The 144,179-nt window shown below is 40.0% G+C and overlaps 3 protein-coding genes and 1 non-coding gene across 6 annotated transcripts in view; 3 read left to right on the top strand and 1 right to left on the bottom strand.

The window, feature by feature from the left end:
* The window catches only part of nrcama (neuronal cell adhesion molecule a), a 17,601-nt gene extending 16,940 nt beyond the window's left edge, over positions 1-661 (top strand). For all 3 annotated transcript variants that reach the window (XM_085376741.1, XM_085376740.1, XM_085376739.1), the window contains one exon: positions 427-661. In XM_085376741.1, the coding sequence (XP_085232867.1) occupies positions 427-661 (235 nt within the window). The remainder of the gene's footprint in view (positions 1-426) is intronic.
* A 12,388-nt stretch (positions 662-13,049) lies between these two features.
* On the top strand, positions 13,050-21,222 carry cntn1b (contactin 1b). The gene is made up of 23 exons (XM_085375594.1): positions 13,050-13,104; positions 13,216-13,251; positions 13,350-13,476; positions 13,561-13,742; positions 14,835-14,930; positions 15,051-15,263; positions 15,347-15,446; positions 16,999-17,183; positions 17,265-17,389; positions 17,510-17,627; positions 17,734-17,884; positions 17,970-18,097; positions 18,190-18,362; positions 18,517-18,640; positions 19,056-19,223; positions 19,418-19,567; positions 19,654-19,724; positions 19,813-20,065; positions 20,163-20,284; positions 20,374-20,563; positions 20,646-20,767; positions 20,877-21,033; positions 21,140-21,222. Exons 1-23 carry the CDS (start codon positions 13,050-13,052, stop codon positions 21,220-21,222), a joined length of 3,129 nt encoding a protein of 1,042 aa, XP_085231720.1.
* Positions 21,223-75,339: 54,117 nt separating this feature from the next.
* Positions 75,340-123,249, top strand: pdzrn4 (PDZ domain containing ring finger 4). The gene is made up of 9 exons (XM_085375909.1): positions 75,340-75,408; positions 101,630-101,895; positions 102,679-102,781; positions 113,383-113,481; positions 115,010-115,072; positions 119,617-119,718; positions 119,906-120,013; positions 121,527-122,585; positions 122,677-123,249. The coding sequence occupies exons 1-9, from the start codon at positions 75,340-75,342 to the stop codon at positions 123,247-123,249; spliced, it is 2,442 nt and encodes an 813-aa protein (XP_085232035.1).
* Positions 93,349-93,421, bottom strand: trnak-cuu (transfer RNA lysine (anticodon CUU)). The gene has a single exon. It is a non-coding gene; the product is annotated as a tRNA-Lys (tRNA).
* Positions 123,250-144,179: the final 20,930 nt, after the last annotated feature.

Genomic DNA, 144,179 nt, shown 5'->3' with positions numbered 1-144,179 from the left:
TGCAAAGGACTGAACGGCACGTATTTGCAAACTCCTCTTGCAGCGCTGCACCCGGACTTGAACCACCACAGCACTAACACCCTAAATGATATTTAACTGAGCTGCTCCACTGTACAATAACAGTACCACAACGTGTAATGTATCACTTACCCCATGATTTTGCTCATTTTAAGTTTTTAGTTTAAAAAAGTAATCACTTGTGGATGTATTTGCACACTTGAAGTGAGCTTCATCAAAATGTGTACCAAAGATGGCATAAAGTTGCAGTGATATTGTCACTGTGGTAAGCTATGCTTGTGCAGTGGAAAAGCCAGACTGCTTATGTGCTTGAAGAGCCTGTTTTCTTTCTAAAAGGTTATGAGAAGTGCAGAAGACGTTCTGCAAGCTGCACGAGTTCTTTCTCAGCCATCTTCCTACTCCTTACAGTGACACTGAGGACCACAAGCCGCTGAAGGGTAGCCGGACGCCGTCCAATGGGACGGTGCGGCGTGACGAGAGCGACGACAGTCTGGTGGATTACGGTGAAGGTGGGGACGGGCAGTTCAACGAGGACGGCTCCTTCATCGGCCAGTACAGCGGCAAGAAAGAAAAAGACACGCATGAAGGCAACGAGAGCTCGGAGGCCCCGTCGCCTGTCAACGCCATGAATTCATTTGTCTAACAAAGGGCCACAGCCTGGCTGCAACGCTTGCTTCAGCCACTCCCTTGTCACCCTGGCAAATGTGACCATCTCTGTGGTGACAGCTGCTAAGGTGACAGTTGTTGTGGACACCTACCTTAACCCCTTGGTGGTTCTCACTCCGGTGGCCATGGCTAACTGTCACCAAGACTGCTGACACGACCTCATCCCCACACCTGCCAGCCCCGGTCACACTGTGACCTCCACTCATCAAGACGCACTCAACATGGCAAAGACCGGCTCCACATCACCCATAACCATTGAAAGAAGGTGTGAAATGAGGGAAGGAGAGAGCAAACAATACAGAAAAGCAAAAGGAATGTACCCGAAGGGGTTTTTACCACTCAGACTGAGCACGAATCTTTTAAGTGTGTTAGTGCCATTTGATATCCTTTGCAAAATATACAAGATATGAAATATCAAAAAAGATATATTTTATCAAGCTACAGTACATAACCAGAAGGCAGGCAAAAAAAAATGCATCCAATCCCATTCATAAACATGTGCATGGAGTAAATTGTGATCCTAATAAGCGTTTTACCACACTCGTGTCAGTTGTTGCAGAGGTAAGCTGCGTGTTGAAACTGTATACCATGCACGCCTACAAGCAGCTGGGTATGTCTTTTATTGTTTCCTTTTTTTTTATCAGTCAGAAAGTGTCAAATCACGTATGATATATAGAGGGGGAAAAAGACAGCAGTGTCTTTGCAGAGACTGCTGTGAAATGTGTGACTCCAAGTAGAAGCTAGCATAGGTTTTTGACCTTTTTTGTACATATGTGGTAGAAGAAGAAGAAAGCTATATTTTAAGGACAGGTATGTCTATTTGCGGTCATTAAAAACCTGGCTAGACATTAGATAAGCTCAGCTTTCAGCCACTTATCACACCAGCCAGCTAGCCAGACCTCCCACACTTAACTGCAGTCGGCCTCCCATTCTTTTCTTTTTTGCAGTCTTTTGTGTTTTTCCCAAGCCTGCGCTTCTTCTCACTGATCTCTTAAGTGGTGATTGATCCAGTGTCATTGCCAGGTGCTTCCACCTCGAGTTGTGGCCCCTGCGCAGGCCTCTGTTTTACGTGGACAGAGCTAACCGCTACCCCAGCACTGCTTCCAATAGCATTCCTTCTTGCATATGTGCTGTGCGTACTGTGCTGCAAATATGTCGCATTTAGAGAAAGGTTCACTGAGAGATGGTGCAGCGGTGTCTGGATGTTTGGATGTTAATGATTGAGAAGCTCTCAGCACGGTTTCTAGTGCCTTTGTAGTGAACGGCAACCTGATTCATAGTTACATACATGAGACAGACCAGAGCTCAGAGCAGTTCAAGAAGTCTACAGCTGCGATGCATTCAGAATACCACCCGACCTTACCTTAATAACAGCTTTAAAAGCTACGCGAGTGTTCAACACCGCAAAAAAATGCGCTTCAGGATTTCGCTGATAATAAAGTTGTTCATAGGGGAACATTAAAACTAAGACCATTTTATCAGCTGTAATGCCACTAAATATTGTATGTGGGCTAGTTATTTAAAAAAATAGCCTCTTTCATTTTGGAGTCCAGGGTTCCTACACAGTGCTATAAACGTGACTTGATTTGAACAATTTTGATGTTACACAGTGGCGTTTGTTGTGAGGGATCGCTTCCACCTATAGATTGCTATGCCCTTGTTGACAATCATATTATCCAGCTACCATCAGCTCACAGTGTATACGCATGATATAATCATACCATCCAGCTATGAACACTCGATAATAAAATGGGAAAAATGTGTCATGTGTACATTTCAAACTTCTCCCAACCTGTTGGGAGCACTAAACAACTGCCAACCTTCTCACCAGGTAACCGCCAGTGGGAACCAGACTCAACATCTGGAATAGACTTACATTTGCTGGTAGCGCTTAGAAACGACGCGGTCATAAAAATGATACTGAATGTGAAAACAGGTGTATCTGTTCATGTGAAAATATTGCTTGTTTCACTCCAAATGGTAAAACACACTGGTGACTTCGGTTTATGCATTCAACCCTTATGCTGTATGTCGTCTCAGTCTGAGCGCAGTGAGTTTTATATTACTGTAAAATGAATGAAGCTTAAGTGTGAATGTCCGGGTGCACGAGAGTGAGCGTGTGCACCACATGCATGCTACCGCGTTGCAGCGTGCCCAATGTATGCCGTTGCTTTCTGTTTCCATTGGTACCAGTCTATAATTCCAATGTGCGTCAAGCAGTCTGCTCCCACTCTCAACAGGACATGCAAAACTTTCTTTCCTTTCCTTTTCTTTTTCAGAGAACATTTCCATGTGTTGGGTTTATCATAACTTGCATCAAGTTTTTAGGTTGCAACGTGTCAGCTTTCCACGTGTAGATATTTCTGTTGCATTTTTGTAAATAATACTTTGAATTGAGCACGTTGAGGTCGAAGGTGAGAGCTAGACCTCAGTCAGTTCAGTGTGAGATGGGACTATTTACAGTTATCATTCTTTTTCATTTGGTGTGAAGTTATTTTATATTTTAACCCGTCAGGTGACTTTGCAAATGTTTAGCCGATCAGGTATCAAAGGAGATTATTTAACTTGTGACTGAGCTCTTGTGACACCTGTATTGTTTCTGTTTTAGACAGTTCATGCACATTTTCTGTATTTTTTACAAATAAATTAAAAAAAAAAAAGGCACACAGTTAAATAGGCTATATCATTTAAAATAAACACATGCATCTATTTTGGGACAACACCGTGTGGGTGGATGTAGCTTGCACAAGAACTATTGTCCTAAACTAGACATCAGTTAAAAATGATATCCTTTTAAAGCGTGTGCATCCAAAAAGAAGACAAAAAACCCCACAATTAATATTAATTGGGAGCATATGGAAATATGGTCAGCATGGATTTATAACCGAACTGGCAAATTGGAGTGTGAATACACCAGAAATGATGTTCTAGTTACTGGTTAACATACAGTAGGCTACACAGTATATGATATGACATTCTGGTTAATGTTAACGCTACACGGGAAGCATGAAAGGCTGTCAAAATGGTTTACTCTACGATATAATATTGCAAAATATTTTGTATTTTAAATGAAGTTTAAAAAAATGAAATAAATGTTGGTTTCAGGATTCCACAACTCGTATGTTTTTCTTTGACTTTGTACAAGGGGTAAAACATAAAGTGTGTATGTGCGTGTGTGTGGCGCCACCTAGTGCATGATTTGTCTTTTCTCCAGCTAATGACCAGCAGAGATTAACAACTGAAAGTTAATCCTCACAAGATTAACATACATCTGGGGCACCGCATGTGTGGTGTGTGTGTGCTTTATTCAAATTCCTCTGTAACACTGGTTTCCATTGAAAAGGAAATCCGTGTAAATATGACAGCTATCAGAGAAGATGACTACAAAATTCAAAACCCAGCATATAGGCATACATAGTATTAAGGCAAAAAAGACTGGAAATCCAAATTTGAAAAAATGTATACAAATGATGACAACACACATTAACAATTTTATTAGACCTTCATCCAGTGTAAGGTTTATCCCACAGCCTAAATTGACAGTATTATTAATCACCAGAATAATTTTTGATTCACCAGTATGTGCAAGCGCTTTAATCTGAATTATATTTTTAATGCTAAAATATAATTATTGTCATCACCCATGGCTTTTCAAATGTGCTCTTTTATTTATTTAAAAAAAAAAATGTAAAACACTATATTATTGTTTGATTATGATGCCAAACTACAGTTATTCACTTGTACTTGTAATCAAAAATATTTGTGTTTTCTTGCTTTTAAGACAGGTGGTCTGATAAATTTGTTAAACACTGTAAGTGCATGCAGTGGACTAGACAACATATTTATTTTTAGGCTAATGTGTTAGCTATTCTTTAATCACACTGTGGATCAACACTTAGAGTCCCCCGAGAGCAGCCATTTGGCTTTTCTACCTTTAAAACTCGCCTTCCAGCCAAATGGCTGGTAGGTGTTTAGCTAGGCTTTAGCTTCAGCCAAGTGGAAGCTAAATTGGCTAGTCATTCATATGTAAATTAGGTTGTTACCTGAGAATTCTGGAGGGGAGTGGGGGGTGTGAATGAGGGGGTGGGGGAGCTGCTAAAAGCTGTGAACTTCCTTTTGTGTTCGTCTTAATGCATTCTCAATCATCCAGGGAAATAAATCTCCAAAAGTCACCAACTTGGAGTGGTTAGTTTCCTGAGCCACAAGGAAACTTGGAGTGTTTCAGTTTGCCATCTTAGGGAGAAATCAACACACATTGGGAGAGCAGCACAGCAAAGAAGGACTCATCCAGGCTGGAGAAACTGATCAGGAGGGCTAGCTCTGTGGTCGGCATGAAGCTGGACACTCTGGTGACAGTGGCAGAGAAAAGGACATTAAAGAAACTGATGGACATTATGGACAATGCCAGACATCCTCTGCACACGGCCATTAACAACCAGAAGAGTCTGTTCAGTGACAGGTTGCTTCTCCCAAAGACAAGAACTAACAGACTTAAAAACTCCTTTGTCCCACACGCCATCAGACTGTTTAACTCCTCCCTGGAGGGGAGAGGGAGGGGAAACAGGAGGACAAAGGAGGGGGGAACAACTAAGCTGTAGTGCCTCTTCACCTCACTGTGCAATACCTTTTGTGCAATACTTTTGTAAATAGTCAACGGTGCAATAGACTCAATACTTGAAATGTGCAATTCACTTGTATTTTTATTTTTATTCCTATTTATTCTATTTATCCCCTTCGTATATTTTATTTATATTGTCTCTGTATTTATATATATATGTGTGTGTGTGTGTGTGTGTGTGTGTGTGTATTATATATATATATATATATATATATATATATATATATATATATATATATATATATATATATATATATATATATATATCTCATCAAAATGGGAGATGCCCCCAAGGGTGGTGGAGAATGACCGAGCTAAGATCCTGTGGGACTTCCAGATACAGACGGACAAAATGGTGGTGGCTAACCAACCGGACATAGTGGTGGTAGACAAACAGAAGAAGACGGCCGTAGTGATCGATGTAGCGGTTCCGAATGACAGCAATATCAGGAAGAAGGAACACGAGAAGCTGGAGAAATACCAAGGGCTCAGAGAAGAGCTCGAGAGGATGTGGAGGGTGAAGGTAACGGTGGTCCCCGTGGTAATCGGAGCACTAGGTGCGGTGACTCCCAAGCTAGGCGAGTGGCTCCAGCAGATCCCGGGAACAACATCGGAGATCTCTGTCCAGAAGAGCGCAGTCCTGGGAACAGCTAAGATACTGCGCAGGACCCTCAAGCTCCCAGGCCTCTGGTAGAGGACCCGAGCTTGAAGGATAAACCGCCCGCAGGGGCGTGCTGGGTGTTGTTTATATATATATATATATATATATATATATAAAATATTCTGTAACTCTGTAACTTCTGTCGGTGCTGTGCTTTTTTGGAAATCGAATTTCCCAGAGGAACCCACCCGAGGGATTAATAAAGTTCTATCTAATCTAATCTAATCTAACATGGGTGTATGTCCTTTGTTGCTGAGATTTATTGATAAAAACAGTACAAAAAACCAACCATTTGTACACATATTTACAAATAATAATAAAAAGTGAGTGAGTACATTTCAACATTTTCAGCAATCACTCACAATCCTGGCACTGCCATGGTATCTGTAGTCTGCATTTACCACATGTGTATCTGTAGCAGTCAATCATGTTGTAAAACACGGCAACTGGCCAGCGCCGTGTTCCTCTGCAGACAGTGTACTCCCGAACCATCTGGTCCATCACATCCACGCCACACTTTGTTTTGTTGTAAAGGGTGACAGTGTTTGGCTTCCTTTTGGTAGTGTTGGGAAGCTGGGAAGAAGGCAAGAAGGCAAGAAAAGAACAGTTGCTTTGGACACAACCCTCCACACCTAGCCCTGGAAAAAGAGCCATGTGTCAGGTCAAACACAAATGCAAGAACAATCATGCCACTGTGCGATGTGTTCACTGCTACAGATACACATGTGGTAAATGCAGACTACAGATACCATGGCAGTGCCAGGATTGTGAGTGATTGCTGAAAATGTTGAAATGTACTCACTCACTTTTTATTATTATTTGTAAATATGTGTACAAATGGTTGGGTTTTTGTACTGTTTTTATCAATAAATCTCAGCAACAAAGGACATACACCCATGTGTGTTGATTTCTCCCTAAGATGGCAAACTGAAACACTCCAAGTTTCCTTGTGGCTCAGGAAACTAACCACTCCAAGTTGGTGACTTTTGGAGATTTATTTCCCTGGATGATTGAGAATGCATTAAGACGAACACAAAAGGAAGTTCACAGCTTTTAGCAGCTCCCCCACCCCCTCATTCACACACCCCCACTCCCCTCCAGAATTCTCAGGTAACAACCTAATTTACATATGAATGACTAGCCAATTTAGCTTCCACTTGGCTGAAGCTAAAGCCTAGCTAAAAGCCTACCAGCCATTTGGCTGGAAGGCGGGTTTTAAAGGTAGAAAGGTAGAAGGCTGGGCACTGCTGCTCTCGGGGGACTCTAAGTGTCAAATCATTTTCTCCCATAAGTCTCATCCTGTAAATCCTGTGAGGAGGACTGTCTGGAGGACCCTCAGTGTGTAAAAGTGCAGTAACTGCAGTACTGATACAAACATCTGATATACTTCAGTTTTTCTGTTGTGCTCCTTTCTACTTCTACATTTGTATTAAAGACAGATTATCAACAAAAATGTGTAACTAAATCACTTCTTTTCATTGTAAAATTAGCTAGTCATAGAGTAAGAACTTACTTGAGATACTTTAAGTAGTTTACTTTAATAGTTTTGCACTTTTACTTAAAAAAAGTACAAAACTTGTAGGATAGGTAAAAAAAACAAAACCTAAAACTGTAGGATTAATTATGTTTACTAAGTTTAGGATGACCCCCCCGCAAAAAAATAAAATAAAATAAAATCTTGCCCCCACCCTGGAACCACAACTTATTTTATTGTATTGTAAGGAATCCTTGTACCTCGCCTGGTCTGCAATCCACCATTAATAATTAATCTGCAGGTCATTTAAGATGCACAGCACATGGCCGCATCAGCTATAGGAAGCTTTCCTTTATGTCTTTTTTCAAATTTCCCAAATCCCTTTGTATTATAATAAATTTCCAAATTCCTGCGAAATCTTTAGTGCGTTGGAGTGCCAAGTTATAGCCTGCCCTTGTACTTGTACTTTATTTTCAATCAGATGACAGCAATTCAATAACTCGCCTTAATATATTTCCTCCTTTAATTTTATTGATTTATTTTTAATACTTATTATGACTTAACCAATTATCTTTTTTCCCCACTGTGACTTTATTTCCCTCGTCTGGGATGCGCACAAGCATGATGCTCGCATCCCTCCCATCCTCATCCTCCCTCTCTCGAAAGCCAATCGCAGCCGCCTCCTCCCCGCTAACCATGACCTGCCACTCAGCCTCTCTCATCCAATAGAAAAGTTTATCTGAACGGGCAGCTCCGGCGGGGTGGGCTCTGTGGCACGTTGCGGTTCGGGTCCAGGTGTGCCATGAAGACAGTGCGCTGAAATTTCTCATTCCGCCTCAAAAGGTAAGAACGACACCGCAGACGAGCGCGTGCATGACACAATTGTCTCTTCGTGTCCGGAGATGTGAGAATAAACCGGGGGTGCTTTGAGAGCTGGAGTGTGGAAATGGACCGGCTCTGGAGTACCGCAATGCAGAGCAGTGAATTACCGGTGCCTCTCAATCGTCATAGGGGTGAAGTGATGAAAGGAACTGCGCAGTTACTTTAAAAGACTGAAGACTGCGACAAAGTCAGCGCTGTCTGGCTTTGCATTTCACTCTGCAGGTTTAGTTCAGAGTGAATCGACTGCAGCACATGCTTTTTAAAAAAGTGCATCAGTGGATGCAGGGAGGAGACTCAAGGTGAAAGTGTCTTATACTGGATGCGTCAAGGGCGCAGAGTGCAGTGGATCCATTATGGCATCTGCTTGGGAAAGTATTAGACAGGGCTACTCCCTTATTGGCCCAAACTGCTGTATATATGCGCTGGAACATCTATCCTCTTAAAACATTAATTCTGAATTATTGTTAAATTAAATGTGTATTGCTATAGAGCCACATCCTGCATACCCTTTGAATATGAACTTAACAGTCAGCCAGATTAGTGCCGCAAACGGCCTGCACTGTAGTGTTCAGTGTATTTGTTGCATAGTGTGAAAGAAATGGAAGTAGCTGTAGGAGTCAGTATAACCAAGGTAACTTCAAATGTGTTTGCTCACATCGCAGGATTGTGTCCCTCCCCTACACTTTCTCTCTTTTCCCCTTGTCTGCTGGGATTTAACAGATTGTAAAAGATGTGACGAGTGTAACGCCTCCTTTCAGATGCTGAAAAGTCCTTCACCAAATGGATTTGGCTGCAAGATTCAGATTATTCCTTATTCAGCCTCGTGTGTCTTTATTCTGTCATTTACATCACTTGTGATCCAAATGCCCGTGCATGAGTAACCCAGCAAACTCAAGATTAAAGCAGCATTACTCGAGTGCCCTGTTGCTGAATTCTAACATTACTATGAATGTGATTTCTGGCAGCCACAAAAGCCACATGCAAACATGGTTATCCAGTCAGCCCCCGAGAGAGACTTGAAGCTTAATACGTGTGCTGACCTAAATTTTTTTCTGGTCTGTCCAAAGAGGATGGTGGTGGGATTATTGCCAGCTGGGAATAGCATGAAAACAAACTCAGATGAATTGATCAGAATTTCCATTATGACAGATTGCAACTTTAATCTGCAAAGCTGTATGAAAGTACTATATATAAAAGTGATTTCTGAATGTGTTTGCACACTTTCAATGTAGCCTGTGTACAGATCTGTGTACCCATATCTAGATGCAAGAGGTGTACTTTCATCTTAGGACAAGATGCACAGACACATAGCTGTGCAGCTATGGTGACATTAGTGCTGAGTCATCATGAGGGCCTTTGAGAAGTCACTGCTGCAGTCTCTGCATGTGGATAAGCTACTGGGTGTATGCCTCTGCTCTCTCACTCCCTCTTTCTGCTTGTTTGAGACAGATGCTGCTAACTGAGAATGATGGCTGTTTGGCCCTTTCTAGGTCTATTTTTTGCCACATTTTTTTTTACCATTCAGCTTCAATTTGCCTTTTAAAGTTTGCATTACTAAAGTGAAGTGCATGTTAATTTTAGTTTTCGTGCATACAGTATATGCCTTTAACTATATAAATGTAATGTTTAATATGTTCAGTTTAATACGGCCTCATTCCATGTGACAGTGTATGAAGATTATCCATTGTAAGCCTGAGTTGATGATGGTTTAGAGCAAATTGAAAGATTTCCGATGCATTTTGAACCAGCAGCAGACACAAAAGAGAAATCTGCAGCTCTTGTATCCTCAACAAGTCAGCAGAGACTTCAAGGAAATTTATAAATAGTATTTGGCTATGTAAAGTGAAGTAACTTGCATACATAGCTGTAGTAGTTGTCTATTCTGTGCCGAACCAGTGCACTTTGCAACACTAATACAAAAATGAGAAGCTGCCAAAATGTAGCATTTACACCCACTAATCCCACAAGATTCGTCACAATTACAGAGTCAGGCTTTTCCTTCATTCCTTTTTTAACCTCCTGAGACCCGAACTCTTCCACAGCATGCATTTTCAATTTCTCTTTCATATTTGGGCATATTGGGACCTGATGAATGTAAAAACAAAGATCGGGGGGCGATCGTGGCTCAAGAGTTGGGCGTTCGCCTTGTAATCGGAAGGTTGCCGGTTCGAGCCCCGGCTTGGACAGTCTCGGTCGTTGTGTCCTTGGGCAAGACACTTCACCCGTTGCCTACTGGTGGTGGTCAGAGGGCCCGGTGGCGCCAGTGTCCGGCAGCCTCGCCTCTGTCAGTGTGCCCCAGGGTGGCTGTGGCTACAATGTAGCTTGCCATCACCAGTGTGTGAATGGGTGGATGACTGGATATGTAAAGTGCTTTAGGGTCCTTAGGGACTAGTAAAAGCGCTATATAAATACAGGCCAATTAGCAGATTTTTTTTTTAATCTCATTTTGGTTTTTAAGAAAAATGAGAGCCACATATGAGTATATTCATTTAAAATTTCGATAGAACAGTAGCAGTATAATGTCCTTGTAAGTGGATATCAGGCCCTTGTAGAGCAAAATTGAGTATTTTGGTCTAAATAACCCAAAATGTGATGTCCACATATGTGGACGAAAGGTCCTAGGAGGTTAAATATTGAAACCTGAAATGTAAATGTCATATAAGCAACAACAAGGTCAGCTTACAGTTTATAACAGAGTTGCTTAAAATACAACTAAAGATTTTAGTTGTCATTCTTATGCAAATTTTTTTCCATATTTCCATCTATATTTACAGTAAACTGAAATCACAAAGGGGAAGAAGCCTTTAGTTAGCTATCAGTGGGCTTACACAAAGGGTGCTAACTAAAGCAGCCTTCCATAAAACAGTATAACTAAAATGACCTCTGAGATGGCTTGTTTGCTTATTAAAACCAAATTCTATCTATATACTAGGTTGTAGATGTGGCTTTGCTGATTTAAAACCTTAACTTTAACTTACTGTTGTTGCCATCTTGCTTTTTTGGAGCATGAATTGATCGTAGTTAAAGGTAACAATTGAGGGCGAGTAAGCTTATTTAGCTAGGAGCATCCATAGACTGAATGGGTGCTACAATAATGCTAAATAACACACAAATAAAATGGTAAAGTTGATGACAAAAAATAGACTTATTGGAAGAACAAAACAGAATATATTATCTTTTAGATAACTGATAGAAATTCAGTGACCCTAATTAGCGATGGTGAGATCAAATAGATAGCTAGCATGTGCAAAGCTGTAAACCTTAAATGGGTTATATTAATCTCTACCCCTACAGTTGTTATGAAGAGATAAATTACCCATTAATACTAAAAAAGAACCTATCTGCACAGGGCTGTAAACCTGTGTATTTCTGTTGTAAATAACAGTATTTTAAAATGGGAGTTATGGTCAGGAGTGCACATAAGTGGTCCGCAGGTGCACATTCGCTGTCAAAATAAAAGACGCGCACCAGATAAGAAGCTGCAACGCACATTTGCGTACATAAGATTTTCTGGAAGAGGACAGACATTTGTTTAGAACTCTTAAAGATGTCGAAGAAATAAGCTACTTTAAGCAATTACTCTGGTGTTCCTCCACTTCCAAAGAAATGTCCGAAGGAGTCCGAACCGCAAAAGAAGCGCGTATTCTCGGAAAAGTGGTTGCAGGAGGTGAGCTGGCTTCAAACAAATGATGAATGCACAGAGATGTGGTGCAGAATATGCCGTGAAAATCCCACTCTAGCGGACAAAAACAGTGCCTTTTATATGTACGCAAACGTGCGTTGCAACTTCTTATCTGGTGCGAATGTGCACCTGCGGACCACTTATGTGCACCCCTGGTTATGGTAACTAATTGGCTCTTGGAGTCAGCCTCAAGTGGCCAGTCCTGGAACTGCATTTACTGGTTGCCACTTGGTCCCCAGCACAGCTGCAAAGTAGCAAACACTGCCAAGACAGGGGAAAAACAGACAATCATAAAGGGATTCCTCAATTTCTTTATGAGATAATGATATAAAATGTGTTCTCCACAAGAGATTTTAAAACTTTACACAGAGATATCCAATTTCCAGCTTAACCCATCCTGTTAACCAATCCAAGGTCATACTTAACATATCCATGCCTCTGTGAGTCATTCCTTCTGTTTTTCACACTGTCATGTTTGACATAGTTTTCTGCTGTTGCAAACACACACACCAACACACAGCAGCAGTACTGTCATTTCATCCTGTAGGAGTGATGCGTAAGCATGTTTCATGGCACTGCGGGAGCCCTTAAGTAATGCTGAGCTACAATGTGTTTTGTTCATATGCAGGCAGTTGTGGGGTTTCAGTGTTTGAGCATGCACTCAGACAGTGCAGGTATGTGTGTTTGTGCAGGTGCACTTTCTTGTGGTTGTGCACCCACCCAGCTCACACTGCATTGTACTGCTGAGTCACTGACATCCTGAATCATTTATATTCACAGGGAGGATTCCAGCTTGCTCTGCACTGACTGCTTCTGGTCTGCAAAGTCCAGTAAATAGCATGTAGTGTCATTAGCCTGTTTTGAGTGACATAAGTGTTTTGAAGAAATAAAATAAATTGCACTGAATAATGAAACAAATGATGACATAGATCCTGAAGGAAAAGCTCTCCTTCCTCTCTGTCTCTTTCAGCCCTCCCCGGTTCATGTCCTGTCCATCGACTTTTCTCTCCATCCACCTCCATCCCTCTGAGTCAGTCTGCTGACTGCCATGGCTTCCACTGCTTTATTGCTGCTGGCTCTCTCCTCCTTCCCCTCGCTCACAGGTAAGAAAACTAATGATGCCTAAAAATAACACATGCTCTCTCAAAATGATGTTGAGGGGAAAAAAGATATTATTGTGCAGCCTTTAATGTTTAATGTTTCTACTCTTCTAGTGGCAGTTTTGTTTGGTGAGCCCAGAATATATGGTGGTGAGTTGGTTTTGTCATAATAAAAGGACTCTAAAAGAGCTAATTCAGGATTATTTTTGATCTAATATGTATGAACTAACTAATTTGTTCTGTATCAGAGGATGCTACTGGTTACGGCCCCATATTTGAAGAGGAGCCTGTGGATGTGGTTTACATCGAAGACTCACCTGATGGGAGAATCTCCATGAACTGCAGAGCACGTGCTAACCCCCCAGCTACATACAGGTTACAAGCCGGTGCATGATAGTTTTCCTAAATAAGAAATACATTAAATTACATTACAGGATGTCACATTTGAATTGCTGCTAGGTGGCGTCGGGATAACTGGGAAATCAAGCTCAAGGAGCAGCCGGATGAACACTACAGCCTGGTGGGGGGGAATTTGGTAATCACCAATCCAATCCAGAAGAAACATGCTGGGACGTACGTCTGTGTGGCCAGGAATATTTACGGCACCGTTATCAGCAAAGAGGCCAGAGTCAAGTTTGGATGTGAGTATAATGTTAATATAGTTAAAACTGAACTAAAAACTAAAATTATATGTAAAAAAAACCAAAACATTTTAGGTCACTCAAATAAAACTTTAAACTAGACATTTGAAAAAGCGAAATAAAACTAACTCAAAAAATATACAGGAAAGATTCTTAGTTTTTGTGTTTGTTAATTTAGTAAAGAGTTGTTATTAAAACTTGTCTTTTAAGGCTTTGATGGTCATATTTATTGACATTTTGGATGCCTACAAGAATGTGAGTCAAGTTGTGTGTTTTTATTCTATTAACTGTATTGACTTTCCTAAGTCTTGCCTCTGACGTATGCCTTCCATACAATAAAAACTAATAAAGACCAAAGTTGCTTTTTAAACTAAACTGAAACTGAACTAAATTAAAAGCAAAAAGTCAAAGAAATAAAGTTAAAAATGTATTTGAAAGTGAATACCACCAAGCACGGCATTCCTGCTTAAGTTCAGTGTTGACATCTTGAGCTGAATATGTTCTTGGCTTTAGCTTCAGGTTCGACAGCGTGTCTGCTCACATTATCTCCAACTCATTAAGGTTGTGACGATTGAGTTCCTTGACTGGTCCAGATTATTTTAGTGTTGATATTTATGTATTAATTTCAACTGTAACGTCCTCAGACTGGCATACAGATAAAGACTAAGTGGAGATCAAATGGAAAAAACCTAAGCCAGGTATGGCAGTTCCAAATCACTAAGGCTGAGGCTCAGGTGGTAGAACGGGTCTTCTACCAATCGAACAAATAAAAGCTACCAGTAAATCTACCAGTACAAGAGCGGTACAAATGTGTGTGTGATTGCGTGATAGAGTCTTGTAGGAAAAGCAAATTGAACGTTTAACTACGTAGAAAGGCACTATGTAAGTACCATTTACAGAAGAGAGGACAACACAGACTAAAATCTAGAAAGCAACACAGCAAGTTTTCATCTTTGAGGGAATGCTCTTTGAATCATAATACTTATCAAACACTGTGTTGACTCATTGAGCTCCTTAATGACTAAAGCTTATTCACACCTTTGAGCAGTTTTGCAGTGGCTGAACTTTGACCCCCGTGTACTTTCTGTGTAGTTCTGGGTGAGTTTCCTGATGAAGAGAGAGAGCCAGTTTATGTCAAAGAAGGACAGGGAGCAGTTCTGTTGTGTGTACCTCCAAAAGCCTGGCCACGTATGTACATGTCTTCAAGAATTACACCTAAAATTCATCATTCAAACAGTGTGTAGATTTCAGAGGTGCAAACAAGAAAACGTGGCCTATGCATCTCTCCCTCTTTCTGTTCCCTTTCAGAGGAGGTTACCTACCGCTGGATCTACAATGAGTTCCCAGTGTTCCTGAACACAGACCGTCGTAGGTTTGTCTCCCAGAAGACTGGGAACCTCTACATTGCCAAGGTGGAAGCTCAGGATGCGGGAAACTACTCTTGCTTTGTTTCTAGTCCCGTCTTAGGAAAGAGTGTTTTCTCCAAATTCATCCCTCTCATCCCCTTACCCCCTGACGATGGTTAGTCACCGTGCTGCAACGATACCGGAAAAGGATTTTTGCATGCTTTATTATTGTATATATAATGAAGCCTTTTCTCTTAGGTGAGGAGAGAAAATACCCAGCAGACATCAGGGTGAAGTTCCCAGATACGACTGCCATGCTGGCCTCTAATATTACATTAGAATGCTTTGCTCTTGGAAAGTAAGTTTTTCTTAGTATAATTCATGTACACATGCAAGCATTGCATAACACTGATGCATTCAAATACCATAGGAAAGAGTTTATGTGGAAACAATAATGGAAATAGTTGACTTTTTTTTTAAAAACTAGGCAAGGTAACAAGAGCACACATTTGATTCCCTTTTACTGATAATTAATTGGTATAAATGCGAGCAGATGCCACGTAAAAACAACTTTTTGCAGTCATTTGTAAGTCATTTACAGAAACTGGACTTTCAATAGAAATACAATCACATGCAGAAAAATGCAAAGAAGAATGGCTCAAAAAGAAAAAAATGTTTGGATTGTTAAATGACTGAGTCAAAATCCATATTTAAAAACCACTGAAATATTATAGTCCTGTTTCAAACTCAAGAAAACCTGGAAACAGTCTGTAACTAAAGGGGTTGTATACTTACGTGTTCCAAATAGGAACGTTATATCTTTTGAATATCTTGTGTTATATCGTTTAAATTATTCTTAAGTTTGCATTCATGTACAGTGCCTAACCAATTTATTCGACTAACTGTCATAAAAACAAGAAAATAAAACTATTCGAGTGATCTGTCAAAAACCTGTGTAAAACTAAAAACTGTATTGGCAAATTACAAACTCAATTCACATTCTTATGTTCAAATTCAGCCTGTTCTCACTCCCGAGGTGTAATACAGTGATGATTTTGTCAAGTCCTGAGGTGTTCCTTCTGCGTTCTTATGCTACGCCTGGGTTATGGATAAAATCCAGTAGAATGACTCTCCCAGGGTAATACACGTCCCAGCCATGTATTCCAGCCCTAACCCTAACTTTATTCCTAAACTAGTGCTGTCAGCACGGCGTCGATGCATCAGCGCGGTTAGCTCATTAATGCGTTAGCGCAGTCCAGCTCCACACGCGGGGAGATCCGCGTTAACTCACTAAAGGAGATTTGTCGCATTAATGCGGTTATGGTGTTAACGTCATTTTAACAAGATTAATGCTGACAGCACTACCTTAAACCTAACCATAACCTTATCCCTAACCATAACCAGGACTTTAGACATTAGATAGTGTTTTCCAAAGCGATTTAAGTAAAACGAATGCAGATTAATTCCAAACGGTTCCCATGTTTCCTCATTTCCTCATCTCGTAAAATAGGGAGATCTCATTAAAACAAATTTTTCTGTTCAAGTATGCAAGTAAAAAACTGTAATTTTGCTTCTTAATCCAAAAATAATAATGAGTCTTTTCTTTTTTTGCTTTTTTACAACAGTAAAATTGAAAATTTATAGAGAACAATTATATTTTACATTAAGATTACTTTGTACAAAGAGTTTGTGAATATTCTTGGATTGCCTATTACAGAAATAGAAAAATGATTTGGGTAATGAACAGTTCTGTTAATTTAAACTGGCTGGTGGTCTAAGACATTTTTTTATACTTTTTAAAATACTTTTATTTTTTGTATACCTTTATCTGTAGGGACTGCATCAAAGAAGAGCCTCTGGTTAGTTTGCTTTACTATCACATCAACAAACTAACTGTATTTTCTGCACAGTCCCATCCCACATATTGTATGGAGGAAGGTTGATGCTACAGACCTCCCGGCTAATCATGAAATCAGTGAATCGGGGGCCGTGCTTCATCTGTTTAATGTACAGTATGAAGATGTGGGATTTTATGACTGTGAAGCCATCAACACTAAAGGAAAGGACTGGCACAAGGCCTGGCTCTATGTGGAGTGTAAGTCATTTGTCAGAGCTCAGTGACTTGCCTGTCTGTGTTATCCAGTAATGTATAGTGATTCCCATTATATTTTTCCAGCTGCTCCGGAGTGGGCAGAGACCATCAATAACACGATGAAAGACATTGGCTCAGAGCACACCATGCGCTGTGTGGCATCAGGGAAACCCTTCCCTTTCATCCGCTGGTATAAAGATGGATATATGGTAAAAACTCTTTGACATGTTGTGTGAAACTGGGCAATATGATATCTCAGCTTGGCTTTACAGTTGCTTTGTGTAAGTCTTCTTTGGCTCAAGTACACGTTTGGGTTGTGTTTTTACTAGTATGGTAAAGGTGAGCTGAAGTTTTCCAGCCTGACTTTTGCTGACTCCGGGATGTATCAGTGCATCGCTGAGAACTACTGGGGCATCAAATACGCCAACGCTGAGCTGCGAGTCATCGGTACTCTGATTTAGTGAATTTTGACATTTAAAAGCACAACTGAACTGCTATATTATGGTTTAAGACAGGTATTAAACACAAAATGACACTTCTAACCTCCCTCCAGCCTGTGCGCCAACATTCGAGTTCAACCCTGTGAAGAAGCAGCTTCTCGGAGCTAAAGACGGACGTGTGGTGATTGAGTGTAAACCCAGAGCGGCTCCTAGACCTCGATTCACCTGGACAAAGGGCAAAGAGCTCCTCTACAACAGCTCACGGTCAGCCTAATACCTCAGCTTTACTCTTTTGCTTGTTGAAAAAAGGCACATCAGGAAGCTTAACTGCTTATGTCCATATTCACAGCATTTCAATCATGTTTGACGGGAGTCTGGAGATCTTGAATGCCACCAAAAACGATGAAGGGGTTTACACCTGCTTTGCGGAGAATGACAGAGGAAAGGCCAACAGCTCTGGCTATCTCACCATCACAGGTCAGCGCATGTATATGTGTGCATCTAAACAGAGTAAAGATCCCACAATCTAGAATGATTTTTAAGTGTATCTATAATATTCTTTTGCTTAGAGGCTACCAGCATCACAGTAGCACCTGAGGACACTGAGGTTAGAGTTGGTGACGAGGTGATTCTGAAGTGTCAAGCTTCATACGACCCCATGCTGGACATCACATTTATCTGGGCTATAGACTTCAGAGTCATCGACTTTAATGCAGAGTGGCAACAATATGAACGTGTCATGGTAGGGTTGGTGATTTATTACAGCCATATTTATGTTAAACCTTCTTCGAAGATGCAGACTAAAGATCCTCTGTATACTTCACCCACTTTTCTCATTATCCTTTTCTCCTTTGGGTTTCCTTCCTTCTATTATGCTGTTGTTTCCTGTCATTTAGAACGAAGATGGTGTTGGCGACCTGAGAATATTGAACGCTCAAATTTGGCACGAAGGTCGCTACACCTGCACGGCTCAGACTGTTGTGGACAGTGACACTGCCTACTGTGATCTCAAGATTGTAGGTCAGTCTGAGCATGAGGTGAACACAGATGTAAAGAGTCAAGTATAGTCTTAGAAAGCTATGAAGGAAAGTTCTCAGTGCCAGCCCACATCAGCAAGTGATGGCAAAGCTGTAACATTTTCATGGATCCAATGAGGAAATCTCATATAAAAGTATGCTATGTAAGCTGCTGTAGCCTGCCTAGTGTTGCTGCAGATCTGCAAGCTACTTGGGAACCCACCCCCAGCTCAATATTTTTCCATGCTAGCAAATAGGCATGACATCTTTTGCCATTAAAGTCTGTTCTGAGGTGCTAGAACAAAGCAACACTGCTGAATATAAGTGACTACAGAAAAACTGGAATTATTTTTATCCCCCTTATACTCATTTTTCCATGTGTTTTCATTCTCCTCCCTCATCTGATCCCCAAACCCCAGGTGTTCCTGGTCCTCCTGGTGTGATTCGGGTGGAAGAGATTGGGGACACGTGGGTGAAGCTGTGGTGGACTAAAGGAGCTGAGCATAATAGCCCTATTCTCTACTATACCATTCAGACCAGACACTACTGGGCTCTATATGAAGATGACTGGAGGAATGCCAGCACTTGTGAGTACTGCTCGCTGCCAGCAGGGGGCCAACTCACGCCACAGATATGATAAACTAAAGCATCCTTTACTATTTTTAGGCTCTGAAACAAATGAGTATGATCTGTGATTCTTTTGGATATAAATTACTTAAAAAATAATAGATATATTTATTATTATTATTTTCATCATTTAAATGTTCCTTGTGTCCTTCAGCTCCAACTGTTCTTGATGGCAGTATGGAGAAAGCAGAGGTGACAGACTTGTATCCTTGGATGGAATATCAGTTTAGGATCATTGCTACTAATGAGCATGGCTCTGGAGAGGCCAGTATCCCCTCCCTCAAGATCAAAACCTGGGACGCTCGTAAGGATAAAAAAGAAATTGAAGTTGTGATATGTTAGATATGCTATTTTAAAAATACTAATGATAAACTATTTTCTTGCCCTCAGCACCAGTTGTGTCTCCCACCAATCTGGCCGGTTATGGAGGTCGAAATGGTGAGATAATCATCACGTGGACAGTAGGTGTCTCTGCTTGACTTCCTCATTCGCAAGTTCCATTTTAACAGTTGAATTTTACTGGAAACTGTTTCAACTTGTGACCTTTAGCCCGTGGAGCCTTGGTACTTCTATGGTAAGAAGTTTGGCTACATCGTCGCGTTTAAGCCTCACGATGCTTACGACTGGTGGTACGAGACCATCTCGGACCCTGAGACAAGACGACACGTTCACAGAGACACCTATTTCATCCCCACTGAGGAAGACTTCCAGGTGCGAGAGTTTCAGGTGAAGATCAAGTCATTTAATGTGAAAGGAGACGGACCCTACACCCTCACAAAGGTCATCTACTATCCACGAGATGGTAAGACCTTTGCTTTGGGCTTGATCACATTCCTGTTTTTATTACCGTGGAAACTATGAGCACCTTTTTCAATTTCATTTTTCTCCATCTTCTTCAGTACCTACAGAATCTCCAACAGATATCTACGCTAGGCCTGTGTCCTCCACTGAAGCTCTGGTTTGGTGGTTGCCAGTGGTTGACACTGGAACAGGCCTACAACAGTATATTGAGGGATACCAGGTACAGAACCGCAGAGAGATTAGATAGTTGCATTAACAATCAGTTGAACAGGGGTCCATTCCATAACAATCCCATATCCTGTCATCTAGGTCAGATACTGGAGAAAATATGATGATCCGGAACCAGGTGCCAATCGTATTTTTGTCTCAGCCTCAGTCAATCAGACAAGGCTGGAAAATATGCTGCCAGATTCACACTACCTCATCGAGGTCCGTGCCTACAATGGAGCAGGCCTCGGACCCCCTGGAGAAATGTGTGAGATGTTCACCAAGAGGCCACGTAAGACAGAGCATAACTATAATAAGATTTATAATAAGGAGCAAATCTGCATTTGGAGACTCAATAAATGATCTCTTTACAGCACCACCAGATCCTCCCAGGATGTGGCGATACATCAGTTGGACAGGGAAATGGCTGTATGTGTGGTGGGATCATATCCAGTACGACTGGTTCGGTAATATTTCCTTCCCGCTGTACTACAAGGTTTGTAAAGTGTTTCTCTTTTAATTAGAGTTAAAACAAGTTTCTCACGTCTGTCGTATAGCGATAACAGGATTGCTGAAGACCTTCCATGTTTCTCATCATCTGCCAGGTCATGTTCAGAAAGTCAGGCTACATCTATGGGAAGGTCTACATCACTGGCTGGCACTTCATGGACTTCCCCATGCCTCAGGTTGGAGATTATGAACTGATGGTGCGTGGCCGTTATGAAGGAGGAGATGGCCCAATCAGGAGGATTAAGATTCTGGGTAAAGCTCAGAAAAATCATTAAATAAAAATGAAAGTCTTCACCCATTTTACCTACTTTTCAATCACTTTTTTGTGTGTTTGATGTTGTTTCTTCTTCTTCCTCAGGTCATGCATCCACAATCACGCCCACCTTAAGCCTGGTGTCTTTGGTGCTGCTGGCACTGTGCGTTGTGGGACTGGAAATTTAAGCCTGCCTCAAGCAACATGTATATAACAGACTCTGGGAAGCAAATACACGGACCATATTGAGGATCTAGTCTTTATTATCAAACAGTCTTCACATTGATGCTCACTAAGATGCCACATCCTGCATCCTTCTAGCTTTTGTTCAGGTGTAACACAATACTGGAAAAAGAAAATTGTTTCTCAAAAATAAGATTTGTTGTTAATCCAAATGCTTTTCTAGACCAATTACCAACCATATTTGTATACCATCATATGACAAGATCTAAAATGTCTTGAATGGATTATATGACAAGGCACATGATTCTCCAAACACTGTGTAGATAGAAATAAATGCACAAGGAAAAGAAAGTTTAAGTTGTTTGTCAAGCGAAAAGTGCGATTTTCCAGTCTCTTAAGTTATTTTCTATTAATTCTTTTTGTTGGAAAAATTATGATTTCTTTTTACACAGACAGTCTCCATCTCTCTGTTAAATCAGTCATTAGTATGTACACAAAAATATAATAAGAAATGCTTTTGGTTATTTTTAAAAAGTGTTTATGAAAACTATGTAAGTTATTTGTGAATAGCGTTTTTTCTTCTTCTTTTTTAAATTTATTTATTGAAACAGGAGTAATGCTACCAACGATGGGGACAGAATGTTGGTGGGGGAACTGTGGGTTTCGCAATGACTCTAAATTGTTATTCGGAGTTATTAACAATGAAAGACATATCGCTTTGACATCTACTACTGTATATCACCTGGATCTGTACGCTAACTTCTTTTGTGTCAAGCTGCAAAACCATTAAACCGAATGCAACAAACAAATGACAACTGTGTACTTGTGAAATTTTCTCAATGCGTCCCAACTGAGTCCCAACAAATGACACAACTTAATTATTTTTGGAGGATTTGTGGAAATGTGATGTGTGTTTTCAGTCAACAGATGGCAGTACAGCCACATGTTGTTAGCCACTGTTTTAGTTACCCATCACTGTACTTGCTAAGTGTTTTGTTCTTAACCTGAGTAAAACTTAATAACAGTCACTGCTTGTAGAGAAAACAGGGAGAGAGCTTGGCGGGTATGTAGGCACACATACTGCTTATGCTGCTTTGCTTATACTGGGTTAAGACCTTTGTTGCTTTAATTCTTCATGCCATAGATTCAACAAGGTGCTGGACACATTCCTCTGTGATTTAGTTCCATATTAACATGACATCATTATACAGTCACTGCAGTTTGCCTAAAATCTCCTTTCCACCACATCCCAAAAGTGCTCTACTGAATGAAGATCTGGTGACTGTGGAGGCCAGTGAGCTCATTATTATATTTATAAAAACACAGTTTGAGATGACTTTAGCGACATGGCGCGTTATCCTGTGGTCATAAAGGAATGGGCATGGTCAGCAGAAATACTCAGGTTTGTTGTGACGTTTAAAGGATGCTTATTTGGTATGCCATGCAATCATACAACCACTGTGGCCTAAACCACTGATAATGGGCAGCAGAAGTAAACAGTTATCACACTAGGCAATGTTTTTGGGATCTGTGGTCTTCCACAATCTTCTGGTGAACCTTTGTGAGTTGTAGCTTCATTTTTCTATTCTTAGCTGATAGGAGCGGGACCCAGTGTGGTCGTCTGCTGCAGCAGAATCTCTGCTGGCTATGTTGTGCACTTAGAAATGCTCTTCTGAATACTTTATTTGAGCAGCTATTTGAGCTATATTAGTTACTTTTGCCTTCCTATCCACTAAAAGGAGTCTGGGCATGCTGCTCTAAATTTTGTCACCAACAAGTCATTTCTCTCATCTTCAGACCATTCTCTCCAAAGCCTCTACGGATGGATGTGTAGAAAATCCCAGTGGGTCAGGATTTTCTGGAATAATGATACCACCCTGAGAACCACGCTAGATTCAGAGTCACTTTTCTTAAATCAACATTTTGATGCTCAGTTTGAACCACAGCAGATTGTCTTTCCATGTCTAAATCCCTAAATGCACTGAGTTGCTGCTATGTGATTGGCTCATGAGATATTTGCAGGTGAACAGGTGTACCTAAAAACAACTGGCTAATGGCACTGGAAACATATAGGTCAACCAGGTGAGTAGAAATTGTTGTTATGTGGTTAAAAATGTTGATTGTCTCTGTTTTAAGTACTATGGAGGGATTTTTTGCTGTTGTTGTTGTGACTGATGTTGTGCAGTTTTGAGTTCTCCCCTCCCCAAAGCCTGTCAGCAGACAGCTGACCCACTGCATGACCCTTTCCAAAACAGCCCCCACACCTAAAGTAGGGAGTCTGTTTATTAGGGTGTTGGTCTAGTGATGTAGTGACTTTGATGTGTGTAGTCAAGAAAATGGAAACAGTGACCTGTTGACCCGTGCTGCCCACCCCTGTGCATCCACCAGAACATTCTGTATCCGTAAATCCTAGACAGCAAGACAAGGGTGGAAATAAATGAAGAACTTAAATAAAATCCATAGTTTTCTATATTTATGTTATTTATAGTATAGATTTTATGGTATTTCCAAGCTAATAGAGAGACGAAGAAGGAGGGATTCACTGCATCCCAGAGGGACTTTTGTCATACAGCATATTGCTTTGCTTAGTCCAAAGCAGTGGCTACAGCATGACCATAATATCTGTGATGCTGTTGGAGAGCAAAAGGAGGCTTTTGTAAGTCCATGCTTTTTACTTGTGCTCTTGCTTGTATATAGTACAGTAGTCTCTGTGGGTGGCTTTTATCTCTCCTGCAGCCACCTTCATTACCACCAGTTTTTCTCCCATTTTACCTCCTTCCATTCAAACAAATTACACAAACACTGAAAATCCCATGCGAGGCTGAAATCAGTGCTGCAGTCATTTACAAACAATCACAGCAGATGTGCAAAGGTGAGTCTTCCATGGCAGGGGAACGAGTCGTCCTCCAGAGAAGGATATTGAAAAGCCTGTTGTGATTCATGGTTCCTTCAGCTTTTATTAGCATTCTTGGTATAGATCTCCTCTGGACAATGAACACAAATATATTGTTTGTGGCAGGGACAGCAGTAGCTCTGCAAAATGGTATTTTTGTTGGAGTTTGTTGCAGTGAAATTGTGTTTAGTTTGTCAGCAGAACTTGAAGTTGTGTTTATAAATGAGACTGATTTCCAACATATATATTCAGAAAATTACATATAGCAGCTGAACACTGTCACTTTGAGGATGTGTTATACTGAACATCGATATGTGCAGGAAGCACAAAAATCCTCTGGATCATTACTGTAAATGAGAAAGGCGATTGGGTTACATCACCTGATGAATAATACATATGCAGACTGAAGTCCAGCTCTGATATCTGTGAATATGCTTTCAATGAATTCATTTGAGCAATTGATTCCATTTATTTTACTTGAACAATTATTTAAAGCAGTCTATGACAAACATTGGACTTCGGAGTTTATTTTTTTTTTTTTTATGATAGGAAACCTGCCACACACACACACACACACACACACACACACACACACACACACACACACACACACACACACACACACACACACACACAACCCCGTTCAGCTATCTTAGTGAGGACCATAATTGACATAATGCTTTCCCTAGCCCAGGGGTCAGCAACCTTTAACACCCAAAGAGCCATTTGGACCTGGTTTCCACACAAAAGAAAACACTGGGAGCCGCAAATACTTTTTGACATCTAAAATGAAGATAACACTGTATATATTGTTTTTTTTTTACCTTCATGCTTTGTGTAAACAACTAAAGTGTGTTGCTTATAAAATCCATGAAGTGCTACAGAGAAAATTACATTTTATTTATGTAATTAACACATTTTGAACTCTTGAAGAAATATAACAAAAGGAAAGACACCCAGCTGAACTAAAATGATCCATGTAGCAAACAAAAACTGTTATATCGCCTTTGGGCTTTTGGAGCCTTGACCTGTCTTTTAAAAATATTTGGAAAACAAAGCACCATGCTGCTAAAAAATGAAAACTAGATATTTGCAAAATTCTGCCTAAATATATATTTTACCTGGTTAATGTGTGGCGGGGTCTGCAGTGCCGCTGCATGGGAGTCAGATGCACCGGAGCGGCACCCGCAATCACTCCTCGCCGCCTTAAAGTCTGTACTCTCTTTGCTGTTGTGTTGTCAGGCTGAGAGCTGAAAAGCTACAGCCGACTGTGTGCGTACAGCAACCGTGTGTGAAAAGTGGTCAATAAAGACATGCTGAAAAACATGGTCATGGAAACATCGTCGGCTCTGCCGTGGTATGTTTACGATGGGACTTCTGCTCCTCAACCTCTGCGCACAGATTCTGCAAATCGGGGCTGTAAGAAGTCACTTTCATCTTTACGCAGGACTGTAAGCTGTCATCTGTGAGGCGTGAGCGGTGTTTGTTTTTAACATAGTTCACGGTGGACAATAGCTGCTGCCATAATATGGATCCGAAGATCCATAACTGGCCTACCTGGGGTTAAAAGTCTCGATAAATAAACGGTGTTTCGGCGGGTACACCGGCTTCCGCGAGTGTGACGCTTATTTTGAGCGATGAAAAATAATAAAATATAATTTTATTTTTATATTTCAATATCACAATAATCTTCCAATTTAGAACTACAAGTTAAAATAGAACTAAACACAAATAAAATACACTTCAGCTAAATACTTCTAATTTATTTTCCCAAACCACCCGCGGAGCGCAGTATAAGGACAAAAGAGCTGCATGCGGCTCCGGAGCCGCAGGTTGCCGACCCCTGCCCTAGCCCCTTACCCTAACCATTAAAAATGAATGCCTAACCCTAACTAAATACAACTTTTTCTTATACCTAACCATAACCTAATTGTAACCCTGACACTAAAACCACATTTTGAGCCTCAAAAATGCCTTTAAATGCCTTCAAACTTGTGAGGACCGGGTTGTGTGTCCTCACAAGTGACTGCTGGTTCTCACAAGTATAGTAGAATGCAGATTTCGGTCCTCACAAAGATAGCTAGACAGGAACACACACACACACACAAAGTAGACAATTTAGGAGTCAAGCCAGGAAATTACATTTCTTCCTTTTGAAAGGAAATTAATAAATGAATTATTGTTATAACCGGTGAGGGGAACTAAATTTACTTACTGAAGCACTGCAGAAACGTTTTGATGTATGTCTATTTCAAAAACAACAGCAAAAAATTATTGTAGAAGAAATCGTCCAGAAAATAAAATGAGTTTAATCTTAATGAGCCAATTTTAAAGTTCTGTATAATATATTAGGGATATTAATGATCCATTGATGAAGCACTACTGTGGACAATCAACATAACAGTTTAATATTTCTTTCATTTTGTAGCCAATGCATTGCTTAAAGCAACATCCCACCTCCATGAGATAATTTTAAGAATGGGATGAAGTGATGATGAACAGGTGGAGGACCAGACACGGGTGAAACTGATTAACATCAGCACAACAGAGACAATGAGGGTGGGAAGTATAACTAATAGAGGACACCACTGAAGATTAACCTACAAAGTACAATGGAAATAACCTGAGAGAAACTGTTGTAGTCTGAATACTAACACTTAACAAGATGAACAGAGAATGGAAACACAAAGGGAAATTAATACAGACTGAGATGGAGGAAGGATGATAAAAGCAAGACTCCAAAAATCACAACAACAAAGCTCAAACATGAATGAAAACCAAGAGCAAAAGGAACGATGAAAACCAACAAACAATAAGAATCCAGAAAAACTACAAGAAAATCAAAAGCCCTTTATCCAAGACCCAGGACTATGACAACAATTAATAATTTAACATAGCAGGTTAGGAACCACCAACCTAAGGTGTCCACAGATCACTGCAAACTTACAGATCACTGAAAGAAAGGAAAACTAACTGCATATGATAGATACAGTAAATAAACTCGCACTGAATTCTTTGGGATGCTGCTGATTATTTATATATTAGATATTCCCTTTGCTGCTTTCCATTTGATCCGTTTGCTGTCAGATTGAACCTGTGATGGTGTGAGGTACATAAATAGACTAAGTAATAGAGCTGGAGCCCTCAGTGCTCAAAGCAGGTTCAGCATGTGTGACTTCCTGCCTCCAGCATGTGATTGTTGCATTTTTATTGACTTTTCTCAACCCTTTTAGTCCTATTTCCCTTCTCTAAGCTATCCCTATCCTTATCCATAAACCAGAGACTGTACTTTGTGCAGCAGCAATCTATAAATGTAAGCAGGGTTTTTCTCAACTAGTAGTTTGATTGCACACAAGGTAATACTATGAAAGCTATGAACACTAGGTAAGGCTTAAAATAAAGAGCCAAACCAGGACATATGCAAAGTAGCCTGCACTGGCCCATAAATCACATGCGTTTGGCAGGACTCCCTGGCTTTTTAGCTAGCTATCCCTGACTAGAGAAGTCCCTACTACTGGTCCCACAGAGCAGAGAGGACTACTGAGCAACATCAGATGGCTTCCCAGGATTGGAAGGAGCCACACTAAATCTCCCCATCCAATTTAGTGTGACAGATTTAGCCTGAGTTAGCAGCACAGCTAACCTGGTTAGCAGCCTGTAACACCATGGATGCTGGTCCCTACCGCTGTTTGATTGGCTGAAATGGGTTGTTGTGTCAGGTCAAGAAGTAATTGCCTCATCTATGGATAGTTTATGACCCTGTTTAGTCTGTGAGGAATAGCTACTTCACATATGGCTCTTTTTGATGGTGGTACTTTATCAGGCTAATGGTTTATGTTGGTGCTGTCTCACTATTAGTGAACAAAGAATGTGCACCTTGAGGCTGAGGGGAACCATTTTAGCTGTACTGTGTGGCATTGAAGGGGAACTGATTGCTTACTGCGCTTCGTATTCCCTCACAGAAAGCACATTGCCTAAATTGTGAAACTTACACATCTAACACCCAACAGTGCAGTCTGTATTCTGAAATAACAACCCACAGGTTTTACTACTGTGTGACTTGGTTTTGTGTAGCTCATCAGTTCCTTGCCAGATTTGTGCTCACTCTGCACCAGGACCCCCTAGTCTGCTTTGGCAGACGCACAAAATCCTCTCTGTTTTCGTCTCTGTCTTGTGCTGGCAGACCTGATGCTTGCCGATGCTGATGCCAGAAAAACTGCTTCCAATCCTTTTTTAGTCCAATTAAAGATTAACACAGAGCCAGGAACCTTTCTCGGTATAAATACCTTTTCAGGTTTGTTTTGAAAATGTTCATTCGGCGTGATTGCTGAAATGGCAAAACAGGCAGTACGTACATAATAAACAATTAAATGGGTCATAGTTTGACATCTGTAGCAGCACTTTTAAACAGAAAGTATATGTTGAGCTCCTGGGTGATATTTAATCTAAGGTATATAGCATATAAGCCTCCACCTCACCCAGTCATGTTAAAGGAAAGTATTCAGGTACACAGTAGCTACAATAGGTTGTAGAACCAATGTCAGAAGCAAAAACATGAAGTAATCATTTTCCATAGGACTGTATCAGTCTCTCGCATCACTGGCGAGGAATTTTTTCCTCATTCATTTAGATTGTTTCTTCAGTTCCTTGAGGTTTGTGGGAATTTTTTATGCGCAGTCTCTTAACGTTCTGCCACAGCATTTCATGTACGTTGCTTCTTTTGTTTTACAGCTGTTCTGTTTTGTATTTCCTATTTTAGTGTTTAGCTCAAAGCTGTCCCCACGAAGCACAACCTTACAAAGCTTCAAGTCTAATTCATTTATTATTTAGCACAAACTAAGGCGCTTATATAGGATATGAACTGTCTGCTATTAACATAATGATTACAAGGGAGGAGGAGAGCAAAGTGTTGAAATTACTCACCACTTAATGTTTTTTTATTACTTCTAACAATGCATTTATTAAATTATTTCCTTATCTGCTGGTAACTAAACTAAGTAAATTTTTTATTTCTTTTTGTGGTTGAAAGGGAAGTGGAACACTTTGATATCTAACATGTAAAACAGCTATTTAAATTACTTGATATCAACTTGAGGGAAATGACACAAACAAGATTTAATCATTTGATAGAGCTTGTTATCAAACCTCTTTGAGGTTGTACAATATCTGGATTTCCAAATGAATATAAGTAGAAACTCACCTATTAAATGTCTGATATTTATTTTATCTTTGTTATATATCAGTGCAATCTTGTCTTGTTTGTGCTGTGGACAGGGGAGACAGGCTCTCAGCTGCCGCACAGGAATAAAGGATGAATGAGCGGTTGATAAAGGAGGAATGTGATACCTGTGTTGTTTGGAAGGACAAGCTGGAGGGATGCAAGCAGGGAGGGGCAGAAAAAAAGAGAGAAATAGAAGGAGGGAAGGAAAGTCAAAATGACGTTGGGCTCTATCAGTCCCCGTGAGGCAGGATGATCACCTCCATCCTCCCCTTTACACACCCACTGTATAATGGCAGGATTTATCACACAGTCCCTGTTCACCGGGTAGCTTTCTCCAGCAGTGAGGAGATGATATGAAAGTGCAAATGTAGTTATAGTTTAAAAGCAGTGCCTAGGTACAACCTCCAAAAATATCCTGCCCGTGTGCTCCAAGATGTCTGTCTGTCTGGAAGCTGTGATGAAAATGTCGTCTTGAAAAGTCTAAAATGACTTCATCCAAATCTGAAGTGGGAACAGATGCACAGCAAGATGGGACCTGTGCGGTGTCTTTTAGTGTCTGCATATTTTGTTTGTGCATGTAAATTTCCTTTGTCTCTGTTTTAAAAGCAGCTCTTTGGGGGATTTTGCCTTTTTTTCCTCCCTGACAGGAAGCCAAATGAAATCCTTTTTCCTCGCATACACACTCACTTCATCTTAGACTCGTGTTTGCAAGGCAAGCAGATTGCACCAGGTGTTATGGGCACAAACAAGCTCAGGTTCAGCCCCCGTGACAAGCTCTATTGTCAAAAGAGTTGTTACGTAAAGAGTGATTAGTGATATTGCATTAAATGGAAGATGCAGCCTGTCACCTGTACACAGTGGAGGCTGTCCACCTCAGTGAGAAGTGTTCTCTGCCCTCAGCCATAAAATTTTTATCTCTACAGAAAAAAAACAACAACACAACAGTAAATATGTCACTTCCTATGAATGATGACTTCCCTTTCTGGGCCAAACAGTAGCAAACATGTTTCATTGTCAGGTTTAACAATGGTACCCCGTTCTTTATCTGAGTATGTGACACTGATCTCAAACAGCTGTAATGGTAATGTCCTGCTTGGGTAGATAAGTAGAACACGGCTACAGATATGACAATCGTGTCCTAAAGCCAAGCTCTTTGCCTTTCGAAAGGGACGCTTTCACTCTCACTTTGACACTAGAATCAGGGATTTCTGTGACAGACATGCAAATGGATAGATGCATACATTTATTTCCAAATTACTATGTAGTTTTTGTTAAACCTGCAGTTATTTCCTGTAGAAAGCAATGGCAACATCAAGTGTCTGCTGAGTCTTTCAGAGCTGGCAGCATGCATGTTGAGTTCTGGTTCTTGTGAGTGGTTTTTGGTCTTCAGATTACAGATTTAAAGTACTCTAATTACTTTTTTTTATTACGATGGAGTCCAGGGAATTAGTTATTTAGTTACTGCTAAGGAGGTTGTTAAGGTTCAAAATTGAGGAGGGAGAGTACAAACCACCCATGGTCCAGAAGGTCTTGGTCAAACAATGATTTTAATGAACACACACGTGTGGGAAGACAACTCTGTATGCCGACAGCAAGTAGTCTTCAACTTAATCAAAGCATGAACAGATATTTTATAGCATCAGGGTTTGATTTACTGACGCCCCTTCATGCGTCACAGATACATTTTATACATAGATCAGATCAACACCACAATGACTTTTAACCCAGAAGATCATCTTCTATTTTCATGGCTGGTACTTTCCGTTCTTGTCTTAAAGTGAATTGTTCCTCTTTCTTGCCGAGACATGACTAATCTCTCCTCTAAATAAATCTAACTCATGTGTGTGTGTGTGTTGACCTCACATGCTCTTTGTGTCACCTCTTCACCTACTAACTGTCTGTGTCTCGTCCTCAAATGCTCTTTCTCAATTCACCTGTTGCACTTCTGACCTTTCACCAGACCAGAGGCTCACTGAGACTATATGTATGTCTTCTACTAAATAAATGTTTTAACCAAGAACTTCTACTAAAACCTTAATATGAAATGACCTGATATATAAGTGTTTTGTAAGCATGTACTGCAATTCCTTCTATGGCTCCAAGTCACTTGCACAATAGATTGTCCGGACATCGCGCCGAACAAAGCTTCCAACCCCCAATTAATTGACCGAGCTCCAACTCTTTAATAAGCACAGATATGCATTGTGTATAAAATAGTTATAACTGCATCTGAAATACAAAATTAATATCATCATAAACATCTTAAGGCCATCTTAAAGCTATCTGTTACATTGTTAAAGCCTCGTCTTAGCCTGCTGCTCAAAATAACTTTCACTTCTGCAAAACTCTCCAAGCCTGTTTCCTGTCCTGTTACTTTTAGCCTTTCTGAAAGACACACTGTTTAAACCTCTGAATGCAATATAAACTCCAGATTATATTATTAATGCAATGGTAATAATGATGATTATTTAACAATAGCAGTAAAATAATTTCCCTGCTCCACAAGGTCCACGTTTATAATTTGAAAAGCACCTTCAAGCTAAGCAGCGCTTCACAGCGAGGGTAGTGAGAACTGCTGAGGGGGAAAATTATGCTGATGTTATGGCTACAAAACAGCAAGCTTTAATTTGGTTGAAGCTGCTGCTCTGAAGGGAAATGAACAAACTTGTTGTTCCTAATGCGATGGAGGAAGTGCTACCAATATCAGCCTTCCATGCAGAGAAGTATTTACTGGTTGGAGACCAACACTGAAAATGTGATATCGCAAATTATCTGATCGGTCAAATACAAATGCAACTCAGGCCTGTAGACATGGTGAAGATGACCTGCTGAAGTTCAAACCAAGCATCAGAATGAGGAGGACAGGAGGGGATTTGTGTGATTTTCAATGTGTCATTGTTGTTGGCTGGTGTGAGAATTTCAGAAACTCCTGATCTACTGTTATTTCTTCCCACACAATCATCTCTAGGGCTCATATAGAAAATGGTCTGAAAAAGAGAAAATATCCAGTGAGAACCAGTCTCTTTCAGAAAATGCTTTGTCAGAGATCAGAGAAAAGATCCAGAATGCTTTGAGCTGATAGGCAACAGAAACTCAAATAACCACCGAGGTGAGCAGAAGAGCATCTCAGAATGTTGAACTTTCAATCCCTTTAACTCTAAAGAAGACAACACCAAGGTGCCACTTCTATCAGCTAAAAACAGGAAACTAAAGCTACATTTCAAGCAGGCTCACCAAAAGCGGACAACGCATCTCAAGCTAGTTTCTTGAAAATGACAGTGAGTTCACACACACTGTCAACACATGTCATGAGAGCACTTTTGGGATGTGATGAAGCAGGTGATTTGCCTCATGGGTGTGGATTCGACAAATTTGCAGCAACTGTGTGATGCTGTCATGTCAATATGAACCAAAATCTCTTCTATCTGCTTCTAGCACCTTTGCTGAATGTATTAAGGTAGTTCTGAAGGCACAAAGGAGTTTCAAATCAGCAACTAATAAACTTTTAAGTGTCTTTTGAGTGTATAAAAGTTTTTTATATCCTAACAAATTGCTTGTCACAGGAGGTAGTTCTTTAATATAGCAGTTTACTTGTTAATGGCAGAAAATTAACAGTTGCTAAAAAATTAGGATTCTTTTTTAAAAATAATTATTAATCCACAGAAGGGAGTCTGGATATAAACCACTGAGTGTTGTGCCAAATATTAAAAAAAACAATATATGCTTGTATATTAGAGAGAGAGAATTTCCAAAGCAGGTCTGTGGTAAATAGCAATCACATATGGTTTCTGACAGATACAGAAATGTGTCTATAGCTTTATCAAACATTTGTTAATTAGAGGAAACATCTGGACCTGCCACGCAGTTTTGCCAAAACTCATTAGAATGCCATGCAGATATTTGTTCATACATGCCACAAAACAAACTACTGGACAACCACAAAAGTCTGCACCAAATATTATGATTCTTCAATAAATAGCAGACACCAGCACCCAAAAGTCAACAGCAAATCAGAAAGAGTCAACCTCTGGGAACCCTGTTTGTTTAGTTTGGGCCAAAAGGTCGACCAACCAAACAACAGAGAAACTCCCCTTCCCTTCTGATTGCACTCCACCACCCCAACCCTCCAGAAAAAAGCTAAAATTCAGACAGACAGACTGTGACCATTAGTTTGTAAGTGAAAATCTCCAAAACCTATATGCATTCTCATAACAACCCGGAGATACTCCTAGGCTGTTGCCAAATCTCCACATGAGCAACAGAAGATAAGGTACATTTACAGACTTTGTAAATGTACCTGTGCTTAGTAAATACAAAAAACAAAAGGTGAAAGTGTGCCTTGTGAGCGAATGAGTTCATGCGGTACTGCCTTAATTGAGACAGATGCATTTTTAATGACCAGTCCTAGCTCAAAGCAAGAGAGGCATCAAATTATGCTAAGTTAGTAAAAAATGCTAATAGCTCAGCCATGATTCTGGCTTACTGCTGAAAGATGAAACTTACTCGTAGCAGTCCTTTCCCCCAGGTGAAATCTTTTAACTTGCATTTGGTGTATTCCTGAAAAGCTGAAAGGGTTGGTATGCAATTTAGAGGCTCCTTGTGCAGACTAGAATTACTCCCAAGACATAATTGTTTAATTCACATTCAAACATAAACATTTGTATGACATGCACAGACGTCAGCTCATGGTTATACAAATACATTTAATGTTCACTGCTTTTCTGTCCAGACACATTTTCAGTTTCCCTCCCTAGTTCAGTGGGATTCATCTCCAAGTTCTGGCGACACTCAAGATGTGGCATTTTAACTCAGTTGTGACACCTGGAGAGAATCGTGCAATATCAAAGAGAAGGCGTTGCTATGTCGCAGGGACCACTTGTCAGATACAGACAGACACAAACTGATGTTAAGATGAGTGCACATTTCTTTTTTTCCCCCCTTTGGATATGTGATGCAGAGAAATCTGCACATACGCATACATGCATAGACAGGTACATAGACACGCATGCATCCACAGCCTGATTTCCCTTTGCTGCCATCTGTCAGTTGTTGAAACCTCAAGGGAGGTACGGTTGGCTGCAGCCTGTGCCACAGTTGGGTGCTAAAATGAACAGCACAGCAGATGTTTGAGTTGCTTTTTTGAAAGTTCCTAAACCCATCTTTCCAAGAAGACTGCCAGTTTCATTCCACATGAGGCTGCTTAACGTTCTCTTGTCATGAAATAATGTCATTTATTTAATGATGCCCCAGCAAAATGGTTGGAGAAGCATCTGTGTTCTGTTTATGATTGTCTTTGTGAAGGATGACCCGTGTAAGCTGAAAAAAGTTAACTCAAGACCTTTGGAAGACAGCCCAGCAGGACTGTCTGCTCAATTCATTTCAGGATTATTTATATTACACCCAATCACAACACTCGCCTCAAGGTGCTTAATACTGCACGATAAAGATCCTACAGTATTTCAGTGAAAAACCCCAATAATAAGAAGTTGTCCATCAGATGGATAGGCGACAGTGGGAAGGAAAAACTGCCTTTTAAGAGGAAGAAATGCCCAGCAGTACCAGGCTCAGTTAGGTAGATGTCTGCCCCTTGGTATGGGATTGAGGTAAAAGAGAAAAGAAAAAGTAGATCTGTAACATCTGCAAATAAACAAATAAACAAAAAAAGGAGCTGAAAACACTAAAATGCACTGTAGGCCTGGAAAGCAAGATGTCTGTGATGTCACTGTAACATCACGCTTCCTGCAATGGTATCATTTCCCCCTATGAAGGACTGCACAAATAACCCACAAGAGCCTTTTCTATACCAGCAGCCCATCAGGGTGGTGAAGACTGATGAGAAGAGGAAAAGGTTTCACTCGTTTCACATTCACACGCCCGGTATGACATCACTACCTCATTGTAAAGAACCCCTCAAACAATAAGAGGCATGTCCCGTTAATTCCCAGCTGAGGTGATTCTACAGCCTTGCATTAGTCATTGATGGATGACACAGTGAATCCTCTCTTTCCATTGTTCCTGAACATTAAACAAATTAGCTGTGTCTATAAGCCTTAGCCCTGCTGATGTCACAAGAGCTCTTCTGTGGAAGTAGATTAGTTGCTTATATGATCTGGTGGAAGGAGCAAGCCTTCATAAGCCGTTTCTTTGAAAAGAGATATCGAATTCTTCTTTTGGATTGTTCTATTTGGATAAAAGATTGCATGAAGCTCAAAGTCAAACAGCAGGGGTCTCTTTCTCTTTAGATATAAAAGAAATGTGAGCAAGTAGGGATTTAACGCCTTAACAAGAGTATTTTATTATTTTGCATGTCTTCCACATGTGCCCTGGAAAAGGACTAAAAGTCATACTGGCTGCTTGCTGAGTAAAAACTGAGTTATAACGCCCTCCACCACCGTCTGCTACAAGAAAGTGGACTGCCTGTTTTGTCTCGGAAACAGAGTAAATCTACATATAAATGTGTGTTCCATGGAGTTCACTGACTAATAAACATCATCCAGCATTGACTGCCTGTGTACTGTCACTTTAACTACTAAATATGCCATGTGTGAGGGTGGCAGGGTGAAAATGGGAAAGTGCCATAATGAAAGCATGCTAACATACCTGCATGTTTACTGTAGAAATGTTTACTGTACAGTGATCATCAACCTACTTTTTATGTAAACACTCACAGAAGGTACATCAGCAAACTGCTGGTGATCGCGACAAGTATCACCCATCTTTGGGATTGATTTTGCTCTGCTGCTTCCAGCAACCTTTAGCAACCACTTGCCAACTAGTTGGGGAATACACATTTTTCCATAGCACCCAGAGGTTATCAGGGGGTCCCCAAACGATTACTAAGCATGTGTGACTTTGGCCTACATTAAATTGAAAAATAACATTTATTTATTTATGCTCTCAGCAGTGAAACGAAAATGGCTTCAATAAAATAGCTAATGTTTAATTTTCATCTAAAGTTATCCAGCAAAGCCAGGTCATTCATAGATCAGCTCACAGAGAGACAGCATATTTCACTTCAGACTTAAGTCTGGTCTATGATTGTGTTCACATGCAAATCCTAAAAAGCAGACCTTTCTCAACAAGCCATTAACCATCTGCACAGTAAGCCCTCATCTATTGATTTCAGGCTACCTTTTGTCAGATGTGATTTCTAAACCAATTTCTTACATTACTTAAATGTAGAGAGGATAGCTTGCTGATCACTACACGTGAGCCTATTCAATTTAAAGACAAAGAAACCCCACATATCAACAAATGGGGTAAAACAAAAGCTTACGTGAGGATGAACAAGTAAACTTTCTGGCCTTAATTCTGTGTAATGGTTAAGGTTTTGTACTTATTCTCCCACTAGGTTTAAAACTGGGACTCCCCACCATTTGACCTTAGAACTGAAGAAGCTTCTCGGATGAAAGGTGAAACATCTTCAAGCAACTTAAAGAAGTCCAGACGCTTTTCTTTGCAAGCTCCTTTGACTACGATGACCTGGATGACTGAGAACCTTCACAGACAATGGTTGAAGTAGTGAGAATAGTGAACAAGGGGTATGATCCTAGAGTGTACGGAAATGTCAGGATGGGGTTAAAGGTCAGAGGGCAGGGTCTTTGGGGTAATGAGGTCAGGCAGTGATACATCACTGTACTCTTAATGCAAACAACTTTCAATGAGCTGAAAAAACAAAAAAGCATGCTTATTATGTGCATGTTCATTTGCTTACATCAACTTTTGGTTTGGGATCAGTTCTGCAGCATCTAACTTAAAAAATATTAAAAGAATAAATATAGCGTCACTATGTCGATACCATTTGTTGAATTATCTTTCTTAATATTTAACACTATTGCTCATCTGAACTCAATCAAGCATCTTGCAGTCTTACACAGCTGCTTTATGCTTTCATGCAAGCATGCAATCACGTTCCAATCAGTTCTTCCATGCATTTTAACACAGTGTGGCTTGAAAGATGCTCTTATGGTATGAAAAAAAAAATGATTAAGATTATTTCTTGACCTTTCAACTTTCAGAATGAACCCAATGACAGCTGAGTTGAAGATGCAGCTACCAATGATGAGTAATTATAGTTATTAACTGTTGTTAGGAAAGACAGGGGAAAGAGGGGAGAGGGACGTGCTGCTGTGAATCCATTCTTCATCAATACGTTTGACAGGTAAAAGCAGGCTGCACAAAGTCATTATTTTGCTGCAAATTCTAGCCTAGCAAAATCAGTCTGACACCTTCAATGACTGCTTTATTTTACTGCGTTTTCTCAGCACATTGTCACACATACTTTGGAAACATTTGCTTTCATATAACAAAACAATCTGCCAAATTCAGGAGCAAGAGCTTGTCACTGAAAATCTGACATGGCACGTAGCTGATGAATCGCATTTGTCTGTTGAGAGGTACAAAGCTGTTGTGGTGCGTCTGGAGCTTTTTGAAACGGTTCCTAATTACAGGTAGCATCTGGACAAACCGGCCCAGAAAGACATTAAACGTCAGGAGACTGTGACACGTTTTAAAAAGGCTTCTTGTTCAACAGAGAGTTTGGATAGATCAGAGTTTCGGGTGCTGAGAAGTGCACTGATGATGTTGAACAGTTTCAAATGATTTTTTTTTTGTGAGCAGCACAGTCCAACCTTTTATTCTATAATGAGTGATATCTAAAACCTCTGCGAGAACTAAAGATAGAAACCATTGTTCTGAGGAGCATATTTGCATGTGCAGTGCAGAACGAAACTGTGACCTGAAGACCCCGAGACTGATGAAAGAGGCTCTGTATGAGAACCTGTTCTTGAGACAACAAGACTTGCAATTATCTCCACCGCGGGCCAATCAGACATGCTGCACTGAGGTAAGAAAACCACAATCAATCTCCAATGCTTGTAATGAGAAACATATTTTTGTCTGCCAGTGAAAAGATAATCAGCAGCTGAACAAAGGGGTCAACGGGTTCCTGCTACAAGGATGTAGCGAAACAAATAACACAAATCTCTATCAGCCTCTGTGGCTTCAGTTCTGAATCCTCAAACAAGGTTACCTTAAGACCAGCAAAACCTTAACACAGCTACTTGCTGTGGTATTGATCAGTGAGTATGTGTGTGCGAGCTATCTGTACTTCCAGCAGTTTTCCTGTGTATGCTATGTGAAGCATCCATTGATTTAAACACGTGATATACAGTAAGACTGTGTGATAATTGCTTACTCCAGTACTTTTTAACAGTACAAGAAACATCTAACTGCAACTGGGAGAAGAGTTAACATTACTAAAAAAAAAAAAGTGTAAGATGTTCTCATTTAATTAGTAATTTAATTAATTCTCCAAATTTCCTGTATCTGCACATTATGCTGCAAAAACGCATTTCAAGATTAACCAGAGGAAAAATCTTTCTTGAAAATCAGTGTTTTGTTTCACTCATTATTCATTTGAGTACCTTTTGAAGTTACATGTTGGCACTGTACTTGCCTACATTAATTTTTGCTTTAGGCTATGAAACAAAGGGAATGTGCAGTACAGTGATCTTAAATCTCTCAATAAGGCCTATTTCCTTTTAAAATAGGCTTTTCAATCTTACAAACAATACAAAGACCATTCTGGTTAAAGCAACTTTTTTAAAACATTTTTTTTTTGGTAATAGAACTACTCGCTCATAGTTTTTAAGAATATGAAGCTAGCATTAGCTTGCTAGCTTAAGGTTAGCAAATACCCCCCTCTGCTTTTCTTTGTGCTAAACTAAATAAGCTATCCCACTCACAAGCTAATCTGTGAAACAGAAAAGTATCGTGCTATTTCGTTAACACACACAAGAAGCTGACTCATCTGCTTCTTCTATTACAACAACAGTGAAGGAAAAGAAAGGGTTGAGCTGGTTTCGTTCTCTGTGCTAATCTAATCACAGGAAAGGGGCGGTTTCATCTGCAGAATTGAAAGTGCTAACAGTCGATTTGTTCAACTCTTAACAAGAACACATACATATTTCTAGAAATGTTGAATTATTTCTATACCACACTTTGACATGATCTTGTCTATTATACTGTAATTACTGCATATACGCAGCCATACACTCAACAGGCATTTTTAGTAGGTACAACTTTCTAGTACCAGGTTGGACCATCTGTTCCTTTGAAAACCATCTATAGATTCAACAAGGTGCTGGCGAAACTTTGATCCACATTGACGCTGTTTCTTGATTTGTTGGCTGTGCATCCATGAGATGGAACTGTCCCACCACATCCCAAAGGTCTTCTGTTGGATTGGGATCTAGTGGCTGTGGAGGCATTTGAGTACAGGGAACTCATTGTCTTGTTCAATAAACATGTTTGGGATTATATGAGTTGTATGGCATAAGATGTTATCCTGTTGAAAACAGCTATCAGAAGATAAGTTAGCAAGCACCAGGTAGACTCTGACATTTAAACATAGCTCACTTGGCATTAAGAGGCCCAAAAAGTGCCAAGAAAATATCAACCACACCATTACACCACATTATGCAATCACCATCCTGACACATTCATACAAGCAGGTTACTGTAGATTCATCTGTTCCATATTGTTTATGCCAAATTGCGACCTTACCATCTGAATGTTGGAGCAGAAATCAAAGCTTATCAGACCAGGCAATTTTTTTCCAGTCTTCTCATTGACAACATTTGTGAAGCCTAAATAGCGATTTTTTGTTCTCAGCCAACATGAATGGCACCTTAGTGTGGTCTTGTGCTGCTTTAGCCCATTTGCGTCAAGGTTTGCCCTGTTTTGTGTTTAGTGGTGTCTTTCTGCTAGCACGGAATGATTATTTGAGTCATTGTTGCATTCCTATCAACTCAAAGCAGTTTGCACAGCCTCCTCCGACCTTTGTAATCAACAAGACATTTTCACCAAGAGAGTTGCAGCTTACTGAATATTTTCTCTTTTTCATACCATTCTCTGTAAACCATAGAGATGCCCCAGTGAGAAAATCCCAGTAGATCAACAGCTTTTTTTTCAGACCAGCCCATCTAACACCAACAACCATGTTATGTTCACCCGAGTCACCTCTCTGCCTCATTCTGATGCTTAGTTTGAACTTAAGCAGGTCTCAAACATGTCTACATGCCTAAAAGCATTTGCCATGCTGCCATGTGCCATTGGCTGATTAGATAATTGCATTAATGAGTAGCTGAACTAGTAATCTTTATAAAGTGCCATTTGAATGTATGTATAATTTGTCATCTTCAAAGATGATGAAAAATATATGCAACATTTAATTACCCCGTGTTTAACTGATATAAGCATCTCACGATTGTGCCAAAAATTGAACTCCATCAGTTGATCTGTATTAATTATTTTCATTTGTGAGGCTCTCTCTTTGTAATCTTTCTCACCATGCGCGTGGACTGTGTATGCCTGTGTCTGTCTTTGTGGGTGTGTGCCAATTTGTGGCAGTTAATGGATCTTGTTTTAGTTTGTCACTGTTTGTGAGTTCAATTTCATATAATTTGAATCAGCTCTTGAAATCGATGTTGCCACTTAAATTTCTTTCTGTGGGTTTTATTTGGGTAATTAGAGGAATAAATCGGTTTGAAAGTTAAAAAAAAAAAGAAATCCTTCATTCCTGAAAAGTAGAGAAGAAAAACACACTAAATAATACATTCACCATGCTCTTCTCTTTTATATCGGGTTAAAATTCAATATCTCATTTTTCATTCCCTGCTACAAAGCCTTTGAAGCTTATATAGGTTTTTGTAATTTGAAAGCAGCCTAATTATTTCACAGTTTTCTACAAAGCTGCAGAATATACTGTTAAAGATTTTCCTTATGAGCTGCAATCATTTTTTATTGATTCACTTAACTCATAAACACAAATAACAAAGAAAATGTTGATATTAATACTATAGTAATACTATTACTGTAAGAATCTCACAGAATTTCTCAATATTTTCAATCACTTTATGTGGGCTTGATGCATGCTGATGATGATAAATACAAAAGGATGTGCTCTGATGTGACCTCTGTCCCCATCTGACCTTATGTGACTCATGAAGTATATGACCTGTGACACTGCTAAAAGGACACAAAGGCTTCTGACATAAAGAGACATAAATCCATATTACAGAGTGTTGTGGGGGATAATTGGACATCGTGTTTTGAGTTACATTTGACACTTGCTACATGCACATGATTGGTATCTTTTGCATGAAAATGCAAACTGATGGGGATTAAATACCTGAAACCCTAAACTGCATTGGTTATATTTAAGTTTTTACTTTTCATTATCTTAGTGGTTTGCATCGTGTTTTTTCTTTTTTCTTTTTTTTCTTCGTGTTTTCAGACACAAATATCCAAATTTTATTTTTGTGTCCCTGAACATGACTTTTTTTCTGACTGGCTTCTCCTGGTGTTTATGAACACAAAATTAATCTTTACTCTTTTTAAAGAGCTTTAAATCTGGAGGTTGGAGGTGTAGGCAGTGGGGTGCTTTATTCACTTGTTTACACTGGAGACCATATTTTGAATCCCACATATTACAGAATTTTACACTGTATTTACTTTGTATTTTTTTTTAAATGGATTATTAACACAACCCTATTTGAATTCTCATCCACTGTCAGCACTCACTTCCTCACACACAGACTTCTTTCACACTGATAAAATAGCACATACAGCAACAGACAGCCTCTCATACAATTTTACTCAAGTGTGTAACAGCTTTTATAAAGTTTTGATAGCCCAGTCTCACTCCCAACTTGTTACATTTAGACAGGATCCCTAGTGTCATGTTACATGCTATTTAAACATATTTTTCAGTATGCAGGGTCAGTATTGCAGACAAGTGTTTTGCACCTAAATCATAATTTTGTCCCCCTAAAGCTTAAGTGGTTTTGATGGTTTCCATACATTACAGCCACACTATTACAAGACGTTTTCCAGCCACAGTGTACTTGTCCAAAGCTGAAGTTTTTTGCTGGCAGGTTGTCATTTCGTGGAGCTGTGTGTTTTATTGTTTTCACAGTCTGGAGCAGGATAATTGCCATGCATTGGAAGCAGCGTAGCATGACAGGCACCGATAGATGGGGAGACAAACTACATATATATACAATGTACTATATACTGACTCAACACTGCCATTTGTCTTATATAGGGCAGGGCGAGAACAAAGCTGTACTTTTTGGGTTTTTTGTCATTCTGTCCCTCACCCTTTACCCCTTTGCTTCTAGTCTATAAATTTCCCGTTCCACCACATCCCAAAGGTGCTCTGTTGGATTAATATCTGGTGACTGTTGTTAAGGTTCAAAATTGAGGAGGGAGAGTACAAACCACCCTTGGTCCAGAAGGTCTTGGTCAAACAATGATTTTAATGAACACACACGTGTGGGAAGACAACTCTGTATGCCGACAGCAAGTAGTCTTCAACTTAATCAAAGCATGAACAGATATTTTATAGCATCAGGGTTTGATTTACTGACGCCCCTTCATGCGTCACAGATACATTTTATACATAGATCAGATCAACACCACAATGACTTTTAACCCAGAAGATCATCTTCTATTTTCATGGCTGGTACTTTCCGTTCTTGTCTTAAAGTGAATTGTTCCTCTTTCTTGCCGAGACATGACTAATCTCTCCTCTAAATAAATCTAACTCATGTGTGTGTGTATGTTGACCTCACATGCTCTTTGTGTCACCTCTTCACCTACTAACTGTCTGTGTCTCGTCCTCAAATGCTCTTTCTCAATTCACCTGTTGCACTTCTGACCTTTCACCAGACCAGAGGCTCACTGAGACTATATGTATGTCTTCTACTAAATAAATGTTTTAACCAAGAACCTCTACTTAAACCTTAATATGAAATGACCTGATATATAAGTGTTTTGTAAGCATGTACTGCAATTCCTTCTATGGCTCCAAGTCACTTGCACAATAGATTGTCCGGACATCGCGCCGAACAAAGCTTCCAACCCCCAATTAATTGACCGAGCTCCAACTCTTTAATAAGCACAGATATGCATTGTGTATAAAATAGTCATAACTGCACCTGAAATACAAGGTCAACATAATAACTGTATGCATAACATCTTAAGGCCTTCTTAAAGCTATCTGTTACATTGTTAAAGCCTCGTCTTAGCCTGCTGCTCAAAATAACTTTCACTTCTGCAAAACTCTCCAAGCCTGTTTCCTGTCCTGTTACTTTTAGCCTTTCTGAAAGACACACTGTTTAAACCTCTAAACGCAATATAAACTCCAGATTATATTATTAATGCAATGGTAATGATGACAATTATTTAACAATAGCAGTAAAATAATTTCCCTGCTCCACACTCCCTCTCTCGACCTCTGGAACACCAGAGGTCGCAATACATTGTGTCCTCGCTCAGACCCTCTCTAGCCGTCCTCTGGCTCAACCAGCTCCCATTCGAGAACACTCCATGTGTAAGCTTAGGTTTTCTCGGTCCCTCTCTGGTGGTTCAGCAGGCCTCGAGATCTCCAGGATCCTCGCCCCTCCTGTGGTCGCCGAGATCGATCTTCTGCAAAGGAAACAAAACACCTTTTCCTGGACCTCCCTAACTTATCCTATCTGGGACTCTGTAATCAAAAGCATGATCCTAATTATGTTCTTAACTTATTGACTTATATTTATATATATTCTTCAACGTTACTCATCCCTTTAAAACTCTTTAAGCCCTGCTTTCACGTCCGGTTGCTCGCTCTATTTTTCCCTATCTGATCATCAACATCCTGTACACAAACTGTCCACCTTTTTAACAAAAAAATCATTAGAACCAGCCTATTCTACTAAAAGCTCCAAAAGAAAAACAACCACTTTAATCAATTAAGTTTAAGCATATAAGCAATTACTCCTGTATACATTTCATCATAGCTAAATGCTGCCTTGAAACAACTCCTATGTGTTAACACTAACTTCATTTTAAAACCTCACATTTCTTATGTTATCACCTGTTTTTGGTATAGCCTTTTTATTTCATTTGCTCCCTTTAATGTAACAATACCTTCTAATTCTAATTTATCAGACTTAACCAAAATATATGCTTTCCTTCCTCTTTGGTCCTTCTTTAAGTTCAGTCAAAAGCTAAATGAATTTTAGGCCTTATGCCTGGAATCAATACTGTCATGTGTGTTTCTGTGTAATATCTGTCTGTGTAAGCCTACATTATAACCACTACTTCTAGAAATCAAAAGAAATCAAACCTGTTCTCCTCCTTCAACCCTCACTAATTTTCCCCTAAGGATATCTTTTTGTCAACGTGTCCCACAATTTCCCTCTAAGATTTGTGCACAGCTTTGAAAAACCGGCATTGTATCTTCTAAACAGGATTCAGTTCTTTAATCCTTTAACCTTAACATAAAAATAACAGTTTCAGTTTTACCATATCCAAATGATCAAAAACCCCAAAAGTCCTAAAATGATCCTAAATTATTAAACAATTAAATTAATACACCCTAAACCCCCCTTTATTTTGATACATGAAATGTGTCAAAATACTATACAAAACTAAAAATGCTCAGTTTTCCCCACTCATGTTCCAATCTGTGTCTTACAAATAAACTTAAAACAGAACAATTATCAGTCATGTGTTTCTACAATTAATGGTAACTGAGTTATATCAAAAAATATTTCCCCTTTAGCATTTGGCATTCTCCCAACAATATACTATAATCCCATAATCTAACCCCAGTCAACAAAACAGAAATTTTCTCTGGTAAAAGCAAATTGTTTGTCCACATGTATTCATCCACACCTTCATCCAGTCACACATTCACATGCAGTCACATCATATATTTGCTAATAGTGGAGCGTCCCGCGCCAGATTCTCCACCCTCAGCAAAATGAGCTCAGTCATTTTTTATTTTCCATAGGAAAATATTTCTTTATGCTTCTGGACTGGATTGACTCGCATAAAATCCTTTTTACAGGGACTTACGACCTGAATAGTCCCCAGGTAGCTTTCTCCTCAGCCAATTGTAATCTGGAAAGCCCCCTTATATTTGCTCCTCCCGAGAATTTTCAGCGCCGTTATTCACTGTTGCAGGCCTGCTTAAAACAGAAATGAAAAAATAGAGCTGATTGTTAGCTCACAAAACACAAAACAAAATCACCTGACAGGTTTTCTTTAAGTGCACTGTTACAAAATAATGGGCCCAATTTTAGACATGTCGATGTTTCCTAAAACTCCCTCTATTAAAAACAAAAACAACAACAACCCGAACCTAACTGACAGAATCAACCCATCACCACAACAACCTCAACAACCTTAAACACACAAAAGTTTTGCCACCACATAATTTCACCTCCTCAATACACCGAAAGTCTCATTAAAACCACACAATTTGCACACAAAAATCACCCCCTTTAACATACTTAAATTCAGCATAAAACCCCCTTATGACAACATATAATCACTAAACTATAAATTTCCTACCCAACTCTGTACTTCTCTTGTCTGCCATGCTTCCTCTTCTGAAAGTCACTTCCTCAGTCACACACACACACACACAGGAAGTTCCTTCGTCACCACTCACTCCAACTAATTTGCATACTGAGTCATCTCTCAAGAAGTTGCCGTAACAACAGAAACATATGTTTAAACATTATCTCCTTATTAAATTATTTTATTTCTTTCTACAGTGATCACTACTTGATCACTCAGTACGAGAGAGCACTCCTAAGTCACTCTTTTAAAACTACTTTAATCACTTTTATTTTCATAACTCCCTTTGTCATATAGCTTCTTTGAGTTATTCCTCAGCTTCAAACTCAAGTGTATTTCATTAACCATTCACACCATTGTACCACTCATACAAGTAGCGAGCTGATCTTCATTGCGTATCTTTGTGTTCTAAGCCAGGTTTAATCAGTATCTATACAAATAATCATCATGAGCTTGTCTTGTCTTTATAAGGTTAATGCATTTTCTGTTTGTGTGTGTGAATTTGCATATGTTGCTTTTGCAGTGTGTCAGACTCCTTCATAATTTTGCCTTTAAACAGTCAATTTTCTCCTTCCCAAATTTGCTAATCCAAATTTTGATTTCCTACCTTAAATAGCAGCATTCCTTGTCCTCAGCCAGAAGGTAGGGCTCCACTTGCCACTCTCCCCCTCTGCCTCAGCCCAGCGGCTTTACCCTTGAGGTCCCGTCTTCTTCACGTCATCTTACCAGTGAGTCTGAGCTCACAGGGACTGAGTGAGGCCGAGTAATCGTGACTGTGCCTGCCTTAGGTTGTCCCAGGGTTTCGAGGTGGGATCTTACCCGTCATGGGCTATCCAGCCTTCCATACTCGCCTGATACGGGGCCCAAGTGGGCAGGGGAGGGAACACACTGGCTCTGGAAATTAAAGAAGTGTAAGCTGCTTCCTTCATTGCATCTTATATTAAACTATCTCACTTCTGATTCCTTCCTAGAATAATTTCACATATGGCACTTTGTGTATGTGTGTTTTCTATTCATTAATGTAATTGTCAGTTATTTTCTCTCTTCATTTTACTTTTTTATCTGTTGGTTTGTAACGTTCTACTTTAGTTCTACTAAACCTTGATGTAAAAACAATACTCCCTTCTTTCACGCACACACTCTGCATTTTGCCTACGCACACACTTCTCTCTCAGACTTCCTCTGTTCACACACCACCTTGCACTCACTCTACTATCAACTTTCATAGTGTTATTATTATTTAGTATTTTGTACACCTCACACAGAATCATTCAAATCGAGTACTCACAGCATTCACATCACAACCTTCAACTTTCACTTTCAATCCTGCAAGACGCAGAGATGGACATCTCCTTCACCTAACATAAAACTAAATTACCATATCAACATACAATTACTGAAATTCAAACTCAAATACACCGTCTGTTTTAATAAAGTCAAAGAGTAAACAGGTGTACCAAGTGTATGTACTTATGTGTTTTTAAACTGAAAGAAAAAGAAACTCAAACTCTTATAACATCACTCATGCCTCTCTCAAATTAAAAACACTTTCAAACTTTAAAACATCCTACTTTACATCACCAAAGAAATACCTCTCACACCTTTATTCATCATTCAAAACCTTCTAGTCACCGCATTCACACACTTAAACTGTGACCAGAGTTGAGGAATATAACTCAAAACACACTTTCCTAAGAGTATTTTAGACATGCTTGTCATAATCAAAAAGAGCAAGTCAAAAACAAACAAACGAAAAATTGAAACCTCCATTAATTCTCACCGCACACACAAGAAATTGAAAAAATAAACCACACCAGCAACTACTGCTGGAGAGAAGTAGTATATTAGTTTTAAGTATATACAGTGCACGCAATATATTCATATATCTACATCCAAACTCAGTCACTTACTATACATCCCCTACGGCAACTCAAAACTTTATTTATAGTCCTCTAATAAACAAAAATGGCATCTTAAACACACACTCTACAATGTTTGCAGCAGTATTTGTAAAACCAACTGTGGTGTAAACAGTTCACTGCTTACTCATTTGCATTTTCACTCACACACACACCTAAAAATAGCAGCAGGCAGTCAGTGCATTACTGACTCGACACACAGGGATCTCTCACACCAAATTTTCTTATTCTATATTACAACGACGTCTTATATTTACAACCACTGTCAGATCTGTCAGCTTTAGCGCCTACACAATTTCGACAAATTTAAAATAACCGCCCAGCGGATAAACTCCCTGAGTTTTTTGCGACCAATTAACCAGTATCAGACTCTACAGTTTCTGGCCTCATCTCTAAAATCCCTAACTCAATTTAAAAGCGTCAACCAACCCAAACTTTGCCTGAAGCTCTATTTTTGGCGTTTCACAGCCAAGGCTTACCCCGAAGTTTTAAGTTAAAGTTACACGCCCGAAGTCCAACTTCTCCTGTCCAAAAAAGCGCAGACTACCGTTCCAAACGGTAAGGAGACTCTAACTCCTAGTTATTCTGGAGTGCCCCAAGCTCCACAGTGACCAACTGACTATCCCTCTTCGAGGACAATGCCTAAGCGTCCTTGGCATTGGCAAGCGTTACCTCTGAGCACTGCGCTTCCTAGCAGACTCGAACTGCCGTTCTAGAATAATTTATAATACTTTGAAACAACAATCAACACCCAACAAAGTGTATGACTGAGGCAGATCGACCCTGATGGACAATGGGGACTCTAACCCACAAAATGACCAACCAAGGTCTGACCTAATGACCAACCGGGACTTTAACCCACAAAATGACCAAATTTCCTACCAAACTACTTGAGACTCTAACTCAATTTCTTTGGGACTTCAACCCAGTATTTAAACTTTTCCTGGCAGACTCTAACTGCTTCAACTCATGAGATTTTTCATCAAAATCAAAACAGACATCCACCAGTAACTTCAGTGAGTAGACTTAAATTTTATCATATCCAATTTGGCACACTTTGGAAATAATTCAACAGGTAGTGCCTTACCTTTTGGATAAGCCGGCTTATGCCCACTCACTTCGACCACTGGAATTCATGTCTGCCCGTTCAAGGTTCAAAATTGAGGAGGGAGAGTACAAACCACCCTTGGTCCAGAAGGTCTTGGTCAAACAATGATTTTAATGAACACACACGTGTGGGAAGACAACTCTGTATGCCGACAGCAAGTAGTCTTCAACTTAATCAAAGCATGAACAGATATTTTATAGCATCAGGGTTTGATTTACTGACGCCCCTTCATGCGTCACAGATACATTTTATACATAGATCAGATCAACACCACAATGACTTTTAACCCAGAAGATCATCTTCTATTTTCATGGCTGGTACTTTCCGTTCTTGTCTTAAAGTGAATTGTTCCTCTTTCTTGCCGAGACATGACTAATCTCTCCTCTAAATAAATCTAACTCATGTGTGTGTGTATGTTGACCTCACATGCTCTTTGTGTCACCTCTTCACCTACTAACTGTCTGTGTCTCGTCCTCAAATGCTCTTTCTCAATTCACCTGTTGCACTTCTGACCTTTCACCAGACCAGAGGCTCACTGAGACTATATGTATGTCTTCTACTAAATAAATGTTTTAACCAAGAACCTCTACTTAAACCTTAATATGAAATGACCTGATATATAAGTGTTTTGTAAGCATGTACTGCAATTCCTTCTATGGCTCCAAGTCACTTGCACAATAGATTGTCCGGACATCGCGCCGAACAAAGCTTCCAACCCCCAATTAATTGACCGAGCTCCAACTCTTTAATAAGCACAGATATGCATTGTGTATAAAATAGTCATAACTGCACCTGAAATACAAGGTCAACATAATAACTGTATGCATAACATCTTAAGGCCTTCTTAGAGCTATCTGTTACATTGTTAAAGCCTCGTCTTAGCCTGCTGCTCAAAATAACTTTCACTTCTGCAAAACTCTCCAAGCCTGTTTCCTGTCCTGTTACTTTTAGCCTTTCTGAAAGACACACTGTTTAAACCTCTAAACGCAATATAAACTCCAGATTATATTATTAATGCAATGGTAATGATGACAATTATTTAACAATAGCAGTAAAATAATTTCCCTGCTCCACACTGTGTAGACTATTTATTCAAGAAACCAGTTTGAATACTGTGTCTATACTAAAGGGACCAAAAGTCTGCCAAGAAAATACCCCCACACCATTACACCACCAACTGACCCAATGACACAAGGTAGGATGTTTTCATAAATAATCCAAATTCTGACCCTCCCATGTCCACACCAAACCAGACAATATTTTTACATCTTCTACTGACCAGTTTTGGTAAGTTCACGAAGGTTTTGCTTTAGTTTTGTGTTATTAGCTGCCAGGAGTGACATCAGGTGTGGTCGTCTGCTGCTTTAGCCCATGTGATTCAAGATCAGATGTGTTTTGCATTCAGAGATAATCTGCTGCATACCTTGGTGTACCAAGTTGTTAATGTTTTGGTTATTCCTGTTTTCCTAAATTGGAACCTAGAGGCCTAAAGTGTGCCAAAAAATATCCACCACAGCAATACACCACTAGGTTTTTATGTAAGAAGTGATTGTTTTTACTGATACCCTACCTACTGTAGCTTTTCTGTTAACTTAAAGCAGTCTGACATAAAGCATTTTCACCCAAAGAACTCCTGCACAATCTATGTTTTCTCTTTTTAAAAACATTCACTGTGAACCCTAGAGATGGCAAAGTGGGAAATTCCCAGTAGAACAGTTTCTGAAACACTCAGGCCAGCCCATCTAGCACCAAATTGACTGATCAGATATTTGCTTTAATGAGCAGTTGAACAGGTGCATACAAATTCTGTCTCTGTAGTTTTCTAGAAATGCTGGGAGCAAAATACATGGATGACTGGTTTGAATGGTGTATTCAAAAATAGCCAGTGTAGGAAAAGAAATAGTGATGAAATGTTAAGAGCTGGCGAAGCATGTGAGCTGACATAGAAATGGCCTAATAAATGGACCTAATGCTCTGCCATTAAGACCTATTACATTGAGCTGTGACTATGTTTGGTATGATTAGATGCTGGGACCTCTAATAGACCTCTTTGTATTTTTATCCCTCAATGCTCTAAAAGCTTTGAGTGGTCTTGCTCGCCATGGTAGCACTTGAAGATACTTATGGGCGCTGCAAGCCCAGACCAAGTTGAAATTATCATAAAACAAAAATGTTGCCTCTGAGGTCAAGCAACCTCACAGATAACCCAGATACTTAGCAGTGAGGTAGGAGCAAGCTTCTCACTTTTAATCTTGGAGCGTTTTATTTTTTTTATTGGTTACATCATATTTTCACACACTTAATTTTTTTCTCATGTAAAAAGCTTAAGAATCAGGCAAAAAAGCAATTTCATCATGCACTGTATAGTGGCAATATCTGGTGTGAAAAGGGTGAGATTCCTATACACAGACATATTTTGCACAGCTGCCTGCATGTTTTAGCACCACACTTGTAGTTCCTGTACCCTGTATAGAAAACATAGCAGAAAAATTACTGCATTGCACCACTGCTCCAACGCAGTAGAGTTTTTAAAAAAAAGAAAAACAGCAATAAATCCATGAAGTGAGATGTTTCTGCCTTGAGAATGCTGAAGAATCAGACCAGGAGGAATGCAGCATGTTGATGGTTTTACCCTCATACTGTGTATGTGACAACCTCAGTTCTAACCTTCAAGTATTTTGTCTCTCTGACTGTAACAAAAGTCCTTCTCTACATCATCTCACCTGGTGAGTTTGTTTTGATAGAACTTACCACCAGAAGATGAAAGCTAGAAAGGAAGCAAGAAGGTTGAGTGGTGCTTTCTGATCTCTGACACTTCACCGGACCTGTCTTGGAGGAGCTTCACCCTCATGAGATTAAACCTCTTGAACATTTTGATCTTTGTGACCAAAGAAGACACCTCCCCACTGGGACACAGGGTGACCCCAACACGCCCTAATGATCTGTTCAAACACACTGACCACTAAAGGTCAAACAATGAAAGTGCTTCCATCAAGACTTAAGTGACAAATCTCAAAACACTCATTAAACACACAGTTCTGTTCACATGTTCCAACAGTGTGTTTTTGAGGTGGACAGCCAGAGGGGATACAGTCCTAAAGTATTTTAGAAAGTGCTATAAATAAGACAAATATCTGGCAATATTTTAATTTGTGAACTTTTTGTGAAACTTTAATTGGTGAAACAGTTCCACAATGTCCACTCAGCTCCACACTACTGTGCAAAACTCTTGAGTCAGGGAACTAGGTGCAGCAGTTTATCGAACGTGCAAACATAACGATAAATTGAATTACAGCATGTCAGGCAAAATTAGAGCCTGTACAAATCTAACAAACTTGAAAATCAATACTTAGTATGACCACATTTATTCTTCTTTCTATATTTTCTTCAGGAATAGTTCTCCAGGTTTCTTGGAGGACATTCCTCACTCTTTTATAATCGTAATGTTGAGGACTAATAATGTTCCATTCCATGTTTTTATACCCAGGTATGCTTTTACTGCATAGACAGTATGTTTGGAATCACTGTCATCAGGTGGCTTCCAGATGATATTGCATGGTGAATTAAAATCTGATGGTACTCCTCCACTTATATAATTCCATCAATTTTCTTTTTTTGTGACTGCAAAGATACAGTTCGAAACAGGTTCTTTGTTGAACTGTTATCCTTTGAGTTAGGCACCTTTTTGTGCTTAAGTGATTAATAGGTCAGTGTTTAACTGGCTTAACAAACAAACAACAACAACAACAACAAATGAGTGGACTGAAAATGGGTATAAAGCTGCAAACGTCCAAAGAGAAATTTTGAAAGACCTTCAGAAAACCCTGGAAAATGACTGTTCAAGACCAAAAAATAAAATAAAATAAAACATTTATGCCACTTGTAAAAATCCTGCCTCGTTCTATATTATAGGGTGGGTTATTTGTAGTAGCCTGTAATTGTGCTCTTTTAATATAAGCAGCTACACAATATTATTTTGTGGCTTGTTAACAAAGATGACTTTGCCACCAATTGCTGAATTTTTTTGGATTTGTTTGGTTATTGAAAAAAAAAACCCATTTGAAAGTACCAGAAGCAAAATTTTGCTATGTTCATAAAGGATATCATTGGCACTACTTTAACTTTTGCATTGCTTTTTTGAATGGATGTTTGAGAATCTTTTAATCAAGACAAGGTCCCATCATGTATTTAATTGTGAATGTGAAAAGCCAAAAATTGAAAAGATGTAATTTTAATTTCCTTATTGTTGAAAGTAGTTTAACTTCAAGTAAAATGTGACAGCCATAAACTAGAGGGACTGTCAGTTCCAGTACTTGAACACCACACGCAGGCCTTACAGCACAAAAAGGGGACTCAGTCAACACATCACAACTGAAATGTTCATCCCCGGTGTAAATGCGTCACCTTATACCGCCTCCACCTGAAACACCTAAGACCTGAAAAATAAAACGTACTCTGCTTTTTGTAAAGACTGTTTGCCAGACAGGTTTTATTGTAGCACGAGGTCTTTCTGCAGGTTGCTCATAACCTTGACTTTCAGTGAAGTGAAGAAACAGAAAAGCCTTATTAGTTTTTGTCTGCTATCAGTAGATGACACACCAGCAAAGCACACTTGACACCGCTCCTTTGTCATCTTTCTGGTGACAGGAGAACTCTCAGGTCAAATCAAAGGAAAAATGCTCAGGCTTTTTCTGTGGACACAGCAGAACAAGAAACAAGAAATAATGACACGTGCGCGCACATACGCAGGCTGACAGGTATACACATCATTATAGCATGGCTCCCCCATATGAGGCTATTTCAGTGACAGATCTCCGCTTAGCTCTCCTCTGTCATCAGCTCTGTCATATTGCATGGTTGCTATGACAACCACAGCATGATGTCAAGAAAGGGAGGGGGGGGAGAAAAAGGTGTTGGTCCCCGGCACCCTGTTAGTTTTAAACAAGACTGATTTGATAAACATATGGCGCATATTGCACATGCAGGTGATCTGCATTAAGCCGTGAATATATGACAAATCCAATCATATCTGACTGAGAATTGTCTTTAACAAGCAGTCAAAGTGCTGTAAAATGCTTCTGACAGCACCATGACTTACACCATTGGTATGTGCCAATAAAAACCTACACACTGACTGTCTGTGCTTTTTTTCTCCCTCTGTCCACGTTGCTAGTAAAAACAAAAATGCTCGATATTGGACCATAAACAACTGACAAGGCTGCTGTCGGATTAGAAAAACAAGTGATTTTTATAAGGTAAAAGGGAGCTGTAAACATCCAGTGGGCGGATATTTTTTTTATTGCTTACCTTGTGAGAAGCGGTGTTAAATCCAGGTCACGCTAGTATCAAAACATATTCACATTCAGAATATTTGACTTTTGTTTTCATTTAAATGCAATTCCTGCACTTTGCAAATTCAGTAAAGGCCACCCAAAGCAGTTTTATGTGTTTATTTAAACTTTGAACTTTAATCAACTTTATTTTTATTTTTTGTCAATGACTAATTAACAAGGGCAGATGCTAGATTGGATCACCTGGAGGGATGCGACAGAGAGGAGCTGTGATGATTAACTGGGTCAGGGTAGATTAGGTCAGACATCAGAGCTGAGAGGATCTAGCACCAATTATTAGCAGGCCATGGCAATTAATACTGAGAGAACTAGAATTTAAAAAAAAAAGAAAGTCAATGCTCTTGTGAAATAAAATAGTGTAGATGTAACAGCGTTACAGAGAAATTAATAGTGTATCTTTTTATGTGATGGTCACACTAGGAAACCAGTAGTTGACCAACTTTCCTAAAGATTATTATGAATTTGAAATGACTGCTCCAAAGTTGGGTCCGGATCTGTGACCACTCGCAAATCAAGTGTGTTGGGTCAAGATGGAGATAAGAGTGCAATTAGTCTGCTATTAATTAACGACTGAATGGAGGTCAGGTTTGCAATTTGCAATAATATGGCAATTGACTTTAAGGTCTTCACCTTATTGTATAAAGCTCCTTGAGATCTGACTTTTTTTGTTTTGGTGATAAATAAACCTGAGCTCAATAGAATAAATGGACTAAAAATTACAAATTGTTACCAACCTCAGATATGACAGAGAGATTCCTCCACAAAAAAGTGATGTTGATAATGCTGGATGCATGCAAAATAACAGGTATTCAGTAACCTTACTTTTATATATGAATATAACCAAAACATAACGAGTTGGCAACTAGCTGAGTCAAGTCTCCTTTTGTGAAAAGACGCACTGGAGACTAATCATGGTCATCATCAACAGACCCATACTGATTACAACATGTTGGCAGCCTTTCTGTGTTCATAATTTACAGCGCACTTATTTGCAATCCTTTGCCAGTTAGCCTGAGAGTGATTTCAGTCAGATGGTGATTGTCTAGAGAAAAGTTGCTACTCTCACCAGGTGACCTATTGCTTGCTGTATCTACTTATAATCGATCAACAATAGCAACAAAATTTTAATCCAATTACAGGGTGCTTTTTTCTAATTGTAAAGAGGTTGCAGTGTATTTTATTAAATAAAATAGTGTGACTGAGCCATAAAAAACCAAACAAGCTAAAGAGTTTGCTAGCTATACATTTATAAGTACAAACATAAATTTATTTCCTTAGTTTTCATTAAATATATTGTCTTACACAAGTGAAAAAATTCTCTGTGGAGTATAAAAAAACACAAGTGCCAGCTCATGCTCTCGATACTTCCAGACTAGCTGGCTAGCAAAGCCAGCTGTCTTCTAGCTAGCTAACCTTTCATTTATTGCCACCAAGCTTCAAAACCAAATATTACACAAACACCAGCTGTGTCACACTCCGGTGTGTTATGACTTTAGTGGTGAATAAAATAATATTAGCTTAAAAGTAAAATTTTTGAGATATAATTTAGGTTAAAGGTCAGTAATATATAGTCAATGTAAAATCCTCTTTTAGCTAGGCTACTTTAAAAATAGATGCATCCTTGTGTATAGCGGGTCTTTAGACACAATCCTCATTAGCATTCTAAAGACGGAGGCCATCTGATCCTTCCATCTCTTTGACCTCTGGGGTCATAACAGAGCTGGTGACAAAGCTTTGTTCATATACCAAACCATCTGTGTTCAAGCTGCTTTTTACTGTCTGTAATACACAGAATGACCCACAGTAGCTCTATACATCAGTGCTAAATAAATCTGGCGCACAATGTTATTTTAGAAACATTCTTCCTGAAATTCCTCCTAAAGTTTTTCTTTTTCTTTTACTTTTTATTGAACATAAAAATGTGTACCATTTATCATTTTATACATATTGTGTACCACCTACACCACAATAAGTAAGTAAAATTTTTACTGTTCCTATTTCATGTTAGTGATTTCGGCTTTTTGTTGTTGTTGTTGCTGCTGCTTTTTTTCTTCAGATAAATCTTGGAATTGCTGTAGAATAAAATGAAACTGTTCCTTTCAACTTTGATTGGTCATCTTCTTCTCGTAAAGCAATATTTCACTCTCGTATGGGTGTCAAGGGGACAGTAAATTTTTTATTAGTCAGTTTGGAAAAAGACAAAGACAAGCATGGTGCTACTCGCATGCCCACTCAATCAAGCGATCAGTCAAATTTATTTGTGTGTAGATCATTTTGAAGACCAAGAAAGAAAAAAAAAAGATTTAAGTGGCCGTATTGTGAGAAGGCACAATTGGGATATTTGTAGACGTAGACCTCCTGCGGCTGTCCAGCAGATTCAAACAAAACAAAATAAAATCCACAATGTGGAATAAATTGAAAAACATTTCACCATGGTTTTATTAGAGTCATTTTCTAGAAACAGCAACTATTGCTTTGCCTGAAACACTCAGTCTTCAAAAACATATCCCCTTAAAGCTAAAATGTACAATAGATTTTACCTTGAGGAGTATTTTTATTTAATTGCGGCATTCAAAATGTGTGTTTCTGTGGGAGGTCATCCTTCTTCATAAAACAACCACATTAGTTGGTTTTGCACGCTAGACTTTTAGCCAGACACATTTTGACATGATGTATTGAAGTCCCAAACAACATCCTTTTCAAAACCTATTCAGGCTCAGGTGCCCAAATGTCACCAAAAATAATGTGACAACAAAACTTGAAATTCTTCTCCTCTGCATTTATTAATTTTCTTTCTAAATTAAATTCAGAGTTCATATTGGAAATAAAAGATCTGTTTAAGGAAGTATCTTTTTAATTTTGCATCTCCTTTAAGGCACAAGCTTTAAAGCTTGTGCCTTAAAGCTTTAGTTTCATTACACCTTGCAGAGTAGCTTGGACAGTGTTTGTAGACAAGGCCGTCTCTTCCATTTAATTTCATGTTCCTTGCGAATGCCATCCACTTAGGGCAACTACTCCTAACCAGCTGATGAATACTCATTTTTTCCCCTCCTGGTTGGTGGCAGCCAGATGGTTGCCTATCACTCTCTAAGCTTTTGTGACTGGGGCCTTATACACTTGATCTTACACTGTCACCATGACTGGCACAAATCTAAAACGGCACACAAGTTAATGTCACATGGTTAGTGGTCACATGTCTGTAGAACCGCAACTGTCAACTTTTGGCAATGTCTTCGAGGAGTTATGATAAATGATATTATGATCAATCTGGAACTAACATTTTTTCTATCAATATCATATCATGTGTCACTTAGAGCACATAGTATTTTCAGAGAGAAACCTTGCTTTATATTTGCAGAAGGTGTCGTGTATGTGACCCTTCACACGATTGCAAGACTGTAATGACTTTGCAGTTTAACATGAATCATGTAGAAAAGTGGTATTGAGGTCATTTGCTCTAAGTTACACTATGATTAAGAAAACAAGTAATTAAAGGATAGACATTTACATTTGTACTACAGAAATTCCCAGCTGACCTGTTATATGGATTTGCCCACTATAGATCTGTGTTCCTTGGGATTTGCCAAATTACTCTATGTTCTATAGTGTGTATCTTATTGAGCATATTGACTGTAAGGACAACCCATTGCCAGTTAGACCAGCAAACCCGTAGACTGAGATCAATACACTGTGCTTATTCACTACATGGGCTCAGGCCCCTGTTGTAATGGATGCAGTGTGGCAAACACAAAGCCTTCATGTGTGATCTCAGTGAATGTTTCTCCTGGCTTGTAAAGGAATTAATATGCACTAAGCATTGGTCTGGTGTCTGTGATTGATCATGTATATGGCCCCAATTTTCTCCAACTGCTAAGAAAGGTCTGATTATAAGTACAAAATCAAACTCAAGCTACATGACTGAAGGATATTACCTTAACAGGTGTACTTTTGTGTCCTTCTCTTCCAGATGGAGCTATTGTGGCCTGTTGGGTTTTTCCCCCCTGTTCTTACTACCCCACACCGTTAGCACGTTTGCATAAGCAGCACCTTAATATACAGACATAAGGATGATCACGGTGACAAAAGACACTTTTTATCTTCCTGACAGGCAAAGGTTTAGTCCCACAGTCAGGATTAGACAAGAAAGGGGGCACCAGCAGCTGGTATCAAGAAGTGAGACGGCAGGCAACACTGCAGACCCCACTTCGGGCTCAGTGGCGTATGACTAATCTTGTGTCCTCTGACCGAACATGCTCTGTCTCTTACACTGCTTTATCACCATGTGTGGGGCGCCAGATTAAGGCCACATTAATTCACAACAGGGAAGCCCTTTTAAACCAGAGCGGGGCACAGATAAAAATCAAAAGTGCTGTGCTCGGCAAAGGGAGGAAGTGCATGCACAAGAGGTAAAAGTAAAAGGGAGGACCTGCAAGTTTCTGAACTAAAAGTTTCAAAATTAACATTTCAGTGTATTCAGCAAGGGAAAATGACATGTGGGTAACGTAAACAATGAGCAAGGAAAAACTTGTTAAAATTGCAAATCTTAAAATTAGAATTTCGATTACCTATAAGCGTGCAATCACATAAACTAGCAAAGTAAGCAAAGAATTGAATTAATCGTTTTCTGCATTACTATCTGTATTTCACATCATTGATGAGGAATTCTGGCCTGCTCCTCTTTACAGCATTGCTTCAGTTTATTCTTTGCAGTTTTTTTATGCACTGCTTTTTTTGGGTCCCGCCAAACCATTTGAGTCAGGTTGACTGGGCCATTGCAGCACCTTGATTCTTTTCTTTTTCTGCCATTCTATTGTAGATTTTCTGCTGTGACTGAAATCACTATTCAGCTGCATGGCCAAATTTCAGCTTTAGTTGTCGGACATAAAGCCTCATAGCTGACTCTATTATACCTTGGCATACAGAGTTCCTCATCAGCTCAGTGACTGCAAGGTGAGAGGTGTGTGCTACCAAACAAGCCCAAATCATGACCCCGCCACCACCGTGCTTAGTATTGGTATAAGATGTTTGTGCCGATATGTGTTGTGTTTGGTTTTTACTAAATGTGATTCTTTGCATTATGGCCAAACATCTTCACCTTGGTCTCATCTGTCCAAAAAAAACTTTATTCCAGACATCTAGGTGTTCAGATACAACTTTGGAAACCTAAGTTGTGTTACCGTGCTATTTTTCAAGAACAGCTCTTCCAAACAAGCCATAGTTGTTCATCTATCCATCCATCTATACATTTTCTTCCATCTATACATTTTCTTCCACTTATCTGGGGCTCGGTCGCGGGAGTAGCATCCTAAGCAGAGAAGCCGAGACCTCCCTCTCCCCATCCACCACCTCCTCCTATGAGGGAATACTGAGATGTTCTCAAGATAAAAGATATATAAGACATAAACGATATAATGTCTCCATTGTGTCCTGGGTCTGCCAGCAGGGCAGCAGGACATACCTGAACTTGTTCCAACTAGAGTTGAGTGATCAATCTCTGATGAAAGAAAAGGTAACTGTTAGACAAACTGCTGAAATTGTTTGGGAGTAAAATGATCAAAGTTTAATTTAATGGAATTGGATTAATGTTGGAAAATTTGGTATTGTTTGTGACGATTGATCATAAATAGTTTGTGTTGATTTAACATACGCTACTGCCAAAGCAAACAATCTGTGTGCCATCGGTGTCCACTGCTCAAATGAGTAGATTTAAAAATACACAGGAGTGAGAGAAAAAAAGAGAGTGAGACGCTAAAAAAGTATTCTTCAGAAAGGAAATGGAGCATGATTAATAGCAATTGCTGATTATACTAAGAGTTATTTTGATATAACAAGTTACTCAAGGTCATGGTTGCCATAATGACAGAACTCTATTTGCACAATAAATTCCTTGAAAAGGTTGGGCTTTAATCAGAATCACCAAAATGTTCTAATTTTGAAAATTACCATCTCCATCTGTTGATACTTCTGCGAGTATATTGTGTAATTGTCCAGTTTAAAGGTCACATAAAATATTTCTTTTCAATTCCAGACTGAACGAGAATAGGCTACATATCAAAAGCGCTCCAGACTGGAAAAAAGTAAAAAAAAAATTCCACACTGACAAAAATAAATGAGAAAAAAGGGAAAGTAAAGGGTTTCATATATTCATGTCAGATGGAACCACAAGAGACCTGATTATAGAAGATGAGCAAAACTGTAAAGCGTTAGCAAATTCATTAAAGGTTTAATTAGTGACAAATTATGCTTCTCATAGTATCTCACACGGTTGATGTGAGTATATTTATCTATGTGTTATTATTATTTTAAGGAAGCATGAAGCAAAAATAAAGTACAAAAAATGAATAATGTTAGTTTGTGTTAGATTATTATAATTTGTTTTAATAAATATCACAACAACTGTAGATTGTCTGGGGTTGTTCTGCTGTAGCATATTTCTGCTGGTTGTTTACACCTTTGGGTAATATTGAACAACCCAGTAACACAGCATGTGCATGCTTGGCCAAGCATGGCTCTAGTCCTTATCCATAAAGCTGAGGGATGATGTGTCCTTGAGCTTCTCAGTCTGCCTTTGAAGTTTTAGCTAAAATCTGTGCATGGGAGTGCCTGGATGGGTATGAGTATGTGTGTGTGTGTGCCTAGCCTTGTGGACCTCTGTAATCCTTTTAAGCACCTGGACAATAGAAGAACAGCTGGCTTGGCCTTCCTGTGCTCTACAGCATGGAGAAAAGTAGGACATTAATAAAGTGGACAAATCTAAGAATATCTAGTCATCCATTTTTGTTGTATCAACTATGTTTAACTCTGCCCATTGTTCTATATTTGAGTTTGTCTTATGTGGCTTCCTCCCTTCATACCTCATGGCCCTGGTGCTCAATCCATCCTTACGGTTCAATACTGGCACAGATGTTGTGGAAAGTTTAAGGGGCCCACTTGTGCCATTAGTCCAGCAGCAGGGTCTGGGAGCAGCAGGGGAAGACTTCTCTAATCAGTTTTATTGCAGCTATGCTATTGGGTTAACACAACAGGGTCAGGCCCAGCAGCACTCCAGTGCAAATGTGTGTGTGTGTGTGTGTGTGTGTGCGCGTACACAGGGGGAATCTTTGTATGCTTATACCCTAAGGCAATAGCATAGATAGTAATGCCTTCCTATCCATTCTCTTTTATGCTCTCTCTCTTTATCTCTCACACACTCAGAGTTAAATGTGAGATTCACATGTGTAAGGGCTCCATTTGGTTTACATTCTGTGATCAAATAACTGCATGAAATCAGAATGTTTATTATTAAAATATGATTAATTAAAATGACCGTAGCATGAAAAATAACAAAAGGCAGCAACGCAGCAAGTTGAGCAAGATGAGGTCTTTGAAGCTCTGCTTAACCAGATCATCCACATGCTAATGTTAACATGCTCAACACATACAGTGTTTAGTTATAGACTGTGTGTGAAAGACAGACAGTTCATGATTTGCTTAACTGACTGATTTGTGCATTAGCTAACTTGCAATAATGTAATATTAATATCATCTTAACAAGATTGAACCTATTTTACACAATCATTTTACAAGAGAATGAAAACATCTAAAAATCTTTTTAAAAAATACATAAAAAACACAAAGCCAATAACCAGTATCTTACCATAACCCAAAATATTGTACCGTCATTTAACTTTATTTTGAATCTCAGCTTAAGTATTTTGTCTGTTGTTCAAATCAATTCAATTTAATTCAATTTTGTTTATGCAGCGCTAAATCACAACAGTTGCTTATGTTAAACATTGTAGCCTTTGAACATTTCTGAAGGATCCAGGTAGCTGTCCTGCTATACCGAACTTTGGATCTTACTTTGGTTATAGAACTTTAATGTAAAAAACCCCCAGAAATAATTCAGAGCTTAACCAAGAAGTAGTTATTGTTTTCAGATGATGCTTTGTGTTCTTCCAATCATAGCTGAATAGGGCACTTAACAAACAGCTAGTCGGCAGCACTCAAAGTACCCATGGCCCTTAAAGCAGCGGTCCCCAACCTTTTTTGCTCCACGGACCGGTTAATGTCCGACACTATTTTCACGGACCAGCCTTTAAGGTGTCGCGGATAAATACAACAAAATAAAACCAGTACTGGTACCAAAAAAAAGAAGATTTATTCATAACACATGGGAAAAAACCCAGGGAAACCGAGTTAACGATAAAAACAATTAAAAACCCTGAAAACCATAAATTTCACACCCGAGCCTCAACTCTCGTGGCCAGGTACCAAACAACTCTCAGACCAGTAACGGTCTGTGGCCTGGGGGTTGCCTAAAAGAACAAAATAACAACAAGTGATTACATTTGCTGTAAATTTGGGCCTTTTAACAAGGGAGTTGAGTTTATTTTTGGAATGCATGGTCAAGAAATCATTTCAAGAACTCCATGTTTTTGCTCCTTCTGCCTTGTCTTCATTTTTCAGCTCGGGAGGTTTCCACTTCGTTTCTTAAAACCTGCTCATGGTCAAAATATTTTATGTCAAAGAGAAAAGGATCATCAAAATTCTTCTAAAGGCAAATATGAATATCTTGGCAAATTTCAAGGCATTGTATTCAGTTTAAAAATGTTCAACCACATAATTCTGCAGGTCTGCAAGACAATGAATATGGAAGGTTAACAGGATTCAATCTCAAGGATTAATGTACAAAGGTAGACTGACACACCAGTGAGCAGTGGAAACCAGTGTGCAAACCAGCATGGATGAGTGTATAAAACATACTTGAGCTATCATTTTGTCAGAGCAAGTACCTTCTACGTGTTGTAGGTTGTTTCAGAGCCCTGTTTATCCCTCCATGCTGCTCAGTTGTTAGAAAAAAGGCTGCTGAAGGAAACCTGAACCTGTGTCCCAGTGCCTGAGGACAACTCCACCCTTATGGGCTACTTGAACCTACTTGGTGTGAGGTCAGCCGGTCAGACGCCAGTTTGGCTGCTGGCTTACAGAGTAAAGGACGCTGTCACCATCACAAGAGCAGACTGGGAGGAATATGAGACCATAAACTGTTGTATATACTAAATAATGAAATTAGCCAAGCAGAGAGTAAAACAGCATCGGGGTGTCTGGTCAAGAGGAAGAAGAAGCTTTTCTGAATAGCTTTGTTTAATGGAGCACTGAAAAAGAAGTCAGTGACTGATTTAGCAACAATTTAACTTCTTCATATGGTTCCATTGCTTTTCTGTATTTTCTGAATTTCTGTGTATGTGCTGGCCTCGTTTTGCCTGGCTGCTCAAAAGGGACACAGTTTCTACAACAACTCATTAATGAATGATTTTTGCCCCACTGGCAGTCTGCAAATTATGAACAAACGGCTCCTCTGTGTTTTGCTGAATACATCCCAGTTAAGCTATTTAGTGTTTTTCTCACTTTTGTCGATTGACTGCCTTTTGTTCCTATTATAACTATGATCATAATTTGATAATTAAATCACTAGAATCACTTTTTTTTACAGAGTCAGTAATTTTGCTTTAACAATCAGGATCGGGAGACAATGAGCAGAAAAGAGACAGTCATTATGAGGATTGGATCTGAGCGCTGGCCTCTTGCAAGCTAATTAGATAATAATGAATAGTTACAATGTAATTACAAGAACAAAAAAAAGAAGAAAAGAAAGCCACTTTTCAATTACTACAGTGCACCATTATTTGCTCTCATCTTCCAGTTCCCTGCTATAAGTAGCAAGCTAATCATATTTTTACCTAGATGAATGGTTCACATTGTTGAATAATGTATTGGTTATGGCTATTGAGAGCTATGTGTGGGTCGCCCCCAGGCTTTTCTCACGCCGTTGGCTTTGAGACGCCCAGTTGTCTGTACTGGCAAAAATGCCGCTGTTTAGTCTTTTAGTCTTTCCGTACATGCTGTGGCATTTAAAAGCTTTATCACTACAGGTGGCCATTACTGAATTTAGAAAATGGTCAGGTTAACTGACATTAGAACCTATTAGCATACTTTCTACTTTGGTCATAAGAAACATGGTGCAAATATCACTGCTGGAGAACACTGATCACGGCTGTCATTCTAAGGATTAATAAATGACACTTCATGAAGGACATTCTCCCAGGTTATAAAATGATTTACAAGTCCTGGAGGTGTTACCTGCCTGCCTAGTTTTAAAGATGTACCTTTGCCTTGTCTGACTGTTGATTTGCTCCAATCAGCTGTATGGGAAAGGAAAGGAATGCTTGCACTGGTACGTTATTTAACAGTTTCTTGGTATGGAACTGGAAATTTCTATTTGCAACTTTACACAAATTTGGTTTTGGATCCTCTTTCATAAACTGGTTAAAAATATTATATAATTCCCCAACAGCTTGTGTTAGAACAAATGACCAGACATCCTCCAGCTTCTGTCTCTTGAGGGGCACCAGGCAGGGATGCCCACTCTCCCCTTCACTATTTGCAATTTTTATTGAACCACTAGCAGCAGCAATTAGACAGAATTCAGTAATTAAGGGCATAAAATGCAAGAACGTGGAACATAAAATCAGCCTTTATGCGGATGATGTGTTACTCTTTCTCCAAAATTCACAAACCAATATCTCTGGGGTGATTGAATTGATAAACTCTTTTGCAAGAATATCAGATTACTCAATTAACTGGTCAAAATCTACAGTCCTACCGATTAATTGCTCCTTCCATAATTCCTCTTCTACACCACTGCAATCGGGAAATATAAAATATTTAGGTATTAATGTTTCTCCCAAGCTTGCAGATCTAACTAAATTAAACCATATCCCACTTTTAAAGAAGGTAGAAGATGATCTGGCTAGATGGAAATGTCTACCCATATCACTCATGGGAAGGGTTGCCGCTATAAAAATGATGGTCTTACCAAAAATAAATTATTTATTCTCAATGATCCCAACTAAACCGCCACAAGATTGGTTCAGATCTCTAGATTCATGTATGTCCAAATTCCTTTGGAAAAATAAACCCCCACGTATAAGCTTAAAAACACTACAAAAGACCAAGGATAAAGGAGGACTAGAACTGCCTAACTTTCAGCACTACTTCTTAGCCAACAGGCTTCAGTTTATCTCAGGATGGCTAAAACACACCCTCTTAGATGAACCTTGGCTAGATGTAGAACAAGCACTCTGCAATAATCTAGAGATCTCAGACCTACCATTTATCAGCTCAAACATCCAACGACATGAATGCTTTAAAAGCATCAACATCAGCTCTTCTCTGACAGCATGGTGGGAGTTTCTAAAATTGACGGCGTCTTCATTAATCCCATGCAAACGTACACCTATCTGGAACAACCCTGACATATTACAAAACAATAATATGATAAACTTTTCAGATTGGAGTGATAAAGGAATCAAATATTTAGAAAATTTACTAGAAGGAACAGAATTTATTTCATTTGACGGACTAGTTACACAATATGGGATCAACAAGAAAAGATTTTTAGAATATCAACAAATTAAATCCATAGTAAAAAAGAAATTTAAACCGGGTCAAGTTGAACTACAAACACCACCAAGTGTGGTTCAATTTCTTACTCTTAAACCCCCCAAATTACTATCCAAAATATACAGAATGCTTTCTAAAACAGATGAATCAATATCACTTCCTATTGCAAAATGGGAAGCGGATTTATCAGTTAACTTAGACCTAAACTTCTGGTCTCAGATTTGCTTAAAAACCTTTCATCTAATTAGAAATCCCAGTCTTCAATTAATTCAATACAAAATATTACATAGAGTGCACTATACAGGTCATCGGATGTTCAAGATGGGCTTTTCGTCTACCAACAACTGCTCACACTGCCAAACCAATTCACCGGACAATTATATCCACGCTCTTTGGTTCTGCCCACCAGTTCAGAAGTTTTGGCGCGAGATATGTGAAGACTTATCGAAGTGTCTGAAATGTAACATTCCAACTTCCCCCTTAGTGTGTTTGTTGGGCAGCTTAGATAATGTCACTTCAGAAAAGAATATCGCCCATATGGTTTTCACTGCCCTATGCATAGCCAAGAAAACAGTCCTCATGAACTGGAAAAATAAAAATAATCTTAATTCTAACCAATATAGAAATTATCTATTAGATTACATTAGTCTTGATACAGCCTCTGCCACCACATCAGATCAATTGCTCTGGGCTCCTTTGATCAGCTCCATCACCTAGTGGGGGTGGGGGGTCATAGTTTGGTCCCGCCTTCACTGTTGTGATTGGTGTGGGGGTAGGGACAGGCTTAGGGCGTCGGGGGGTTCCCCGGAGGCATCTTCCTTGGGGGGCTCAACCCGGGGTAGCGGTCATGTCCGGTTAGGGGCTCTGTTGGCTCTCAGGTGACTGTTTCCTCGCGGCTGCGTGCAGCGGGGCTAGGGGAGGGTCTGTGCTGACGGACGTGGGTTACTGACCTGGTAGCCTGGCTGCCCCTGGGTGGGTCCGGGATGGGCGTGAGGTTCTGGGGGCGCTCCGTCTCTGGGCTGGGACCCGGACCGGGCCTCGGGGGCTTGGGTCCTGGTTGGTGTGTTGCCGGGGTTGTGGGCGGGTGGGTGCATGGGGGCCCAGCCCTGGAGCAGGGTGCCGCCGGTGCGTCGAGCCACCTGGGGGGCTCTTCAACTGGTGGGGGAGATTGTCACATCTTGCAGGAGCTTTCCTCTCCTCAGGAGCTCCCTCTGCAGGAGGGGGAGATACAGGAGAGGTGGAGGAAGATCTCAGCCTGGGTGTTTATTGTCTTATGTAGTCTGGAAGATGAGTGGATGGTGGGGTGGGTGCAGTTTTCTCTGTGGTGGGGTTGGGTGGACTGTCCCGGGCTCTGTGGGGCCGGGGGGCGCTGCTGCACTGGGCCCGGTCTGGATGGGCCTGGGCCCCCTTTCCCTGGCGGGTCGCGGAGTATGGGGGTGCCTACTGGGGTCAGCGGGGGAGCTGGCCCCAGGGAGGGGTCACTTGCCCCTCCCTTCCTTCCCTCCCCATCTCCAGCTGCCTCCCTCTTCCCGCTCCACCACAACCACCCACACATGCAGGGCCTTGGAGTAGGGGTATGTCACCAGGGTGCAGAGGAGGCTACCCCCTCCCTCTGTCCCCTTCTGGCTGCCTCTGCCTCAATTTTATCCCACAACTTAGACATTCACATTACTCACACTCTCATTACACATACATATAGGATCTTGGGGGTGGGCACGATGCACGGAGTCCAAAGTACCATCAGGGTGTACACCCCACCCCTGGCATCGTTGCCCACCTCTCAATTTTAAATACACGTAGACATTGAGGGCTAGCAGGAGGGACCATGCGCTTACCTGCTGCTCTCTGGCAGGTAGCTCCAAGCCCTCCTGGGTTTTAAATGCACCTTAGAACACACATGCATCAACATTACAATGAGCGGGTGGAGGGAGGTTTGGAGTCTTCTCTCACCCCCATTCTCTGCGACCTGCTGGAGCAGGGGGGCTAGGACTAGGAGGAGGAGTTGGCCGTCCGACTGCGGTCTGGAGTGTGGAGCCTTCCTGCTGCTGCGGAGTCGGGGCGGTCTGCCTCCCCCCACCGCAGGGAAAAGGGAAACACCACCTGGGTCTGGGTGCAGTTCCCCCCTCCAGGGGCGGGGGCACCTAGACCCGGTTTGTAGAGTACGCTTGGGGAGTGTGATCGTGTGTACAACGTCTCTTTATGTCTGTCTCCACGTTGGTTGAGTGTGGAGTAAGTGCATATGAGAGCATGAGGGTGGGAATGGATGTTTGTATCTGTGTGTGCCTGTATGTCTGTGTCTATATGTCAGGTTGGGTGTCAGGCGCCACCTCTCTGGGGACATCTCAGGCCCTCCAAGGTTTGGAGGCCTATCTCCCCCTACCACCACTTCCCCTGCCAGTGGCGGACCCCCTCAGACATCGGTGCGTTGGTGGTTCTTTGTGTCCGGGGATGGGCGTCCAGGTACACACCGGCTCACTCCTTGGTGGCCGCTTATCGGGGCCTGGAGCCTGGGGCTCGCTCGGGCCACTTCGGAGGTGGGGTGCCCCCGGCCTCTCGGCCTGGGGCTCGGTCACTCAGGCGCAGCTGGCTGCCGGCGGAGCTCACGGGCGCGTCACTGCAACTCCCCCTGGCTTCTGCTCCGCGGCTGCTGAGTGAGCCCTCATCTGGGACTCTCCTCAGCTCTTTCCGGGACAGTGGCGCAGCTGCCCCTCTGTTGGTCTTCCTTGGTCTCTTGTGTTCTGGGGGCCTCTGGATGTCTGGAGTTTTGATCTCCTCCACACCTGCTTCACGCCCTGGAGGACGGGGCTGTGGCCCCCCCACACCCTCTAGCAGATTATTACATGAAGGAACCTTTTAAAAAACAAAAAACAAGCGCGTCCATGCTCACAGGTGTACACACGGGTGATCACACCCACAAACTACACCCTTTTTGGCTCCTACCTCAAAGCACACTGTGTTCTGTTGATCTTATGTGCTGCACAATAATGTTTAACATTTAGTATTTACTGTCATATTCCCATATATCATTGTGATGTTGTTTATTCTATTACTCTTGTTCTCTTCTGCTTGCTTTCTTTTTTCTTTCTCAGCAGGTGATCCAGGTGATTGATATATGCATTTCTTTTTTCTCTGCCCGTTCTGTTGGTTTTTGTCTTTTGCCCTTCTCCCCCGTCCCTCTTCTCAGCTGTTTCTCTTTCCCTCTTTCTTTCTCCCCTTCTTTCCCCCAGTCAAGTCTGTCCCGTATTCAGTAAGTGAAAATAAAATAAACAATAAAAGGTGAATCAAATGGACCATTACGGCAAGGCTGGGATGGTCAGTTTGGTAAAGTAAATCCGTTGGGCATCTTTCTTTGCCTTTAGACAACAATTCTGATGGCAAAAGAGCCAAACGGGACAGGCAAAAAAAAACAAAAAAAAACAGTTTCTTGGTATTCTGCTGCACAAAATGACTGTGTGATTATTAATTTTGACTAGTTCAGTTCTAATGCCCCACTACTGCACTACTCTGTTGTTCAATTCAATTCAATTCATGTTTTTTTCTCAATGTATAGTGCCAAATTAATGTTGTTGTGATTTGAACATCTTAGTAACGGACCCAGGTAGCTGTCCTGCTATATCTAAGAACTCCAAACTTTCCTAATAGAACTGAATATGTAGATGTAGATCATCAATTTAAAGCTGTTAAGAGCTTAACTAAGAAGTAGTTACTATTTTCAGGTGGAGATGTGCAAAGTGCTCGATTTTCTTCTAATCATAGCTGCACAGGACATTATGTTAATGTGGTGTTAGGCTTTCTTTGAAGTGCAACACTTTCCCTGTGCCAGAGAGCTATTTTTGGTTAACCTTTGACTGGCGGACAGATCTCACTGACCGACTTTACTAATGAATATAAAGTTGCTCAAAGCCACCTCAGCCCTTCTAACCTTAAAGTGAGCTGCCGGTCAAATACTTTACTGGGTATACAAACGGAAGGGTAAGACACCACTCTACTACTTTATTGGAAGTCCAATTCTCAGATAGTGGAATCTTTTGTTTGAGGATAGCTATATTATTCTATACATAATTTCTTAATATTTGATTATAAATTCCATGGTTCTTAAAGTTATACAAGTCTTTGCAACTTTAAATGAGCACATGAGCTACAAGTTTGTCATACACCTCATCTACAAAAAAGCTATAATTCAGAATGATGAAACTGCTGAGCTGAGTTAAAGTGGTTAATATGAACTATAAAAAGGACAGGTGAATGAGGCGAATGACGCCTTGCATCTCAGATTTGCCTTAATATCAGTCCAAAGATAAAAACTGAAAAGTCTAAGATCATAAATGAAGCACTTTCTATTTTGAATTTATTGCAAAGTTTCTTGTTACTGCCAGCTCAACTGTTTGGGCCGACAATGTTAATGCTGAGAAATATACATGAGGATTAGGATATCGTGGCATTTAAAATGTTTAAGTATGAGCTGGAGATAACATGGAGTCTACAGTCTTCTAAACCATGTTGTTCCAAGGAGTTTTTTTGTGAGCTTTGTCCAATGTTGTCGAGTTCAGCCGACTATCTGCCAAGTCAGATAAAGTTAGCACTGCCTGATCTTTGGTTGTTAAATAATTCTTGTAAAGCTTTTGGGCGCGTTTGGGTTTTTTCCTCTATAGATTGTAAATAACAGATGGGATGGATGTAGCAACCATGATGTCGCAGCCCACTCTGGATTTTTATTCACAAAATTAACATATTAGCTGCTGCCTGTCCTTACTAATGCTGACAGGTAAAACACTAAAAGTTCACTAACCAAAACTGGAGGACAAAAGGTCCAGGTTACTGGTTTTTTTAATTAGCGTAGCAGAGGCAAGGCCTAGCAAGGGGCTAGCTACAGCTGGTGGTGTTTACAGTGCAAATCAAGGCAGTGATGTTATAACAAAATGCAAAAGGGTGTTGTTTTGTTTTTGTTTTTTAAAATGTTTCTTTTCTTTTCTTTTCCATGCTGTGATCACATTGATATCATAGCTCATTTGGGGCATTTTAACATACAAGTCTGTTGGGACTGACTTGCTTGCAGACCAACTTGAGGAAATTAAGTTTTTGGCACTGCTGTATTGGCTCGTTTTTCAGCTTTTCAAGTTGTATTATCATGCTGCAGTATGAATCCTTCTCTGGAAAGATACAAACCCGAGGCAGCATGTTTCTGTAGAGTTGTATTTCTCCTTGGACACCGATGCTGATTTACCAGAGTGTCCAACTCCATAGTGGCAATGACTTGCTCTACTGCTGGCTTGATACATTACAATCTCATCTGCTCGTTCGTCTCCTTATATACAGTCAGAATACTGATATGTCCAGTCCACTCCAACAACTTGTCCCCTGAGACCACTACTAGACAGCCTAAGACAGTAATGGCGTGTTACAGTCTTTATTTAGAAAAATCTGTAATGAAGTAGCTTTTCTCATGTGACCCAAGCCTGATGTATTGATCGTCTGATGGTGTGGTCACTTTTGGTCTGCCTGATCGCGCTTTAGATACAACTGATGTAGTTTCTGGGAAACGTTTTTAGAGTGCCATTAGAGGCCTTCAATGCTGGAGACACGTTTAGCTCCCTAGTCATTTATGTGTTTGTCAGCAAATCTCGGATTATGGATGAACCACAGTGGCAGTTTAACCAGAGTCTGGTAATATTGGTAATCCTTTGGTTAGACTGCAAACGTCAGCACTAAAAGAGATTTCGAGGCACTTGAAAAAAGTAAAAAAGCTAAAAGAAAATCTGAAAGTTCATTATTTGGTGATATCATCCTGAAAAGTCACCTTCAGAGATTAACAGGAAACACAATGACCTCATCAGAATGGGACAAAAGTGGTCGGAGGGAAAGGGTTAAGTGTTATCTGGGGGGATGTATCTGGATTTGCTCTGACACCCTTGACTGAACAAGTATGGTCCCTGTACCTGCATGACTAGTGATAAGGACTATGACACATCTGCGCTCTCTGCTCATAGTCTTAGCGGTGACAGCTATTTGTCATGCAGGCATGCTATATCTGCTTCTTGACTAGAAGTTCTTGTTTTTCCATGACACAGCCACTGCAGTAGATTATGTGGCAGTATAAACTGTCTGTTGCAGAGGAAATAAACTGCATACCATGTTTGCTTAGAGACAAAGGGTTTTCTTGCAAATCCTTACAAATGATCAACGAAGAATATGTTATAGTGTTCCAGTTTACTTGAAAAAATGTTATTTTTTTTTTATTTGTGTTGAGCTGACGTGAAAGAAATGTGTCTATACATGTATTCATTCAAAAAGAAATTACATATTTTTTATTATGCTAGTGGCTCAGGCTCACACTGAGCATCCTCTTCTTGACTGTTCTGTCCATATTTTGGTCCTGACTTACAGTGCTGCACGGAAGTCACTAAAATATTCAGCTTGTAAGAAGCCAGACTTTCTTGTCTTTTTTAAATTGGTCTGGAACAGTAGTTTGAAGCTTTCTGAATGCCTTTCAATGCTTTTCTTTAAACATTAGCTTCTTTTTCCCTTATTTGCAGTCCAGTCCTTGAGTTTAATCATTTTCAGACGAGTTTTTAAGCCACTTAACTCTGACCTATGAATCATTCAAAAATTTAAAAAAAGTTGTTCTGCAAAGGATAAACAAATGTTGTGATCAATCTATATTAAAATATAACACAGATTGGCAGGCATAAAGTGGTGTTTTTTCACAAACAAGGTGGTTTTCAAAGAGATTTTAGCCCAAAACACTGAGCAGGGCATGTATTGTGTTCTTAAGAATTCAAGGAACTAAGCAAACGGAGGACAAAAGAAGCAGCAGACCTAAAGCCATATCTTTAAGAAATAGGAATAGATCCGGCAAAGACTTGACACAGGACCCAAGCAATCTATCTGCCCCTCTATTTGAGCCATCTTCACTGAAGCCTCATCAGATATGGTCTCAGAAGAAGTGCGGTAGTCTTCCTTAAGGAAGTGAAGCAAGGAGAAAAAATTGCAGTGGCAATAAGTCTTATACAGTGATGAATCCAGATTGAAACTTTTTGGTCAAATATTGTAATATGTCTGGAGAAGGTCAGGAGAGAGGTACAACAGTGAGCCTATAGCCATCTGCAAAACACTCTGTAGGCTGTGTCATGGTTGTGGGCTGCATTTTAGCCAGTGGTGTTGAGATTAAGAACATAGAACAGTACCACCAGATTTCTATCTGCAGGACTATCTGGAAAATGTCATGATTGGGAATGGCTTCAGTTTTCAGCATGACAATCACCCCACACACTCCCAACACAGTAAAACCAAACCTCGATAGAAAAACAAGTCAGTCATGGATTGGCTTCCCCAGAGCTCGGTACTCAACATTACTGAAGCAGTGTGGGATCATCTTGACCGAGAAGGGAACAAAAGGCAGCCAACATCCAAAGAATCCAACATCCAAAGACATTCATTGTCTTTCAAGAAGGCTGGAGAACTATTTCTGAAGACTACTTGAAGAAATTACATGAAAGCTTGACTAAGAGAATTCAGGCTTTTGCAGAATAAAGGTAGTCATTCCAAATACTGACTTTCAAACTTGTTAGAATTATTTAAACTCAGTCTTTTATAAATATAAAGAACCTCAAGACGTTTGCACAGTCCTGTAAATATCTTACTAACTAAGTCACTTAGCTGCTAAATATGATATAGACATGAAACGTTCTCAGAGGACAAGTCCTGCTGTTCACTCAGTGTTCACTATACTTTTCTGCGTTCACTGCGTTTTAAAATATCACACATCAAATTACACTAAAATAAAAGGGTGACCACAGTGAGTATTTTATCTGCTAAACACCAGCATGTTGGTAATGGCACTGTGAGTGTGATAGCTCATAGCAATCCAACCTGCACTTGGCATCCCATCTGGTTTGGACCCAGGAACTGCCAAACCATTTCAGGCCCCCCCTTTTCTTTTTACCTGTTTTATGGTCAAAGTCCCAAGGGAATGTGCCAAGTGTAGCATGGAGGGGGAAATTTGGCTGATATTTGCAAGATGCTCTGATATATATATATATATATATATATATATATATATATATATATATATATATATATATATATATATTTAAATATATCGATATATATAGATATATATAGATATGAGCATTATCAACAGTTTACAATTTGCTGGATGAGTTGAGCAATAACCATTTATCATTATGCTACTAGAAGGATATTTAGGGCATACTTGCTACTGTATAAACAAAATTGCTAGTAGAGGCTTGTAATGCCATTGCTGGACTCTCAGTTTATCTTAGCAGCATCTCTGAGTTTTCCATCCTCCGTTTTTCTTCCTCTTTCCTCTCATCCATTCTCTCTCCTTTTTGTTTCCTCACCCCTGTAGAGATGGATCAGTTGGGCTGGAAGCTAATTTGAAGCCAATCAATACTAGTCTGTGTTTCTTCCTGTGTATCAACCCAGTCCAGTGCCCTTGTCTAACTGCCGGCAGAGAGAGAGGGAGAGAGGAGGGGAGCATCTGTTTTGTGACTAATGCCCTCTGACTGTAAATCTATGGCAGCCGCTAAACACCACTCCTCCAACCATTGTGCTAAGTGCAAAAGACTATCTGATTGAATCCAAATTAGATTGATTTCAATGCCAAATCCAGTTGTTAAATGTGTGGACTGACAAAAAGCCCTCTTAGGAACTTGATTAACTGCCTTCATGGCATTTTAACTGATGTCTGAGGGTTTTTTTAATTATGGATTGAATGTTTGGTTGAGTATGTACACACAGAAAACTAACAAATGTACTTTACGGCATACAAACACAGATGCTAGTGCAGTCTGCACACTAGCGCTGTGCAATACTGCAAATTTTGATATTGGTCCGATACCAAATAAATGCAGGGCCAATATTACTGATACCAATACTGATACTGATACTTTTTAACATGTAAATAAGAGGGGGGGGAGTTGTAAATGTATATGTCTCTAAAGCAGTTTGGGTCACCTTCTGTTATTTAAAGTAATTTAACCCAATTTACTGGACTACATATCTAACTTAGAGCATAGATAATCGATCCAATCATGCAAGTATCAATACTATGGATATTGGGATCTGTCTGCCCACCTTTACTACACACACACGCACGCATGCATGCAGCCTGTCCTTTCCTTTGCTTACACGCAACAGCACTGATGTTCAGAATCTGACTCTTCCCAAGATAAGAGCAGTCCCCTCCTCTCTTTTTCTCCCAGCCCCCTTCTCCTTAAACAGCCAATGAGGATGCCATCTATTCATGAGGTGGAGTAGGAGCAGCCATGTGTAGGCAGCCTGCCACAGGAGGAGGTGTGACTCCATGAGCCAAAAGTGTGTGTATGCACAAGAGTGTGCTCACACTGAGAGAGGAGGTGGTGGAGTATAGAGAGTGGAGGGAGAGAGTGTATGTAGGCATGCAAGTGAGACTCCAGGGAAGGAGTGACAGGCAAAGAGGGGAAGAAAGCCAGGTGCGTTTCACTCATCTAATTACTGCTTCACACAACACAAAAACACTTACAAACACACACTCACTTCACAAACTGAAGGTAGTACTTCCAGAGCCTGCGTTGAAACAGTGAATTGAAACACGTGTGTGGTGCGCTCAGAGCGACAGAGGGGATCTCTGAGGATACACGGATGAGAAAGAGGTGTGGGGGAGCCAAGGAAGAGGAGCCCGAGTGTGTATCGCCCAAGGGGGAGTTCATACACACCGCAGACAGCACACACACTCCAGCGGGCACTCGGCACTGTTTCCCTGACAACTAGAATGGGCTGCAATTTGTGCACCTTGCAGAAACGGGAGGAACACTACAAACTGCTCTACGAGATCGCACAGGTAAGTGAGACTTGAAGGAGAGTGCGCTGGCGGCAGCGGAATAATCATTGCCATAAAGTTAATGACAAGCAAAGGTGACATTGTTAATGACGGTGTTTTAAAGGGATCGGGGTCAGGGTGAAACAAAAAAAACCTCAACAACGAGGATAAACTCAGAAAATTGAGAGCAAATCTAAGAAGGGGGGTATAGGAAAGAAGCCGGGTTGAGTGGGAAACCCGGAGGAGAAGAAAAAAGACAGGGTGCATGAGAGAGATGCACAAAAATGAGTTTCTTTCAAGCAAACAGGCAAAGAGCCAGTGGGTATATGTGTGTGTGTCTGTGTCTGTGTGTGTATTTCTTTACTCCATCAAAGTGAGTGAAGCTAGTTATTTCTCCTCAGTAGCAGGAGATGTGAGAACAAGTTCAGCTCTTCTTCCCGAGCTGGCTCCGGGGGAATTCATCACATCTCCTCTGACTGTGACTGTCTAGAAGCAATACAGTTCAAAGCACAGCCAGCAAATGTGTTCTGCTGTTTTCCTTTGTGTTGTTTGTCAGAAATGGACTTCTGTGACCTAACATATGATGGGATTTTTTCCTGTCTGCTGTCATGTTAAAAAAAAAAAAGGAATTGTTCCAATTTAATGCTCAAGTGAAAGTCCTAAAATATAGAGTGAGAAATAAAACACATGATTAAGAAATTTTAGATACTAATGATGACGGAAACCCTGCATTACTGTAAAATGTGGTGAATGAGTAACTTGTTATATTGTACAGTGCTTGGCTGGTGGGGTGAATCTGCTGAGGAAAAACATATAGCCAAAAATAAATATTTTCTTTGACTCATTTCAGCAGGTTTCAGGTGTTTAAGACAACTTTAAACAGCAAGTGAAGGTTGGATAACCTTGTAATTTTCAGTTGCACACTTTACATCACTGGGAGGAAACACATGTTCTGGATCATCTCTTTTGTCGGGAACAGTGCTGGCAAACATCGGGCCAAAATTCATTCATCATTTAGTATCTTATACTGTTACAGACAGCAGCGAAACTAGATACAGCATGATGAGACTGAGCAGTGTTGTTGCACGCCAGTTCCTTTTGCTATGTAAAATATACTGTAATCATATACTATCATCCAAAGTGTCAATCTGGAAAATAAATAAATAAATAAATAAAATTAAAAAAAAAAAAATATATATATATATATATATATATATATATATATATATATATATACATATATATATATATATATATATACATATATATACATGTACATGTGGGGTTCATACTTTAAATGTCAGCTTGTTGTCACTTAGTTGATGTTAATGATGTTTAATGACGACAAGGCAGCCGTAGGCGTCTTTGTTATGACCTCTCTAAAATGGAACAAATATACTGTCATTAACATAACTTTCCACCACCGCATGATGCTGCTTTTATGAGCCTTATTCACAGCGCTGCAATCTCAAGCTCGTTATGCTTTCAAACTAAATGCCCCCATGCTTTTAATGAGGCGGTGGATGTTTGCGTTGTCTGCCTGGGTGGAGTGCAAGAAAATTGGTCACGTCAATTTAAGAGAAACTCTAGGAGGTTGCGGCTGCTTTTGTAGGAAACTGTTAATGGACTTGCACATACTTGCCAAAACAAAAGGCGTAGCTGTGATATGTTGGAACACTGAATGCAGTCAGTGCAGTCAGGATGTAGTCAGCAAAATTATAAGATTATGAGTATACAAGCATTTAAATCATACCCAGTTGCTGTCTTAAATGTGTTTATATTTTTAGATTAGAGGATTGATGTCACTCTAAAGTTGCCAAGCAATGTGGTGAGCGGAGCCCATATAAAGCAGCGGTCCCAAACCCCCGAGTTGTTTGGTACCGGTCCGTGAGAGTTGAGGCTCAGGTGTGAAATTCATGGTTTTCAGGGTTTTTATTGGTTTTTAGCATTATTTTTTTAAATAATTTTTAGCGTTAACTTGGTTTCCCTGGGTCTTTTCCCGTGTGTTATGAATAAATCTTCTTTTTTTTTATACCGGTACTGGTTTTATTTTGTTATATTTATCACCTTAAAGGCTGGTCTGTGAAAATATTGTCGGACATAAACCGGTCCATGGCGCAAAAAGGTTGGGGACCCCTGATATAAAGTAAATCAGGTGACTAGGGATTAAATTGCAATGGGTGGGACTAAAGCAACTACCAATGAGAGTGCAGGATACCGCTGATTGACATGTGACCTGATAGTACATATGTTACAGAGTTACCCAGGTTAGCCCTGCGACAGACCTGGAAGGATAGATGGATACTTAGGCAACCAGATACTGAAATGTCCACAAGCAACTCCTTTCAAGGCAACGCAGGATGAGCGTGGACGTAGCATAATGCTTTCATAAAAAATCTAGCTGGAGTCTGGTTCCATGCACAGATAACACCATCATCTCTAAAACTCTAAATTCATGTACACAACAAATAAGAGCAATATTATTTGTTTCCATGTGCTTCCACTGCTCTTTGCTGCTAGCAAAATAGCTGCGGTCTTAAAAACCTGTAAGAACAGTAAATTGCCAATAAAAGATGGACATCAACATCGTGACATCATGGTTTATGGAGAACCATTTAACCCTTTAATGCCCGAATGATGAAATAATTGCCAAAAGATTTCTGGGGGTTGAAGGGGGGAAAAAAATCACACTGATGATATAGAAGTTTTAAAAACCAAAAATCCTTGAAGCCACAAAAAGCCCTGAAGTTGAAGTTTAGTATGAGGTACAGAATGTTACTCCTCTTTGCAGTCAGAAGGTAACCATGTCTGGCCATTAAAAAACTATCAGGTTTAAAGCCCGATGTAGGCTTGTTGTACACCTCACGATCTTTAAATTTCTTTTCAGAAGAAATTTCAAAAAGGAAAACTCCACAATTTCTTTTCTTCCTGTTTCAAATTCTTCTCCTGCAGTATTAATCCTGATATGGAGGGCTTTTTTCTGAGTGGCGACACCTATTGTTCATAAGATGACTGCAGTAAGTCTGGTGTGCCATCAAGTACCAACATAAATGATGAAGGGCTATGGTGACCATACGCCGATGATTTAACCAAGCCTGGTTTAGACCACCTTTCCTTCACTTTTAGGCCCAAAAGCTATATCTATCTTTATACGTCTACATTATAGACATGACATCATTCTGTTTGGCATAAGAGCAAATGCAACTCACTGATTATTACTGTTTTATATGACACAGATGCATTCATCCAAATGTCAGCAAGAGAACAAAAATGCATGTCTCCCAACCCTTTTTTTTTCGATTTGCAGTCTAGGACTGCACCACTTTCACTTTTCAAAAGGTTGGCATTGCTATGAATTAGCTTTCGAATGGCACCAAAAGTAAAATAAAAGAGAATAAGCCCACAGAACAGATAAATAAAGCATTTTTTAAAGTTAGAGCAAATGTAATATAAATCACGCAATTTGCATGGGGATTGGCTGGAACTAACACAAAAAGAAACCCCCATGCTTCCCTCCTATTTCAGCATCACACTATTGCCTAGGTCCTGGCACCATGGCAGATGTCCAAGAGTAATATAAGCCCCCCCCCACCCCCCCACCCCCTTACTGTTAAACGCTCGGTGGTGTGCATGTGACAGTCGGCGGACACCTACAGTCCTCATTACCAGTGTGAAAGAAAGTGGAGGAAGAGAAAGATAGAGGGCTCACCAGGCAGTAAGTGTGTCAGTATGACTTTGTACCAAAACTTGAGGCTGAGGGGATTCTGCAAATCCAGAGAGACTCCTCAACAATCCCACTGTCTCTCCTCCTTTTATCATTCCAGACTCATTTCTTCTCCTTCCTATTTCATACTTCTCCTCTTCTGTAACCTTCATTAGTCCCGCTCTCCCTCTGACTGGCTCCCTCTCAGCAATCTGTTTCTCCCCTCTCTCATTTTACTTTGGCACATGCACAGCGCTGCAGACTTTAAATGTGTTTCTGTTCTGTTTTACTTCCAACAGTGCTACCCAACAGGACACCACCTGCTCATTAAACAAGTGAAAAACTGAAGGATGCTTATAAGGTAGCTAAAGTGGGGCTTGGAACAGGTTCATAGTGTTACTGGACTCGTGTTTTGCATGAGTATTTTTGAAGATGTTGCGGTGCTATGTGTGTTGCACTTTTCATATTTAGTGGCCCTCTAGGTGGCTTTTGATTTTATTATTCAATTCAACTCGGTGTTTTTACATATATGCTCAAAATCACAAAAACAGTGATCTCTGGGTGTTTTATTTTGTAAGGTAACAGTGGGAAGGAAAAACACCCTTTTAAGAGGAAGAAACCTCTGGCAGAAACAAGCTTGGGGAGGGGCAGGGAGTGTGGGGAGGAAGACAGGACAAACAAAACACTGTGGAAGAGAGCCAGAGATCAATTATAGCTAATTTTTATTATGGAATAATGCTGTATAAACACATAGTCATTGAAAAAAGGCAACATTACTCCTACTGCAGTGTAATTAATAAAGGATTTTAGGGTCACCCGATCCAGCTCCAACTAATTTCTTTTGTCGTAGGATGTGTGAGTAACTATTAGTTTTGTTCATTAACTTTCTCTTAATTCAGATCCGGAAAGATGCTTACAAATCTTAGTGGACCAGCTCAAAAAAAAAAAAGGTATTTGATGCTATGACTTCAACCTTAGGGAGATAAGTATGATCAGTTAAAGAACTGGTTATGCTAGTTTTAACTCTCTCTACTCCTTGAAAGTCTACTAGTAGTATTTAAGTTGTATTTCAAGCCTGTGCATTAGAAGTTAGTGAGGGTGGGCTCTGGCTACACAACTACACTACAAAAAAGCCCCAGAAACTATTCTAAGGTTGTCAAACCACATCTTTACTGATATACACTGATGTGTAAAAATTATCCATTAAGAGTACAGGGGAGACTGTGAAATGTCATCTTTATGGGGGAAAGAGTTAAAGGTCTAATAATAACTTCCTTTCTTATAAGAAGTTAGGAGTTAGATTGCCAGCTAGGTCACCAATTATGGCTGTCACTAAAACACCAAGCCCATACAACCACAATCTCCTGGTGTGACAGAGCCTTTAGGGACTATGCGGACGAAACACTTACAAAATAGATTGTAGCTATTTTGAAGTTATGGTAATGGCTTGCCCCTGAAAATGGTCATATTGTATAGTACATGGGAACAGAGGACTTCAGAACATTTCATTTAAAAAAAAATACATAATAGAGCATTTTAAAGGCCAATTCCAGATTTCAGCCTGCAGGCTTTGCTGCTGTGTGCTACACCAGTGGCTATCTGTGTTCAGACAGCTGCACTTTTCTGACAGGACTGCTGGCTGCTCGACCCCAGCTGCCCAGCGGCCGTTGGGAGATTTATGACTTTCGTCAGACAATTTACAATTCAGTGTTTCATTTGTAATTTTGTGCATGAGTGTGTCTGCACTCTCCCGCCACAGGACTCCATTCACTATGTTGCAAATGCCATTCTGCGAATTTTGCTTGTGGCTGTGTTAAATCGTTCTAAAGCCTCTGGCCTTCAGACTCTCATAGGGCCTGTGCGCTTTGTGCTTTTAGTTGTAGCAAAGTCAGCACTATTTTACCAGACAATACTGACTGTGTGTGTGTGTGTATATATATATATATATATATATATACACACACACACATATATGATGCAACAGCCATTTGCAACCTAGTGCATTATTCCCTCATCTACATAATCCAAGAGTGTTTGCAGATACACTCCTGCTGTGTAAACCCTCTAAATAGATGTACATATTGTACATAGTCCTGCAAATTTAACTAACCTGCCTTTTTTTGTTTTGCTTTCTTTGTCCCACCCTGTGATTGTGTATTCCACCCTAATTTCCACCTGTATTTTTATCACTCAGTCTTCCTTGTGTGTATTTATAGCCTCACGTCTTCCTCCGGCCTTTGTCAGCTTGCCTGGTGTTCCTGCCTTTTTCCTTGCCTGGCTTTGTTGATCTCACTGTTTGTCACTGTTCTTTGTGCTTACTTTTTGTTTTCATTTTGGATTTTGCCGTACCTTATCCCAGCTTTTGTGTTTTCCTGGATTCTTGATCAGGCCCTACTAAAGACTCCTTTTATTTTCTCAACATGCCTGTCTGCGTGTTTACATTTTGAGCCTTTTTTGAACTGTAAAGCACAAACCAAGTAGTTTGTATTGTTTTCAATTGTATTTGCACACAGAGATGACGTACAGACATGAGCAGGATACAAAACTCAAAAAGTCACCTGTGATTTCATTCAATGAAGAACATTCAGCCCATTATTTTATTTCAGTCCAGTGTAATGAGACACTTAACTTCTGTCAGTGCGCCCCAGGGCAGCTGTGGCTACAATGTAGCTTGCCATTGCCAGTGTGTGAATGTGTGTGTGAATGGGTGAATGACTGAATGTAGTGTAAAGCGCTATGAGGTCCTTAGAGACTGAGTAAAGCGCTATACAAATGCAGGCCATTTACCATTTACCATTCTAATGGCTGATACACGTGTATTTCTATTTGCCACTAAACAAGAAAATCTATAAGAGTGCATTCTGGCAAGAAAATAGTAAAGGTTAATTAAAATTACAGTTAAAACAGCTAAGTATAGTTAAAGTGCGGTTTGGATTAGTTAAAAACAAAGAAAAAACAGTCTTGTAGATTAGATGCTATTTTGTGAACTGTGCATGCCATTGTTTTTCCTTTATTGATACTGCACTCTTGAACCTGTAAAATAACATGGGGCAGTTACTCTGCATGAGTGCCTTCATTTAAAATAATTACACCCAGCAAACACCCCTGAACTGAAGGTTCTGTGGTGCAAAAGCAAGCCTGCAACAAACGTAGTCAGAAGGTCACTTTGCTTCAAAGAGTGATCCAGACAAACCCACTTTTACAAAGCAAGAAATATTGTTCATATTATTGTAATAAACAAAGCAAAATGTATTTTCTCATATAACACATCTCTGACTGACAACTCATGAGGTCATGAGATGGTTGTAATCAGACAACCAGTCGGGGAATACTCATTTTTTCCAGTAACCAGTAATTACTAGTTGGTAACTGGTACCAGTGGGCTTATGTAAAAGGAGCCTTAGGTAAAATTCTGAATATTAAAGGTCACAAGCACAAGTCCAGTACACAGTGAGCAAGATGTTTTCTTTGTTTTCTTTTGCCTGAACTGATAAAAAGAACTACTACTAAAAATAATACTAGAAAGTCCAGTCAGGCAGTGATGTAGAATCACAGATATTCGCACTTTTTTTCTTTTGGGAACCTAAATGTTTGCTGAGCACTGGTATAATAAATAAGCTAGAAAAACAGATGATGCCACTGAGCAGTAAATAGTCATTCAGAAAAGCCTTTTAACAACAGAGAGAAGCAGTACAGTATGTGAGGCTTCCATACCGTTCACACCCTTGTTATCGCACTTCATCGTCTCGGTTATAGCACCTTGAAGTTACATTTGTCCATTTCCCCTATTTTTTAACTAGGGCAGCCTTTTTTGCAGGCACACCCTCCAGAGACAGATGCTGTGCCTCATGTCCAGCCTGTTAGACAGCATGAAGGGGGCTACATATTCACCCCTTTCCTCCTGCCACCACCTATGGTATCCAGCGAGTGCCACAGAGCAAGCGAGGGTGTGGTCAGACCCACACAGCCGTCACCTCCATATGGCCAAATCCGACCTCAACCGTGACTTCATCCCGCCGGTGTTGCCTGCGAGGTCGGAGCTTCTTCTCAACCAGTGTAGCGATGTTCATAGGTGAACATGATCAATGAAGTTGCACTAGGTGGAATACACATAACATAGAGGTCTGGGATTTACTAAAAGGTGGCATCGGTGATGAATGTAATCTTCTGCTGCCAGGCTTCAACTTTTATTGATGTGTTTGGGCCAATAAATGAGTCCCAGAGGAAGAAAACAGTTTCCTTATCAGAGGAGCACAACACACATGCTTCTTTTGTCTATATCTGTCTCCTTGATGGGATTTCGAGCTTTCGCAGGAAAGTATCGGCTGAACTGACCTTTCCATTTTTTTTCTTGCATTTTTTGGGCCCAACAAGTTGTCTGTCTGACTGTGTGGGTCACTGAGTTTGACCTTTCCACCTGTGACTGTAATTCCACTTGACAAGTCTTTCTCTCTCTCAAACACACACACACATGCACAGTTATGTGCACTTGCTGTGTGTAGTCAGAAAAAGAGAGGTCTCTGTGCTGAATCAGTGTGTACCTGCAGGATTGACAGCTTTTATGATCTGTCAAATTAATTAGCATGACTTGTATTTCCAAAAAAACAAACAAAAAAACACGTTAATCTAGTATTATGGAAATGAACTCTGCTGCTAAAGACAGATCATCTGGTGTCTTCCATCATGGTTATAGTTGCTCATTGGTGCACAGCATGGTGATAATACCACATGATTTAGAGGTGCATATGGCCTCGTCGCTGGCGCTGTGGGTAGCACGTCTTCTGGTCGCCGGCCAAAAGTGGAAACAGGAAACGGGCGATCATTCAGTGCCAGTTTAATACAGTAAACAGCGTCCTTGTGTCGCACGAGAAACAAATGAAATAGGTGGGATATCTTTGATAATAAATACAAGTATGTGTGTCTGTGTGTGAAGCTTAGCAGATTGTGGTGGACTGAAGCATAAGCGCATTTAATGTTCCTTTTTCTTTCTTTGTGCATCTGTGAGCAAACATGCTTTTGTCCCTGTGTTTGTGTCTGAGGGGGAGTCACAAAGTCAGGGGAAGACAGGTCCAGTGTGTGTGGTGGGGGAGGTTGCGGGGGCAGTAAGAGTTGTCGTTTCGCACCACCGGCCAACAATCTCCCCCTGTGTTGGCTCTGATAAGCCCAGGATGAAAGCCCTTTCTGTGGGCAGAGTGACACTCCTCGCCTCCCTCCCCCTGCAGCCCCTCCAGACGAGGCAAAGAACGCACACATGACGCGCGTACACCCAACTACACAGCACGGAGGTAGATATGCCTATTTGCGTATCACACAAGCAGAATCGCAGAGGCCATCCATTCACCAGCTTTACTGCGTTTGTTCCCCTCCATTTTCACGACTGTGTAAAAATGTCATTCAAGCCCTCAGCATCTGACAAGAGGACTTATCAGTTGTTATCAGCCTTTCCCTGATTACCATACTCACTGATCAGCCAAGTGGCCTGGACAAGATAGAGGGAAAAAAGGGTGAGGTGGAGGTAAAATTGGAAGGGGAAAGCCAGCATGAGAGAGAATGAGGCAATTGAAAGCAAGGAAATGTGAGTTGTCCATCAATAAGTCTCCAAATTCTCCTGATTTTTTCCCTTGTTAACCTCGCCCTCTCCAAAACACAAAGTGTCACCCTCGTCCTCCCCCCATCACTTATCAGTCACCAGACACTGTTTCAAGTCCGTTCCGTTTGGCTGCTCCTGTCTGTCTTTTTGCCTGTTTGTCGCTGTCTTTCTATCCGACTCATTAATACACTCTGGCATAACCCCACCGTCGGAGGTGGCATGGATTTTCTGTAGACCCTGGAAGGAAGAAGATAGCGGTGGAAGACACAGAGGCAGCCTGTCATTCACGTGTGGCACAGAGAGCCAGTAATTTTGTCTAGTCTCAGTGTGTGTGTGTGTGTGTGTGTGTGTGTGTGTGTGTGTGTGTGTGTGTGTGTGTGTGTGTGTGTGTGCTGTCAGCCAATGACTGTTACACAGTCTGAAGTCAACCTTGTGCCAGAATAACCCAATAATACACCTTATGGCCACACGCTGCAGGCTATGTTTTGTCAGGTTAGACAGATGTTATGACGAACCATCTGGAGCTGTTATGGATATGTTGCAGGCGTTTGCTCCTACACACTGCTGAGAAAAATGCACACATACGCGTGAAATATGCAGAAAATACTCCTCCAGACACTCGGCTGTCACAGCAAGGGGGGGGCACTGAAACACAACTTCTGAGACATAAAAACCTCACAACCTCCATGTTAGTGTAAAATCTCTCTCGGTCTTTGGAGAAGTTCATTGGCAGAGAAGGTGTGATTCTCATCTGAGACCAAATTTAAGTCATACTTTTAATAGTCAAACATCCTCTTTTTTCCCCTTTAATTTCATTGCCGGGAATTTCTCAAGCTTGCGGGATCATAATATCCACTGCAATGTTTTTCTTTCACGGCCTCCGTGTCGTCTGCTTGGCAGCATGGTGTCTGCATGTGTCTCGAAGACGCTGTTAGCGGTGTGCTTAAAAATGCAAATGGACTGTTATTGTTTCACAGTCAAGTGCGTGGTCTAGAGGGAGATTAGGTTACAGCTGGGAGATGGTGTTGAATTCCCACTTAACCAACTCGGGTTTAGGAGTCATTAGGCCCACTCAGAGCCTGGCATCGAGTCCAGTTACAGATAGAATAACACTAAACCATCTGCATAGTGGGGGGGTGTAACCATAAGCCTTATGCTGAGATGGGAAATGCCCTCTGGATGGCAGAGTGGCTGAAGCTCTGCTGTTGTTGTTGTTGTTGTTGTTTGTTTGTGCGAATATATATTAAGAGGTGCTTGTTGTGATTAGGGAATGCATGTCAACCAGTCTCACCAGCTTTTGTGCTGTAATACAAACCAACTCTCTGTACAGTTAAAGGCTTGTGAAAAAAGTGAAAAACAGTTCACTACATCTGCTGTTATTGCAATGACAGATAGAAACCTGAGGATGTTACGATCTGACGTTTCTCTGTGCTTGCAAGTGTCTTCATGAAAAATTAACAAATGCCCAAAGTAAAAAAAGACTTATACGTATGTTTACACACCCGCCCGCGTTTATGGTCTGGACTTTGATAAGCGTAAGACTAGAAATCCTTCTTTTGGAAAATTTGTGAAGAGACAGGAATCCCTATTTGATAAAACTGCCACACTGGTGTGTGTCTATCTTTGTGAGGGCACTGATCAGTGTAATGTATTCCCTAGCGTCTTAGCTTAACCTCAACAACCCCAGCTGTGTCTAACCCCAACCTTATTCCAAGCTTCACCCTAACACCAAATCAGTGTGAAAAAATGACCTTTTTCCCAAGACGTCCAGTGATATGAAACAGAAACTTGTACCTGTAGAAACTGTGATAGCTAGGCATGACTAGGCACCCAAAGCCCACTTGACTGTTAACTCCGGATCTTTCAGTCGTATCACTTGGTCTTAATCAGTTGAAAGCTTGTTTTTATTGTCATTGAGAGTAAATAAACTTAAGTAGAGACTGTCTTGTAAAAGGATGTTACCAAGATCTTTGAAAAGATGTTGATTATTTTTGGAAAAATACAGCACTGTGGAAAAGTCTTGAGCCACCCCTCATTTCTTCATATTGTACTTGAGGGGGTGGGATATAGTTGTACAAATACACCAGGAAAAATGAAGATACATTATATAAGGCCAAAACAAAATTTAAACAGTTCTAATAAATTTGAAAGTCAATATTTGGTATGACCACCTCGTTTCTTCAACACAGCCCGAGTTCTCTTAGGCAGCTGTCTTCTTCAAATGAATCTATGATTGATAAATGGTAAATGATAAACGCTGGTTTTTATATATAGCACCTTTCTACTCTTCCTGAGCCCTCAAAATGCTTTATACAAAATGCCTCATTTACACGAGCATTTTATTCAGTGCTTCATAAGTTTTACACTCCAATGGATGCATTGAGGAGAAACTTGGGGTTAGTGTTCACCACCCGAGTATATTTGGCATGCAAACTGGAGCAGGCAGGAATTGAACCACCAGCCTTGCAAATTGCAGATGATCTGTTCTACCTCCTTACTACATCCACCCTGAAAGTGAGTTGCATTGTGTGCTTTTCTATCCATGATGCTTTTATTGCATTGAGATCACTGTCATGCTGGAAACTGAAGCCTTCATGAATCAGATGCTTTCCAGGTGGTATGACATGGTGAATTGTAGTCTGATGGTACTTATCTTCCTAATTCCATCAATATTGACAAGTTCCCCACTACCCCTTGGAGAAATGTAGCATCACAGTGTTTTCTAATTTTTTTTAAGTACACAGCATGTCGAAATATGCATGCTAATAGCTAATAGCTCTTTGGCACCTTGCTAGTACAGAAATACTATTTTACGCTGTCAAACTGTGTTAGCGTTAGCATTTTTTATAGATTTAACAAAAGAAATGTGAACAACTGGTGTTTTTGCAGCAGGCTTCTAATGACAAGGTGTCTAAAGATCTAAAGATACACAGAAAACTGGGTTGTTTTTTTTTGTTAAGTTGTTCATTATAGACACAACACTAATTCATCTCTTATTCATAGATCAGCATTAAGTGGCTTAACAAACAAAAAGCCTTTTGAAAATGGTCAAGTACAAGGACTGGACTGAAAATCAGTGAAAAAGCTGAAGTCAATGAAAGACCAGTTTAAAAATTCCAATAAAATTGTTCTTTTTGAAAGGAAAAAATACAAGAAAGTGAAAGGTGAGTCAAGCTTTTTTCACAGTACTGTATAGGTCCACAAACTACACCAGGGGTGTCAAACGTATGGGCCACAGGCCGGAAATAGGCCACCAAAGGTTCCAATCCAGCGTGCTGGAGAAGGAAGGCATCAATTTTGGATTTTTACACCAGGACGCTCATCATGATAGAGGCTGTCCTAGTGCTTAATTTCATCCGAGCATTAGCCACCGTTTAACCACTTAGAGACAACATATGCATGAATTTTAGCATTAGGTTAAAGGAACTGTGTTTCCAGTGTGTTTAGTTCAGCTCCTCTAAAGCTGATGATCAAGGCTCATGTTGTGGATGCACTTCTTCATGCAGGATACTAGAAAGCAACCCTATAAGTAATAACAGCTTTCACAACAGACCCCTTGTTGGGGAGAGCGGCCTTAAAAAACATTTTTCACTCTCTGTAGGAAAAATAACACAAAGCAACCCAGTTTGTGCCAAGAGCTGCATTGTTCAAACAACTGCTTTTGTACCTTTGAAACAAATATAATATTTCACACAGCTACAGCAAGCCCTTTTCAGGCCAGGTCATAGATCATTTAGCCGTTCTTGTGAGGAGAGATAAACAACATGGAGCAAAAAGATGAGCGAATGTGTTCTTACTCAGTGAGCCATCATTGTTACAACATGCTTCACTGCCTTGTTATTTAGAAACTCATATGAATCAGATATGCAACACATTTTGAGAAACAATGATCTGATTTAGCGAGTCAGTTTGAAATTCGGCACAGCCCCGGCCACTAATCATCATCCGCCTTATATTATGTTGGTGGCAAACGTGATTAGATATTCACTCAGTCATATTGCAGACGTACACTCTACTGCCTGAAATGGTGAATACAGTTTAAGCCTTGATTAAGCTGGGTCGAATGAGGGGTAAATTGCACCACAGTGCGTCTCTCACTTAACTAACCAGCCATGCTTTTGGATGGAAGTATTTTTCATTGCTGGAAGGAGCTCTTCTCGCCCGCTCACAGCTAGTGAAGTGTGAAGTCGTTTTTCTTCCCCACCAAAGGGCGGACCGAGCGAGCTTCATGTGATGAATAATGCTAATGTGTTAGGTGCTTCCAGTGTGCATAAACATGCATCACTTTAAAATGAAATAGGCTAAAATTCGGTAGGAGGAGGGAAAATGTCAAGTTCACACTCTAGGCTTCTTTAGAGGAAAGAAAAAGACTTAATTTTATGCAAAAAGCAGCACATAAATCTTTGATTTTTACTGCTCCCCAGTAAAATGTTTTTACTTCCCAAGCTTTAACACTTTTGCTAATTATGCCCTCTGCATCCAGCTTCCTTCTTTTTGGGCTTTTTTTTTTTTTTTTTTTGCCTTCAACCACATTTTTGCCCATGTGAATAACTAAGACTCACAGCAAGTCTGCTTCAGTAATGATGCCTACTTCCTGAACATCTCATATTTTATTTAAACATACATACATCACAAACGTCATGGCAAAACAAATATTAAATATCTTGTTGTTAATCGCCAATCAATTAACAAATGATGTTGATATTTTCTTCTGCAAAATCCTGCAGAAAAATCTATGTTAGTTGGGTAGATGTTTGTCACTACTTGCTTCAGTTCAACAAGAGGCTAATTTCCGACAGATGTCACAGTCAGCCTTGGATTTCTCTGTGTCTCTTAGCTGATAATGAATATGGTGTCAGTTCCTTGAACCTGTTAAAACCCTAACAATGTTTCTGTATGGCTAACCCATAGCTATGGGGTTGAGTACACACAAGACAATAAAAACAAAAGGGTCCTCGAATGGAACGTGGCCACACTTAAAGGTATGAGGCTGGACAAGTTCTAATTATTTCTTATCCCACATCATTTTTTGAATACTATACATTACATCCTTTAATCCTTAAAAAAAAATAATAACACTCATAATACTTAGAAGACTTAATATTTACTAGTTTCCCTAGTAAAAGTGAGAATCATAACAAAAACAGTGGTTATTGTTCAGTTTATAGAAGAAATGAGTCGACATTGGTTTAGGAGAAATGATTTGCCTGGTTTATGATTAATGCCATAAATATTAAAGTAGAAATGCTGTAATCTGATGACTTGTTTTGCTATTTGAAAAGGGCTTTCAAGGATAAAATTGTGCAAGAAAACGAGGCCATCTTCTTCTTTCCAGCTGCTTCTTTCATGGGTTGCTCCAGCAGATCATCTGCCAGCATCTCACCCTAGCCCCTGCATCTTGTTTTGTCTCACCAACCCCTCTGCTTGTCCTCCTTCACTACATCCACAAACCTTTTCTGTGATCTTCCTCGTTTCCTTCAAAATCTTCAAAATGTGGCTGGGTTTGCATGGTATTTAGTAACTAAGTGAAATCCAGACTCAACCTTTTCTAAATTTCAAAATTATGCACATACAGGAGTGTTGTTACATTTTCTCATACAGAAGTGTTACATGTAACCTCTTTGTGAACTCAACCGTCTGGATGAATTATTAGGGTCTAATCGGTGACCCCGAGAGCCTAATTCAAACTCATTGCTAGTACGTATCAAGGGGCTGGAGGAAGGGGCGCTCTATTGTTAAGCTCGGCTCGCTGGCTGTTGTTTTAATGGCAGATGAGAGATTAATGGCGATCTAATGGCTGTGGGGAGGACTCAGAGCAACAATAGAGTCCTGCTACAGTGCAGCCCCGAGTACATTAGCCAGTCAGAACAGCTATCTGCTATAAACACACACGCGTGAAATGCACACATGAAACTATTCACTTATTCTCCAGGCACCCAGACACATTCATATGTACAGATGCACGAGTGAAAAGGATTCACACCGCATTTATTGATTTGTCAGTAAAGAAGTTTTGCAGTCATCCATCATCAGCGCATCCCATCTCATCACGAGCAAAACAAACAGAGCTAATTCTCAACCCGGCAACCCCCCAGTGTGACAAAAGGAGGCTAATTTATGCATTGGCGACATGGTGTGCGGGGAATAGGAGCGTGGCAGTGGGGTTGGATGCTCACTCTTGGATCGTGGTAATTGTGATTTGGTTGCTAGGATGTTGAGGGTAATGAATGTCTTGTTGATGCAGTTTGTAATAACCCGTGCCATCCCTGGCTGCTTGAGGACACAGAGCCTATTAGTTAAACACAGACACATTGGCCCTGCCATGATGTATGAGCCCACCATCTAGAAGGCATTAGTCATTTTATGAGAGAAAATAAAGCAAACTGCCAGGTTAGAGTAGGTGCTGAATAAGAAGCAAACCTCTTGACTCTTGCCACTAGCTTTTTTTAATCATCAGGTAGAAACTGAATGAAAGTATCTTTTAATTGAAGCTGAAATAGCTTGGATTGTCTCAGGGATGATACAGCAGGAGGCTGTTTTTTGAAACTGTAGCTCACACTCTGTCTTATGAATAAAATATTTTTTCCCCCAAAACGCACAAAATAAGGCAAATCATGTTTCATTCTAAGGCTGAACCAGTAAGAAGGATCTGTATTCATGAAGCCTAATTGAAAGGAAGCCCGTCTTGCATATAGAAGTGGTACAAAGAGCAGGAAATGAGATGGTTCTTAATGCATTCCCTGACAGATGATAACCTCTGATTTCCCCCCACTTACATCAGAAAACTGCTGCTTGGGATGACAGTCACAAGTCAACACTCTCTGATGTCTGCGTGCATGTTTTACTGCTGGTGTTGGTACACCGGGGTAGGAAAAGATAGACGTGTGGAGCGAGAGAGGAGAAAACCCTTGAAATACTCGAAAAAAGAACAAAAACAGAAACACAGAGATATGCGGCATCTGTTTATAGCAACTTCGGCTATATAGAATCTATTTTTAACCTTTTAAATCAAATTGAAATGGGTTATATGTCGACAAAAAGACGGAAAAAATACCTAGACTACAAGATAAAGAAAATCAGTCCACTGAAAAGAATTTAACAAATAAAAGTACTGATTATATCATATCAGCCATTATAAATAAAACAGAAGCAAACAACTGCTGTCAGTATTGTATTAACAGTAGGGAGAAATTGTGTGAAACCATCAACAAGTACAATCAAAAGAATATAGAGTACCATACAAATTGTGTACGAGACGACTGATGACAAAAGTTTGTAGGATTTTTTTCTTAAAGCTGAATATGATATAAACACAATCCTTTTGTAAGTGGATTTTCTGAACTATTTCTTTATATTCATCCTCCATAGCTGCTCGTCAGTGGTCAAGTGCTATTCGTGACAGTGGGGCTGTAAAAAGATGTCCGCTAATGCTCATGTTGACAGATTTGTGACCCTGTTATTTTTTTGTTTTTTGTTTTTTTTTTGTGAGCAGCATTAAACTTGAAATCCTCTCTAAATGACAGTAAATCACAAAGGTATTCAACACCTTTAAAAACTAATTTAGCGTGCACTGATGAGATGCATATTTGAAAAAGGTAACACCCTATCCTTCAAAATGTATCTGTATATGTAAAATCTGTATGCGAGGATAAAGCTACTAACACACTGGAAGCGATTTCCTCTTCTCTTTGAAGTTGACGGCTTGTCGCTTGCGGACAGTCTATGTTTCAGTTGCCAAGGTAACCTTCTAATGTGTTTACTACAAGGTCATATGCTATTCTTCACAATCATTGGTAGTCACGTCAGTCGATCACCTGGAAGTAGAGAAAAGTTTATCTTAAGCCCCGCTCACTTCCTGTTGCCTGCGCTTTTTTGCCTATAGTTGCCTTAAAGCCTAATTTGTCTGTTCAGCAGGAAACGCACTCTACCTACAGAGAAAACTCCAATCATATGACCCCCTATGAGCAAGCAGTTAGCGACAGTGGGAAGGAAAAACTCCCTTTTAACAGGAAGAAACCTCCAACAGAACCAGGCTCAGGGAGGGGCAGCCATGATCAGCTGGCGTTGAAGGGAGGGAGACAGAATTTTTGCTACAGAAAAAACGAAGAAAAGTGTAGACTGCAGCTCATGTCTCTGCTTTTTGTGCCATATTTATTTACTGTTTGTTTTGATGCTTCTCCCCGTTCCCAGTGAACTCCACTCATGCTCCTTGTCCTATACTTGCCCATTTATCAACCAATCAGCATTCAGCAGATGCATATGGGAGGTGTACTTGGTGAAAACCCCACTCTGCTCAATGGCCAAATGAAAATGTATACGGGAGCGGACACATTTACGGAACCTTAAATTACGCTTCGCAGAATGTCATTCACTTCCTATGGTCACCACATCACTGTGAAATGCTTCCAGTTTGGATGTAGCTTAAGATTCTTGGTTTCTGTTTGTCAACTGAGCTGAATTAACCAATCTTATTGGAGCAGACTTTAGAGCAGAAAAAGATCCTGTCAAGAGAAGGTGGAAATGCAAAAACAAAACCATCAGAAAAAGAATACTTTGGAGAATCTCTGAGGAAGTTACGTAAAGAATTCGCAGCAGTGAACTAAATGGTTTTTTTGAGATTACAAGGGAAAGATGGACCAAACTCTATCTTCTGTACTTAAAACAGCTTCCCCCAACGTGGGGATCGAACCCACGACCCGGAGATTAAGAGTCTCATGCTCTATCGACTGAGCTAGCCAGGCTACACCTGCAAACCATTACCAACACTTTCCAAGCGCACTAAGATCCACATGGCTCCAAGTGATGTAAATTTGTGAGAGGGAAGGTCTGTGCAGACATCCCTGTGCCCATCAGTTTTTCTGAGTGTGCAGACTTGTCTGCGGAGACTTTACATTATACCCTTACAACTGTGCAAGTGCCCCAGGCAGCAGATATACACCAGGATTAACTACAACATCCTTCATGTCTCCAGTTGTCCTTGCCAGTGTCCACAACAGATTGTAATCAAAGGTTAAGTCATCAAGATATGGTTGAAGGATTCCTAGATTGTATAGTTTTTCACAAAATAAATATTACCACAGTTTGTGAAGTCTACAAACTCAGATATGTGCTGAGTTTTGATCCTTACTGGCTTCTTAATGTTTAAAAATGCTAATCAATGCATTTAAAAAAGAAAAAAAAACTTGGAACAGAAAAGGAAAAATAAGAAACTGTCTTTTAACTGTCCAAACAAACATGACAGCATATCTTCAGAGCAGAAAACGACATCTTGTTTAAGCACACTTGAGAGGTGACCATGACCCACGTTGAAGGGTTTTCAGTGCAGGATAAGTAGTTGAAGGACAAAAAAACAGCCTGTTACTTTCAGCGATTATCATTAAACAGAGACACACGGAAAACGCCAACTTCTGTAGTTTCAGACCATTTAAAGGACACTCCACTGTAGCAACATTTCCACCATTTGCTCCCTGTGAGGCTAAGCTCCAGCAGCAACAAGCCAGCGTTGTGAAGAGTGTTTCCTTGAGGAAACACAGTCTAATCTTCAGCGCACAGGCACTGTGATGTGGAAGGGAGTGACCTGAGCGAGCTACTTAACATCCGTCCCCACAGCAGCTTTTTAATCTGTTTTTCATGTTGTCATGCCATCTTCCTCGAGCAGAACTAATTGGTTGTTTTCGCCTGTTATGCAGGAGCCAACATAGAAAAAAAAATCACTGAAGGACACTTGTAACAACTTGAACGCACACTCACAGGACACGGATGCGATCGCAGGTGCAGACAAGTCCAAGTGGGAATTGCTTGACTCAGTTCGACAAGTAAGGGTCCTAATAAAAGCATTTAGTGAACTCTTAGCTTATCACACACACACACAAAATGCCCCCCGCCCCCTTCCCGGTCTGCCTCCCCATCTGATTTGCATTTTGGTTAACACTCTAATTGCCTCTCATTAAATACCTTGTCACTTTGATTAATTGGTGTGATACAGAAATGTAAAACAGCAGAGCGGTACAATGCATAGTGAACAGTTTCTGATTGGAAAAGACGAACAAGCCCATCTAAAAAAAAAAAAAAAAAAAAAAAAGCACCGGGACAATAAACAAAGTAAGTAAGTTTTTTTTAAAGAATCTGATTTATCCTGAGCTTCTCCTTCTGAAAAGAGGCCGTGCTCTAAATGTTTCAAACCTGAATTGTTTCTGGTTTGGATCAGTGCAACAATACACATTCATCTCTCCATGGACAGCTATTAAGGTGACTATAAGCATGTTAAGGTGCCCTTGAGCGCATCCCCAGCTGCTACAGTTGGTCACAAGCCAAAACAATTGGCCTGAGTTGATAGGAGTAAGCCATTAAAAACATGCTTGCCATTTCTAAACAATCAAACATAAAGTTTCCTTTTGTTAGTTGCTTAGACTGAATTAATGATAATAAAGATGGTGGAACAGTTGATAGTTGGGTGATAAGTTTGACTTTAACACACTCTGCAGTCACTCAGTGAGAAAGTGTGAGCCTGCTTTCATTACCTGACCACAAAGGCTAAGATCACTGAAAAAATTCCTGCTGTGACAGAGAAACAGAAAATACCTTGGAGCCAAAATATGAGGACCACTCATCCAAACGCCTTCACCCTCGCCAGCACACTTACCAAGTGTGAAGTAGATTGCATGAACAGTGCATGGTGAAGGACAGACACACAAACGCACAGGGACTTCCTCTCTTACATTTATTTTGCTAACAAAAGAGCTACGTGCTCAGACAATATTCTCTAATTAAAAATAGGTTAAAAATAATCACAGTAAAACTCATCTACTTCAGAGAGTCATCGCACTCGGCTTGAAGTTGGCTGTGACCGGGGTGCATTTGAACTTAAGCCGCTCTGTCACGTCTAAAAGCTATACAGATTCTCTAATGGCTTTAAAGTGGCAGCTTTTGCATGCTGTGTTTTTTCTTTTCTTACTTCAGGGCACTTTAAAAGTTTCAAGGAAACTAAACTTGACCATTTAAAGCTCAACTGCTTGGTTTTTCATATCACATAAAAAGGCACTCACGCTTTGAAAAAACTGAAGATCACTTGATCAACAAAAGATCGCTTGCGATTGGTTTTGAATTTGAGAGAAGATAGTATGTCTTATAGTCAGGCAAGAAAGCAGTGTTGTATTAACCATGTCTGTCAAGGAGAATCGTGAACAGCAAATCACAATCTCCATTTTTAAACTGATATTAATCATTGTAAGAATTGTGTTCTAGTTTAACCAAATTAAAACCTGAAGCAGTTTACAAATTCTACAGCTAAATGCAGTTAACTGTTAACAGGTTCACTTCCAGGCTAAACCTCCAAGTGTATCATATCTCATACATACATTTTTGAGTCCTCTACATTATTTATGTGAATTTTTCTATTCCTGAAAAATCCGATGTATGCATACAGACACATGTATTGCTACAATCATTAATTATGATTGCAATTAAATTAAAGTAAAGATACCAGCTTCCCAAAATTTGAATTTACAGGCAATTATTTCATGGTTCAGGCTTTACAGGGATAACTAACCATAGCCTGTATATAAAAGATGGATGTGGCTTGACTGGAAAAAGCTCCATGTGCTTAGTAAACTCTTCTTGAACGAGATCTTATTTAATACAGCATGGAATTTCTTTTTCAATTCATTAACCATTCAATCCCAACCAGTTGCAGCAAATGGCTGCCCCTTCCGAGCCTGGTTCTGACAGACGTTTCTTCCTGTTTAAATGGGTTTTTTCCATCCTACTTTCCCACAAGTGACAGTTCATCCCCAGATTGTTGGTCTTCAAAATATAAAGTGCTTTGAGGTTACTGTCGTTTTGATTTGGCCCTACATAAATAAAATTGGATTAAAAGGGTTAGGGTGCATAAGCAGTGGACTTGACTGAAAAGCTGTACGAGCGTGCAGGGATGCCGAGTTTCTCAGTAAAATGCGCTTGTAACATCTGATTTCAACAGATTAAAATAGCGAAACCAGTAAGTGGTCTAAGGTTGTTTCTATCCAATCTATGTATCTGAGGCTTTGTGAAACAAGTCTATATAATGTAAACCTTTAGATGATAATATAAATCAAGGCTTTAGAAAGGCTGATTCAAATAAAGCTTTATTTAATCCCACTCAGATTTGTTCTCCTAGTTTTCCCTGGCTGCTTGTCATACATGCATCACATCTTATTCAGTTGGCCGAGCATATAGCTCACCAGTTGAACAGCCTGTCACTCAAATGTATGAAACCATGAGCTTCTTTGCTTCTGCAGCACTAGGAGATATTGCATGTGTTTTATTATTGACTTTTATTATTGAAATGAGACATTTGACAGTGGGCCCTCTCGAATCATCTCAATACAACAAAAGAAGAAAGAGAAATGAGATTTGGCAGATTACCAGGGCACACCACCTGCGTTTCCTTATTCATCACAATATAACAATTTCCATGAATGTAAAAGCAGTCTTGCATGCATTCAGCTTAGGTTCACAAAAATTGCGATTATGATCTGATCAAAAAAAACAAAACAAAACAAAGCAAAAGAAAGAAAAAGAAAATACTGCTGGTGTTGAGCTTGCATCTCTTCAGGGGCAGATGAGGTCAGGGTTGAATAAATGGAGGGGGGTTCTGTTCAGGAGCTTATTGTTTCGTGGCCCATTGTGAACTTATTCAGTAGAAGATGCTGGTATTATTCAGTCAAACGTGCTTGCAGCAGCCATATCGTAGTGCTGTTTAAAGTCTGTCTGGAGCTAATGTAATGCTGGAATTGTGTGTGTGCATGTCTTCTCTGTGTGTTGGCTTCCATTTGCTCACAATGACACCATATCTGTCAGATTTAGCTGTGAGGCTGAGTGCTTTCCATCTTATCTCTGTGCAGCAAACACAACCATTCAAAAGTACAGCTAGACCCAAGCTCACCCATAGAAACATTTGCTGTTATCGCTTGGCTTTTCTTATCTCTCCTATTGGATTTCAAAAGAGGAAACAACATTTAACCATCTTAGTGGCTAACTGATAAAACCTTTTGACACATTTAAAGGGTGACCAGACATATAGAGAATATTAAATGCTTTAGGCCAGATGCTGTGCTACTTTCAGCCCGCTCTCAAGACATATAACAATCATTTCTTCATCATGGTCCACTAGTAACCCTTTATAGGCAATGGTGTGTGAAATGCCTGCATCAAAGGCAGCAAAATATTACAGAGAGCTTGGAAGTGAGGCTTGATAGTACCAAATTCTTTCTAGTCATTAAAGTAAAATATCAAAGCAAATTTTAACATTTCAGACTTGACAAAGAAAGGGACAGCTTACTTGGACTAAAGTAAGTCTAGGATAACACTGATATTCAATTCAATTCAGTTTTTGTTAATTAGCATCAAATCATAACAACTGAAAAGGCACTTTGTAATGTAAGGTAAAAACTACAATAACATGAGAGAAAAACCCCAAATGAGCAAGCACTTGGTGACAGCGGGAAGGAAAAACTTCCTTTTAAAAAGAAGAAACTTACAGCAAAACCAGGCTCGGGCCATGTGCCGTGACTGATTGAGGGTGATTGAAGGAAGACAGGAAGGGAGAAAATGCCTTGTTGGTGTTAGAGAAGAATGGCCAGACTACTTTCAGCTGATAGGAAGGTAACAGTTATTTAAATAACCACGCAAAAGATCATCATGCCTACGCCTAAAACAGCAGAACTCCACATTGGGTGCCACCCTTATCAGCTAAAAACAGGAAACTTGGACAAAAACAGAAAATAGAAAAATGTTGCCTGTTCTGATGATTCTTGATTTGGATGTTAGCATCAGAATTTAGTGTAAACAACATTAAAGCATGGATTCATCTTGCCTTTTATGGGCGTTTCAGGCTGCTACTGGTGGTGTAATGATGTGGCGGATATTTTCTTGGTATACTTTAGACCCCTTAGTACCAACTAGACGTATTTTTAGGCACCACACCATACCTTAGTATTGTTGCTAACCAGGTCCATTCCTTTGAGGTCAAAGTGTAGCTCTCCTGATGACTGCTTTTAGCAGGACCATATGCCATGTCACAAAGCTCAATTGGTTTCTTGCACTTTGCTGAATCTATGTCATCAAGAATTAAGACAGTTCTGGAGACAAAAGGGGACCCATTGATAGCGAGACGTATCTGCTGGTCCAACCTATCTGGGAAGACAGCACTAGCTAAAGATAAGATAAGCTACATTTTCTTTACTAATTACAATTACTCAAAAATCTGTATTGATGCTGTAATGTGTTAAGACATCAGTTTGTTATAGCTACAGAAAACAGATAATTTCAAGCATACTTTATATAAAAAGTACATATTAAAGATATCTTACTAATTACCTAACTATTGCAGAATTAGCAGCAGTAGCAGCATCTGCTACTCTATAGAATTTGTTTGGCACTGTTAAGCTCCCTTTAAATAAATAATTTAGATATTATATTAGAAATTAGATATACAGATATCTTGATATGTTATTTTAATTCAATTTTAAGTTTTGAAACTTTATTTTTTCTATTCATAAAATGAAGTTTGGAAAATGGTAAACCTTAAGTACAACTATAAAACGGTCAAACAGTAGGCTTTTGATACTTATTCGACTTACTGATCGTCTTATTGCCAACACTACGCTCGCTGAACACCTAAAGAAACACAACATGAACTACAGTATACAAAATTCATTCCACTCCAGGTGTAGCAGACCGCTTTGGACCTCGACCTTTCGGGAAGAATGTTTGGACAGAAAAGAAGCTTTAGTTTAAGTCTACTGGGAACGCTTTTTATTGGCAATGATAACCTTTAACTTCAGAAGTATATGAAGGCTCTGCTTAGATTGTTGGTTCATTACAGCTGTCCCCATGGGCCCCCTTGAACTGATGCTATTTTTAACACCCTCTTGGAGCTTCTGCGGGTCATATAGATGATGCAATGCTGTAATATTGTCTCTTTGTCACCTTGGTCACAGGAGCATGCTTCAGTAATGAGAAAGGGATCTTGTCATCAAAATGGAATTACTTCTTCATATTGATGGAATCTGCACGCCTATATGTATGTCTTAATACACCTAGTGCTTATGGATGCACTGCTCCCATATATGCTTATTCACACCCCCACACACATACAGATAGAAAGGTAGATGCTGTGACTTAATTAAATTCACAAGTTAAAAACGCATCAACAGCAGGGAGCTGCAAACACGCAAGAAAAAGAAATACATAAATTTACTTTGTGACTCAGAAAATGTCTCCACAGTCCACATCTTAATTGTCTCAAAGCTTTAAAACATTTTTCGAACTTGTCTGCATCTCTTTATCTCCTCATTTGTGGCTTAATTATCCCAAAAGCCATAGATTTAATGCATATGATCTTCAAAATGCGCAATTCACAAGCACTTGCAGACAAACACACATGCACGTAAAACCTACACGTTCTGAGTCATTATCCCCGGTCTTTGTCACATCTGCTGGCTATTAATCTCGCCCATTTACCTCCTCAATAGTCAGGTTGAATAGAGGAACAACAGCAGGTAAACACGCCGGCAGGTGTACCCGAACAAACAGTTTCGGCCTTACAGAGCATTCCTACTGATTGGAGATTAATGTGCCCATCTGGACCTCATTAGAACTTAAATATGTGATGAAACTTTCTCGACACGTTCTTTAGGATGAGCATAAACAGAGTAAACTGGGACTTTTCAGTTACAGGTTTTGATTTCAAAGGTGTAGTTGCCAGGATTTGGTGTGTAATGATGAACTTGTGTTAGTCCTAAAAACAGCAACAAATGTCACATATGAGTGCAACATAATAGCAAAAACCAGTTGTACAAAACACAGATTTTGCTGCTAATGAGCACTTCCCAGAGGGTCGGTTGTTTGACCAATGCTAAATGTCAGCACAGGTCAAAATTCTGTAGGTCAATTCTGTAAAAGTGTTAAGGTGACATTGAGCTCATTAAAGAAATAGGTACATAAGAATATACAGAAACTGTAGTGACTTGACTGGATCAACTGGAGGACCATACGTTGTTTCTGTGTTTCATTTATTTAGGCTTATAACAATTCTCCAGATCCACAGATTGGTTCATGCTTTGGTTTATCTTTAAAGGAGATCTTTACACTGTTTACACTCCAAGTTAAAGCACAAACATGTCCACCCATAGGGTAGGAATCACGACACTTTGGTAATGAATTTTTACCAGCATATCTGTTCTCAGTTGCTTCTCCTGTGGCTCAACATTTTCTGATCTTGCGATTTAAGTAAGTGCTACTTGCTAAAACTGGTGCTCCCAGTGGGGTGAAGTCTACTCACTCCACTTTGCTCATTTCCCTAAATCATTATTATTATTCTGCATCTGCATCTAATGGGCCTAATGGTTGGGATTCAGAGTAAATAATGCATCTGAGTTAGACTGATTTGCAGAAGAACATGAGGCAAAACTGCTCATTAAAGCATGCTTAGGGAGTATTCTCAAAAGCATTCTCTGTATTTTCTAGTACAGTCTCTGTGGATTTACTACCAGTTGAAAGGTTAGCACATTTTTGAATAACTGGTCAACAGTTAAAATGTTTGAACCTGCTGGGAAAAGTGTGCTGCGTTGTTAAAACAAAACAAAACAGGAGAGTGCTATATGTAAGGTGCTCTCGGCATCAAGAATTACAGGCAAAGTGCCCTTTATAAAAGCACTTAACTAATGTGGTAGTTGCTTCATTGGAAGCTATTAGTGCTTAACTGTGGAGAGTTATAGCTGTACTGAGATTTCCAGGTGTGAATGTGGAACCAGTTGCTCCTGAAAAGAGCGTGGATGGCTGTCAGATGCATCCTGGATTAACAAAAAAACACTGGGATCTTAAATACAAGGCTTGTTTCCTTTGCTTTCTCACAGTGACACATTGCAAGACTCACTTCCTGAAACTATTTGCTTTCTGTTTCCCCCCAGGTAAATGGTTTGGCCAAGGTCGAACATGATGAAGCAGTGGTGGAGGCCATCAGGCGAGACCCTATCGTTGTCCAGGTTCTCCGACGTACCCCCACCAGAGCCGCGGCGGCTGTCGTACAAAACGGCACCAGCTCGCCGCAGGACGTGTGTGTGGTCGATGTGTGCACGCAAACAGACATCACCTTTGAACATATTATGGCACTGGCCAAGCTTCGGCCTGCTACCCCACCAGTCCCTGACATTTGTCCCTTCCTGCTGTCTGACAGGTGAGGGCAAGCATTTACGTAAAGGTAAATGAGTGTTAATGTTACACAGGATGGAGATCCTTCCTCTAAATGTTTTTAACCACAACTAGGGAATTATACTCTTCCTGGCCCAAATGAATCTGAAGCTTACCGGAGGTTTCAACGCCGTTTTCTTTCATTTCCTAGTAGCTATTAAGCAGCCGTATCATGGTTTGGAAACCCCCTGGAACGCTAAGTACTCTGATATCATTATGCAGAGCCAAACCCGCATGTAATAATTGCTTCGGTGTGCTACATCCATTTTCTGTAATGGGACCTTTTGCTGGGCGATTAAAAGCCAATGGGCTGATAGAGCAGGCATTTTGATGCTACATCCATTCTGTGGCTGTTTACAGGGCTTGGCTTGGCAACAAATGAAATCACGTTGTCCCATAAAACTACGAATATGCTAGTCGTGGTCAGTGATTACAGAGAGGCTGTTACATTGTGACAATTTTGCAGAGGTCATGGCTTTATGAGGGCAATAGTTGATTACCAAATTGCTTGTTTGGAGTTTTGTGGTGAAATGAGAATCATTATTAAGAAATGTGATATAAAATAATAACTTACAATAGCTGGCAACATAGCTGTCCTTTATATGAAATTATACAGCCCTTGTGTGGTGTCTGCAATATCGCTACATGGATTTGAACAACGTCTGTCTATTTAATGATCTGACTAAACTGAAATAAACTGCCATGAAGCAAAGAGATAACCAGCACATATTTTAATGATCTTTAACATTCTACTTTTTCTTCTTTCTAGCTGTCACTCAATCCACACTATGGAACATGAGTTTTATGAATGTCCAGAGTACCTGTCTAACACCACAGCAGATGTGGAGAGGATCGTAGAGTATGAGTATGAGGTACAGTCTTGCATCATCTTTTCAGTGATCACTCTTAAGAGTATGTGTTACATTTTTTCTAACCAGCCACTGTTAGGGACCTCTTCCTCGCACCTCGCATACACAAACGTCTTTGCTAAAAGAAAACAAAATCACCTTTTTGTTTGAACCTACACCAAATTTACAAATGAAAAGAACTTAGTGGAACAATAAGATAAAGAAAACCTTGCATCCTTTAGACAAACAAACATGGGGATAATATATGCTATGAAATGATCTGGATGGACAACCTATAATGAGATAATCTGGCAGCTAGCTAGGCTAGACTGTTTAGGTTAGGTTTTAATTTTACGCTACAATTCTAGGAGTCCATAGCACTAGCAATAACACAGCCCTAACATTTGCTTTTACAAGATCAAATTTCCATTATGAGTGTTTGTGTACAACACTGAATTCAGTTATAACAAAATGAAAGCAGTTGCCACCTTGCAGTGCAATAAAGTAATTGTTTAACTTAATAGCAAAAACTGTAGCAAAGTTGACAAAATTAGCTTAAAAAAAACTGCTGTGAACTCAGACATGTAGATTTATTTACACAAGTGGCCAATCCTGCTATACAAGTACACATGTACTTCTTCCATAGGAATTAGGTGGGTAAGTAAGCCAGGTTCTTTACTACTACAGACCTCTGAAACAATGCACTTTAAACATATGATATCAAAGTGGTAATGATTTGGGTTTGTTTTGCAGCCACAGGACATGGGCACTTTGCTGTCATTGAGTTGACCATGAACTACACTGTATGCCAAAATATTCTTATTCTGGAATCAAATGTGAGGCTGTCTGTCTAAAACTTGGTACTGCAACAGGGCAATAATCCCAACAGCAGACCTACGAGAGAATAGCTGAAAAAGAAATGAATCAAGGTGTTGCAATGGCTCCGTCCAGAGATCAACCTGACTGAAATACTGTGTATGGACCTTACAGAACAGTGCATAAACACGTCTGCAAACCTTAATGAACCGAAGCAGTGCTATAAAGAATAGTGGGCCAGAGTTCCTCCACAACAAAGTGAAAGACTGATAAAATCAGACAGAAAATGATTACTTCAAGATATTTCTGGTTCTACAAGCTCTTGGATTATTGGGTTGTCCTTAGTTTTTTACAGTAATGCAGAGAGTCCTGTGAAACCTTTTCACATAACGGCACATATTTCTGCATTCTTAAAGTTTTCTCCTGGCACCAGCAGTTTAAAATTCATAAATTAAAATACCAAAATCTGATATTTGATCACGACCAATGGCATTTCCAGTTTACATCCTTTGCTTTCTGCTATTTCTTTCTTGTTTCTGCAACTGACTTTCCAATAAAAGTCCTTCAGTACGCATCAAAACTCTATCTGTACCTAAAGACAGACATTGCACAATACCTGTGGAATAAAAACCTCATTTAGCTAATGATGTTATTTTAATAAGAACAGATAAAACTTATTTTCCATTGATGTAGGAGAACAGAGGACACCATGAGTCAGTTATACACAATCTAAGAGGATAATACAAGGTTGGTCAAGATGTACGATGCTCACAAATCTACCAATACAAGAAAAATTGCAGACTGCAGTAATAGAAGAAAATTGGCCACCCCTTGTCAAAGCAGCATCTGCTCTTTAGATTGTTTTGTATAGCATAGCAAAGTCCCTGGATTTAGTGCGGAAGGCCATTCTTCATATAATTGTACAAAAAGAAAATCCCTCTCTGAAAAGCCTCCCAGTTGAATTACCTGTATGTTTTATTCACAGGCAGTTAGTTTCCCTTTTATCACGAACTGTCTGTCAGAAATATTTGTGCGCCTTTTCAGTCAGTCACTTCAAGCTGAATAGAAATTGTGAATAGAGCAAGCACTCATTGTTTCAGTGAGAGGGAAAAAAACTTGTAGATGAAATCTGTGGCATTTTAATTAAAGTGGCTAATCATTTCAAACAGCATCTGTTGTATATCATAACAAGAGTCTTTAGCCGTGAAATTCAAGGCAAGTTCTTTGCTAATGCCAGAATGTTAACATGTTCACAGTATATACACAGCTATGCAATATTTAGCATGTCAATTATAATTCTAGCTTCTTATGACTGCCTAACTAGCTATTAGCTGAAGCTGAAGGGAATTTCAATTGTGAGGTCATTGTTTTAGACCAGTAATTAACTTGTTAAAGTTAGGTGTCAGGGGACCACTTAAAATACACTAATCATTCATCACGTTTAGCTGACAAGGCATTTAACAAACAAGCACAAATGTGGTGCTGCCTTATAGGTGCTATTGTAAACGTGACGGGATCATCATTAAGATGTGTTCTCTGGGCACCAATAATGACAAACCACAGCTGTGCATATTCCAAGGCAATGCGTCCCAGATCAGGACCATGTGTATTGAGCAAGGTTTTGTTAGCAAACTGCTAAAAGAATTTATCACAACCCACTTCGGTATGTACACCTGTTTAACTGCTTGTTAATGCTAATATCTAAATAGCTCATCAAATGACAGCAACTTGATGCATTTAGGCATGAAGACAAAGCCAACATGACTACTGCAGCTAAAGTTCAAACCGAGCAAGAAAGGAGAAAGAAAGATGATTTAAGTGACTTTGAACATGGCATGGTTGGTGATACCAGACAGGCTGGACTGAGTATGAAACTGCTGATCTACTGAGATTTTTCTGCACAATCATCTCTGGGTTTATAAAGAATGTTCTGAAAAAGAAAAAATCAATTCAGCGGCTTATCTTATCTTATCTTAATCAGACTGCTTATAGCTGATAGGAAAGCAGTAGGAACTCAAATAACAGTATCTCTGAATGCGCAACACATTCACCCTTGAAGTAGATGGGCTACTTCAAGGGTTCCATTTACCATTTACCATTTACAGCAGTAAAAACCAACACTGGGTGCCATTCCTGTCAGCTGACAACAGAAAACTGAAGCTATAATTCACACGGGTTCACCAAAATTCAATTTCTTCTATGAAAATGAAACAGGATCAGAATTTGGCATCAGATTTGTCATGAATCCATACTGCCTTGTTTTGGCCCTAACTATACATTGTTTAAAGCCACAGCCTATCTAAGTATTGCTACTGACTCTGTCCATTCACAGTTTACCGGCAGTATCTTCTGTTGGCTGCTTGCAGCAAGGTAGTGTGCCATGTCACAAAGATTAAATGATCTCAAACTGGTTTCTTGAACATAACAATGTACTCAATTGGCCTCCACATTCACCACATTTAAATCCAATAGAGCACCTCTGGGATGTGGTGGAGCAGGAGATTCACATTATGGATGTTCAGCTGACTAATCTGCAGCAGTTGTTTGCATATATATACTATCGTGCCAGTATGGACCAAGTATCTGAAGAAGAATTAAAAAAGTTCTCAAGGCAAAATGGGGTCCAACCTGATACTTGGTGTGCCTAATAAAGTGCCCATTGAGTGTATATCGTTTGGTTGAGTGGATGATTTATGCTTATTTGTCATGGTCCTGGGCCATGTGGGCCCAGTATTCTTAGTTTCTTGTATTTTTGTATTTCGTTCCTTATTTAGGCCATGTTTCCTAAGTTGTCCTGTTGTGGTGTTCCTTATTTGACTTCCCCTTGTGACTTTTATCCCCTGTGTGCCCCTCTATGTATCTGTGAGCCCTCATCTCCCCTCCTTGTTTCATTCCATGTTTCCCCAGCCCACTATGCCCGTGCTCTCTCTCTCCTCCTGTTTGCACCTGTGTACTTCCTGTTTTACTTTGACAGTCTCCCGTCAGTGTTGTTTACTCCTGCCATGTCTTGTTATGTTTATCTGTGTCAGCTGTGTTCCCATGTGTGGCCACTTCCCCTGATCATCCCTCTTGTGTATTTAGTCTCTGTGTTTCATGTAGTCTGTGTCGCGTCGTCTGTGTTACCACCCCCTGTGTTCCGTATCTCCAGCCATAGCTTTTTCTTAGTTTATGTCCAGTTTAGGTTTTCTGTTTGAACTATTACCCTTATACTGCCCTCGCTCTGGTTTGTTCTGTTATCAGCCATAATAAAAGGCTCGCTTTTGTTTAATCCACTCCTGCATCTTCGCTTGTGTTCGCGTCTGGGTCCAACACACACATTCCCACACGGTCTATCTCCACGGACCGTGACATTATTGTTCTTAAATTTGCTAATCTCTAAGTTTCTTTTTCCTTCTTACTAAAATCTTGTGATTAAAAGAGCACATTTACCACGTGCACTTGCAAGTGTCTCCATTGTGACAGATGAACCGTACCAATCAGCCAGTAGACCTCAATATCATGCCAGGTGACAGTGATGGGTGATATTTGCTACTCCCGAGGTGCCTTCGCTGGTTTAATAGGCACTTCCTGGTTCAGTGAACTGCATTGTGGGTCATTAGGGTATTGTCTGCTGCCAGCTGTGGTCTTACCTTTACAGTCGTCTGGATAAAAGATTCTCCTGTGTGGGTCTGGGGAAGGTTGAGGAGCGGAGGGCTTGTGTGTGGTAATAGCAGTAGTATCAGAACAAGGTCAGCACACACATCTATGCACAAGCACACACATCAAATCAGCTGTCTACACTTTCCTCTGTCCATTCATGTGTATCTAACTGAAACATGAATTGCTTTCCTGTTGGATGAAACAGAATAGGGCTGCAATTCCCAGGAACATTACTTCTGACTGACAGGTTTAGCTTCACTTCAGTTTGATCGTACACATGGGTACCCCTGCAGTCATAATACCCTGCCAAATGTACCATACCACAATATCGTCAAGTAGCAACAGACTTTCAAAGTAGTTTTTATGTGGATGCTTTGATTACTATTCTAAAAGATAAAGTTCACAGTTGAATAGCAAGCCATTGCAGTTAGGGTACCCAGTACCATGCGGGTATGGAAATGGGTATTTTCTTCAGACACATCTTTTATATCCACCTACCAGGCAAAGTAATATTGAGGAACAACGGATTTTAATGAAGACTCAGTGTGATCACTAGGTTGCATAGTGTGGTTAATAAAGTGGCAGCTGCCTGCCAGACAGCATTCAGTTATCTGTTTGCCAAATTAATCCTGTTCTAATGTCGTAATTATGGACTGTCAACAGGTGCCAAACTTCAAATGCTGAATTTTTAATCTTCCAAACCAAGATTGAAGCAAATACTGGTATGCAAACAGATGTGCAAGAACAAAGGGTCCTATTGAGCGCTGGGTTGTGGAAGTATAAAGCAAAATGAAAAAAATGCAAAAAGGCCTAGTACCACTTTCTCTGGATCAAAATGAAACAAATTTGAAAGAATTGAGAAAAAACAAACGTACGATGAAACTGCAATATTTCTGCAGTTATTTCGAGCTGTAACTAAACTCTCTGCAGCAGGTACATTTCTGTGTTTCAAAACCCACAGCCCCAAATTTATAGCTTGGTTTTTGGACACTCTGCCCCTAACAAACAGTATTTCCTTATAAAGCTGGTAAAGACTACTACTACTACAGTCACATCTGCTTAATTCCCTAATGCTTAATCAGTTGAATTCAACTAAGCTGAAATATCTCTAACAGCTGAGGATTGTTTACTCCCGCGACGAACTGTTACAACTTAACTTACCGTATGATGGTAAGGACCTCACCTCATGTATACCGGATTTTATACATAAAGACTCTAACAGAACGAGTGAGAAGAGGAAGAGGAAAAGAGGGAGACGTGGAGGTGTTAAATTGCGTATGAGGAGACAACAGGTCAGTCGGTTTCCCCTGCCGTCTGTTATCCTTGGAAATGTTCAGTCTCTTAGGAACAAACTGGATGAACTCCAGGGAAACGTCAGGTTCCAGAAAGACTTCAGGGACAGCTGTGTAATGGCTTTTTCCGAGACATGGCTGACGGAGCTGGATCAGGACGCCGATTTTTCAATCGACGGTTTTGGAGCTCCCTTCCGCCGGGATCGAGATGCACGGGTAACAGGGAAATCTCAAGGAGGGGGAGTATGCTTGTATGTGAACAAACGTTACTGTAGCGCTGTGACTGTTAGAGAATGTATTTGTACACCAGATGTTGAACTTTTATCTGTGTCACTGCGCCCTTTTTATCTCCCTCGTGAGTTTCCACAACTTTTTATAACCGTAGTTTACATTCACCCGAAGGCTCACCCCGCCTCCACTTGCAGCATCATTTCAGACGTAGTGCAGAAGCTGCAGGCGCTTTCTCCTGATGCACCAAACTTTATAATGGGGGACTTTAACCATGTCTCCCTTAAATCAACTTTGGGCAATCTGTATCAATATGTATCCTGTCCTACCAGACGGGATAAAATGTTGGACCTCTGTTACGGATCGGTGAAGAATGCTTATAAATCCCTCCCGCTTCCTCCTCTGGGATCTTCTGACCATAACTGTGTGCATCTTCTGCCCATCTATAAAACTGTCTTAAAACGAGAGAAGACAAAGACTAAGGATGTTGACATATGGTCAGAAGAATCTGTGCTTACCTTGCAGGAATGTTTTAAGTGTACAGATTGGGAAGTTTTTATTCAGTCTTGTGGAGATGATCTCGACGCTTTGGTGGATGTTACTAGCTCTTATGCAGTATTTTGTAAAGACATGATTATACCCCGTAAGCGCGTTAAAATTTACGCTAACAATAAGCCATGGGTCACTAAAAGTGTCAAATCCTGTTTAAGGAAAAAGAGACAGGCCTTTAAAGAGGGGGCTGTTACCGATTTTCAGACAGCCACCAAGGAAATGAAAATCGAGATTTTGAAAGCAAAACAGAGCTACAAAAACCTTCTTGAAAGCAAATTTGCTGCAAAAAATTTGGGGTCTGCCTGGACTTGTATGAAAACCATAGCAGGGTTTCAAAATCCCCAGAGCAGCAGTCAGGTCATTTTAGATGGTTTTAATTCAGACAGAGATTTTGCAAATGCTTTAAACATGTTTTATGCTCGTTTTAGTTCTTCTGATTTTAGCGAGGATATTTTGGAACTGAAACAGAAACTGAGAGATACTCAGCACTTTATCATTGAACTCAGCGATGTTAAAAAGGCCTTTCATACAGTCAATGTGAACAAGAGCCAGGGTCCTGATAATATTAGTGGCCGCCTAATTAAATCTTGTGCTGATGAACTCAGTCCTATATTTCAGGTTATTTTTAACAAATCCTTGCAAACACAACATGTGCCCTCTCTTTGGAAAGAAGCAGTCGTGGTTCCTGTCCCTAAATCTAGTCGTCCAAAAATTCTAAACGACTTCAGGCCTGTTGCCCTCACTTCAGTTGTCATGAAAGTCTTTGAAAAAATCATCAGAAATGTGATTATGAAAGAGACTGAAGGTCAGCTGGATCCAATGCAGTTTGCATACAGGCCCAACAGAGGAGTGGAGGACGCACTTTTGACTTTACTAAATCTAATTCTTAAACATGTAGAGAGTAAAGGGACTTTTGCAAGACTTCTTTTCATTGATTTTTCTTCGGCTTTTAATACAATACAGCCCCATATTTTAATTAAAAGACTTTTAGAACAGTTTGAAATCAGGAAAAACCTGGTGGGCTGGATTTTAGATTTTCTAACTGACAGGTCACAAAGAGTGAGAATAAATGGGGTTCTGTCTGACCCAGTGTTCTCCTCCACAGGTTCTCCTCAAGGGTGCGTCCTATCGCCCTTATTATTCACTCTCTATACAAATATGTGTCAGGGCAGACATGAAAACAGGGTCATTATTAAATATGCAGATGACTCTGTTATTGTCAGCTTACTGAAAGAGGGTGAAATTAACCACGGTCCAGTCATTGATGACTTTGTTCAGTGGTGTGAGGAGTCTTATCTCCAGCTGAACATATCTAAAACAAAAGACATGGTTGTTGATTTTAGGAAACAACAAAATGGGCACGCAGTCACTTTAATTAAAGGTCAGAAAATAGAGCAAGTACAATCATATAAATATCTTGGGACCATAATAAATGAAAAACTGAACTTTGATCAAAATTGCAAATCAGTTTGTAAAAAGGGTCACCAGCACCTTTATTGCCTTAGGAAACTTGTTCATTTCCACATTGACCAAAAAATTTTAACTTTGTTTTATCGTTCTTTTATTGAGTCTGTTTTATCCTTTTGTTTGGTGGCATGGTTTGGTCAGACCTCTGTCACAGAGAAAAACTCTCTAAATCAGATAGTGAGATGGTCCAGTCGTCTGATAGGTGAGCCACAGTCTTGTTTAGCCTCCCTGTACTCTAAGCAGGTACAGAGGATGGCTTTATCAATCCTTAAAAATGGTTCCCATCCTCTAAGGGGTGAATTTCAGCTTCTTCCCTCAGGACGGAGGTTTCTATTTCCGAGATGCAGGACAAAGCGTTATAAAAATAGCTTTGTCCCCGTTGCTGTCACTGAATTAAATAAGAACTGTTTTTGATTCGAAATATTAAAGTATGTGTCACAGTGAGTTTTATATATTTACTAGGTATGTGTGTTTTTAAAGGGATGTCAAATGCTGTCATTTTTCTGTAAAGCAAATTTACCTTGCCTTTAGGTATAAATAAAGTTACCTTACCTTACCTTACCTTACATAACTAACAGTTAAAAGCTGAAAAGCTCAGTGAAGCTGAAGCAAAATGTGAACACTAAGCCTGAAAAACAAGTAAAATACAGAATGAACAAATGTACTATTACCTATTTACCGCAATAAATGGCAATCAGTGGGAAGCCTGTCATTTAAAATCATCCACAATCTTTTTCGGATTGACTGAATTATGATCAATATAAATTCAAAGACCGCTACTTCGAAACAGCTAAAGCTGAAAGGATATCATCAGCATCATCATCAGCCACAATGAGGACACAATGAGGCAGTGAACATTACACTTGGCAGCTATTTCTTTTAAAATGAAACATGAAGTAACAGTTAAGTGCATATAAAAGTGAAATGTTACTACCAGATGTTTAATGTGGTAATAAAATGCCACCCATTGTCAATGTGTCGTTATTTCTCCCATATATTTGTAACATGTGGTAAATGTGATCCTCCCTATTTAGGCTGGGAAACCACATCAGTTGTCATATGCATTGCAAGCCGGATGAAATGACTTTTTAAGTCATTGCTGTGCCATGCTCCAAACTCAGCGGCACAGATTATGATCCAATCATCACTAATCAAATCACTTCATAGCTTTAGCACCCGTGGATCCAGGCATCCAGTAATCCACTGAAACCTGGCGAACCGCCCAATGTGCACTGACGTTAGGCATTAGTGCTGCCTGATCTCACTGCATGCAGTTGTTATTTCACTGCCAGGGGCTGTACAAATCAACCAGTGTACTAAACTGCTGAGGAGTGTGGCTTGTCAAAACCAGCACATGGTGTTGCAATATTGTAAACTCCTTTGCACGCCCCACCCAACCTCTGAAGGTCAGGGCTGCTTCCACAGGGGGATAACATGCCAAAGAAATTAATTTCTTCCCCCTGTCAATCTTTGCCATCGTTGCTTCCCATGACAGAAAAAAAGGGGGCTGGGGATTTTTAATTCTTGCCCCCTATGAACACCACACCCACCCTCAGCGTCTTTATACCCCACAATCTATCCCACACAATCCATCCCCCACCCCGCCTTTCATATCACAGCAGTGAAATGAATTTGGCACTGAGGGGTTAATAAAGATTACCGTTGGAGTTATCTTATGCATTACATTTAGACACAGCTGAGATCAAAAGGAACCAGTTGTGAGTCAGGCTAAATTGAGAGAAAATTCCTGTGGGAGGGTATCAGTGAATGAAATGGCATCAAAACAGCCATCAAAGATCTGCACAGTATGCTGCCACATGTTCGGTTTACGTTTGACAGACTTTCATGTTATTGATTGACAGATCGCTTGACAGGGCTCCATTTGAGCCTATATCTATATATATGATGTCATGCGATACTTGGACTATATAAATTATTGTGCTGTATGTGTTTCTGCTTGCTTATCGTGTTTGGTGATCACTGCAGTTATATGTCTCTTTAAAGCAATACCCGGTAAAACAACGTGGAACTGAAAAACCTGCTCGGCCTGTAGATTCTCAATGCTGAAAATACCCAAATTCAAAAGGCTTCCTTACAAATCTTCTGCTGATTAAAAATTCTGTTATCAGTACGACTGACTAGCACCCTGCTAATCTGGCAACAAGCTGCAAAGACTGATAGGTTTTTGTACACGATAACACAATGACTGACTGCACTATAAGTCTTTACTCAGAAAGTATATAAAGTCAAGTAAGAAAGAAAGTTTTCAACGGACTCTGAAGAATGTGCAGTCTCGTGAAAAACTGCCTTGTGGAATCACCTTTACCTGCAATAACTTGAAGGTCTTGATTCTCTTCTGTTTTTAAGCCATTCTGTTGAAGATTTGCAGGTGTTGTAGTAGTAATCATTGTCCTGTTGCATGACCCAGTTTGGGCCAAGCATTAGCTGTCAGACAGAGGACCTCACTCTAGAATACTCTGGTATACAGAGGAGTTTGTAGCTGACTCAATGACTGCAGTCTGTGTCCAGATCCCGCGGCTGCAAAACAATACCTTTCTTTTGAGTAAAATGGTCCCGATCAAAGAGTCCTTACTGTTTTTCTTTTTATGTGTGTGCGTGTTTCTGCAACAGGAAGTGGAGCTATGCAGGCAGAACAGCCAAGAAAAGCTGGGCCTGACACTGTGCTACAGGACTGATGATGAGGAGGACACTGGGATCTATGTGAGCCAGGTGGGGACAGAAACAACACTTCTCATAGAAAACTGTCCTGCAGTGAAGCCCTTAAAAATAAAAAATGATTAAATTCAATAAGAGACAAAGCTGCCTGATCACGTAATAAACCGGGGCCCCATGATCAGCTTTGTTTGGAGTGATAAAAAGTCAAAGAAAGGATGAAATCACAGAAGAATTCTTGTTTTTACATACGAAAGCAGAGCACATGTTTGCTAGTCAAATATAAACTCAGAATAAGACATGCATGAACAAAAAAGGAAGTCAGCTTTGAAATGTGATTCCCTTCCTGACTTTCTCATTCCCTCCTCTTAAACAAGTTTGAATTGAAGGTTTTAATAAGCTCTGAGCGACAACCCCCAACACACAATATATTAAATGGCACATTTAGTGGAATCCACCATCTGAATGCCAAACGCACAAATGAAAGAAGAAATGCATTACGGATGTTCTTTTTTTTTTATTCAAATGATTTGCGCTGCTTCCTGTTGAAAAAAAAACCTTAAATAACACAAAATGAAAACAAATTATTACATTTTTCCATGACAGAGCTGAATGAATGATAGAATTATAGGGGCTGCGAAACGAATTCAATAATGTTCAATGTTTAGTTTGACTGCAGGTGCAATTTCAATCCCATTATGAACACAAAAGGCAAGGCTGGGAAAAGTAAGAGCTACAGTGAGGATTAGCTCAGCAACATAAGGAGATAAATGGCAGAAACACAAAGACATGCAGTGTGGTTAGCTCATTTTCAGTCTTTTCAGAAATAATTCCATACACACTGTAACTCTGCGAGATGTCACTTATTCCTCCGGTTTTTCACCTGTTAGTTTTCGAAAAGCATGAAAAGGAGAAAAAAAGGGAAAGAAAAAAAGCGCAGGCACCTGCTGAACCTCGGCAGATTGTGACGGCTCCAACCGGCATAACAGATCTATTTTTATACATTTGATAGAAGGATAGAAATGCTAATTCCCAGTATTATAATGCATGCGGTATTGGTGTAACTTCCAGAAAGGCATGCTTTTTTTTCTTCAACCCCACTCCACCAAGTTTCGCTTTTTCTGCATATCGCTAAATCTCTTGATCTTCAATGCAAGAACAACAAAGTTTATGAAGTAGTTGTTGAGGGCTTTGGGTGGTGCCGTAGCTTATATGCATATCCACTGAGATGCATTTTGAAAAATATGCACTGCTGCTTCATTCTGCTAAACACAACGATGTTTATGCCACAAACACGTTTTTAGTTTCTTCTTTCCCTTCTTTCTCTCATTGCTTTTATTCACTGCTTCGTATGTATCTCCATTTCCTTTACATGACACAAGTACCTGAGAAAATCAACCTGCATCATATCAAAAATAGGAGGCAAGAAAAATGAGTGTCATTTCTATATCAAAAAATAGACTTTTCTCCAAACATGACATAAAAGAGCGGCGGTGCAAGTGTGGTGCATCGCTGCTGTCTTTTCGAGATACAGAGCTGCGTGGTGATTGGCTGTCAGCATTGATTTTCAACTTCTTTTGTGCAGGTTGAGCCGAACAGCATAGCGGCAAAAGACGGGCGCATAAAGGAAGGAGATCGTATTCTGCAGGTGGGTATTTTCATGTCAGTGCCCGAAGTACATGAACAGCAGGTTATGTTATGAACTGACTCTGTGTCTGTGCGCAAGTATTCTTCACAGTCACATCACTGGCAGCATGTGATCTTGTACAACTGAACAAGACAAAAAAAAAAAAAGAAAACAGCAATACTCTGTTTTTCTATGTTTAATCTGGACGTCCGCCAGCTTGTTTTCGAGGCGGTCCTTTTTAGAGAATATCCAAGCAGCTGGTGTCTCCAGTCTTGGAAAGCTTATGTATTTTTAATCACCTCGTTTTACCAGGGAAATTAAAGTCCTTAGCTGCAGTTACACCAGGCATTACATCAATTCTAGGATCGCTGTCTTTCTCTGGCAATTTCTCACTGTTCCTCGTTATGCAGAAACAGCCATGGGGTCACAGTGCGTACAGTGTAAAGATGGCACAATTAGCTGTGTATAGACGAGACGGGCTGTCAGCACTTTATTTATTAACGGTGAGAAATGTCAGTATTTTCAGTAAATTGTTGTGAGGCCTAAGGGGTTTTAAACAACAAAACATGTGCAGTTCTTTACCTTCAATTCAATGTTATATATATAGCGCCACATCACAACATCAGACTGAGTTAAGGTACTTTATATTGACTGCACAAAATAAAAATAAAAAGCTGAGAAAACCCTACAATCATGTGACCTTCTATGACCAAGTGATTTGGCGGCAGTGGGAAAGAAAAACTTTTTTAACAAGAAGAAAACTCCAGCAGAACCAGGCTCAGGGAGGTGTGGCCATCTGCCACGACCAATTGGGAATGATCAGATGAAAACAGGACAAGACAAGACATGCTATGGAAGAGAGCCAGATATGAATAATAACTAATTACTATTTGATATTACATTTAAATGTCTTAAATAATTTTCCTACTGGTATGCAGGATAAACAGTGAAAGGGCTTGCAGGTGTGTGTGACCAAGGTCCCTCGTTGGGTCTTACGCTGAGCTGCTTGATGGATTTTATGTTTTTATTTTTTGATCTACAGCCTGTTATTTTGCATTTTCTTATATTCATACACATGTTCAGATAAAATATGAATTAATATGTCAGTGCATATCAGTAAGTGCATGTATTTCTACATTTATTTAAATACCCTCATAGTACTCATGCAACTAATTCACTGTAAATGTAAATGCTTTCTGCTTCATTGGCTTGCACCAATATGTTGCTGGGCTGTTTAAGCCTCTAGAGACGCACAGTCTGTGAGGTGTGCTGCTGGCTTATAGAACTGTTTGCCTCTGGCCTTTAAGTTCTTTAGAAGACAATTAAAAAATGAGGCTTCAAAGCAATCACTTATCTTTAGATTTTACTGTGTCTCAGGAACTCACAGTGATTCAGAGGGATAAAAACTCAAGAGTTCTCAAAGCATCTATCTTAAACACTTAACGCAGACTTAATATTATTTTTTTAGCATGTTACAGAACTGATCTCTTTCTGACGCAAAATCAGATCATTTCAATCTAACAATCACAACTTTGTTGTTTTTTAATATGTCTTTACCTGCACCTTTTTCTCCCTCCCAACATCCCATCCTCTGCTTCTTTTAAGCGTGTCTCAGTATAATCCTTCACATTTTGGTTTCTGTTGTTGTCTCCCCCAAAACACCAACACGTTTTTTGTATGAATTTCCTTTGATTTTTGTTTTTAATTCCATGTGTTGAATTTACCTTCTATTATTGTTGTTTCTTCTATTTCTTGTTTCTTTATTTCGTTCTTTGTTTTTTGTGAGCTTTTACAGTATTTTCTATTTGCTACTGTTTTCACAAGTTGCAATTGCATTTGACCTCTCTGGGCCCCCGTACTTCTGGACTTTTATTGGGACAGTATCTCACCGCAACCTTACGACATACCTTGCCTCTATCACTTTACCAAACTCTCTGATGGCAGTTTTTGCCTTTTCTTTGGCAGTGGCTTAAACAGTCCTAAAGAGTGGTTGTGGTTTGCACCACAAAACAAAGTGACCCACACTGTTCCTTTTTTTTTATAACAAGTGGAAAATGACAGGTGGATCGTGTTACAGCCAGCAAGTGCAGTGTTAGATCCCACCACAGCAGCCTGGATCTCATTTTTCTGGTGGACACCCTGAATGTGTAGCCTATGACATTCACACAAAGGAGTTATTTATTCATATTGCATAAATCAGATAAGTCGTCTTATTATTGATGACCTCGGTAAGCAACATCTCAACTTGCTTCTAGTCTGAACAACAATATACCAACATTACTCCTCCTCCATATTTATTGCATTCAGCACTCCATTCTCTCTACACTGTTTCTGTTTCCCGGTACTATGAATGATTGTGGGGAGCAAGGCCTGCTGTACTCCTGGCCCTATTATCTTCTTCTGACAGGCCCATTACTCTAGTGAGGAAAAGATGAACGCCACCTGTCAAAGAACAGTTAATTGTATGTCTGGATGGTTTGGTGAGAGTAGACTCTTGTGAGGTCGGACTATGCACTCTCGAGTGAGTCTCTTTGCTATGAGTGCAACAGTGAAGACGTGGAGAGTGCCAAGAAAGAAATGTATTAAAAAAAGAGAGGAGGAATGGAGGAAGAAAAGGGTATAAAGGGGCAGAGGTGTGGACTCGAGTCACATGACTTGGACTCGAGTCAGACTCGAGTCATTAATTTTATGACTTTAGACTTGACTTGAAAAAATGTTCTAAGACTTGTGACTTGACTTGGACTTTTACACCAATGACTTGGGACTTGAATTGGACTTGAACCGGTTTACTTGAAAAGACTTGATATTTTACCCCAAATATAAAATTTAACATGCATATTATATAGAGATTGAAAATGTGACGTCATTCACGGGTAGAACCGCAAAGGATTCTGGGAACTCGTGGCAAGCGGTACTAGCGCACGCAGGCTTTCAATTAAAATCAGTTAAACAGCGATAAAAAGAAACACAAAAATGTCAAGAAGCCGTTGTATTATTAACTGCAATAGCCGGTCGCATGACAGCCACGGGAAGCCGACGGGTAAAGAGATCGGTTGTTATCGGATTACGTCGTTGAAGAGAAATTGTTCAAGCCATGTTTCCGAAGTAACAAAGACGCGACGGATGGCCTGGATTGCAGCCATTCAAAGACCAATTATAACGTCCCAGAACACTCCAGCTCACAGGTTAGTCTGCTCCAAGCATTTACACGAAGGTCAGTGTTTTTTAGTAGTTAATACGTCATTTTCATAACATAATTAGTGATATAGGTTACAAGCAAGTCTGGCGCTGAACAGAAATTGTCGCGCTATGCTCCTTTATTTATTGTGCATAAATAGTGAATTGTCCTGACACAATATTGCGTTTCGCTTCTGTTATTATGGTACATTGACAAAAACATATACTTTTATTCACAGGATAAAACAGGTTTTTTGTATCACTAATTGCCCAGTGCGATTACAGACTGCGGTAAAGTGAGCCGTCATTTGTGAGCCGCGGTCAAGCCAGCCGCCTCCTATCCGCGCGGTGATTACAGCATACAATATTGTTGTCACTGCTACATTTCTGTAACGCTACCAGAAATTATTTCCACTACTAATTAATTACCGTTGAGCTCAAAGGTCCTATTAATAAACGGCTAAGGAATGTGTATTTATGACGACAATTTGTGAGACTGGTAAACTTATGATACGTACGATGGTCTTTCGTTCTACACGGTGCATTTCAAGGTCCTGCACCCATCCGTCGGTAAACTGTACCTGGGCTTGTTGCAGTGACCTGAAGTTACTAAACTTCATGAGTGTATGCACTCACTCCAAGAACCGTATAATTATAAATATGCATATAAATATGCTAAGATGAGATAGCTGACTTCATCTAACTAGCAAATGTTGTCCAGGCTACGTTGGTGATACAGTTTTTTTTAATGTGTATGATATTTTTGTCATGCGATTTTAAAGCTGGTCCTACAACCGCATCCAAGAATAACATGCAGCTTATCTCAGAACTGTCGGTGAAAATTATTCTTGGAGCTAGGTTTAATTGAGCTGCATTTTAAAGAGGTGCAATTTCACAATTTGTGTATATTTTCTAAGTTCACTATTTTGTCATGTGTTGAGAAAAACACAGATTTTAAAATTACATGGTCTAATATTTACATTTAGCATAACTGCAACATTATTTTTTCGTTGTTTTTTTTTTAAAGACTCGAAAGGACTTGAAATTCAAAGTTTCAGACTTGTGACTTGACTCGGACTTTTACACCAGTGACTTGAGACTCGACTCTGACTTGCCTGACATTACTTGAGACTTGACTTGAGACTTGAGGATAAAGACTTGAGACTTACTTGAGACTTGCAAAACAATGACTTGGTCCCACCTCTGTAAAGGGGGATAAAGATCAAAAGACAGTGTGGTCAAGGTGGCTTGCTAAAACATTTGAATTCATTTTATTTGTGGTAGGTATATGGAGAAAAAGCATTTAATTTCTTTTGTAAGATATGCAGACTGTTGTGTATCAGTTCTTTCTCACTGACAGAACCATCTATTCTCATCTTGATGTACAGATAAATGGCTGTGAAGTACAAGACAGAGAGAAGGCTGTTGCCCTGTTGTCAAGTGAAGAAGCAAGGAGCATCACACTACTGGTGACAAGGCCAGAAATCCAGGTAAACACACATACACACCTACGCAGCCTTCCTGCCCTATCTTGACAGCCTGTGTCATGTCAAATAAAAGCACTTGCCTCCCGTTCCATTCCTGTCAGTGTGATTGGAGTTCCTGCTGACACACAAACACTTTCATTCAAAGCCAAAGAGAAAGAGGGAGGTTTCTGACAAGATGTTGTGATTTCAGTTAGATGAGGAGGCTGGATGGCTGGACGATGAGCAACAGGAGCTCATGGAGGAGATCCTCGAGGAGAGGAGGAAGCAGAAGGAACATGGCTTTGACAGGGGAGATGAGGTAAGATGGTACGCTAAGTGAAGCAACCAACAGACAAAGTGTCCATTAAAAGTACAGTGGTGAAGAGAGACTGTTTTGGCGTTGTTCTAGGCTAAGGAGGGGAGGAGGCGCGAAGGCCCCAAGACAGACCCAGGAAATGCTGGAGTGATTAGATGTCTGGGCTGTGTTGTGTGTCTATTTCGGTGATTTTATATTGGGGTCAAAACGAACCAGACAAACAAACACAAAAACCCCCCCACAAAAAATGTTTACTGAAAAATATCAAAAACTAAGAAATACCGGGGCAAATGGGTGGTAAATAAGCTATTAAGTAATTATACAGATTGTACTTGAAAAAGCAGCAAGTTGTATAAAGTATTAATAAAATATTTTTTTAGAAAATATGCAAATTAATTGTAATTTTGAACAAATAATAATAATGTTTTTTTCTCTATATTAATTACATAACTAATTATGCTTTGAGATGAAATATGTTTTGCTATCATCATCATTATTAATATTATTATTATTTTGCTTCTCACTGTAAATTAATGTATGTTACATATTTAGGTAGATGAGGGTTAAGCTAAGGTTTTTTAGCATGAGAACCTGTTTGACCGAGAAAGTGAGGTCTGGACGTTCTTGACTAGTTATTTTCACCACCTGCTGTACTTGACTGACCCTCAACATGTACTTTGGAAAACAATTCAGACATTGCCTTTGCTGCTGTGCCGATATTATCCTAAAACAGCAGTTTAGGTATCTGCAGGCTTTTAAATCCTTATGCACCACCTAGCTTAACTTCATGTAGTTCATTGAAACCTTGATGGTGTTAGTTTTTTTAATCTTTGTTTATGTCCAAAGATAAAGCAGCCAAGTACATGTTTATCGTGGTAGTTACGTTCTGAAAATAACCCATGATAGGTGAAATCAGCGAAGTAGCCAACTTTATTTTTTACAATTATTACAGATGTTTTAAGGCTGTAAAACCCCTCACTACACAGTTTATACACTTTTCTCAGACAGGCATGAACATTTTCACACTTTTCTCTCGTTTAAACACTCTCAAAGTTCAAACCTTTGTAGAAAAATAAGTCCAGTATTGTAGAAACCAAAAGCACCCGCGGTTGCCTTTGACGGTGCAAAACGTTTTGTCGACAGTGTTGTGTTTGTTGGGGAGAAAACTTACAAACACAGTACAACACTTCAGAGTCACACTGCTAGCGATCGAAGATTTATTTAATTTGACAAGCTAAACACATTCTGTACTGTACAGGAGACACGGCACGAGATTGATTGACAATGGTCTATTGCCAATCAGGACGCAGAAAACAATGCGCTGTAAGGAAACAAACAAAAAAATAAAAGCATGCAAAACTGCACCAAAAAAATCTGCGAAACAGCAAGGCCGCGAAAAGTCAACCACGTTATAGTGACGGACCACCGTAAATCATTGACAACAAAGAATTTATGGTCTTACAAATGATTGAAACATTCATAAACTAATACAACTGTTTCTCTTTTAATACTCCAGAATCAAGCTGAAGAAGGGATGACAACAGACACAGCTACATGTTCTTCCAACAATCAAGACAGTGGGTTTGGACGCAGTACGGACAGTCCGGAGCACCAACCACTGCTGGCTAAACTCCAAAGAAGGAGCCCAGCTCATTGCCTAAGGGAGCGGTGGCGGGCAGAGCATCCCCACACCAAGCGAGGAGCTGTTGTCCCACGGGAAAACCAGAGCACGAGAACACTGTCCACAGGCCAAGGCCACGAAGGGGTAGGGAGTGTTCGCAATAGTGGAGGTGGGATCTTAGGTTTGGAGAATCGCTTCCAGCAACTCTTGGAGCTCAAGTGTCAGATCCGAAACGGGGGTGAGTGTGGGGTGTACTCAATTCGACACAGTATAGAGTGTAGCCTTACTGAACAAGGGGGAGAGGATGCTGATTGCGTAGATGACATAGGGGGAGGGGTGGAGCAGGAGTTGAGGATGCTAAACGAGGAACTGCGCAGCATTGAGCTCGAATGCCAGAGCATTATGCAGGCCCATCAGCTTCGCCAGTCCCATCAGCAGGAGCACTCACAGCCGTCGCCCTGTTCACCAGGAAGGAGCACCAAAGATGGACACAAGCGGCACAGCAGGCTGGCTGACATTCACGAACACCCAGAGAGGTTGGAAGCCGATAAGATGCGCGAGAAGGATAGCTCCAGTGCCTACAACACAGCAGAAAGTGCACGCTCAACACCACTGGGTATGGAGAGATCTCCTGACCACTCTCTGCAGAGACACATCAGCATTACCAACCAGAAAAACCTCAGACTGGCTTCTTCAACACCCTCAAGCCCTATTCCTATCCCCAAGCCCCAGGGCACATCTAGTCGTAGCAGACAAGCAGATCCAGGTCCTGTAATCTCAAGCAGCCCTGATCAGAGCAACCCTTCCAGGTCTGAGTCGGACCCTGCTCTGCCTGCAGATGATGAGAGGTGTGAGAAGAAAGGGAGGACCAGAGAGTCAAGGAGAGGGCTTCCTTACGCTTCTTCATATCACACGACCCCTTATCATGGCCAGGGAGGATCTAAGCAACTTCAGGTATAATGCATGTGAACCTGATGCTGCTGTGGCTTTGAGTAAAGCGCATATGAAGAACACCTCGTTGTTAACCCTGTTTTCTTTGTTGCAGAGCTACATGCAACTGCTACAGCAGCATTCATCCGTGGAGTATTCGCAGAGCCAGCTGAGTCTCCTCAGTGTCTGCCGAGATCCCGTGCACCGTAACGGACGCCCTGGGGAACCACGACTAGAGTGGAAGGTCAAAGTTCGAGCTGACGGGACGCGATACGTTGCCCGGAGGCCTGCTCGTGATCGCATACTGAGGGAGAGGGCGCTAAGGATCAGAGAGGAGAGGAGTGGAGGCATGACCACAGATGATGACGCCATGAGTGAGATGAAGATGGGCCGCTACTGGAGCAAAGAGGAGAGGAAGCAGCACCTGGCACGTGCCAGGGAGCAAAGAAAGAGGAGGGAGTTTATGCAAAAGAGCCGCCTGGAGTGTTTAAAGGAGGGACCACTGAGTGGAGCTGAAGGCAGGAAGGAGATCAATATCTTGGAGCTCAGTCACAAAAAGATGATGAAGAAACGAAATAAAAAGATCCTGGATAACTGGATGACTATTCAGGAGCTGATGAGCCATGGGGCCAGAGTCCCAGAGGGCTCCAAAGTCCATAATGCCTTTCTTTCTGTCACAACTGTGTAATAAAAGATATTAAGTCAGGTAGACAGCAATCGAGGAACTACTGCTTGTTTTTTCTTCTTTTTTTTAAGTGTACATTTCTGAGATTAAATCAAATACGTTAACGCCGAAGACGTCTGTAGCATTCCCAAAGCAACTCTGGAACTAACACTTTAAGAATGTTTGAATAGTTCAACAATCAATTGCAAGACCTCGGCCATACAAACTGTTTTTTACGCTGGCATTTTGGTAATGCTCCCTGCTTCTGGTAGCGCGTTGGTTCAAACAGATTCACGTAACAGACTGAGGGACCAACACATTAACCTTGTGTATACCATGTACTGTGTCTCCATTACTCTCGTTTCTTTTGTGTCATTGCACATGAAGCGACTTCACTTGCCTCGATCGAGGTGTTTGGCTGTTTTTTTTATAATGGGGGAAATACGATATTTTTCACACAGCTTTTTGTAAAGAAATTTTTACACTGAATGTCAAAGTACTGTAAGCATTTTATTCTAATTTCTTATTTATGTTTATTACCACCAAATCGTCGATGTCAGAAGTGACACTAATTGATTGTATTGTAGCCCGCAGTGAGAGAGACCTCATTACATTGCTAAAGGACTACGACTCCACATCTAAAACCACTGCTTTTATTGTGTTGATAAAGTCACTTGAGTCAGACTTGTCTGATAAGCAGCACTGAATTTAAGGCACTGAAAGACTCAATTTTGCCATCTCAAAAGCTCATTTTGTTCATGAGCTGGGAGGGCTTTTTTGATACAGCTTTACCTCAACTTACAGAACAAACTGACCTGTCAAGTATTTGAATTTTGGGGCAAAAGGAATGGCTGACCTTCAACCCTCCCTTTGAAACATAATCGCGTGAATTGTGTTAAACATGTTAAACAGACTCTTATTTATATTGTTTACTGTCGTTTGTATGTATTGTAAATTCCTTTTTATAGTCTGTCTAAAATGTTTCGGTGCAGCTAGCCTTGAAAAGGCAACACTTTTCAAGGTGCTGTCAATGAAAATGTATAATATTTGCAGCCTTTCAACTCAGTCTGCTGTTTTCACTGTAAAGTTAATTGACGAGGCCTTGAGTTCAGTATTTGTTGATGGTGATATTTGTAATAAAAGAACAATAAGAAAAAAAATCTGTAGAAAGATATTTTTTCAGTGAGTAATCACCTCCTGTTCAACTGCATATCTACCCAAATATCTAGTAAGCCAGTCACATTCTTAGTTATCCTGCAATAGGGTTAATCTGCTGGAGACTTCCCATGATGAATTGAGCATTTCTTTTTCACTCATCATTAGCACTCATTAAAAACTCACTCTCACTACTATATATTGCTATTTGTCCTATTCTCTTGTCCTGCTCTCTTCTCTTTCCCCTCACATCCACCTGGTGGTGGATGACTGCCACTCCCTGAGCCTGCTTCTGCCAGAGGTTTCTTCTTGTTTAAAGTTATTCTTTCCCACTGTTGCTTGCTTACAGCGGGTTTTCTGATCATTGAGATTCTTCCTAATACCACGTGCTACTCCTGTCAGCTAAGAAAAGTAAACTGAGGCTACAATTTATACAGATTAATTCAGATAGTAGGATGAGAATGTGAAATAAACATGAAAGCATGGATGCATCTTGCCTTGTATTTACAGCTCACAGTGGTGGTGTAATGGAAATATGATCTCGGCACTTTTAAATCCCTTTCGTACTTACTGAATATTGTTTAACTGTCACACCCAACCTGAGTGTTTTTGCTGACCATATCGATCCCTTTATGACCATATTCTGATGGTTGTTTCCAGCAGGATAACACATCACGTCAGCTCAAATTGTCTCAAACTGGTGTCTTGTCCATGTCATTGAGTTCCTTTAGGATGTGGTGGAATACGTTGATTCATATCATGGATCTGCAGCCAGCAAATATCTCGCAAGTGTGTTATGCTGCTGTGAATTAAGGAGTTCTGAAGGTAAATGTTTTCTGGTGAGTGTATACTGGAGCAAATTTGCATTCAGTAAATTATTTCACACAGCCTTTAAAGCTGTTTTTCTAACATAATTGTTGATAATGAAACATGACTATAGCTCTGAGGATCCCAGTTGTTCTACATTCAGATAGTAAACACTATCTGACAGGTAATAAGCACTTTTTCAGTCGGAATATATCCTTACATATCCTTACACTAAACCTATTCAGTGGCATGCTCAAGAGTGGCCCTATGAAACATAAATATTAGTTCCTAAAATCAGAATACTTGACAAAATTCATATCAATCATAGGGTGTTTCTACTATGCATATCTCTCCTACGTGTCAAAGAACCCCGAACACAATTTTTAGTGATTCGCTTTGAATGTCTTCTTCAAACAAACCATGCATTATGCATGCCGAGGACAGAAGTTTACATGTTTGGATTTGAGAGAGATTCTTATAAAAGTGTACTCTTTGCAGACTGCATTGTCTCCTGCAGAGAGACAACACATTTGATGTGCGCGAATGTGCATCAGGAAGCATGAGAGGAGGCGGGCGTGCTGTTTATCTGAGACTCATAATAAAGGAATGCGCTGTAGCTGGTGGAAAGTGAAGCGACTGATCGATACTGTGCAATCGGCTACACGCTCAAATCTTTGTGAAAGATCATAAAGAAATGATTGCTCAGTGAATTCATACAAGGTGAATAAATGCAGCACATGGAAAAACACCACACCTGCCTCAAGGCTTTACCAAGACTCATGATCTCCATATTCACAGGAATTCATAAAGCATTTTGATTATTTTTTTTTCCTTTGGTGTCTTCATTGCATGCATAGTAATTTAGCCTGTCGCTACAGTTTACAGTATTCATGTATTCATACCAGGATGACTGACTCACATTGTGGGGGGTGGGATATTGGTGCAAGGGATGGGTGTGTGTGTGATGGGGGTGCATGTCCATTTAGTGATAGGAGGCATCAAAGCTAAACTATACTCCCATTTCAAAGCATTAAAGAGACACCGGTGAAGTCTCCTCATTCCCTGTCAGTCTACTGTGTGTGTCCACAGCCCACTGAACTGAGGAATTAATGAGAGACATCCGAGTGACATCCCCATCACCAGGGCCTTTATGCATAACATTAAATCAGGTAAACACTGCACCTACTTTTCTCACAGCTCCCCATCTCCTCATATAATATCCAGCCAGTTTTATCTGTGTGACAGAAGTGGCACAGGAACTGAGGAATAATTCCCTGCAGTCAGCCTAGTATTATAAATGATTAATCCCAGTGTGCAAAGCAAAGATAATTGAATGTATTTGAATGTTGATCTATTACACACCAGTGGTGTTTGGTGGGCTAGGCATGAACAGGCTTGGATTTCCATTCGTGTATGAAGCACAATAGCATGACCAAAAATACATAGCTTAATACTAAGCCTTGAAACTAAAGTTGCACACAAGCTTCAGGCTCTAGAGATAAGAGAATGACAAGCTTTGCCTTTTCTTCAGTGTTTCGTAAATAAGCTGTTATCACAGAAAATCCCCTCTTCAGAAGTAAACACGTCTAAAGTTTGAAGACTTTATTTTAAATGCACAGGCATGCAGACACTGAGGAAAGCTGGATGAATCAGATTCAGGTCACTGCTGATCAATATCTGGCTGTCCAACACAATCGGCACAAAGTCAGATCATATACAGATTCGGATAATGAGGGTAAATCTCACATTCAGCCCATAACACTTGAGCATATCTCCAAGAATTTCAACTTATGCCTTAAACAACTTTCTTGCTACAATTAGATTTGAATGTCAGCACTGCTTTAATACCAGTCCAAATATACAGACAAACATAACCCAAGTATTTCATTTATTATTATCCAAATTATTCAATTATCCATTTGTCCAATCTTAACTGGCCCTATGCAGAAACTCAAGCACAATGAGAAACACAGTCACTGACATATACCAGTATGGAAAGGGTTACAAAGCCATTTCTAGGATTTTAGGACTCCAGTGAGCCATGCTGAGAGCCATTATCCACAAATGGAGAAAACGTGGAACAGTGGTGAACCTTCCTAGTAGTGGCCAAAATTACTCCAAGAGTGCATCAACAACTCATCCAGGAGGTCAAGAAAAGAACCCAGAATAACATCTAAGGAACTGCAGGCCTCACTTACCTCAGTTAAGGTCAGAGTTCATGATTCAACAATAAGAAAGAGACTGGGCAAAAATTGCATCCATGGGAAAAGACACAGAAAATTGCAAAAGAAACATTTTGATGATCTCCAAGACTTTTGGGGAAATATTCTGTGCACTGACAGAAGATAAAAGGTGGACTTTTTTGGAAGGTTTGAGTCCTGCTATATCAGCATTTCATAAAAAGAACATCACACAAAAAGTAGTGTGATGGTTTGGGCCTGCTTCTTCTCTTAATTCTTCTCTTAAAGTTCTCTTAATTCATGGATCGATGAATTCTGCTCTCTACCAGAAACATCGGAGCATCAGTTCGTGCCCCGAAGCTTGAAGTCCCTAATGCAGCAGGACAATCCGAAACACACCAGCAAGTACACATCTGAACCGAATGGCTCAAAAAAGAACACAATTTTGGAGTGGCCTAGTCCAAATTCAGACTGAAGTCTGATTGAGATGCTTTGGCATAACCTTAAACTGACATAGCTGAAAACCCTGTAGTTATTTTCAACACATTTTTTTCTATCACCAGCTTTCTGAGCATGAAGATCATTAAATACACCTTAGTTTAAACAGCAAAACTGCACTGATTATTTGCCTATGACAGAGTAACAGAATAACCAGGATCTTTTGTGTATTCTGCCAGTTCACAGTAAAAAGCTTCAACAACAAAGTTTTGGGTAACTTTCAAGGGGTCATATCACCATGTGGGTGCCTGGTCAGAACAGGTTATGACATAAAAACCAACCAAGACAGTGTCAGAATAGTTTTCTCTCTCTAGCCTTTACTTTAATGTATTTGACCTATTTTTTGTTAATCTGTTAATTTCTTAATTAACAGATGTAATATGATATTCATTAATTGTCAATAATTCAAATAGAAACATGTACATAAAAGGGTTTAAACAAAAGGTTTCATCTATTGTTTTGCGTGCTTAAATGTGGGCTTCACTGTCCAAAGGTGCTATAGGAAAACCTGAGTATTGTTGGTTCGAGACACTGCGGTAGCAGTAATAAGTTACGCCCTGAACACAAACACACCCACATGTATTTCATCCTGGTTCGTCTTCCTTCATTCTTCTCATCTGTCTCATTCAAATTCCAGCGGGTGAAGTGAGCAGAGTGGGCCTGCTGCTGCAGCGTAGCTCATGAAAAAGCGCGGCATCCTGCCTCTCTTTAATCTAACGATGCCTTTGAAGGAGCAGCGAGTGAGAGAAACTAGAACAAAGTCAGGTGTTCTTTGCTGTGATGCTGGTTTAGACACTGTGACAGGGGATGGGTAGCACATTATGCATGTGTTTGGATGCTCACTGTGTGTGGGTCCTTGTGTGTGATTATAGTGTACAAATAACAGGAATAAAACAGAAAATTCTCAGTTGATGCTCTATTATAATAAAGAAAAAGATTATCTTGGGAGTGAAAGCATACTTCAAGACAGAACGTTAACCAGATATCATGCACAAAATAAAATAATCAAAAAAGTTATAAAAAATAAACATTTTTGTGAGTTGTTGTTGTATACTCTCTAAATTAATGTACTGTTTTTAAAATCAAGCAATTTTTACAGATGTTATTTTTTCATATTTTGAATCACTTATTGAATGATATCATTTACCATTCACTGAGATGCCCATAAGCTTTCTTTAAAAAAGTGGATAATGTACTGGCAGAAAATTACTAGGTCATTTTCTTTTCTTTTTTTTTACACATTTACAGTGTTCATAATGTGTTTTTCTTTCGTATTTACATATACGCATATTGGGGGCACTTGCCTAATCTTTAATCCTAATACTAGTAAACTGAAAGAGCTGGAGATTGAACCAATGACCTTCCTATTAGTAGTGATCCACTCTATTCCTGAGCAGGAAACAGGTGCATAAGGTGGATGTCAGAGAGAAGTCGGGGAACAATGGGAAAATGTGGGTGATAAAGAACGAAGCAAACAGTCACGCTACTCTGTTTTTGCAATTGCTAGCACAACTAGTACCTTTAATAATATCTATATACTACCACTAATAAAAACATCTATTAGAAATGTGAACTTAAATAATTCTGGGGCTTTTTTTTACTGTGAATTGTCTCTACTTTCATTCATTGTCATGGATAATAAGCTGTAGCTTTTTGCTGGTCCCTGATAAGAGAGTGTTAGGAGAAGAGATAATAATACATCCATAGCAAAAGTTGTAATTATCACTACAACAATAATAGGACAGTTGGACACATGTGTTTCATTTACACATGCTGTTTCAAGTAATTAAGGTGTTTGTAGCTGAAAGGTTGATTAACTGTGCTGCTGTGTGGTAATTTCAGCAGTTAGCACCCAGTTGTTCCAGTGAAATCGCTACAGGGCAAACAGTACAAGACTGTAGTTTACGGTCACATTAATATCTCACTATATTAATATGCCAAGCACATAACAGAGAAAAACAATTAACAACGTGAACTCAGTTTAAATCTTTGCGCGGTGTTGTATGCGTGACCTACAGATGACGGTTTGATCAATCAGCTTTGTTTCTCATGCCAACAAAATCAAAAAAAGTCTACCATACATTATAACACGCGGCACAATTAAGAGTTGTGTCTTATCATGGAATAAATGACTGATTAGAGTGGGGTAATGACTGATAATTTTCCATTCATTAAACTTCTATTCATAGCCCCAATTATGCGCTATTGGCTCATTCAGACGTCTAATTAACAAATGGATCGTTTTCGCCGTCTTTTCCCCATGAAGAAGGACAGCTGACTGTATTCTTCTGTAACTTCTGTAACGAACACAAATCGCAATCATCAGAATCCTTTCAAATATTTACAGGCCCAGGTCTTGATGCTTTCCAGGTCTGCCTGATACTCAAACAGGAATCGGTGTGTTATTACTGAGGTGGATTTCAAGACATGGAAGCCTTCACATCTATATTAAATACAGTTCTCCAAGCCAACAAACACTCAGTAGTGAAGAATAAATTGAGATTTCTTTAATCCTGACACTACAAAGTTTTTGTATGAACTTCACTGCATTGTGGGATTGTTTGGAGAAAGCAGTTGTTTTTGCTGCATTCACTTTTTTGTACATTTTTAGGCTTGAATGCAGCATAAATAAAGTTCACTAGGTAGTAAAAAAAAACACTGAGATCAATACCAGACAGGCTTGTTTTTCTCACACAGTGTTAGACGTGGGGCCTGTGCTTCGTACCGCGCTAAGTGAGTTAGCTGGATTAGATTGTTGACGATTTCGCGTGATCCTGGATCGTTCGGTTCCCCGAAGCCCATCCGGGACTTGCTGTCATAGCAACAGAGCCGTAAGCGTAAACCTGCTGGGGAGCAGGTTTACTTTATGTAAACAGGATTAGATCGCGGCCACGCAGGTATGTCCGCGTCATTCATACGAAAGCAACAGCGATATTCCACCACTGTTTCACCATAAATAAATAACATCAATGTAACTAAAGATAATGCAGCACTTGATCCTTTTATTGATTTCACACAGATACATACAGGTCATTCCCTAAAAAAGGGAAATGTACTATTAACATTCTATTACATGTATGTGATTATTACAGATGTAATTCATATTTCAGAGTAGTAATTGTAAATTACTTCGTGTAATCAAGATGAGAGACCACGGCTATAAAAGCGAAGGTGGATTTGGGAAGTCTGTCGCAGTCATATCCTGTCCGTTTACGCGAGCAACCCATTGCGGAAGGTGCAAGATTGATAAGGAGAGTCCTCAGAATTCAGCGTATATTGCGGGACAGACAGGATCCTTTAGCTCAGCGCGACAGTGTGCTCATAGAGAGATATCGATTTTCCCGTGAGGGTATTATTCACTTAACCAACTTGTTGACGAGGGGGTGCAGGACCACCACCTGTCTTTTTGTGCTCTGCCCTTTTCTTGGTTGCTGTTATGAACAAACAAACAGAGTATTCCAGGGTCTCTTTCCAAGAGACGACAAGCAATATAAGTGATAAATGTTACCATTCTGTAGAATATTCTTATATTTCGCTTTTACTTGTTCCCATGTTCTAGTGGGTCCTGTTGTGGCTCTAATGTGAAAGGGGATATAATATAACATATTATAATATAATATAATGTAATATAATATTGGATAATATGGTGTGATATGATAAATCTACCCTACCGCCTACTGGTGTTGGCCAGAGGGGCCGATGGCGCAATATGGCAGCCTGGCTTCTGTCAGTCTGCCCCAGGGCAGCTGTGGCTACAACCGTAGCTTGCCTCCACCAGTGTGTGAATGTGAGAGTGAATGAATAGTGGCATTGTAAAGCGCTTTGGGTGCCTTGAAAAGCGCTATATAAATCCACTCCATTATTATTGTTATTATTGGATTACTTACGAGTTTGATTTGTCAGCAACTTTCTGCCAGCCCTCTCTCCTTGCTTTTGCAGCCTTTGCAGTGTTCCCTTGCGTTTTAATTAAACTCTGAAACTCCTGAAATCCCTCACTCAAGAGTTCTTGCTCTGCTGCCGAAAAATACCGAGCGCGCTCCTTCGCCATTTTCGCCAACCAATCAGCGGGTTGCCGATCACTGTTTCTGCTATCGATGCGTATCCCCTTTTACGGCACCCAGTGATCGCACATTACTTCATCCAGCTGTACTAATCGTCAACAGCAGGTGTGTTCGGGGAACCGGATTAGCGAGCTCACGGTTAGCGCGATGATTTGATCTTGGATGTTTCATTTGATCTTGGATGTAGTAAGCGACGTACGAAGCACAGGGCCCTGTTCTTTTAAGTTGCCTTCCATTAGTATCAGTAGTACAACAGTATCCCAATGTACAGTTTCAGTTTGCTTTATTTTGTCACCGCAGTCTTTTAAAAGCCTCTACATTCAAAGACTTTGCAGCCACAGAGCTGTTACCTTTGAAAGAAAACTCACACCCAGCTGGAAGACTCACAGGAAAAATGGCTCAACTTGTGCTTAATGAGTGGCATAAAATATTCAAAGGCCCAGCCCCAGTGCAGATTTAACACTTGTGGTAATTGGAACCGAAGGCAGGGTGGCAGGAAACAGAAAGTGTGTAACTTCTTTTCTGCGGGATGGTGGACAAAGAAGCAGATGATGCATAAATAAAAGCCTCACAGGGATTTCTTGGGTTTGCTAGGTGTGGCACAGCAGGTTTGTGTGTTTTGGAGAATGCTGCATTACACGATTCCCTTCTGGTTCATCATTCTCATAAAGCACTTCACGGAAAGAATCCCACGTTCTTCCTCTGAATCCCACCTGGGTTCATGCCATTCTCTATTTGGTGGTTGCACATTTCATATTCAAGTAATCTGCTGGAATATGGGAAAAAAATCACTTAGCAACTCTTTCGAGAAACCCACATAAAAGCCCTGCTTCATATGAAGTAGACATAAAGGACAGATATGTTCCTCTTTAGGAGGAAAAGGCTATGATGGTGTAGCAGACTTTAATCCTGGAGTCTTGAGTCTCCTGTTTTAATCCATCCATCCACTTCTGCTTATTGAATTTAGTGGGGGGCTGGAGAATATCCCAATTGTCACTGGGCAAGAGGCAGATACTACTCTTATATGTTATTAGTAATTTATTTAATATATATGATTTCTTTCATTATCTAACACCATTACTGCATTCGGCTGTCATCCAACTCATAAGGTTTTGCACTACTACCTTTGTCCTGTGGTGAAAGATAAGAGTAGCCACAAACTTCCCTACAAAACTCCCCAAAGGCTGGCTCCAAGATGGGGCTTGGTACAAAGTTGCTGGCTGAATAGAGGATCACCTGAATTTCAGTTGTTATTACACAGGACTAGTTTACCAGAGGCAAGACAACATAGCTCCTGGGATCACACTCATGCAAACCTGTCAACAACAAAAAGGTGACAATTAATGGATTGGTCTAACCGAGAGCAGAGCCAGTTCACACTTGAGAGATTGTGCCTCTCGTGTGGCTTGGGAGAGAGCGATAGCAGCACTCTGTGACCCATATCCAGATATAGTAGGTAGAAAAAGGATTCATTGGCTTTTGCACAGGAGACTTTGTAATTTTGGACTGTTTGTTTATTTATTTGTAGTTTCAAATTGCCATTTGATTCAGTTTATTAAAACACTGTGATTTAGAAATGGCTTTCAAACTGAAATGAGATGTTTATACTTCCACGGCTACATAATGCTGTGTTAAGAAAACATTTCATATATTTTTCTGTGACCAGCCTCTCTGAGTGAGACATTAAAAAATATTGTACGCTCAAGACAAGCTGCTTTTTATCAAATCCTGACTCTTGGGCGAAACTGCAATCTGCATTTTACAGAGCGATTTGCTCCAAAAACATAAGCAAAACTATGAATACCTACCACCTAATTTCTTGTCTTTTTAGTTTTATTCAAATATCCTCATAATAGTGTAAACAAGTCTGTAATATGAGCATAATTATTTGAAACAGTCTCTTTCAAGGACTTCTCTGTCTCAGCAATGACAATGGCAGGTGGTTGCAGCTGGTTTCATAACCCAGCAATTCTAAATCCTGGTTTATCCTGAGAGACTAAGGTATTCTGTTTCAGTCTCTCCTGTGGGGTGAAGGCTTTGATTAGACAGTGATGTGCTCAGCTATTGATCTGCCTGACTGCTCCTTATCTTGCTCAGTTATTACTGGTTTACTGCAGGCATCTTGATGGGCTTAGTGGTTCAGAGTGCTGTGCTGGGAATACCAGCTCTGCTCCGCTTGGGGGGTTTAATGCTCCCTTGAGTAGAGAGAAGACAAGCATAAAAAGAAACACCTTTTTTACCAAAAACTTTTTAAATGGTGTAATAAGCTATACATAGAATTACTCTTGTGCTAATTAACGATACTAATTCACAAATCTCATCCTTTCATAATGTTGGAAACTGAACCATTATCTTTACACGAAGGTCAGAAATATTCAGCATCTTTGGGTCACTTGACCACAGCTATTCATATGTGAAGTGGGACTTTCTGTTTTGGACTGCCAGCTGATTTGATCCTTCACATTCCCTTTAATTATAATGGATATATGGTCTCTGTGCCTGCAGAGCTGGCTACTTAAAGTGTAGCTGCTTTATCCTGTGGAGCAACACTGCAACATGCTGAGCTTTACACAGAGCCAGCCAGCCAATTACATTGTCAACTGTGGTAAGGGACACAATTACTTCCACAAACATCAGACCAGTCATTGCTGTCAATCCAAGATCTTGGATGAGCTTCTGTAGCAACAGTTTTTTATGCTTTTAAACTTAAATACTTTACTCACTACATCGCAGATTTATCTGTACATTTATATCACAGGAAGTTCATTATACTGCAAGTTTTTGCAGCCTATATTTTTTTATTAGTAGTATTTAAATTTTTTTATATTTTAATTATTTTTGCAGTAAAATAAGCACTTTCGAGCCTAAAAAAATTAATAACAACAAAAATACACATGTAACACATTAATTAAAACATATATTATAAGTATATTAAATTGAAATAAAACTGACCTGTTGTTCGAAGGCATACAAATTGAACTCTTACTCTCCCGAACACAACATTGCTTATCCATCCAGCCTATCGATCAAGGGGATATTCGAGCATTCAAGGCACTTCATACATGAAACGCCCTGTTTTCAAATGATGACTTCAGGTATAGCAACAATTTCTTCATACTGTTTAATGATATATGACTCACTATATATGACATTCACTAATTATTACAGTATAAACTCACCTGATAGTTTTTTCCAGGTACACCATGCTAGTACTGGCTTGGACCCCCTTTTATGTTCAAAATTCTTTGTAACATAGATTCAACAAGGTGGTGAAAACATTCCTCAGAGGTTTTGGATATATTGCCATGATAGCATTATGTGCATGCAGCAGGTTTGTCAGCTGCACATCCATGATGTGAATGTTTTGTTTAACCACATCCCAAATGGGCTCTATTGGATTTAGATCTGTTGACTAAGGATGCCATCTGAGTGCAGTGAAACCATTGTCATGTTCAAGAATGGCTGGAAGCAGCCATCAGAAGACGGGTACACTATGGTCACAAAGGGATGGACATGGTCAGCCGCAAAATTCAGGTAGGCTGTGGCATTTAAATGATGCTCAGTTTGTACTAAGGGACCTTGTTGAAGTGTGCCAAAAATATTTCCCACAGCATTAAACCACTATTAGCCACAAAACCAACCAAGAAAAGTTTTTTCCAGCCGTCAGTTGTTCAATTTTGGAGAACCTGTGTAAATTATAGATTTTTGCTTCATAGCTGTCAGGAGTAGCACCTTATGTGATTTTCTGCTGATGTAGCACACTTACTTCAAGGTTTGAGATATTTTGTGTTCAGAGATGCTCTTCTGCAACAAGTGGCTATTTGTTGCTGTTGCCTTTCTATCAGCTCAAAGCATTTTAACCAGCCTTCTCTGACATCAAGTCCAGTTTTGACCAGAAAACTGCCACACGCTGGATATTTGTTTTTATTTTTCCTGTTTTCCTAGAGATAGTTGATCAGCAGTTTCTAAAATATTCAGATCAGTCTGTCTGGCACCAACAACCACGTTCAGAGTCACTTAACTCACCTTTCTTCCCCATTCTGATGTTTATTGTCTTGTCTTGACTGTGTCTATGGGCCTAAATACACTGAGTTGCTGCCGTGTGAGTCACTGACTACATATTTGCATTAACGAGCGGCAGGTACACCTAACGAACTGTGCAGTCAATGTATATATAAACAACCAAAGTCTAACATTGACCTATAGTTACATCACTCAGTGTTTCTAGTTATTTTACAATTTTGTGTAATAAGCAATGTAAGCCTCTTGGCTACCAACCTGCAATAAATAAGATGATTTAAATTGTAGAACAGTGTTAGCATTATGTTCTTGTGTTTTAATAGCTGGTTACATTTATCTAGCTGTTTTGCTAGGTTGTAGAGTTCATGGAAATAGTAAGAGAGCTGAAAAAGTTGGCAACTCATTTGTTAGAATGAAACTGGAGTGTATACCAAAAAGCTTTTGCAGGCTTAAACAATGAGATACCCAGATGTTCTACAAATTTGGCCTAATGGGAGGATGCCCATTAATGTCCTTCTCTGTCATGCCCAGTAATAACTGTTGTGTGCATTTCTTTTGATCCTTTCAGCTAAGTCTATTGACCATATGCATCACTGGATGAGCTACTGAAGTGTTTTTCCAAGTTACTTCATTCTGGACAAATAGCTCCCTGAACAGCCTTCGTGAAAATGGGGGTCCTAACCAAGTGTCATTAAACCTGACGAAAGTAAATTGATTTCTGTGGCAAGAGGATTTCCAATAGAACAAGAGCCTCCATGAGATTATCTCAAACACGAAGAGAACATGTTTTTCTTCTTCATCTTTTTCTTTTTCTTTTTTTGTTTGGGCAAAGGTGCACAGATGGTGCCCTCTTGTTCGACAGTCCCTGTGAAGCTGTGGAAAATGAACACAGGAAATGAGACAAGTCCCACTCAAAGTAATTGATCTAGGTTTATGAGAAACTTCCCTGTGATGTTCTAGTTAAAGCACAGGGTGGGCGGGGGCTATGCTGATTTTTGGTTAAAGCCTGTTTTAAAGCTACATTATATGAGTCTCCATTGAACAGAGTGAATTTGCATAAAGGCAATAAAAAGCTGTTTAGTATGAGTTTGCTTTTTGCTTGATCAAATGGTATGTTTATACAAAAAAATATATTTTATGCTATCTTCATATGTCCTGTGATATTACAGTATCATACTGGGTATCAGAGATTTCCCATTCATTCATCCTGTGTGTGGGGGTGAAACTATATACTTTTGAGTACTATTAGTTTGTTTCTTTGTTTAAAGTTTTGAGTGGATTTATTGCCATGTCAGCTGGCACTATGGGCGTGGTTTCACTTTATTTACCATTTCACTCCTGAGGTGGTGTGCAAGGGAGGGTCAAGTAGGGCTCAGGCTCACATATAACTCTTTCTATCACTATTGCTTCACTAATTCCAATATAATGTTATCCACCATTCCCGTTTGCTTTAATAAAATCAGCATCCACAAAGGTTCAATTTAGCCTCGCAGTGACTTAATGGTGCTTCTTGCTGCTGTTAACCATGTTGCCTGGAATTAAAAATTACAGCCTAAACCATTAAAAACCCCAAATAAAATACAAGCAAAGACAGCAAATTCACTCAAGGTCAGACAGTGCAATTCACAGAGACACTGCAAAAAAATCCTATGATATTTCAGTCAATGAGTTAACCACAAAATCCTCTGATACGACAAAGTATGCTGGACTTCAATTTATCACTATCTGTCCAACTGTAAAGTTAGCTGAAACTGGGTCATGCAATAGGACAACAATTCCAAGCAAACCAGCAAATCTACAACAGAACTGCTGAGAAACACATGAATCAAAGTGTGCTGCAGACCCATTCAAAGGCCAGGCAACAATCTCACTCAAATGCTGTGGTGTTGGATTATGGAGCCCCGCAGGAGACATTGGAGAAAAAATTAAATAAAGCTGAAGTTTTGGCCGCATTCTTCGGAGGCTGCCAGCTCGAAGCCGACCGGGAGGTCGAGACACGATGTGCCGGGAGTGCGGCATTCCCCCCGGCTGTAGTGGGCCTCGACCTCCCATTAGCTTCGAGATAGTGGGTAACAGACGTCTCCGAAAACGTCGGAGCACTTTTGCAAATATGTGATGTCCTGATAAACCGAGCAGATATTTGACGTTTACACAGCTACATTCACGCCTCAAAACATCTTAAAAGTTTATTTTGTGACCCAGAAAGAGTAATATTAAAACTAAGTAGCTGCCGCCATTGTTGGAAACGAATTGGCTGGGCTGCGCTATGAATTCTGGGATAGGTTGGGTTACAAAGCATACACCGACTCGGCCTTCAAATGCGAGATCTCGAAAAAGTTTTGCAAGATCCCGAGTTAGTTTTGCGAGATCTCGCAAAAGTTCATCTTAATTTTTTTTCTCCCATGTGCCTTGCGGGGCTCTGTATTGGATTAAGAGAGCTAAATGCCCACAAATCTCTATGAACTGAAGCAACGTGAAGTAAAGTGGACCAAAATGCCTCCATAGCGATGTCAAAGACTGATAATGTCACAAAGAAAACAATTACTTCTAAAAGAAGTTCTACAAGGTACTGAATAATGGTGTGTACCCAGTTTTTCACACATTGCTTCTGCATTTTCACTTTTTTTTGTTGAATAAATAATAATACAGTACAGGTGTTTTCCATCTGAGGTTGTATTTACCTAATTTAAAGACCATACAATGTTTTTTTTATTGCATCCTACATCAAAAACCACTAAACCGACACAGTTAATATATCTATTCTAAGCTGAACTTCTTGTTGGATAACCGGACTTCTAGAAACACGCTCCCCCATGTCCTACTTCTTCTGCAACTTTCTATAACCAAACCAAAGCCCCCCTGCTTCATTCTGTGACTGTAATTTCTCTGCTTAGTTGAGAAAAAAAACAGGGTTTTAACTTTAAGCTCTTACTTTCCATTGTGTGCATTACTGTTTCCAGTGACAGCTTTCTTTTCACTTCAGATAATGCCACTTTTCCAATGTAGCACACTTAGCATAGTGGTGATTTGATAAATATAATAATGTTTGCATGCAAAATAAAAGAAGCTTTAAACATAAGCTAAGGCTGCTGGAATTAAGGTTTTGCATGTATTTAGTCATTAGCCAAAGGAAGACTTTGACCTGATGATGGTTCAAGGTGTAAAGTAAGTAAATGTCTCCACCAAAAATCATGCCAGTTCTGAAAGTAGTGGAAATTTCAATTCAAAGCAAAACTGTAAAAAAATCAAGAAGATAAGATTCAAGATTACCAACGGTGAAAAATGATGTGGGTTCTTTCCATTATTCTTTCATTCAATCAATCAAGAATTAATATCTCTACATTACAATCTCCTCTGTGAAACTGCCCTCAAGCATCCTGAATCCTACATGAATAACTTAAAGGATATTCACTGTAGATTATCTAAATAAGATGTTACACTGGATACTGACAGGCTTGGTGTATTTTGCTGGCCCTCTGTCTCTATCTTCTGACTGCATATTACTTATTTAGTCCAAAACTAGCTGAAGGCTGAAAACAGGATCTAAGTTTTCATCACATAAAGAACACCTTCACACTTTAGAAGCAAAGGAAATAGAGTTCTGAAGGATGGGTATCAATAAAAGATGCATCTAAGCAAGGAGAGTGAGGAAATAGAAAGAAAAAATGAGAAACACTGAAGAATATCAATAAAAACTGGTGGAAACCAAAAGTAGGTTGTTGTAAATCATGACAGAAGTATATGCTTTGGGATCATGCTAATTATATGTTTTTCCACAGCATTGCTCATTAAATATCAACTGAACAACTGGTCAATAAAGACAAACTCTGTACATGTTACATTTGTCTCTCCTTCTGACATTAATGTATGTTTGTTTCACACACTGATCGATTGAGTCACTATTATAAGGAGATCTTTCACCAGTCAGCTGCAGACCCTGCAGCAGACCTTCCTATTATCAGACAGTGTAACAGCCTCATAAATAATTGTCATTTGATAAAGAGTGGGGCAAATAAAAAGTAGACTCTGATGTCTACAAAATTCCCCCCAGGCTAGGCAATGCATACCAAACTTGTGATCCAAATATTCTACAATATCATTAAACGTGAAAAAGCAAAGCCTGTAGAGCAAGTTTGACGCTTTGGGCACTCTTTAGGTTCTGGGACCTTGACATTGGCAGATGGATTATTGGATGGGACCTCACTGGATTTGGGCTGGGTTCTGTATGCTTGATTAGATTGCACACTGTGTAGTTGGGAGGCCAGATAAACACTGGGCTTTTTTGCTGTGTTCTTAGTAGAGATGGACTGATCCGATATTACGTATCGGTAATAAGCAGAGGCTGAACAACAGCAACACGTTTAAGCTTGATAAGCTGTTGTTAGAATTTATTTAATATTACTTTCTACACCAGGATCTTTTTCTACGCAGCTGACGGCTGGTAACTGTGCAGGGGCGGATCAAGCAAAGTTTAGCCAGGGGGGCCGATAGGGCATTAACAGGGAAAGGGGGGCACAAAGACATACTTTTCTTTCTTATTCTCATTTAAAATGTCTAGCTTTTAATAAATAATTTTCCGAATCTTACACCCAAAGTTTTAATCTGATGTAAAATGTATAGAAGTCCATTACTGTATATAGTAACTATTAAGTCTAATATACCCTAGTAAGCTATAGTACCTTTTCCTTTGGGAAGATACCATCTGTGCAGTCTGCAATTCTGTTGAAGAAAGATGTTGAATCTATTTAATTATTCTTGAAAAATAATTGATTTCTGTGCATTTTTTTCACACTGCATCAAATTAAAGTTGATTACGTCAATTAAGCATCATGAGGTGGAGGGTGGTTCCCTTTTTTTTTTTTTTTTTTTTTTTTTGCTGGGAGTTTTAGAACCCTATTAGTTAGGTTGCTTACTCTTTAAAATACCAGAATAGGGAGGATGGAGTAGGTTTAAGTTTATTAGATTGATAAAAAAAAAAAAAAAAAAGCAGCAAGATATTAAAAAAACAGTTTTATTGATTAAAAAACACACTATATCAGATTCATATCGGTATCAGCAGATATCCAAATTTATGATATCGGTATCGGTCATAAAAAAGTGGTATCGTGCCATCTCTACTTCTTAGATGTGTTCCTGAACAATTGTTGCACTGTCAATAGTGAATTTTACAGCTGGAGGAGCATTTACAGTTTTTTTAAACATAAGACAAAGCCTGACCATCTTCTGAAAATCCCAGGTTAGTTGCTGTGCACTGCCATAGTTGCCTAAAATATACTGAGTTAAACGACTTGTGTGATCCCATAACATGTAAATTGTGGAGGCGGGATGGTGATCCAGACCCCATTCTGCTTTACCTTTTATTATACCACAGTTTTTTCAACATCAACTTGACTCCTAACTAAATTATTGCAAAATAACAGAGAAATAAAAAGGATTCAGATTTCACAGACTCCTCACAAAAAAATCAAAATATTGTAATAAGTCTCAAACGCCTGGTCATCTACATCAGAGTTTCCTACACAGTTCTGAGTTAGCTTGAATTGCAATAATGATCTGGAGCTGCTGTCTGCAACGTCCTGTTGTTAGAAAGTCTTGAAGGACATCACTGAAGAAATGTTATGTGCATTATTTTTGAACTTTGCAAGTAATGGAGCAGCAGCTATAATGGAACCATAGAGAGGAACAGCCACATTCTAGTGTAGAAAGATGAACCCTGACCATCATTCATTGCATCATTCACAGTTAGAACCTCATGTTTAGTGACCCCAAAGGTCCACTGATGATTTAGGTAAATGAAATAATCCCTGTCCAGAGATTTTGAGCAATGGATAAAAGAAAACGACTCACTTTAGGAAGCAGAAATAATTGTCATGAAAGTATACTGTTTTCTTAGGTATCCACTGTAGGGGAATACTTAATTCTTTCTTTAATTAACATCATTTTGTGTGGACATTATTAAGTTAAATGACACAGCTGGTCAAGTGGAAAGGCAATTTAATTCAGACAACTTAAAAAATATATTACAATATTGCAGTAGACAGGGTTTATATTCATAAGTTCATAAGGGTTACACTGACTGCAGTAATAAATACCCTAGCAAGAATGTAGTAGCACTATACAGCAGCGGTCCCCAACCTTTTTTGCACCACGGACCGGTTTATGCCCGACAATATTTTCACGGACCGGCCTTTAAGGTGTCGCGGATAAATACAAGAAAATAAAACTAGTACTGGTACCGAAAAAAAGAAGATTTATTCACAACACACGTGAAAAGACCCAGGAAAACAGAGTTAACAATAAAAACAATAACAAAATAACGCTGAAAACCGATAAAAAACCCTGAAAACCATACATTTCACACCTGAGCCTCAACTCTCGCGGCCCGGTACCAAACGACTCACGGACCGGTACCGGTCCGAGGCCCGGGGGTTGGGGACCACTGCTATAGAGTATAGGGACATTTCACTCTGGCCCCTTCAGCTGCCATTACTTCTGTAGAGTATTTTGTCGTCTTCCATTGTTTTGGTTTTACTAGTGCTGAAGTTTTTATAAACTTTAGATGCTCTCTTGCAGCCCCAGAAATTGGAAACCCACTCAAGGGATATAAGAAATGCTAATTCTGTTCTGTCGCTTCTGGATGTGTAAACGGAAAACAGATAGCTAGCAAATTTGACATATGAACTTATTTAAGTTGTCAATATTTGCTTTTACCCACCGAAAAGAAATCCATTTGCATCACATATTGAATGCACCCTAATTTCTGTCCTCTGCTGATTACTTACGTTTTTCCTTTCACTGGCTTCTTGTCTCTACTAACGCCAACGCTTTCCCTGCAGGGCTCTTTGTAATCATGTAATCCAACCATTCACCAGATGAACCCTTCTTAAATCTCACTTATATTTACCTCCATGGCCCCCTCAGGGTGTTCAAGCCTGCTAATAAGCAATAAAATACAGCTGAACTAATACAACAAATTCTACAATTCTTCACCACAGATAGGGAAAGGACCTGAGGAAAACTATGGGGGACAGATGTATGCATGTATATGGCTATTAAAAGTAGCTCAGCTTAACAGACACAAACACCCAATTGTACATAAATACACACAAACACATAGTTAACCCTCCCCCTTCTAACTCCGGGTCCTCTGTGTGTTAATTGAAGGCCCATTTGTCTATATAGTGTGTTGTAAACAATCTAAATGCTAATGGTTAATCGTCACTTCTGTAACCCATGGCCTCGCAGGAATTAAAACACACCCCAATAGACGTTCATGTTATTTGATTAGAGCAGTTAGGTAAAATCGAATAACTGAACCTGCATTTTTATATTGCTGTGCCTTGCCTCCAAATAGCCAGGGGACATTTATGCTACATCGTAGACCTTGGCTCCTATAAGGGGTGCTGATGTGCTACCATCTAGGGATATTTGTTGTTGTATATCTATACATTTGTATCTATTACTGCATGACCATTATATAAAAGGAATGGGGATGTGGAATGTTAAAATGTGTTTTATACTATAATTTTTTTGCAATATATATATTATATTCAGTGTTTCTCTTCATTTTTCATGTCAGGGGAAGAGCTTAATTATACTTTAACACCGGCGTAGATGTTTAACCTTTTCTGACACCAATACATTAGTTGCTCTTCTTGCTCGATGTAAACACGAGGGAATAGATCCTCAGAGCCAAGCCAATTACTGGTGGGCAGTTCGAGTCTGTGCTCACTTGCACATTGTAGGAATGGAGAGGAAGAGGAGTGCAAGTCTCACATACTGGAAGCTACATGCTAATTAGATGGAAAGCTGCAACAGAAGCTGCTTTTTCTGGGTTACATGTGGAGAAATATCTGATATACCCAGACAGCTTCTACTTGATACCTTATATAACAGTACGCTGAACCGGGACTCTAAACTGATAAATATTTCATATCCTCAGTGTGTTTGGTGTGTTTTGACAATGATGGATAACTAAATATTTCCCACACAGGTGATCCGTGACTATCAAAACCATCTACTTCATCTTCTGGCTGTGCGTTATACTATGTAGTAACTTTCGAGTGCACATCCCGCTGAGGATAACTTCCATTGCTTAGACATTTTTTTGGCCAGATGAAAACAAGTGCAGAATTCTTCTGGATGAGACAAGATTTTCACTGCAATTATGCAAAAATAAGAGATTCGATTCCGGCGCAATCCCTTGTGAGGACTGAAGTCAAACTAAAAGGCT

This window comes from Diplotaxodon limnothrissa, linkage group LG17, assembly GCF_057381915.1.
Source record: "Diplotaxodon limnothrissa isolate DT_005_m linkage group LG17, D_limnothrissa_male_GT1.1, whole genome shotgun sequence".
NCBI lineage: Eukaryota > Metazoa > Chordata > Actinopteri > Cichliformes > Cichlidae > Diplotaxodon > Diplotaxodon limnothrissa.
The sequence above is the reverse complement of the archived record's forward strand: the minus strand, read 5'-3'. Positions and strand labels throughout refer to the sequence as shown.

Excerpts from the sequence above, each read along its gene's own strand:
- cntn1b (XM_085375594.1), top strand. The coding sequence starts at position 13,050 with ATGGCTTCCACTGCTTTATTGCTGCTGGCTCTCTCCTCCTTCCCCTCG. Across the intron at positions 13,252-13,349 it reads TGAGCCCAGAATATATGGTG|AGGATGCTACTGGTTACGGC; the intron begins GTGAGTTGGTTT and ends GTTCTGTATCAG. Across the intron at positions 18,363-18,516 it reads AACAATATGAACGTGTCATG|AACGAAGATGGTGTTGGCGA; the intron begins GTAGGGTTGGTG and ends CCTGTCATTTAG.
- pdzrn4 (XM_085375909.1), top strand. The coding sequence starts at position 75,340 with ATGGGCTGCAATTTGTGCACCTTGCAGAAACGGGAGGAACACTACAAA. Across the intron at positions 75,409-101,629 it reads TGCTCTACGAGATCGCACAG|GTAAATGGTTTGGCCAAGGT; the intron begins GTAAGTGAGACT and ends GTTTCCCCCCAG. Across the intron at positions 119,719-119,905 it reads TGACAAGGCCAGAAATCCAG|TTAGATGAGGAGGCTGGATG; the intron begins GTAAACACACAT and ends TTGTGATTTCAG.